Here is a 124,274-nt window from a genome sequence, read left to right on the forward strand (position 1 = left end):
TGAGTAAGCAGAATGAGAAGTGGCCAATGACAGTAACATCTCAAACACAGCCTTTACCCAAAGCTCACCGCAGTGAATGTACAGTTTAACATGATTTCCACATGTTTACAGGCTGAGCGTGTCTGTCTGTCTGTCTGTCCTACTCCTGGTGATCCCAATGACTTCTCCAGACTGGTTCTACACTTCCAGCCTTCTATTGAGGTTTCAGAGCTATAAATACGATTCACTCTCAGTTTCCTGCAATGCTACCCTTCCAGGAGCGATGGTAATGAACCTCCTCTGAGTGCCGCACTGGCTTTCTGTGTCCCGCTGCCACAGAGGTGTTCACGCCCAGTGGAGAAAAAAAAGTTTGTTGGGCAAGATATGAAAACAGAACCACAGTTAGAAGCCATATCAATGTAGACACAATCAGTAACTATTTGTACTTCATTTATTTTTGCTTTTTTAATGTACTCCCACCTTACTCCTAAGTACCAGTAACTGATGTTATTTGAATTAAAAATATATCTTTTTTGAATGCTTTGTAATTGATCATTTTAGCTTGTGCTTGGCGCCTGCGTCACTTGTTACATAGATGAATATATTTTCCAATAACTTCTGACCCTTCCCACAGAAAACCCCAACTACATCCTGTTTACAAGCCACGTGTCATATTGATACTGTGTAAACCCACCCACCACTTAGAAAAGATCACCACAGTAAAAGCATAGCAGCACAGTGTAATAAAGCACAGTGAAAGCATGGTTAAGCAGAGAGGGATGGTAAAGCATAGGGAAGCATTGTAAAGCACAGAGAGGTCTGATAAAGCATAGGGAAACATTGTAAAGCACAGAGAGGTCTGATAAAGCATAGGGAAACATTGTAAAGCACAGAGAGGTGTGGTAAAGCAAAGGAAAGCATTGTAAAGCACAGATAAGTATGGTAAAGTATAGGTAAACATCGTAAACCTCAGAGAGGCGACATCAGAAGCACAAGGACCTATTTACAGATACATACATATTGTTTTTTGTTTTTGTGGATGAGAGCTGTTAGAATTAGGTTTCCATGGTCACCACCTTACTGGTCATTCACAGTGAATAGTGAGCCTGGGACGAATCATTTGAATGTGTTTTTTTTTTTTAACACATTTCTACAATATGGCCATAATTCCTTTATTCCATCCATCATCTGTAACTGCATAATCCTATAGAGAGTTGCAGTGAGCCAGAGCCTAACCTGGCAGACATAGGGGTGCAAGGCGGGACTAAACCCTGGATGGGACGGTAGTTCATCGCAGGGCAGCTAAGGGGCAATTTAGAGAGGCCAATCCACTTAGGCAGCTTGTGTTTGGACTGTGGGAGGAAACCGGAGTACCCAGAGAAAACCCATGCAGACACAGGGAGAACATGCAAACTCCACAGAGGTACGACCTGATCTCCCTGAATATAACCCAGTGTAATGTACTGTGAGGCACAGCGCTATACCACCGTGACAATGTACACACTATATCTCACTGTCTTTAAGCAGTACATGCTCATCTATCTCACTGTATATACCCAGTGTAATGTACACTTTATCTTTGTATATACCCAGTGTAATGTACACCCTCTATCTTACTGTATATACCCAGTGTAATGTACACCTCTCTATCTCTGTGTATATACCCAGTGTAATGAACACCCTGAGTCTCACTGTATATACCCAGTGTAATGTAACCCTAGTATCTGCACTGTATATACCCAGTGTAATGTACCTCTATCTTACTGTATATACCCAGTGTAATGTACACAAATCTAACTCCAGTGTATATACCCAGTGGTCAAATCTATGGGACTGTATATACCCATTGACATGTAACTCTATCTCACAGTATATACCCAGTGTAATGTAACTCTATCTCAGGTGTATATACCCAGTGTAATGTACCTCTATCTCACTGTATATACCCAGTGTAATTTACACACTCTATCTCACTGTATATACCCAGTGTAATGTACCACTATATCTCACTGTATATACCCAGTGTAATGTACCTCTATCTCACTGTATATACCCAGTGTAATGTAACTCTATCTCACTGTATATACCCAGTGTAATGTACCTCTATCTCACTGTATATACCCAGTGTAATGTACCTCTATCTCACTGTATATACCCAGTGTAATGTACCTCTATCTCACTGAATATACCCAGTGTAATGTACATGTCATAGACCCTCTATCTCACTGTATATACCCAGTGTAATGTACCTCTATCTCACTGTATATACCCAGTGTAATGTAGCTCTATCACACTGTATATACCCAGTGTAATGTACCTCTATCTCACTGTATATACCCAGTGCAATGTACCACTCTATCTCCCTGTATATACCCAGTGTAATGTAGCTCTATCTCACTGTATATACCCAGTGTAATGTACACCCTCTATCTCACTGTATATACCCAGTGTAATGTACACACTATATCTCACTGTCTATAAGCAGTGACATGTACATCTATCTCACTGTATATACCCAATGTAATGTACCTCTATCTCACTGTATATACCCAGTGTAATGTACACACTCTATCTGCTTGTATATACCCAGTGTAAGGTACCACTGTCTCACTGGATATACCCAGTGTAATGTACCTCTATCTCACTGTATATACCCAGTGTAATGTACCTCTATCTCACTATATACCCAGTGTAATGTACCTTTATCACATTGTATATACCCAGTGTAATGTACATCTATCTAACTGTATATACCCAGTGTAATGTACCTCTATCTCACTGTATATACCCAGTGTAATGTACCTCTATCTCACTGTATATACCCAGTGTAATGTACCTCTATCTCACTATATACCCAGTGTAATGTACCTATATCACATTGTATATACCCAGTGTAATGTACCTCTATCTCACTGAATATACCCAGTGTAATGTACACCCTCTATCTCACTGTATATACCCAGTGTAATGTACCACCTTCTCACTGTATATACCCAGTGTAATGTACCTCTATCTCACTGTATATACCCAGTGTAATGTACACCCTCTATCTCACTGTATATACCCAGTGTAATGTAACCCTCTATCTCACTGTATATACCCAGTGTAATGTACACTCTATCTCACTGTATATACCCAGTGTAATGTACACTCTATCTCACTGTATATACCCAGTGTAATGTATACCCTCTATCTCACTATATATACCCAGTGTAATGTACACACTCTATCTCCCTGTATATACCCAGTGTAATGTACAACTCTCTCACTGTATATACCCAGTGTAATGTACCACTATCTCCCTGTATATACCCAGTGTAATGTACCTCTATCTCACTGTATATACCCAGTGTAATGTACCTCTATCTCACTGTATATACCCAGTGCAATTTACACTTGCATTCACTGGTCTAGATGTCAGGTAACTACCAAGTACATTAGCTGTGTGAATCAAGAGTGACAGATATAAGTGTTGTCTATTTGCAGTTACATAGCGTGCTATCTCTTTATACTGTGGTAGGAGTACATTATGGAACATTGAGCAGGGAGAGTCGTGACCCCCTATCAGATATTTCCCAGTTACTTGTAAGTAGCATCTCGTGATCTATACCAGTAAATGTCATCACTTTAGTGAGTATCGAAGGTCACATTACACTATGCCCACTTGACTATAAATCATCTGTAACTGCATAATCCTATAGAGAGTTGCAGTGAGCCAGAGCCTAACCTGGCAGACATAGGGGTGCAAGGCGGGACTAAACCCTGGATGGGACGGTAGTTCCATCGCAGGGCAGCTAAGGGGCAATTTAGAGAGGCCAACACCTAGCCAGAATGTCTTTGGACTGTGGAAGGAAACCAGCTACCCAGAGAAAACCCATGCAGACGGGAGAACATGTGACAAACGCAGGAACCCTGGAGCGGTACTGGGCTCATTACACGGGCCCTAATTCCTATATTTATTATGCAATTTGCTCACTTTTTTATTCCATGTTCCCTACATGTTGAAGTTTCATTGTACACTGTCAGATGTCAGGTTGTCAAGCTAAATTTTACAAGCAATAAATGTTTTTTTGTAAAAAGCGCCTCTCTTTGTCTGTGGTTTTTGTTATCTGTATTGAGCAGGGTGAGTCTCAGACTATTTTACTTTTTTTTCTGGAAGCCTAGTGTGTGCACATTCATTTCATGTATGACATGTACCTGTATCCTTTATAAAGCGTTACAGCCACAAATCTAACACCAGTACAATAACCAGGCGAAAATAGATGGGACCCTAAGGGTTATTGAGAAGAAAGGGTTTAAACAGCTTGCTGCCCGTGACACTGTACTAGACGGAGGTGTTGTGTCCACTCCTGGGTTACAGCATTGTGAAGAAGGCTTCATATACACCCAGTATATAGATATATATATGTATATAATATATTAATATACAAATATCTTATCGTCAAAAGTATTATATATATATCTATATACTGTATATATACATTACATATATGGCAGTACAGTCTATCTATATGACAGCCAGGGTCACATTTACACCGTATATGGACTGATATCCAGAGTCTTGCTGCTGGCATATACCCAGTGTAATGTACATGTCATAGACCCTCTATCTCACTGTATATACCCAGTGTAATGTACACTCTATCTCACTGTATATACCCAGTGTAATGTACCTCTATCTCACTGTATATACCCAGTGTAATGTACCTCTATCTCACTGTATATACCCAGTGTAATGTACACACTCTATCTCACTGTATATACCCAGTGTAATGTACCTCTATCTCACTGTATATACCCAGTGTAATGTACACCCTCTATCTCACTGTATATACCCAGTGTAATGTACACACTATATCTCACTGTCTATAAGCAGTGACATGTACATCTATCTCACTGTATATACCCATTGTAATGTACCTCTATCTCACTGTATATACCCAGTGTAATGTACACACTCTATCTCACTGTATATACCCAGTGTAATGTACCACTCTCTCACTGTATATACCCAGTGTAATGTACCTCTATCTCACTGTATATACCCAGTGTAATGTACCTCTATCTCACTGTATATACCCAGTGTAATGTACCTTTATCACATTGTATATACCCAGTGTAATGTACTCTATCTCACTGTATATACCCAGTGTAATGTACCTCTATCTCACTGTATATACCCAGTGTAATGTACCTCTATCTCACTGTATATACCCAGTGTAATGTACCTCTATCTCACTGTATATACCCAGTGTAATGTACCTCTATCTCACTGTATATACCCAGTGTAATGTACCTCTATCTCACTGTATATACCCAGTGTAATGTACCTCTATCTCACTGTATATACCCAGTGTAATGTACACCCTCTATCTCACTGTATATACCCAGTGTAATGTACACACTATATCTCACTGTATATACCCAGTGTAATGTACACCCTCTATCTCACTGTATATACCCAGTGTAATGTACACACTATATCTCACTGTATATACCCAGTGTAATGTACACACTCTATCTCACTGTCTATACCCAGTGTCATGTACATCTATATCACTGTATATACCCAGTGTAATGTACCTCTATCTCACTGTATATACCCAGTGTAATGTACACCTCTATCTCACTGTATATACCCAGTGTAATGTACACACTCTATCTCCCTGTATATACCCAGTGTAATGTACACACTCTATCTCACTGTATATACCCAGTGTAATGTACCACTATCTCCCTGTATATACCCAATGTAATGTACCTCTATCTCACTGTATATACCCAGTGTAATGTACCTCTATCTCACTGTATATACCCAGTGTAATGTACACCCTCTATCTCACTGCATATACCCAGTGTAATTTACACACTATATCTCACTGTCTATATGCAGTGACATGTCATTCTATCTCACTGTATATACCCATTGTAATGTACCTCTATCTCACTGTATATACCCAGTGTAATGTGCACCTCTATCTCACTGTATATACCCAGTGTAATGTAACTATATCTCATTGTATATACCCAGTGTAAAGTACCTCTGTCTCACTGTATATACCCAGTGTAATGTACACACTCTATCTCCCTGTATATACCCAGAGTAATGAACCACTGTCTCACTGTATATACCCAGTGTAATGTACACCCTCTATCTTACTGTATATACCCAGTGTAATGTACACACTATATCACACTGTCTATACTCAGTGGCATGTACATCTATCTCACTGTATATACCCAGTGTAATGTACATCTATCTCACTGTATATACCCAGTGTAATGTACCTCTATCTCACTGTATATACCCAGTGTAAAGTACCTCTATCTCACTGTATATACCCAGTGTAATGTACACACTCTATCTCCCTGTATATACCCAGTGTAATGTACCTCTATCTCACTGTATATACTGTGACAACTCTGGAAAGGTTTGGTGTGTTTGTCACTTCTCCGGACCTTTTACACTGTCCTCTAGCAAAAAAAGAAAGTCAAACTTCCAGGAATGCAAGTTAAACAGGATGGTACCTGTGTGTTTATTATTTACAATACTTCAAAACACCCAAAATAAACAAACAAAAGCCTAACTCCTTAATAGAGTACTAACTATAACAGAAAGATTCCCTAACTAACTGTCTGGGCAGCTAAGCTGCTTACCGGCTCCAAATACCAGGACTCTTTTCCAGCTCACTCTCTCACTCTCTCACTCTCTCACTCTCTCACTCTCTCACTCTCCAACTCTCCAACTCTCCTCAACCAACAGGTTGACCCTGCCCTTTTTAAAAGGCTCCCAATTGTTAACTGATGGCAGCTGTTCAACCAATTACACAATCACCTTGTCTAACTATGCCATCTAACATGGCCTCCTGGGAATTGAAGTCCTGCTGCGCCAGATCGGCAGGACTACATTTCCTTAAAGTGGGTACAGACTGTGCAAAATCCGTGGCCCAAAATATCGTCCCTCGACCACAATGCCCCACACTTCATTACAATACCCAGTGTAATGTACACACTCTATCTCACTGTATATACCCAGTATAATGTACCTCGATCTCACTGTATATACCCAGTGCAATGTACCTCGATCTCACTGTATATACCCAGTGCAATGTAACTCTATCTCACTGTATATACCCAGTGCAATGTAACTCTATCTCATTGTATATACCCAGTGCAATGTAACTCTATCTCATTGTATATACCCAGTGTAAAGTACCTCTGTCTCACTGTATATATCCTGTGTAATGTACACCCTCTATCTCACTGTATATACCCAGTGCAATGTAACTCTATCTCACTGTATATACCCAGTGCAATGTAACTCTATCTCACTGTATATACCCAGTGCAATGTAACTCTATCTCACTGTATATACCCAGTATAATGTACCTCGATCTCACTGTATATACCCAGTGCAATGTAACTCTATCTCACTGTATATACCCAGTGCAATGTAACTCTATCTCACTGTATATACCCAGTGCAATGTAACTCTATCTCATTGTATATACCCAGTGTAAAGTACCTCTGTCTCACTGTATATATCCTGTGTAATGTACACCCTCTATCTCACTGTATATACCCAGTGCAATGTAACTGTATCTCTTTCTATATACCCAGTGTAATGTACCTCTGTCTCACTGTATATATCCTGTGTAATGTACACCCTCTATCTCACTGTATATACCCAGTGCAATGTAACTGTATCTCTTTCTATATACCCAGTGTAATGTACCTCTGTCTCACTGTATATATCCTGTGTAATGTACACCCTCTATCTCACTGTATATACCCAGTGCAATGTAACTGTATCTCTTTCTATATACCCAGTGTAATGTACCTCTGTCTCACTGTATAAACCCAGCGTAATGTACTTCTATCACTATTTTTCATATGGAAATGATGCATTTTGCTGAATATAGGACACAGTGCATCTTATATCATATTAACACGCCGTCAATGTTAGAACTGCATGTTGTCCCTGACAAATAAAATAAACAAATACATTAAATTGTTTAAAAGAATACATGAAAAATATAAGCACCGGGGGAAAACAATGAGCAAGCTGTAAAGGTGCTGTTAAGAGAAGTGCAGTTCCTTTCAGAAGCCAGTATCACTGCAGTATATAATCCTGACGAAGCCCGACAGCACAGCCATTAGCAGAGCACAGCCTACCCAGGTCCTGTGATAAAACACGGTGGTATAGTGCCTTCTAGTGGCTAGAAAAGGAACTCCACTCCAATAGTTCCATGCACTGCAATGCTTCACTGGGCTAAGTGGTTTGAGCAGTGGAAGCAGACCAACACAGAAGCAGATCCACTCCAAGACTGGCAGACTGAGCCTCTTTTTTATTTTCTTAAAATACAACATAAACTTCATTTTTGAACTGCATTACAGGTACTCAGATTTAGAGGAGAGAATATAATCAACCCGTTTCATATGCAGCACAAACCTGAGTAAGGGCTGAATAATGATGATGTGTTATGCAAGCGGCATCTCTGACATGCGTTGTGTTTTATATAGAAGATGCATCTCCCTGTTGCAAATTTTAAAAAATAATATTTTAATACTGATGAAAACTGAAGAGGTTTTTAAAGTAAATTCTATTTTAAAGTAAATTGAGTGCAGGTTCATACTGTATATACTGTATTTACACTGTGAAAAACAAACTCCACACGCTGCAGTATTCAGAAACCTCAGAGCAGCCTGCAACACAAACAAAGGGAAAGTTATAATACAAGATGCATAATATGTGCATTTGCAGCATAGGAAAGGGGTACCCTGGTATATTTATGTTTGGAATAGATTTCAAATAATGGTAACGATGATATTTGCACAGTATCAGACTCGTTAGAAAGTCAACAGCACATTTAATGATTATCCGCTGACCTGTCCGCAGCGCGAACGATGAAGGTGGAGCCCCGCAGCCTGGGTCCATCTCGCCGAGCCTGCTGTGCCTCCCCCATACGCCAGTCCAGCCGGTCTCCAATCTGCGACTGGACGAGTCCCACGGACCGCGCCCTCTGCAGGCAGAGCTGCTCGTCACAGACCACCAGATACAGGGAGTCGCAGACACGGCCGCCTGAAACGACATGGGGGCGATTTTTGTCAAGCTGAATAACGCTAAATGACGTTATACAGTATAACTAACGAGTATGCATGAAAACAGGACAAAAACACCACATAAGTATTTTGTTTCGTCTCTATTTACACTTAATAAACCTACACCATAAAAAAAAACAGTTTTGTTTTCGTAATAATAAACATATTATTAATAATACATAATAATACATAATAATAAAAATATTTTCCAACATAAAACCAATGTCACCTTACAATAATTGATTCCGAGTTTCAGTGTTTAAAAATAAAATATCAAACAGAACGAAATTTCAATGTACCATTTGTAATTCGGTAATATGAGAGAATTGGTCAGGGGTCCGAATACTTTTGCAAGGCACTGTATATGATTAGTTGATTGGTTGGTTGATTGTTTGATTGGTTGATTGATTGATTGGTTGGTTAATTGGTTGGTTGGTTGGTTGGTTGATTGGTTGGTTGTTTGATTGGTTGATTGATTGGTTGGTGTTTTGGTATAGTTGGCGTTTAGGGGAAACCACCCCACAAGGTATAGTGGAAGTGTGTTTTGTTTTGTTTAACTGTTTATTTTGGCCACTGTGCCTCTGTTTGTTTTGTTCCCATGTTTTGTTAGCTTTGAAACTTGCAGCTTCAGTCTGAGTCTGCTTCCTGATTTCCACCAGTCTGGGCGGTGATGCTGTCCTGCTCACAGGCACCAAACAAAACCCAAAAGGAAAAGCTTTACCTTTACACAGAGGAAGGCATTCGTTTACAGCGGTAATAACCAAGGCTTTTAAAAACATTTTCTTACAACTCGTTAGCAGAATAGCTTTCTTTCAAGTGTGTTTTTTTCTGTAGATTTTAGTTTGAATTCTCCTGCAGTGATGTAATAGAAACGTGTTCCTGCTGAGTTTGACTTTATCCTGCAAACAGCATTGCAGATGTCTCCCTGTGCAGGCTGACACCACTGAAAGCACACAACTGCACAGTAAGGCAGCAGGTTAAAATGACTTTACAAGGGTACAAGAATAATAATTATGGACATCTAGAAAGTAGTATTGCTCATGTAATGCTCCCTGTACCTGGGAGAACTGGGACAGCTTTGTTGGAAGGAGAAGATAATGCTGTTATCTGAACACTTCCTTCCTAGCTTTGCACTGCTAGATCTGTTTATTCCTTTCAGACAAGCTGCATTTCCCTGTGACTCAATGCTTCAAAATGGGGTCCTGCATTTCTTTTGGGCTTAAAGTTGAAAAAATAAACAGCAGCTCAGAGGACCTCTCGTGCAAGTTTATTGTATTTTTTGTAAGTCATTGGAAATCATGTCTATACTTGGATATCTTTCAAACCCGCTTGTCTAGTACCTTCTGTGCAACGCTACTGGAGGAACGCTCAGTGTTAACACACACCCTACACAATAACCTGACTCTGACCGAACAGACTGCATACTGTTAGAAACAGAGCATTTACCTTGCCGTCTCTGTGCTGTACAATTGTCAGTTAGCCAATATAAACAGGGTAGTTGCATCATAGCTACATCTTTGTTGCAGAAAACCTCCCTCTGCTTTTTACAGATAAGCTGCTGGCATTTTAGAAACCGACTTAAAAAAATAAAAAATAAATAAAAGATAAACAGGCACACATGAATCAACCAAACGTATCTTTTAATAATCAACACAACAATGGAATAAAGCAAGAAAATTAAAAAACAAACAAACAAACAAAAAAACATCTGGTAACAAATAAACCATTAAAACAGTTAAGCTGTTGACAGGAACCGGTCTTGTAAATCAGGCTCCCGGGACAGCTGTCTGAATGCTGGACACTACATTCTGAGAAGCGCCTTCACTCATCCGGGCCAGCTGTCTGAACACTGGACACTACATTCTGACAAGCGTCTCCACTCCTCTGCTGGATCATTTCTTGGCATTTTGCATCTTCTCCAAAAAGAACATGTGCATTTACTGTTGTTTGTGTTCAAACCTGAAGAACTGCACCTCCGGTTAAAATAATAAGGGGGATTAAATCACTGACCTGACTGGCCTTTACCACTTTGTAAGAGAGTTTGAATTGAATTTGAATTGCAACCTCCCTGCAGCCCAGATATTTAAGCCACATTGACCTGTAGAGCCCTGCCCTGCATGCTGCCTGGGTGAGGCGCCCTGCCCTGCATGCCGCCCGGGTGAGACGCCTGCAAAGTCTATAGTGTGACTTGAAATTCATTTGCAATGCCACTGCTGAGTTAGGATCTCTGCACCTGTGAATTAATTCATTAATGGGAGGGGAGGAGCATAAGGAACTGCTTCAAAGCATCTCATTTACACTGTGCGCTTGTATCTGTTAATACAGGATGCGCTGAAATCTATTGCAAAACCCCTTTTTGTTCGGTTGTATTGCACGGTGTTGTTTACAGAACACTGTGCAGCTAGCAGCAATTTAAATTGCCTAGAAATGAATGAGAAGGGGATGGTTACAGTACAAATAAGCTAATACACCCACCCCTAAACTTATTTTATTCATGTTTTTAATGCAGTTCCTAATACAGTACTGGTAATAGTAATTTCCCACTGGCGCCCTCTAGTGAGTGACTAACTGAAGTTCACACTTAATCTGTGCAGCATTTATGTTATTTACATTGAATCAAAAAACCTTAAAACATTAAAAACTCAAGTGAGCACTAACACTCAAGTGCTGTTTCTGAAGCACTTGGTTTTTTTTGCTACCTGGAGGTGATAATTGTTGTACTCTTTTGGAATGAGTTATAATAATAATAATAATAATAATAATAATAATAATAATAATAATAATAATAATGAAACAGCCAAACATTCAGTCAAGGTGCTCTGAAGATTCCCAGGTGTGCCAGTCTCTTCTGTGCTGTGCTGTCTGGCGCGTCTCATCCATGAGAAGTTGTGTATAGTCTAATGGTGTGGGTGGAGGGCTGGGCGCTGGAGCAGTGGTTTGGAGTCCCAGCTCGGTCGCTGCCCCACTGTGTGGGAGAGGCAGCCTCAGTGAAAGTGTTCTTGTTTTTTCTTGCCAGGTCTCACGTTTAACCATGCAGGCTGCCCCCCTGGGGCAGAATCGCATTTGAGACTTAAACTGGATACGAGTCCCTCTCTGCCCTCGTGTGGTTATGAGAGGCTTCTCTCCCGGACTGTGTGATGCTTTATTACGGAAAACAGCAGGCGACTCTATGGCACACCCCCGTCTTCATTCTGCTCAAGTGTCTTTCTGGATATTGGAATTAGAATATATAAAAAAAAAAAGTCTGGACCGTTTTTTTTTTTTGTTATTGTTTTTTTTTTTCAGCAGTCGTAGTAAATAACTTGAAATGCTTTACCTAACAACAACAACATTATCATTAACAATAGTATTAAGAATAGAAGGAGCTTCTGAGCTCTCTGGGGCTGATGAAGCGAGTCTGTATTTGGGAATGCTGTTGCTGCTGTGAGGTTTCAAAGGGGGTGTATGCGCTTGTGTCTGCAGCACCCCCTTTCACCCTCGCGAGTGGACCTGGGATACTGTCCTCTCTGCCAGTCTCACAGGTGCTCTCTGCTTCTCCGCCGGTGCTTGGCAGGTGGGTTGTTCCTCTCCTCTTTGGTAGTGTCATCTCTGGGAAGTTTCGTTTTCCTCACCTGTAAAACCCACGAGACACGGTAAGGGGCACGTCTCTGTGCCACACTGGAAACACATCCTCCTTTACCTGCTGCATGCCCTCCTCAGTACAGTGAGGCTGCCTGATTTACTATTAAACTCTGATTGAGCGCGTGTGTGTGTGAGGTATGGATGACAGCAAGCATTATTTCATGAACAGATATTAAAACAACACACTCATAACCAAGTGTCAATTCTAAACAAATCCATACAGGCAGATCTACAGCTGTAGCATCACGCTTCAGAATCTAGGGCTGGAGAAAACACTCTTTCTTTAGCCAAGCCCATTTCTTTTCTTCCAGGATGAAGTGTACAGACTGAGAGAAAAACACCGTGCAGTGAGCCAGCATGACCACCGGGGGGCACTGAAGACCTTTAGTTATTCTTTTTATCTCTTAAGGTGTAATTACAGTAAGTAGAAAATAATTTCATATTTTGTACTCAATATATTTCATTAAACTCCAGTGTACAGGCACTTTTAAACTAAGAATCCCAGCACACTCAAAAGGAATTAGTTACACCGGGAGATAGACAACAGAGTAATGTCGGATTCTCTGCTTTCAAAAAACAAACTAGCATTTCCTTTCACAGTGAAAGCTGTGCACGTCCCCTGAATAGCGTGCTTTATTTCCCCTGGTGTGTGTGTGTGTGTGTGTGTGTGTGTGTGTGTGTGTGTGTGTGTGTGTGTGTGCGTGTGCGTGTGCATGTGTGCGTGTGTGCGTGTGTGCGTGTGTGTGTGTGTGCTGACCTTGGCGTCGCGCTCTGCGAACTTCTGGAACATGTTTGCATAAATCCTCTTGTCCATCTCGTGGTGCTCGCGGATCTTGCGCTGGCAGACGCTGATCTGCGTTCGCGCAGCTCGGTTCTTGGGGTTCACCTCCAGCACCCTCCCGAAGTCCCGCAGCGCCAGGCTGAACTCGTTCTTCAGCAGCCGCGCCTCGCCCCGCCGGTACAGAGCCTTCTCATTGGAGTTGTCCAGCTCAATCACCTAGAGGGGAGACACGGGCTGGGCTCAGAGCTGCTTTCTGAAAATCTGCATTGCTATATGACTATTATTATTATTATAAACACGCCTGAAATATCAAAAGTTATTTTCTCTATGATCACTTGTATCTTTCCTCTCTTTTTTGTTGTTGATTTGATAGACAAAGCAGCCACATGAAAAACAAGCACTATTACACACCATGTTGTCCGGCACATGGTGCGGTCAGTTGGAACAGAATCTCAGATGTGATCACTATTACACACCATGTTGTCCAGATCTGATGTGTGAACATTCGATGCGAATTCTGTCCTGTAATCACAGAGCACTGAAAGGAGGCAGCAAGGCTGCGGAGCACCTTATCGCAGCTCTCCACGGCATGTGTGTACTCCCGCAGCCGCAGGTGGCACATTGCCAGGTTGAGCTGCGTCATCATGATCAGGTCGTGCACGACTCTCTGCTTCTCCTCCGCCAGCCCACACTCCATCTCTAGCCATGCCACGATCTTCTGGTACTGGATCATCGCCTGCACATAGCGTCCTGCCTGCCAGCAAGGAGCGACACGGGACAGGGTTAGTACAGACAGGCCCCTGCAGAACTGAAAACACTGCTCCAGGATTGATAAGGAGACGGGGCAGGGTTAGCATAGACAGGCCCCTGCAGAATTGAAAACACAGCTCCAGGATTGATCTGTTCACACTGGAGATTTCTGCTCCTTACTCTAATAAAGGTGTGACTGTATTAATAATTAAGCTCACAGTAAAACCTGGGATGGCTCAAACTGCTGTGCAATGCCTCTGACAGTGCTTCTTCATTAGATCAGGACAGCAGTCAGATGAGAGGAGCACATGAACACATTTGAAGCTATATTACTCAGAATATGCCCTCTCCCTAACATTTCAATGTCATGCAAAATAACAATTCACCAATCAGGTTTTAAATACGAAACAACGAACAGGAGTGCTTCTTTGTTTCTAAACCGACTGACCGCTCTGTGAAAACAGCCAGCAGGTCTGCAGGTCAGTCCTGAGAAGAATCTGTTTTCTCAAGCCCCTCCCATTCAGTTAGGGTGCACTATCATCGCTCTCCAAGGATAGACTCTTTCCAGGAATTTCAGTACGCCATGTCATTTCCACACAGGGTACATATTCAATTAAAGCAGAGAGGACACAGTGTCTTCCAGCTCACTGCTTAGTGTTGCCGGGACTGAGCGTACTGTTCCAGTGAACTTTTAAACAACAGCTCCATCATCCAATCTCTCTCGTGACAGCAGGCAAACATCGATATGGCTGAGGCTGGCTTTACAAAAGCGTGACAATGTGAGAGTGCATACACACAGCGCAGCTGGAGGAGCGCTCCTGCTGCCCTGGTAGAGCACAGTGCTGGGGCCCGAAACACCAGCCATCCTGCTAAACAGCACAGCCCAGACGAGCGGACTGCTGCCTTCAAAATGCCATCTAGTGACATCTAGTGGCCACATGCAGCAAACACTGATGCAACTTTGCCCTGCATCTTATAACTCAGTAGAATCTGAATGCATGTATTAAGCCTTATCAGTCCATTTATTCAGCGTTTGTCCGGCGTATCAGGTCCAATTTATTTTCACACATGCTGTTTATTTTACACGCGCTGTTTAAAATATATTTTTTCCAAAGTAAAACAGGTTTAAAAGGCAGTGCATGGCAAAAGGACAGCAGTATTGCATCCCCAGCCAAGCCCCACCCCTTGTTCACTGTATCTTTCACATACCTCTTTACAGACGTGCATACTGATAAATCCTCTCTTGATCACTTGTTTTATCACCAAATTCCTCAATAATGCGACCCAAGTCATTATTTTATTACTATAACATCTCAAAAATCTTTGCAAATGTCAGTGATATTCTTTGAGCGCTGGATGCAGAAGCAGCTATCTCCTTTGTTTATGTCTGTGTAGGCATTAACACACAGAGATAAAATTCTGTCCAACCTTGAAATACTGCGTGCCTTTCTGCTTCACCTCCACAGCCTGCTCCAGCTTCTCCTCTATGCTCATCTCCCACGATTCCTTGGCCTGCACAAACCAAGACAAAGACAACAGGTGAGGCAGGGGCTGCACCTGCATGACACTCTCCTATCCCAGCTGGAGAAGATAGGGAAGGAAAGGCCTTCTATGACCCATGATGGGTTGAGAAGTAAAAACACTGCCAAGCTTTCCAGTGGTACAGTTGTACAAGGTAGTTCATGTGTGATTTGAAACCCTCAAATCACATACAAAGTGCACTGGGACTTATATTTTATTATAAGCTCATTTCTGTGTTCTTCATGGTTTCAAAAATTCAAACAACTGGTGTATTAAGCACTCAAACGGTTTCCTACCTTTTCAAAATCCTTCAGCGTTATTTGGTAGACGAGCTCTGCGTTTGGCTCAATGTGGAATTCTGGCTTTCCCTCTTCCGCAAACCCATATCTACAAAGAAACACAGGAACAAAACTGCCATCAATACATCAGCATCGCTTCTCGGACAGCAGGGTATTGGTTTGCATGCCGAATGTCTGAGACTGGACAACAGGAAAACACCAAACAGAACAATTGCAAAGGAGTGTCGGGCAGCTATAGGCAGCCAGAACAGCATTTCCAACATCTGCAAGGATTCCTTTTTAAAGTGTTTTGGAGGAAGCATTGCCTCTAATCACTTCTAATAACACAAACTAGGTGTTTGGTGTTTCCTCTCTGCAGCCCCAGTCCAGTGCTGGGAGGGGGGCACTGACTGTGGTTTGAGGTAGATCAGACAGCATTCTCCCTTCTGCATCTTCTCCATGGTTCTGTCGACTCCCAGGGGGATGCTGTGGTCCTCCCCCTCGCCCACCACAAACTGGACGTCCCGCGAGTCGAACACACGCCCCCCGCTGCGCCCCTCCAGATGAACTGCGGGGAAAAAACAAACACACACACACACACACACACACACACACACACACACACACACACACACACACACACACACACACTGCTTGATGTTTGCACGGCATGAAAACGTTGCTGAAAAACAAGTTGCTCAACGAGGGTCGGGGTCAATTCCTTTGTTTCAATTTCAATTCCATTTCCAATTCCTTTTTAACCAATTTCAATTCCTTTTACATCGTAGGCTTTATTAAGCAAACATCTATACAGCTGGTCACGACTTGTCAACAACACGTGTAATTACACAATTACAACTGATTTAAAAAAGGAATTGGAATTGATTTATTCATTGCACAGGGCATTTGTTTTCCATTGACACAGTCTGTATTCCATTACTGACCTCTGCAGCGGAGTGTTCTGAATTTACTCAGATACGTGATGAGGAAATGGAAGATGATAAACTGTGTACATAGAACAGGACATGCAAATGATACAGAGAACACACAACGCAAATGATACAGAGAACATACAATGCAAATGATACAGAGAACACACAATGCAAATGATAAAGAACATGCAATGCAAATGATACAGACAAAACACAATGCTAATGATACAGAGAACATACAATGCAAATGAAAGAGAACACACAATGCAAATGATAGAGAACACGCAATGCAAATGGTACAGAGAACACAATGCAAATGCTTCCCTGCAGTAGAGTGCACTTATAACACAGCAGCAATGTAGAGGCCTAATCCTCTACAGGCCTATTCAACATGTTTTTATCTGCTGTCATGCACCCCCCCCCCCCCCCCCCCCCCTCCCCTTTGAAAACCAGGGGGCTTTATCTCAAAACAGAATTTTCAAATGGCAATAAAACCAAGAGGAATGGATCGTTCCACTCTTCAGGAGGTGGGTGACAGAGAGAGCTACCACCATGCTAAATAGGGGAGGCTTACCTTCCACAATGGCCCCTTCATTGGGGTTTGAAAAACCCTCCCCCTTCTGCTTTATTCTTCTAATAACACCCCCGTCTTCGGTCAGCTCTTCTCCCTTGAAGTTCAACAACTCAACCTGGGAACAAAAGAAGAGGCTCGTTTTAAAGCAGTCTGGTGCACGGTTAACTCAAGTCTCTGCACATAGGAACACCTCCCAAGAGAACACTTCGGCTAAGAGAACACCCTTGTGGTGAAACAGATTTTTCCCATTGGAAATGCTCTGTCTAAAGGAACAGGAACTTTGCTTAAAAGAACACCTTTTTGGCACCGATAGCGATTCGTTCACGACTGATACAGTACTGTTTAGTAACCTGATAACTCATTATCATCAAACTTAAATTAAAATGGTTTATTCAGTCTTTTCAAGTGACCTGTCATCGTGAGAGTCTCTTGAAGCACACTGACTGGTTTATTCAGTCTTTCCCGAACCGTCATCACTTAACACTGCCTCTTTGTGTATTCTGACTTCCACAAGGGCACCTCATCGCTACTAAATGGCATTTATACAAATGCAGAAACGCGATGCTGCTTCTCTTGCTACATAAAGTTCGAAATTGCTCGAGCTCCTGAAAAAAACCCTGACTCAGACACATCAGTGAGCAATTGGGTGTTTCCCGTTCTGGCGAGTTGCTTCACCATTCTGTTAAATAAGTTTGTGCATGTCTTGAATATTGCTCCTGTACAGGTATTCATAATTAATCATTTGTTTAACGTGTGTAGGGGTGCCGTGTTAATTTAGTTTGACAGTTAGTTTTTTATGAAGCAAGGCCTTATTACTTGTTTTTCTTGCTCATTTTCATTAAAAGCAGTATATATATATTTACAGACTCTAGGTTTTTAGCTGTGTTTTAATGTTATTTTAGCAGTTTCAGCTAGTTATCCCCCGCTGTGGCCTTAGCGCACTGCAAAGCCTGCAACTAAATTTCGCCCTTCCCCCGGGTCTAGCACGTTCTCGGCTGCATGTACTCTTGTTTTAACTAGCTTCAGGCATTTGAGGTAAGTAGCTGGAAAAGGCTATAATTAATTATTTTGATCCCGGCTGGGATAAAGAAGTTTGTTTTTTCTATGTATCATTGTGTCTGTTTTATAACACACTCCAGGGCTTGTGGACTGTGTTGTATTAATATACAGCTTTGTTGATGTGTTTGTTGATTCTCAGCTTCGCTTCGTGCCTCCAGCTAAACCATAGCCCTATGTTAATGCAACACAACCCTCACCCTGTCGTGTGTTATCACTTACATACAGTATATACAGCAGTGATTACTGTCTAATATATAGCAGATAGTTAACCCTCACCCTGTCGTGTGTTATCCTTTACATAAACCACAGAAACTGAAGACTGCTGTGTTCCTTGCACAGGATAACAGGATGTATTGGATTTCTCCTACATCATTTCTTCTTCTTCTTCTTCTTCTTCTTCTTCTTCTTCTTCTTCTTATTATTATTATTATTATTATTATTATTCCACTGCTAACATATGTCTAACACAGAGGGCAGTGAATTAGTTTTGCACATGTGGAATTCGCTCTTCACAGACGCCATGCCCCTACCTCGAAGATCAAGGTGGATTTGGGGGGGATATTGGGGGGGCCCCCGGACACTCCGTAGGCGTACTCCGAATGGCACATCAGCTGGCACACCTCCCCTTTCTTCATGCTGGCGACCCCGATATCCCATGCCTTGATCACCTGCCCTGAGGAGCACAGAGGCGTGGTGAGCACCGGGCACAGGGGAGCCCGGCGAAAGAGACCGTGCTCTCCATGCCACTGTGAGTTTTGCATGCAGAATTTACTGTGCAAACATGCCATGTGTACTGTGTGCGTTCCTCGGATAACTGCCTCTGCTTACCCCTGCCAAGGTTGAAGGTGAAAGGCTTGTTGCGATCCCGGCTCGAGTCGAACTTCTCCCCGCTCAGCAGTTTCCCGGTGTAGTGGACCCAGACCTGGTCTCCAATCATGGGGTACTCAGCTTCATCTCCGGGCCTTATTATCAGCTGCACCAGCACACAAACGCAAACACAAGCTACGTTTATCTCACTTGATATTCATGGCATAACCACAGTGCTCAATGCATACCTTACCAAAACTAACAACAGCAGTGTGATTTCAATAACAAGCCATTTTAAATTCAGTCCAATATTACTTATTTTCATGAGAAATATTCCACAGCTCACTCTACATACCCATCAATTAGCAAAATAACACGCTGAGAAGCTGGGTGACACAAAGATAATGCTAATGTATGATGTGTGGCTTTTCTGTTCCGGACCACATCCTGGATCGTTAGTGCTGTGTTACCTGTTGGACAACATGGGCACTAATCCTTACCCTAGCAGTGCACTAGAGCGGACATTTTGAAAACAGCTTTGAAACAAACTTTGAAGTTCTCAGTGTAAAAGGTTGTCAGGATGTTAACAATGAAAATACGAGGTCCGTTACTGAAACAGTTGTAGAAACACGTTTGGATGTGGAACGCTAGACTCTCCTTATTCTTTAACATCCCAGATTATGATTGAACTGATCCTATAGTCACAGAATCAGTGGCGTCACTGCAATTTACTGAAACAAATCCCTATTCTGAGTCCTTTTAAAATACAGGCCTGGCTTACAATTCAGCAAAATAAGCAATCACTGTTCTCTGTGTGTTTTAAGGACAATGGCAATTTGCCCAGAGGCAAACAGGCTGCCTGCCAGGAACCAAATGCTTTTGCACAGTTTGTCTTTATTTTTTCTATTCCACACCACTTTATACCCTGCTGAATAGGTGTTCCCCTCCAACGCCAGCCCATATTCTCAACATTACTATTAGACTGTACACAATCCACACCATTACAGTTTACCATGGTGAACATGAACGCTAGCATTACAGTTACATCATGCTTTTCCCATGCTTACACTATGAACTCACATGCCTCAGCAGAGCTTTTAGATTTTTCCATACTTCTCTGTGATTGTATTGCTTGCTTGTGCAGTATTTCACTGACTATTTTATCAGTGAACTTTTATAAGGGCAGTATTTTGTTTTTGTTTTTCCACAAGGGGGAGCCAGTGGTTATGACATTCAAACATAGACAGGTGCCAGAAGCCAAGTAAAAAAACCTGAAGGCCTTCCATGAAGACCCAGCCCAGTTTGGATTCTGAGCCCTGTTTGCTAACAGGCACCCTGACACAGCTCACGTCTCGCAGCACCCTGCCCTGTGGAGTGGCAGAGAGCTCCACTACCTTGCACACGCCTTTGTCCTGCTTGGGAGAGAGGTCCACTCCCCACTCTGGGATCATGCTGTTGGAAGGCTGGGCGTTCATCTTCACAGCTTGGTCAGTTGACATTGTCCAATCAGTGCTAGCATTCCCCGTAAATACCTGCAAATGAACACGTATTCAGTGAATCAATCAAACCGCAAACAGAACACCACCACCACTACAGCAGAACAGTTACTAGCATCACCCCAGCAGAACTGGAATTGGAATTAACAACGTGAAAACGATCATGGAGAAGAGCACGGTTGTCTTCACCACGATCCTGTTTTTTAACTCGTCTCTGATCTTCTGATGTGTTGCTATTTTAGGAGCCAATCACCTTTACCCTGAATAACCCCCTACAAGTCTCCACCACACGCAGGAGCTATATATAGGATGCTTCTTGGAAATACACTTTTGCGCCTTGTGTCATGCTGTTTGAGGAGTAAGAAAACAGCCCAGGCACTGACTCCAGTCTGCCCTGTGATGAACTGCCATCCACTGGGCCTTCCTCTAGCACAGCAGCTTTTAAAATCCAGCTCCCAGCTTCTCCTCCTCCTGCAATCGGACAAGCCCAGTGCAGCCGAGAGAGAGTGGAAACCATACGCATTCCTCTCTAGCACACTCAGGACTGCTGATCTCAGGAGAGCACAGCGCAGGTTACTACATTGCTGGCATGCTGGGTGCACAAAGAACCCAGCGGGGATTCTTGCAATGTACGTGACCCACGCCAGCCTCTGCTTCCCTGGAGAGGTGCCCACTCAGCCACACTGCTTTGTGGCCTCATCCGGTCCTTTGTGATGCTGTATGACCCAGGCTTCTAGGAAGAGGCCAGGTTTGCATGAGATATACTATAAAAAGCTTGTGGAGTGGATATCGACTTGCAACCTATACATTATTTACGTAACGGCCACTAAAGACTACATGCAGAGCACAGATGAGTCATCTCAGTCGGGTATCTGTACACTACAATTACTTAGTGTGCTTCCATAATGGACTTCTGGTTAATTACTTTCTATACTTTTATAAAGGGAGTACTCTTTGAAGTGAGTGTCCCAGTATAATTTTAACTTTATAACTGCAAAGCTATAGAAACAGACGAGGGTAACCAAACCCGTACTAGTGTTTTAAGGCACAGAATCTTTTGGTTTATTCATTCTAATTGGAAGAATTGTATTTTGCCTTCTTTTTTATGTTGCACGTTTTACTCATACTATAGTGGCTAGATTTGATCAGATGTTTCCAATAATAAACATGATGACACTGCATTTTCAACCCGCCAGCAACTTATTAAATGTAAATCTTACTTGGGCTCCAACTCAGTAATTTAAGTGGGTCTCGTAACGCTTGATTTTCTCAATAACTATTAACAACATGCTATTCTGAATAAATATCCCGCGCATACAACGTTAATGTTTGGGCACTAACTCAAATACCAAGCGTGTACAGTAATCGCGCAACAGGGCGCACACGGCAGGCAATTCGTCCTTCTTTACCATTCTGAAAAACAAAGCCGTTGCACAATCCATGTAGTAGAGAGGAGGACTGTGTTCCTCAACAGCTTAAGGGCACACGTGTAAAACTGAATACAAATAATAACACTTCTATAAACGTTGTAGCTTTACAGTGTATACAATAATGATAAAACAAAAATCCATACCACCACCAAGCGCGTTTTCAGCCTGTCTTCTTCAGCGGTTTTTATAGTATTTTTCTTACACGACTTTATTTTCTAAAGCTGGAAGTGCAATGTCATTCACTACATCAACCTATCAGAGATCATAGAGGGAGGGGTCCCCGTGTTTTCAAGCTACCTTGATTGTGGGCTCGATTTCTTAGTGGTCGCTTATTGGCTTTTGTTGCTGTCAGATATACATACACGCCGCTAATAAGCCCGCCTAATGTCAAAAGCTTCATTGAAGAGATTGCGAAATGATAACGGTAGTTTCCCATAGGAAGACAGCAGTAGAATAATACGTTTATATTTACAAATGTGCCCCACACTAGCGATGAGGTCCGCTCCTCTCCATTGCGAAATACTAGGCTTGCCTAAACTATTATGTACTGATAAAATAAATAAATATATAAATAAACCCTTATCGTCATTGGCAATATTATTATTATTATTATTATTATTATTATTATTATTATTATTATTATTATTATTATTATTATTATTATTATTATTATTATTATGACTCCTGATCAATAACAGAAATCGGTGATATAACTACCTACTGTTGCAAGTATACCAGGAAAGGGGACACAAAACTAAATTGAGAACTGCGTTTAATTATTTAATACCAACACTGCATAAATGCCCCAAAACCCAGCAAAAATGTTTATTACAGTTCATGCCTCTTCTTGTAACCTTAAAAGTCTCTATCGCAGCGCATCATTCAGATCTGACCCTATTTCTGTTCACATTGTCCATACTTGTTTACAATACAAGTCGTTTTACATTGCCACCTAATAACATACCGCATGCTGGCCTCTACACTCTAACGTGTCGGTACCAAAATGTCTTCATAAGGAGCGTTTAAAGAATATTAGCGATACTCAAAACACTCCTTCCCACATTCCGACTATTTAAAGGAAAATAAATAGCGCGGGTTTTCACAATACAGACGACTGACACAATGCCGACAGTTTGGCTTGTTATCCCCTCGTTAACCGGTCATGTTTAAGGAGACTTTTTTTCCGTAAAAATCTAGCGACATTTTTGGTCTGCGCTAAAAAGCATATTACCCTCGCGTTCTCCATGGGAACTGGTATTGTGTGCCGCTGTGCGCTCGTGTTGCAGCAGGTATATGGGCAATTCTACCACCTTTGCTGTTATTAAAGGAGCAAGCAGAGTAGTTGCTGTCAGGAAAATAAGTATTATTGTATGTGTACTCATTTACATGAAGCCACGCGGTACTGATGTATGAAAACAGTAATGATTTCTGTGGATATTATGCAGCAGCAGGGTCTTTTCAAACAGCCAGAGGATAGATGTTTTGTCGTTCCCCTTGTCCTGCATCAAGTAACAGCTGCGTTGCTTCATAAGGCAGTCAATTCTATAAATATTCTCTGTACTAACACCAGCGTCAGTGGAAATACGCGTTATAATACTGGTGAATTCCCATCAGTGCTGGGATTGCGCATAGCCTGTGTGGCAGGGACCCCTTCTGATGGGAATGCACTGTGAACTGAAAAACGGAACCCAACTCTGAGATCGAACTATTGGATATGAATTTATGAATAAAATATCATGAAGGTCTATATTAAAAAAACAAAAGTTACAAAAATTGCATTGTAAAGCATTTATCACAGATGAGTGTGTAAATCAGCAGCTTATTCATTCTATACAGATTCAGTATCAAGCTTTTATAAATATTGTATTCACTTAAAAATCACCATCCATGAGATTAAACATGTTGCTGTTTTTGCTGTCCACACATGACATGCCCTGAAAGTCTTCATTATTCTACCACCAGCAGATGGAGATATACAAATCTCATACCAGACACATACACCTACAGCAATCGTATTATATGATATAGAAGTTATAGCATAAAAATATATTTTAATAAAAAGTTGATGTGGGTTTTAAATGAACTTTTTTTAAAATTATTCTATATATATATATATATATATATATATATATATATATATATATATATATATATATATATATATATATATTTATAGCAATATGGAGAATCGACGTACGTGTCTCTTATTAAATTTAAGATTAAAAACCCCTCTCCGGACGGACCTCCCGGCTAAACCATTGCACTGGCGGAGATGGGGAGAAAGGTGCGCACGCGTTAACATGGAACCTTAAAGGAATGCGCAATTCCAATGTTTAGAAGTCAATTTACAATTTTTTTTTTTTTTTTTTTTTTTCAATAAATGGTACCCCAAAACAAGAAGAGCTCATTTTCAGCCGGTTCCTGTAAAAACAAGGACTACTTCAGTAATAATTACCCTTTGGAAACACCTGAATCGTAGATCATCGCGATTGCGGATCTGTTTTCCTGGGAGAAAGGCAATCTACCTGCTAATATGCATTTTGTTTTCACTGACTGAATCTTAAAGTGCCTGATAGTACCGAAGGATAGAAGGAGGAATGTGTGCGCGCCAAATTCCCTTATTTTAGAGGGTTTTGTTTGAGTATCGCTTCGACTTTCCGACAAAGTGCAAAAAAAAAAAAAAGAATTGTTCAGAAAAATGTTTACCGCAACACTGAAATACCGGCACATCCGAGTACAGAGGCCACTGTTAGGCTGAAAACCCCTATCCAAGACTTTTATACCGACCACGGTGCAAAGCAATCCAGTTGATGTGACGCTGGTAAGGAACGCTGTGCCTCTGTCTACAGGTCTGTATACAGCATCACGCCGGTCTGCAGCCCTTGTCCAACCCCGCTTCTAACACAACACACTGGAGCTGGGCTGGTATGTTAGCCGTCACTCTGCTCGCGTAAATGCTCTGTTCCCCGGGGTTCAAACAGATGCTTTCTCGTAAGTGACACACCATTTCAATACAGTTTAGACCATCATCAAGAACCTTACTTGAAGTGCAACAATCAAACACCCTTGCACTACAACTAATACAACAAGATCCGTACACCGAAACAATTACAAAAACGACAAAATCACACATTAGCGATCACAGCCTAGCCGTACAAAAACACGACACTTCATTTTACTAAGAAATGTCGTAGTAAAATAACGTGTCATTATAAAAGATAACGACGCACAATCAGTTAAAAAAAAAAGAGAAAACACATAATAAAATAAATACAATACAAATGTGACAGCCTACCCTATACTTCTGAAATAACAAGAATTTCGCTTAATCAGTTAATTCGATTGGTGCATATCAGTGTAATTGTTTTTTCGCTAAACAGAAACAGCAAACAGAGAATAATAATAATAATAAAAAAAGATCAAATAAGAGGGTAGAAATGTACTTTGCTGGCAATAAATATAAGAACATTGTTTTTCCCACTCTCCTGTCTTTCAACGCATAACGTCGTTATGCAACAAAACCATTTCTGGAAGCGTGATACAAAAATGAAAATAATTAAATCCAAATTGTAAACATGACATAATGCCTGCTTTGGGTTGCACTTTGGTATTATTGTTATTATTAACCGTAATGTACACGTTGTTCTTTTCGCTGGTGACTGCAACTGGAAAATCCGTTTTTTTTAAATAACTGCATTGTTGCTGTACCTCACCCTAACCCACCGGCTCCGGGCCTGCCAAGTCAGCTATATTCACATTGCCGAAGGCTGGCCACATTTCACATTCTGGGCGTCAGATTGCCCACCAAAGCTCTGCGGATTGTAATTTATTACAGTCCTCCCTTAAAGGAGGACAGCCAACGCACTCTCGATCACTGCCTAATTTCAAAACCATACTTAGCACATACAACAATGACTGGGGAAATGTTACGCTTGTTGTTTTTAACAGGGAGGAAATAAATAAGGGAGAATGAGCACTGATACAGTGAGATTGCATAATGAATGAGGGAGGGACTGAGCACTGACACAGTGAGATTGCATAATGAATGAGGCAGAGACTAAGCACTGACACAGTGAGATTGCATAATAAATGAGGCAGGGACTGAGCACTGATACAGTGAGCACTGAGCACAGTGAGATTGCATAATGAATGAGGGAGAGACTGAGCACTGACACAGTGAGATTGCATAATGAATGAGGGAGGGACTGAGCACTGACACAGTGAGATTGCATAATGAATGAGGGGGACACTGAGCACTGACACAGTGAGATTGCATAATGAATGAGGGAGAGACTGAGCACTGACACAGTGAGATTGCATAATGAATGAGGGGGAATGAGCACTGATACAGTGAGATTGCATAATGAATGAGGGAGAGACTGAGCACTGACACAGTGAGATTGCATAATGAATGAGGGGGAATGAGCACTGATACAGTGAGATTGCATAATGAATGAGGGAGAGACTGAGCACTGACACAGTGAGATTGCGTAATGAATGAGGTAGGGACTGAGCACTGACATAGTGAGATTGCATAATGAATGAGGGAGAATGAGCACTGATACAGTGAGATTGCATAATGAATGAGGTGGACACTGAGCACTGATACAGTGAGATTGCAGAATGAGGTGGACACTGAGCACTGACACAGTGAGATTGCACAATGAATGAGGTGGACACTGAGCACTGACACAGTGAGATTGCATAATGAATGAGGGAGAATGAGCACTGATACAGTGAGATTGCATAATGAATGAGGTGGACACTGAGCACTGACACAGTGAGATTGCATAATGAATGAGGGAGAAACTGAGCACTGACACAGTGAGATTGCATAATGAATGAGGTGGACACTGAGCACTGACACAGTGAGATTGCATAATGAATGAGGTGGACACTGAGCACTGACACAGTGAGATTGCATAATGAATGAGGGAGAATGAGCACTGATACAGTGAGATTGCATAATGAATGAGGTGGACACTGAGCACTGATACAGTGAGATTGCATAATGAATGAGGGAGGGACTGAGCACTGACACAGTGAGATTGCATAATGAATGAGGGAGAGACTGAGCACTGACACAGTGAGATTGCATAATGAATGAGGTGGACACTGAGCACTGACACAGTGAGATTGCATAATGAATGAGGTGGACACTGAGCACTGACACAGTGAGATTGCATAATGAATGAGGTAGGGACTGAGCACTGACATAGTGAGATTGCATAATGAATGAGGGATAATGAGCACTGATACAGTGAGATTGCACAATGAATGAGGGAGAGACTGAGCACTGACACAGTGAGATTGCATAATGAATGAGGGAGAGACTGAGCACTGACACAGTGAGATTGCATAATGAATGAGGTGGACACTGAGCACTGACACAGTGAGATTGCATAATGAATGAGGTGGACACTGAGCACTGACACAGTGAGATTGCATAATGAATGAGGTGGACACTGAGCACTGACACAGTGAGATTGCATAATGAATGAGGTGGACACTGAGCACTGACACAGTGAGATTGCATAATGAATGAGGTGGACACTGAGCACTGACACAGTGAGATTGCATAATGAATGAGGTGGACACTGAGCACTGACACAGTGAGATTGCATAATGAATGAGGTGGACACTGAGCACTGATACAGTGAGATTGCATAATGAATGAGGTGGACACTGAGCACTGACACAGTGAGATTGCATAATGAATGAGGGAGACACTGAGCACTGAGCACTGATCACAGTGAGATTGCATAATGAATGAGGTGGACACTGAGCACTGACACAGTGAGATTGCATAATGAATGAGGGAGAGACTGAGCACTGACACAGTGAGATTGCATAATGAATGAGGTGGACACTGAGCACTGACACAGTGAGATTGCATAATGAATGAGGGAGAGACTGAGCACTGACACAGTGAGATTGCATAATGAATGAGGTGGACACTGAGCACTGACACAGTGAGATTGCATAATGAATGAGGGAGCACTGAGCACTGAGATTGCATAATGAATGAGGTGGACACTGAGCACTGACACAGTGAGATTGCATAATGAATGAGGGAGGGACTGAGCACTGACACAGTGAGATTGCATAATGAATGAGGTGGACACTGAGCACTGACACAGTGAGATTGCATAATGAATGAGGTGGACACTGAGCACTGACACAGTGAGATTGCATAATGAATGAGGTGGACACTGAGCACTGACACAGTGAGATTGCATAATGAATGAGGGAGAGACTGAGCACTGACACAGTGAGATTGCATAATGAATGAGGTGGACACTGAGCACTGACACAGTGAGATTGCATAATGAATGAGGGAGAGACTGAGCACTGACACAGTGAGATTGCATAATGAATGAGGTGGACACTGAGCACTGACACAGTGAGATTGCATAATGAATGAGGGAGAATGAGCACTGATACAGTGAGATTGCATAATGAATGAGGTGGACACTGAGCACTGACACAGTGAGATTGCAGAATGAGGGAGACACTGAGCACTGACATGAGATTGCATAATGAATGAGGGGACACTGAGCACTGACATAGTGAGATTGCATAATGAATGAGGGAGAATGAGCACTGATACAGTGAGATTGCATAATGAATGAGGGAGAATGAGCACTGATACAGTGAGATTGCATAATGAATGAGGGAGGGACTGAGCACTGACACAGTGAGATTGCACACTGAGCACTGACACAGTGAGATTGCATAATGAATGAGGGAGAACTGAGCACTGATACAGTGAGATTGCACAATGAATGAGGGAGAGACTGAGCACTGACACAGTGAGATTGCATAATGAATGAGGGAGAGACTGAGCACTGACACAGTGAGATTGCATAATGAATGAGGTGGACACTGAGCACTGACACAGTGAGATTGCATAATGAATGAGGTGGACACTGAGCACTGACACAGTGAGATTGCATAATGAATGAGGGATAACTGAGCACTGAACAGTGAGATTGCATAATGAATGAGGGAGGGACTGAGCACTGACACAGTGAGATTGCATAATGAATGAGGGAGACACTGAGCACTGACACAGTGAGATTGCATAATGAATGAGGGAGAGACTGAGCACTGACACAGTGAGATTGCATAATGAATGAGGGAGAGACTGACACTGAGCACTGAGCACTGAGTGAGATTGCATAATGAATGAGGTGGACACTGAGCACTGACACAGTGAGATTGCATAATGAATGAGGTGGACACTGAGCACTGACACAGTGAGATTGCATAATGAATGAGGGAGAGACTGAGCACTGACACAGTGAGATTGCATAATGAATGAGGTGGACACTGAGCACTGACACAGTGAGATTGCATAATGAATGAGGTGGACACTGAGCACTGACACAGTGAGATTGCACAATGAATGAGGGAGAGACTGAGCACTGACACAGTGAGATTGCATAATGAATGAGGTGGACACTGAGCACTGACACAGTGAGATTGCATAATGAATGAGGGAGAGACTGAGCACTGACACAGTGAGATTGCATAATGAATGAGGGAGAGACTGAGCACTGACACAGTGAGATTGCATAATGAATGAGGTAGGGACTGAGCACTATCCGAAAAGTATGGTTGGTGGTCGTCTTAACGACCTAAAGTTTGTGCATGTGAGACAAAAAAAGAAATGCTTGTGCAAACGTACAATTTAATTTAGGTGCACATGTGCGACTAGAAATTCCTAAAGGTTGACTACAAAAACTACTTTGTTTTTTTTTCAGGTGGAAGTATAAAACAAACAAACAAAAAACCTCACAGTCAGATCTAAACTCTCACAGTTTGATCGTAATGTACTCTGGGAATGTAGTTAATTGATGTCCACTGCCCACTGTTAATCACACATTAAAACTAAAAATCCCTGACAATTTCACTGACTTACCAGTGCGATGGCTAATCATTTCCAGACAGTTTGGAAACTTGTCAAACCAACATGAGAAAAATAACAAACAATGTTCATGTGATTGGAGAGGTTTCAAAAGAAAACCGTGATGAAGAAAATTCATTAAATAAACGATGAAAGTATGTCAGAAGATGAAAGCGAACAGTGAACTTCGAGAAGGGCTGTGTTCGTTACAGCATATGTACAGTATACAGTATATACAGTTAAGTAGCAAAAGAACATACAAGTTCACCCAACAGTGGCTAAAGGATTTTCCCTGGCTTAAGTTTGACAATAACTTGACAAACCATGTTTTGCACATTTTGTCAGGATGCAGGGGTACCGATGGCAGGCATTTTTAACAAGGAGCCAGAAGTTCAAACGTGAGAATATATTAAAGCACATAGCTTCAAAACGCCACGCAATGTGCAGAGAGGCAAGCATCCAGAAACGTCAGCCAGACCATCCTGCTACCATAAACAGCAAGCAGCACCTTCTGAGAAAGACGCTACCACGCAGTTCAAAATCATTTAGCTGGAAAAAAAAAGCTGTCTGTTGGAATTTTGTTGATGCAAAAGAAATGAACTGCACAAGTGTTATGCAAGAAATGAAGGAAAAAAAGATTGTAGACATTCAACAATACATTAGAGCAAAATTGTAGTTTTTTGTGCCCCTAAATTTCAGTGCGCGCCTATATTTTTTAAATTAGGCACACATGTGTCTAAAAAAGGTTAGCGTAGAGCCCTGCCTACGCTGGGTTTCAAGACTCAGGTGAAGAAGTTCCTGTTTTATAATGACCTATGGTTTGATTGCTTGTTTGTAATATTTCCTCAGCTGTTTACAAAGTGCAAGGCATCTAGTACAGCAATCCAACATGCTTTTTCATGGAACACTTTCTCTGTGCAAAACTGACATCAAACATGTTCATTTAAAGGCTCCTAAAGCTCCAGAGCTGACAAAGACCTCTTGCTCCAGCTCCAGGCTGGCTCCAGCAATGTCTGCTTTTACTTGGCTCTGGCTCCAGAGCCAAAGAAACCGATGCGTGACTATCATAGTATCATATCTTAAGATTTTATTGTTGTTTGTTTGTGTTTCTTTTTTTACAAATCTTTTGTCCCTTTAACTAAAAACAACTTTTAGGTTTCAAACTTTTGTTATAACTTGTTATTTGTTATAACTGTTTAAGAGCTGAAAATAATATAAAAAGCCTTGATTAGGAAATTATTAGTTTAATTAAGGGTTCAATAAAATAACTAAAAAACAGGGGTACTTCAGGACCAGTTGAAAACCCATGCCCTATATTATAGATGTTCTCTTTTTTTAACAGGTTTTGTTGAGTTTAGCCCCTTTTTTATTTTGCGTTATGCCAAGGAAATTCCTGTAAAATCAAATTTATTTTGAGTCCCGGCACAAAGATACATTTCGATTTAGAAATATTACTTGTTCAGCATTTGTGGAACTTAGCCACGTTCTTGGGTCAGTAAGTAAATCCTCTGCTTTGGAGAACAGTCTTCCACTTTCCACTGGTGTTGCAGGCACACAAAAGAAACGACGTGACAGCTGTGCTAACAAAGGCAAGGAATCTGTGATTCTTCCAGTAATCCAGAGGGCTGGAGTCTAAAGGCTCTCTCTTCTCAGCTGCATACACCTTCAACTGATGCAGATCCTGCAAAGTCGTCATCATCTTCTGTGCTCCTGTCAGAAAGCTGGTAGATGCTTTTCCACATGGACGTGCTCTCTTGGTTGGAACGGGATCCCTCAGGAGGCTCACATGCAGCAAACAAACCTTTTAGAATAGCTTCTTTTTGCTGATTCTTGAAGAGACCGCAGATCCAGGAATGTTGATATCTGAAAATGAAGGTAATTCTTGAGGCTTGATAAGCTTGTTGAGATCTGATTCAAAAGGTAGTCATTCATCTTCAATCCAGGTTCAGTCTTCACTTCAATCTTCCCAAGTGCTCTGCGAATTCCAGCCACTGTGGGCACAATGAGAGATGTTGTAGGATACTTTGCCCCAGAAAGAGTTGTGGTTGCTTCCTGAAATGGCTTCAGCATCTCACTCACTTCTTCCAGAAGCATCTTCTCAGCAGCAATGTTTAGTGCTGGCCTATTCAATTTCAAGGCTGCAATTTCTAACTGCTCCATTCATTGGATCACCTTTTCAATCGTTGGCAAGCTTGAGTTCCATCTTGTAATGCAGTCTCTCGGAATCTGCACTGGTTCAGAGTTCCATCTTGTCATGCAATCTCTCGGAATCTGCACTGGTTCAGATCCAGTCTCAGATCCATTCTCAGTCTCAGATCCATTCTGCTTGGAATGCCTATTCAAAGGCACACCTTTAAATAGGCATTCCAAGCACTAGGTGACCTTTTAAAAATTTTGGCTTATGATCGACATCTTTCAATCACAGCAGATATTTCCTCTGGTAACACTTGGCTTTCTTGCCTGGGAAAAATAATCTCCTGCAGACAGAGGTGCAATGTATGAGCGAAACAAGGTGGTGTTTCAAGTTAAGAAGCTGGCAGCATGTACAACATTGGCACCACTGCCAGTAAACAGCACATACGACTTGCTTTAAATCATAGGAGTCGAAAACGTTTTGCACTGAGAAGGCAATGTTCTCCCCAATATGGGCCAATGCAATCAAATTCCACTTCTGGTCAACAAAGTGGCACATCACTGCTAAAACTGCTTTGGATTGTTGGTACAGGTCCACATATCAAACGTAGGCAACATGTGATGCCGAAATGAGTTCCACCTTTAAAGCAGCTACAATGCCTGAGTATGACCCTGTTCACACTGGGCCGACCCATATTTAGATCTGCAACCCTGTTCACATTTGCGTTTTTAAGGCGCGTTCACATATGTGACTGAAAAGCAGGCCTACAATGTGGAAACTGCTTCTTTTTATTCTTATGGAATAATGACTCAGAATGGAAGAGTGATCGGGATAGACACTAACCCTTTTGTAGCAGATGTTTTAATTTTTTTTTTCAATGCAGCACAGAAGCAATTTTATGCTATCTATAAAAACAACATATTGACTGTTATGACTTGTTGTTATGGTGTGTAACAGGGTGACGGTCGGAGCTTACCTCCACACACACAATCACATTATTCTCTCAAATACACAGAGGTAGTCAGAATGCAGGAAACAGCAACTCGCTAGTGTTGACAGGTATAAATATTTATTTTTCTAACGGATACTTCACTCAGATTGCAAATGACTATCAGGTTGTACACAATGACTGACATACACAAGATAAACTCAGGACTGACTACCTAATAGTTCTACTGCTCCCCCTAAGGAAAGACACGGCATTAAATACCATTACACATGTCATTTACACATATGTGTTTAACCTGCATGAATACCGTCTTTGTTTACAAACATGATTGTTAAACTATTGTTTACTCGTTATTATTATCATTGTCATTATTATTCTCTACTCCCTAACGATCACAAGTGAAGACTGAACATTACCCCATCTCTTAGAATATTACCAAACATAGAATAACATTAATAATCACAACAACAAGCACTAAAATAGAACAAATATTACAGTGAAAATACAACTTTTTACATTTTCAAATTCAAACTATGAGGTGCCAGGTGTAAAAAAACATGTTTTTTTTTTCCCAGATTTAACTTAAATCTTGTTTTTTTCCCCAGATTTATAAATGTGAAAATAAATATTTTTTTATAATGTGTACATTCAGATATAATTTATAAATATAGTTACAAGATTTAACATTTAGTTAAATATTTAACTGGCCAGATCAATCTGGAGTTTGCATGCAAATGAGCTCCGCCCTCTTTGTGCCTCCACTCGATTTGATTGGCTCTTTTAATGCTAATTGGGAAATATGCAAATGTCAGCATTATAAGTGCCAATCAAATTGATCTGATTAGGGATGATTGGTATTGTTTTGGGCATTTTTGAACAGCTGTGGATACTGGCTGAAGAAAACCGAAGCCTCATTCAACACTGAGCTTGAATACCAGAGGCAGTTTTATCAGACACATATGTTTATGTAAATTTAAAGCAAATTTGCCTGTGTTAATGTTTATATATGGTACTTGTATTGATCTGGTTATTATCAAACAAACAAACAAAAAAATCATTGCATGTTTTTTGTCCCTCCCCAAATGTAAAACAAAAAAAATCTCTGACATCATAGAAAATCCATGTTCTTCAGTGTTGTCATAGATAATCTAATTGGTCATGTGATATGAAAAGGCCGGGCCTAGTCTGCTTCTCGTTCATATATATGTAAAGGCCGGCCCTGGTCCCGGATTGAAACGGCGGCCAAAATCTAGGCCGGCCCAGGGCTCATTTCTTTTTTGGAGCGTTCACATATGAGAAAAGGCGGCCCTGAAGCGGCCCAGGACCGCCTTGAATCACAAGTGTGAACGGAGTCTATGTATTGCTCAACAGTTTTCCTGAAACGCTTTCTTGAGGGGGGTTGGTAGCTTGGACCATGCAGATTCAGGATATTTCATGCTTAGACTTTGTTTAAAAATATTATAGTTATTGCTCAAAATCTGCGCAAATTTTAGAAAATGAAACTCCATTAGCTTTTAAATAAAATGTTATGATGAACACATTATTCAACACCTTAACAGTCTAATTACCTTTGCAGTGCCAAGTTGTCAAACCTAACTGCCTTTAATATATTTTAAAGTAACCTAAAAACTGATATTTTAAAAGGTTCTTAAGTCTCTGTAAAGTAAAATAGACAATTGAAAATAAATGTAGCTGTTAAAAAAAAGAGATCGAGGAAATATTGCTTTTGAACAACTAGTTGATAATAAGTGGGAACAATGTAGTATACTGGCAAATTCTTTCAGTAATCTTTTGAAAATAACTGTGTTCTAATAATACTGATTCGTTATAGAAACTTTAGTTCTCTAGAAACCACTGCATTTAATTTTTTTTTAATAAAGTGCTTTTATTTCTGTAAAATTAAACTATTTACACAAATACAGCAACATCTGAGCAAGTTCATTTTCATAGATTTTAAGTGCAGAGTACGCCTTATGTCCAGTTCTTTTACTGGTTTTAATAAAAGCACAATATTTTATTACAAAAATACAATTCACAGTTTGTACTTTTAAGACTTCTCACATAATGTGTAAGTAACACTACAACTATGTATGTGTTTCAAGAAAGATAATTAAATTGCAGGTACAATCCAAACAATTCTCAATTTAATTTTGTCATCATTTTTGTTATTAAATCAGTAACCTTCAAGCAGTAATGTGGATACATTACTTATTAACTATGATTTCATCTCAACCTACAGTTTGTATATCACTAAATATATTTCTAAAAATCAAAGTGTTCTTTAAGGAAATCGAGTAAGACGAGTAATAACTCTGCTCTTACCGGAACGCTTGCGATTCAGCAGTCCTAAATGGTTGAAGGTGAAGAGTAATCCAGTCCAGTGTAGCACTGTCAACATGCGGTTGTTTCTCTGTCCTGATTTGGGAACTTCCAGATGGCATTCCAAACCAATCTCAGCTGCGGTTGCGGTTTTTTTCTCTCTTTCTTGCTCTTGAAGTATTCTGCTGTAAACTCTTGAGTGATGTCTTTCCAGGTGTCTTTTTCTGGTTGAGTGTTTTGTCACCAAGCTTCTCCTGGCACAGCGTGCACCGCGTTTTACCGTGGTACATATTGAAAACAGCTGGCAACACATTTAGAATATTCCTCAGCTGCGTCTCCCTGCGGCTCAGCCAGGCTGGCACTGCACAGTGCTGAAATGGTGCTGATGTACAATGTTATGATGCAACAGCTGTGGCCTAATCAAAGTGTCTTCAACAGTGGAAAAACAAGCCTCCTCAGGTTATCAGAAACAAGTACGGGGATCACTAAACCCTCGAGTCAACAAAAGGTTAGAGGATGTTGTATTGGATTGGCTATATCTGGTAGAGGGGAATGCGTGCAAATATACATTACGAGGCAGGATCAGTAGCATATGTGCCGAGAATTGTTTATTATTATTATTATTATTATTATTATTATTATTATTATTTTAAATAGTATTTGAGTGCATGTTCGTGCATTTGTGTATATTCCAGTGTTTAAGTTACCAGGTAAAAGTGTACCAGCGAAAGTGAAAGCTGTATATTTCAGAGGCTGTGCGCTAGATCTAGAAGAGATTTTCTTTCCTCCAGCAGAAAAAGGCATACATAAGCGAATATTGCATTTTTAAAGGATACTAACATCCAGTCAATCAGTCTGATTGACTGATACCAACATTGCCGTTCTTACCGGGGAGTAAGGCCCGTATCGATCAATCGAGTTCCAGGAAATCCCCTGTCCATATTGTAATATAATATATAAGACTCGCCGGCAAAACCAAAAATTATCACCTAGTAGATTAGAATCTATTTTATAGCACAATTGCATTGTATCCTTTAAATAGATTTCCTTCCAGATTAAATCTACCACATGTTTAAAATATTGAATTGAATCGTCATTGAGGCCGCTGTGCTGCCTGTCAGAGAAGTTAGTACAATGAAAACTGTAGTTGCGTGAATCCAGATGATAGTAAGTAAAGCGATGCATCTTTTTCATGCCGAAAGGATTTCCCATGCAATGAGGGCTATTTTTGTGAAAGCCAGCTTTTCCAACAACTTAAATATTTTCTATTTACACTGTATTCCCCTTGTGTATTATACCAGTGTAAACAGAACATTAAAGTAATTATGAAATTACATTTGGGGAGTGTGTGATCATTCTACTGTATATAGATGTTTACTGTATTCATTAAAATGTTTCAACTTAATATGTCAAAAAGGTTCATTATGTAAAATGTCGAAAGCAGGAAAATGTGGAGCAGCTCCTGAGTGAATTTGGAGTGTTCGGGTGACCCTGGCTCCATCTCCGCTCCGGCTCCGGCACCTCTAGTTCCAGCTCCGCTCCGACTCCGGAGCACGGCTCAGAAAACGGGACAACTCCGCTCCGGCTCCGGGACTCGAAGCTGGCTCTGGTCTCCGGAGCAGGAGCACAGTGTGTAATCTGTTGTGCACAGTGAGCTGTGACGGTGCGCCCCCTTCCGGCGCTGCACATATTGACATACACAATTAATTTTATTTTAAATGTTTTTTCCATCCGATTTCTAATAAGGTAATTGCGCTGTTGTGCGGACAGCATACGTTTGAACGTGAGAGTCCGCAGTGCACTGGGCACTGTTACACGATGCTCGTACAAAAATGCCATCTGACCCCCGTTCATTGAAAACGTTAAATTATTTCGTCAAGACAAACCCACAAAACACTGCTTCTAATAAAGAAAAAAAAAACTCACAGTAAAAATCATCAAATCAAGCAAATATCCTGAAATTGATTTTTTTTTTTTTTTTTTTTTTTTTTTAAACAAACAAAAAGAAACACATACAAATTGTACCACCCCAGCACGCCCACAAGAAAACATAAAACCACTGCCAGACTTACTGATTTGTTGTTGCTTTTTGTTCCTCTTGTGTGTTTAATTTGTTTTTGTAGCACGCGTCCCGCGTTCACCAGGTACGGTACTCTAATCTGCGCCGTGGAGCAGCAGGCACCGTTTCATTCACAGTTGCTCGTACTTACGTTTTGAGCACAAACCAGCGAGCTTGCTAGCCTTGCATTTGCTCGCAACCACTGACTGACTGAGCGCCTCGCACAGGAGGCGGGGACTTGCAGGGAGGGGAGGGAGTTAAAAGCAGAAACTAGGGCAAAGCTTGGCACACAGCCACGCAGCAACACAATGTACAAGCTGTACTTTACCGAGGCTGCCCTGCGACTGGAACACAATGTTCTAGCACTCGCTGTGACCTCGTAACGCCTCACATGCCACAGCTCTGCAGAGCTGGAGCCGCGGTGCTGCACTTCACACTGCAGCCGCCTGGAGCGCACGTAGTATTATAATGTGTATTACAGAGTATAGTAAGCGTGCAAGCACAAAAACAAATGTTTTTGGGAAGGCAGAAGCCGAAATGCTGCCCTGTAACTAATGAATATGGTATGATGGAGTTTTCATTCTACATGTACTAGTGCAGTGTAATTACTACACACCTATACAAGTGTAGTCACCACGTAATACAGTGCAGTAATGGCATGCACGTGTTTTTATTTTAAAAACCCAGACTACACGATTCACCATATCAAAAGACAGCTTATGGCAAACAATATTCTTACAAAAACAATCCCAGAATGCCCTTTAATAAAGGCATCGTTGCTTCTGGGTTTTTTGTATCAGACTTTGGCATACCTAGAAAGAGCGAGGCTCCTTTCTGACGTTGTGCTAGTCGGAGGCTGACTGTGGAAAACAGGCGCTAGAAGTGGTCTAAAATGGGATTCACGGCTGGTGTTACTCGCTGACCTGGTTGCCATTAGTTCGCATTCGTTTCTGATCTGCTTGGCCAGGTTAAGACGATGCATCAGCCTGCAAGGCCGCGTCCATCTCTTACCTGCAGGGTTTTTTTAGGAGATGCATTAATTATTAACACAGTTTAAAGGAAACAGGAGAGAGGCGATTCCTGAGAGGACCCGCACTGTCGGTAATAGACGTCCTCACAGCCCATCTGCACAAAAAGCCTGAAGCAGAGCATGTGAATTAGGCTCCTCTTTAGCCACATGAACCACGGGGGCAGGAACGGGACTAACGTGCAGAAACTGCGGAGGTCATTAATAATTTTTAAAATGCAATCTTAGCCGGCTGTGTTCATTTCTTCCCCCATATGAAAAATGCATACACTGCGCTGTAATCGGGGCTTGGAGAAGCAGCAGGGATAAAGCGAGCTGCTGTACACTGTATTACAGGCTACCCGCCTGCCTTCCGGCGCTCAGCTCTTTGTATACACTGTGAAGTGATCTGGGCAAGGAGCCAAAACAGAGCTGGAACAAAATGTTTTCGTTAAATATAACAGCGACGCAGCACAGGTGGAAGTGGTTGGGCTGAGTTAGAAAGAGGGGAAACCGCAGGCAGATACCGAGCTGCCGTTTAGTCTTTATTCAGATTCTTTGAATTGGGAGGAGGGTTTGTGTGTGTGTGTGTGTGTGTGTGTGTGTGTTTTAATGTGTGTGCGTTGTCATTTACAAAAAGGCCCCAGAGTTCACAGCAGGTGAAATACACAGGAATTAAAAGTGACACGATTTCTAGCCACCGATAAAATCAGACTTTACCTCTGCTAAACACTATTTATGGCGGTATTTTTCTCCCACAAATCACTTTGCGCGTATCTTTACACCACCCCCTAGATGCTTACACGCTAGTGGTGAGGAATATTTAAGCGACCTGTATGAGGTGATCGCATTACTGTCCGCTGTCATGTTAGTGAAGGTTAGGGTGTATCCCCTATTTTGAATACATAGTATAGTATACACCGAACTGCGTGAGCTGCATCAGCGCCTTGTGAACCCCAATTGATCACACGTGGTCCCTGATAAGGAAGCTCTTTGACGTCTTTGAGCAGAGAAACATCTTGAAGTCAAGGCCCTGTTTGCTTTGACTGAGAGAGACATTGGGCTGTAGTTACTACCAGCGTGGCTTATCTGTGCAACAGAACAGCCATCAAATAGACATTCACCAATGTGTGTTCAAGGTTCGTTAGGGTGGGAGGCACGGGGACTCATTTGTTGCATTGTTATTTATTCCTTTGTTGGTGACCGGGTCCTTTGTTAATTTCCTTGTCAATTAATCAAGACATTTCCTTGTTATGACAATGCAATGGAAATATAAACTAAGCCTCAAAAGTGGAAGCACCGCCAAAACACGATGACGCTATAGAACGTCACTACTGGCGTTCCCACCACAGACAGAAGGAATGGGCCTGTCTGACTGGAAGCTGGCTGTTGTGGACAGTGTGTGTGAAACTCAGACGTGTCTTGTGATAAATGTTCTGTCTGCATGAGTTGTTTCTTTAATACTGGCAGACTTCACGGCGCACAGTTTGATTTTTGACCTGCCGTGGATGCATTATGAGGCAAATCGATAACAATTCGCGAAACATAAGGCTATGACAGTACTATCTACAATGCTGGCTAGAAGGCGGCGTGATCGTGAAACACAGTATGATTAGAGACATGCATACTCTCTCTCTGTCTCTGTCTCTCTCTCTCTCTCTCTCTCTCTCTCTCTCTCTCTCTGTCTCTCTGTCTCTCTCTCTGTCTCTCTGTCTCTCTCTCTCTCTCTCTATGTATTAACACATAATAATTGAATTAAAACTCTATTAATAATAAATTAATCATGGTTATAGTACTAGTACTATATTCTGTAAATATTTCGTCTGAATTAAAAAGTACAATACTTTTGGGGCTCAGAGTATGTTTTCACAAGATATCGGCACGGACACTATACATACCAATGGAATACCTTGTGTGTGTGTGTGTGTGTGTGTGTGTGTGTGTGTGTGTGTGTGAGTGTGTGTGTGTGTCTCCATGACTGAACGCGGTGAGATCATTGGTTGCTGACTTTGACTTGCGAATGGCTATAACACACTACCCGATGCGAGTGAATCATTTTTAAACGTTGTGATCGATCGGCCGATCCTATAAAATCGCATCGCAAAGCACAACAGAATGCCCAATGCAACTGGAAAATCGCGTCGCTAGTACTGATCGCATCAGACAGTGTGTCCAGGGCTAGCCATTCACACACACACTCACTCGCAATGAGTCGTTCAGCCAGGCGCTCAGACTAAACAGGGAATGAGCTGCCAGGAGGAGAACGCAGATCAGAACATCCTGTACAGTGCGGATCAAAACAAGGACACGTAGGAGCGATCCGTCTGTGGGAAGCATGCTACAGTGAGTCTTCATTCACCGCCTAAAAATAGTTCCGGCTAAAAATATGTTGCTTTTGATTATCTCTAGAAAATATGTACCGTACTCGAAGACACAGAATAATATGCACCGTGTTGTGCATTGTCTGTTTCTTCCCCCAAATGAAAAAAAAAAAAAAAACATCCATCGCTAATTGCCAGAATGAAGTCTGTTATCCACTAAGCTTGCAGTGCTACGCAGTATAGTAAACTAAAGATCACAATGAGATTACTAGGAGGATTCAGTCATAAAGAAAGACACAGAAAAGTAACAAAAGATCATTTGATGTATTTTTATTGGTCTGAACACCTGGGGCAAGGCAACCCTTTTCAACAGAGCGAAACGACAGTGAGGGAAACCGAGAGCACCTGTGTTATAAAATATTTACACAACTACACAGCAGCACGACAAGATGATACAGGGTTCTTAATTCTGCTTAAAACCACGAATCTGTGATAAAGCATCTACTTTTGCAAATATGGGACATCTGGTCTTACTGTAATATACAGATCGATTTTATGTAGATTTTTTTTCTGGAAAAACAAACACAGATAAATCAACAAATCAATCAGTCAATTCCTGAATGAATCAGTTACGTAATCATTTCTTGTTCTATTTCTTGTGGTAGTCGGGCTCGGCGCCCTGAAGGTTGTTATTTCTATCCAGCGCGGCTCTCAGCGCCGGAGGGGTGTCGCTCTTCGGCTCCTCTCTGTGCAGGAGTGTCAGCAGCTGCCTGATGGTCTCCGCTCTGCTGGCGCGGACGCTGGGGGACATGCCTTCCTAACCTGGTGTACCCATGCATCCTGGCTTACTGTAGCTCCTCCGTGCTCCATAATGCTTTTCATTAAACTGTGCTACAATTTTCCCACAGTATTCCATGCAATATATATATATATATAGATGGAATATCTGCCTAGGAATAAGCGTTCGCCATTTTGTAAGTTGTTGCTTTCGTCAAGAGGCTGGCTATACCTGGTGACCTTATACCTGCCTTAATTTAACCAGGCAAGTTTACCATGGAGGCTTTGCACAGTAATCCTGGTCAAGTAGACTGCTTCATCCTGACGTACCACAGCTGCTCACAAGTTGTACCATACTTGGCCAGGAATTACCACCCAACCACTGGTTTTCTGGGAAGATTTTAAGGGTCTAGCTATTTCAGATCCAGTGTCAGATACAATCAGTAGTGACGACAGGTGTACAGCACTATCTTTATCACGAGCCAGAGAACAGCTTATTCAGAACATGCTTATTGTACAGGTACTTGTACTTCAATTTATTAACCACATTTAAAACCTTGCCTAGATAATTGAGCCCCCTCTAGTGGAATCTAGTGGGTACTACACACATACACACACACACACACACACACACACACACACACACACACACACACGTCTTTTTACATCTTCAATTACTCAAAGCAATAGACGAATAACACGGGGTTTCAAACGTTTTAACATACGAATTTAGGATGCGTTAAAATCATTTATGCTGGTGTCTGCTAAGTGTGCCCTCAGTATATAGCATCGCAACTGCGATAATTAGGCATTTCGAAGCTAGCTGTGGTTTATGACGAGGATCAAGTTGTTCCAAAGTTGAACTGCAGCAGGACATTGACACTTTGGCCCCTTTTGATCAAGGCTGTTTGCTGAAGGTAACCGAAATGTTTGAAAACAAGCTGCTCTAAAGAAACACTTTTGCTGGACTGCAGAGTCCTGACAACCCTTACGGAACGAAAATATATTTCAATATAATGTCATATATTAATTAATATAATTCAATATATTGAGAAATGTAATGCTATATATTAATTAATATATTTCAATATATTGAAGATTACAAAATCTATTCTAGAATATATGTCAGTATATTTTCATTATATTGTACAATATATAAACCATACCATAATATTAGATTGTTTTACATGTGAATACTTTAAAAGTAGTTAATAGTTATACAAATGGAAAATAAATAAATTAATTAATTAATAAACATTCGAGAATATTTAAATCCTTAAGACTAAAATGACAATATATTGTATGTCAATATCTTTACAAAATATATTTTCCTTCCATAAGAGAATACAGGTGGAAAGTAACGTTCAGGAGAAAGCAGCGCTGTCGTTCTCACACGCTGCTCCGCTTACTCACTTTTCCACTTCCTGCTATTTTGCCAGTGCTATAAGACAGATGACCACGACAGTCAAAGCTGGGATTGATCTTTGGGAAAGAAACATTTCTGTGTTCGGATAAGGCTGCAATAAAAAACCCCAGCACGATTATTTGTTGGTTTGTTTCTTTTATCAGAACTAACGTGTGTTGGTGTGTTTGAACCTGCACCTTCCCTATGTGTATCTCAGCTGCAGATGATTCCCCGCGTTGAGTATTCGAGTGGTCTTGAAAGGTCCCGATGCCTTGAAAGGGTTTCCCGGCACAGTCATCGGACAAGCGCGCTATGAACTCCGATCCTGTCACCGGCGGATGTTAATATCGTGTATTGCTTGCAGTACTTTGGTAAACGGTACTATCGATTAGAATAGTTCAATCATAACAGGTGCTGCAGCGCATTGTTCTAATACGTTTATTTGCTTGGTAACATAACAATACATGGATAGGAACATAACATGCTGACACACTACTGAGCACAGCTGCTTAGACGCTTCTTTGTGATCTGCAAGATGATCGGATTCCAGGATTTAAAGAATCTGTGGTATTGCAATAAAGGAAGTTTTCTACATGAGCACTGGCTCCCAGTAGAAACACATTCAGTACCTACCCTAATGAAATACTCTTTGGGGAATCGAATTTAGCTTCCAGCCCTTAGTTATTGACTGAGAAAGCATGACGAAAGCATGGTAAAGCCCAGATAAGCATTGTAAAGCCCTGAGAGGTATAGCTAATCATGGTAAACTATGGTAAATGCGGAATATAACCATTGATCAGCTGCACACACAGCTAAAACAGTATTACACCAGAGTCAATCAGATTACATAAAACTGTAACGTATTGTTATTCATTTAGCAGTGTCTAATGTTGCTGCATCAATCATCAAGTTTCAGAATCACTGAATTACAATTATACTTACAGAAGACACATACAAAACTACAGTCTATTTGTAGTAATGTAGATCTTAAATCCTTATTAATACAGATTAATAACCATAGCAAAACTATTGTAAACAGTTTCTAGAAATGCAATTTAAAATAAAAAAAACAGCATGCTCTAGAAAATTGAGTTAAACTCAATGAGAGACAATTATGGAAACAAGGTGGAGTGGGAAAACCAATCCGATAAATAAAAAAGAAAATACGTATACAAATAACACAAAGGAATGCATAATAAATAAAGAAAACCAGCCTGTTAATCCCGTAATAAAGATATCAAGTGTGATATTGATATGAACTGTAAGTAAAAGCGTTCAAAGGCTGAATAATTTGTAAAATCAAATCCCAGATAAAAATGAAATGACAGTGTGTGGGCAGCACAGTCGAGCTGGCTCAGGCTGGATAGGACAGCACAGCACAGCCACACCACGGTCCCTCTGAGAGTGTAGGTGAGATGGGGATCAGTTTCAGAGCCTTTATACCCAGCCTGCAAGCCACTGAACAATAGTTCAGCGCTGCCCCGCTCTCCTGAATACCTCACAGGACAGCCCCTGCATAAGAACATAAGAACATAAGAAAGTTTACAAACGAGAGGAGGCCATTCGGCCCATCTTGCTCGTTTGGTTGTTAGTAGCTTATTGATCCCAAAATCTCATCAAGCAGCTTCTTGAAGGATCCCAGGGTGTCAGCTTCAACAACATTACTGGGGAGCTGATTCCAGACCCTCACAATTCTCTGTGTAAAAAAGTGTCTCCTATTTTCTGTTCTGAATGCCCCTTTGTCTAAACTCCATTTGTGACCCTGGTCCTTGTTTCTTTTTTCAGGCTGAAAAAGTCCCTTGGGTCGACACTGTCAATACCTTTTAGAATTTTGAATGCTTGAATTAGGTCCCCACGTAATCTTCTTTGTTCAAGACTGAACAGATTCAATTCTTTTAGCCTGTCTGCATATGACATGCCTTTTAAGCCCGGAATAATTCTGGTCGCTCTTCTTTGCACTCTTTCTAGAGCAGCAATATCTTTTTTATAGCGAGGTGACCAGAACTGAACACAATATTCAAGATGAGGTCTTACTTGTGCATTGTACAGTTTTAACATTACTTCCCTTGATTTAAATTCAACACTTTTCACAATGTATCCGAGCATCTTGTTAGCCTTTTTGTATAGCTTCCCCACATTGTCTAGATGAAGACATTTCTGAGTCAACAAAAACTCCTAGATCTTTTTCATAGATTCCTTCTCCAATTTCAGTATCTCCCATATGATATTTATAATGTACATTTTTATTTCCTGCGTGCAGTACCTTACACTTTTCTCTATTAAATGTCATTTGCCATGTGTCTGCCCAGTTCTGAATCTTGTCTAGATCATTTTGAATGACCTTTGCTGCTGCAACAGTGTTTGCCACTCCTCCTACTTTTGTGTCGTCTGCAAATTTAACAAGTTTGCTTACTATACCAGAATCTAAATCATTAATGTAGATTAGGAATAGCAGAGGACCTAATACTGATCCCTGTGGTACACCGCTGGTTACCACACTCCATTCTGAGGTTTTTCCTCTAATCAGTACTTTCTGTTTTCTACATGTTAACCACTCCCTAATCCATGTACATGTGTTTCCTTGAATCCCAACTGCGTTCAGTTTGAGAATTAATCTTTTGTGCGGGACTTTGTCAAAAGCTTTCTGGAAATCTAAATAAACCATGTCATATGCTTTGCAATTATCCATTATCGATGTTGCATCCTCAAAAAAATCAAGCAAGTTAGTTAGACACGATCTCCCTTTCCTAAAACCATGTTGACTGTCTCCCAGGACCCTGTTACCATATAGGTAATTTTCCATTTTGGATCTTATTATAGTTTCCATAAGTTTGCATATAATAGAAGTCAGGCTTACTGGTCTGTAGTTACCTGGTTCAGTTTTGTTTCCCTTTTTGTGGATCGGTATTACGTTTGCAATTTTCCAGTCTGTCGGTACCACCCCTGTGTCAAGAGACTGCTGCATGATCTTGGTTAGCGGTTTGTAAATTACTTCTTTCATTTCTTTGAGTACTACTGGGAGGATCTCATCCAGCCCAGGGGATTTGTTTATTTTAAGAGCTCCTAGTCCCTTTAACACTTCTGCCTCAGTTATGCTAAAGTTATTTAAAACTGGATAGGAACTGGATGACATGTGGGGCATGTTGTCAGTATCTTCCTTTGTAAAAACTTGTGAAAAGTAATCATTTAACATATTTGCTATTTTTTTTTCTTCATCTACGATTTTGCCATTTGTATCTCTTAGACATTTAATCTCCTCTTTGAATGTTCGCTTGCTGTTGTGATATTGGAAAAACATTTTGGAATTGGTTTTAGCTCCCTTAGCAATGTTCATTTCTATTTCTCTCTTGGCCTTTCTAACTTCCTTTTTGACTTGCGTTTGCAGTTCTGTGTACTCTTTCTGCGTACTTTCTTTTTGGTCCTTTTTTAATGCTCTGTAAAGTGCCTTTTTTTCGCTGAATATTTTTTTTAATTGAGCTATTAAACCATTTTGGCAATTTAGTTTTACATTTAGATTTGTCTACTTTAGGGATATATTTGTTTTGTGCCTCTAGTACTACATTTTTGAAGAACAACCATCCTTCTGTGGGTGTTTTCTCTATTTTACTCCAATCTACTTCTGTTAGTCTCTGTTTCATACCTTCATAGTTTGCTTTTCTAAAATTGTAAACCTTAGCTTTAGTCATTACTTTTGGGGATTTAAAAAACACTTCAAATGAGACCATGTTGTGGTCTGAGTTTGCCAGTGGTTCTCTGACCTCTGTTTTAGTTATTCTATCTTCGTTATTTGAAAAGACTAAATCAAGGCATGCCTCCCCTCTAGTGGGTGCCTTGACAAATTGTGTTAGGAAGCAGTCATTTGTCATTTCCACCATTTCTATTTCATCCTTCGCGCTACCCACCGGGTTTTCCCATTTTATTTGGGGGAAGTTGAAGTCCCCCATTAGTATGGCTTCTCCTTTGCTACACGCTTTTCTAATGTCATTGTATAACAGATTATTGTGCTGAATCTGGCGGTCTATAGCATGCTCCTATTATTATGCCTTTTGAATTTTTGTCCGTTATTCTGACCCATACTGATTCGGTTTTATTTTCTTTGTCCAGGTTTAACACCTGGGATTCAAGACTGTTTCTCATGTATAGCGCTACCCCTCCTCCTCTTCTGTCCTGCCTGTCTTTTCCATACAGTGTATACCCACAAATATTATATTCGTCCCCATCACTCTCAGACAACCACGTTTCTGTAACACCTATCACATCATAGTTACCTGTTAGTGCAGTAGCTTCAAGTTCTAGAATTTTGTTTCTGATACTTCTAGCATTTAGATAAATGCATTTAATGGTTGTCTTATCTGAGTTGTTGTTCTTGTTTTGATGCGGTCTCCCTTCTGTTTTTTTGTTGATTTTTCCACCCTTCCTTTCTAGTTTAAATGCTTCTGAACCTGCTTGAGGATCTTTTCTCCGAGTAGACTAGTTCCCTTGTTATTTAAATGCAGTCCATCCCGTCTATACAGATAGTCCTCGTTGTAGAATGTGGTCCAATGATCAAGATAGGTGAAGCCTTCCCGTGTGCATCACGTCTTCAGCCATGCGTTTTGATTAATTATTTCCAGCTGTCCATAGGGTCCTTTGCAAGGTGCCGGTAGTATACCAGAAAATACCACCGTTTTGGTTTTCTCTTTTAATTTCCTTCCTAGCTCTCTGAATTTGTTTTGCAGGGATTTTGGTCTGTCTCTTCCAATGTTGTTTGTATCGATGTGGACGACTACTACTGGGTCGTCTCCTGTTCGTTCTAGGAGCCTGTCCACGTTCTCAGTGATGTGCTTGACCGAGGCTCCCGGAAGGCAGCACACTGTTGTAGTAAGGGGGTCCAAACTGCGAATTGAACTTGCTGTGTTTCTCAATATGGAGTCCCCAACAATCATGACCTCCCTTCTTTTTGCTGTCTGGTCACCACTGTCAATGGGATCCTGGATGTTGTTCCTTTCATTCTCTTGTTGTTGGTTCTGCTCATCAAAATTCTAATGTGCCTTGAGGTGCATGAATAACCCTGCAGCCTAAACAAAAACAACTGGACTTTCAAAACCAAATGCAAATACTGACCAGCAAGTGAGTCTGAAAAATGAGCTGATAAACGATGTAATTTGTTGGTTTGTGCTGCTTTACACACACACACACACACACACACACACACACACACACACACACACACACACACACACACACACACACAGACACACACACACACACACACACACACACACACACGTATACACACACACACACACACACACACACACACACACACACACACACACACACACACACACACACACACACACACACACACACACACACACACACACACACAGACACACACACACACACACACACACACAGACAGACACACACACACACACACACACACACACACACACACACACACACACACACACACACACACACACACACACACACACACAACACACACACACACACACACACACACACACACACACACACACACACACACAGACACAGACATACGTATACACACACACACACACACACAGACACACACACACACAAACACACACACACACACACACACACACACACACACACACACACACACACACACACACACACACACACACACACACACACACACACACACACACACACACAGACAAACATATACACACAGACACACAGACGCACACACACACATAGACACGCACAGCTTCACACACACACACACACACACACACACAGACGCACACACAGACACACACACACACACGTTTGCATTCCTGTATTTGTGGGGTCTTCTCATTGACTCTCACTATAATTTTATTTGCTATTTCTAACTCATCAGACAAAACTCCACAGAGGGTGAAAGTCGACAACAAATTAAACATTTTGGCACTTTATTTATTTATTTATTTAAGGTATATTTAGTTCTTAAAAACGTGTTTTACAAAGTGAGGACGTCCACAGCGTCATTTCTTCAGGAGCTGCTATCTTTATGGGAACATTTTCTTAACTTTTGCCCACACACTGATAGTAATACCTGCCCAGACACTCACACACAGACACAGACTCACACACACAGACACAGACACATCCACACACACAACACAAACGTATATTTGTATGGTTTTACCTAACCTTTTTATTTTTTCTGTAATTGCTATAGCTCAAGCAGTTTGGTATGTAAACCCCTGAGACGCAGGAGCTCCTTATCATGGCTTTCCTCTATCCTCTGATATGCAGCATACACAGTACTTGTGCTTTCCTCATACCTGTCATATATTCATCATTACAATCCTAGATGATATTGCAGTATGAAGCTTTTATTTTACGTGATTTGCATTTACAATGTTTTTACTGGGGGTACGACACAAAGAATAAACACATATCAATTTGTTTCTGTGATGTTGATTTCCATTAGACACTTTCTTTTATGGCGATTGATTATTTTTGACAGATTACTGGAATGTCTTGTGCTGACAAACTGGCTTTCAGGGCGTTTCTGCAACTGTCCAGCAAAAAACTGAATCATAACATTAAAGCTGTTTGTTTTTTTGTCTTCACTTAATTGCAATATTTTGCATGGAGGAAACAACTCTGCCAATATAATTGCTCGCCATCGATGGTGTTATTTTGTGTTTCCATACTGTCCGCTGTGCAGCTTTTGTGGAATCTGAAGCCGGAGGGAGCAGGTCATTAGTGCCAGCCCTTGCACAGCTGGTAGGCAGGGATCACAGTCTAAAGCCTGCAGGAATGTCCTTGCTATTCACTCCCAAGTACCTGGATTGCATTATTTCTGGATTGCCGGCTCTGTTCTCCCCTTTCTGGCTGCTACACTACAATGGCTGTGAGCAGTTTATTAGGATTTTGTGTTTTCTTTTTATCTGGCTGTGCATACTGAAAATGAAAAGCCACAAACTATTAAACAGTATTTTTAATAGTATTAAATCTTAAATGCTTAGCAATCCTTAACAAGAGAGGAGGGGCTAAATTCGCAAAGCTATTTACTCCAAATCATGATTGGCCCATTTAAAATTATATATTTTTTTTTTTAAAAACACCCAATTACGGCGTCTGAAGATGTTTCTTATTAGTTTTAGAATTTTAATTGGTGTTTTTTTTTTATTATTTAAATGTAGAAGAAGAATGTATTGTACTTTGGAGTATTAATAATAATAATAATAATAATAATAATAATAATAATAATAATAATAATAATAATAATATATTGCACATTAAGAAGAAGAGGAATGATGTTTTGTATAACACCATGTACAGTGCTTCACTCCCCAGTGGGTTGTCTACATTGTCACGCAGCTTCTTCCTCTCCATGGCACTGTGTGCTGGTTTCCTGGGAGCTCAGGGAGTCTCCTGAGAGCATCCTCTCCGAAGGGATTCAGCGCTCTGCCGGTCTGCTTAACAACCGCTGCCATCCTTAATGATCCGACTGCCGCAACATTTCCTGGAAAGCATCTTAAACGCCTGGCTGCAAAGAAAAAAAAACAACAGCCTTAGCGCTAACCTCCCTATTAGGGCAATGAGTCGTGCTGGGTGCTGGGGTGCTGGAGCACAGTATGATTGGTGTGGTGCATTCTCTCCCTGCACTACCACATGAAGTGGGAGTCGGAGTGAGGAACAGAGAGCATTACTCAATGCATAACCCTGTCACACATTCTCTGAGTCCTGTGCTGAAATAACCTGGCAACATACTGAGCTGCACAGTGCTGTTCTGCTATAGACAACTCACAGATTAGAATTCAATGCACAGTGCTGTTCTGCTATAGACAAATCACAGATTAGAACTCAATGCACAGTGCTGTTCTGCTATAGAAAACTCACAGATTAGAACTAAATGCAAGTGTTGTTCTGCTATAGGACACTCACAGATTAGAACTAAATGCACAGTGCTGTTCTGCTATAGGACACTCATAGATTAGAACTAAATGCACAGTGCTGTTCTGCTATAGGACACTCACAGATTAGAACTAAATGCACAGTGCTGTTCTGCTATAGGACACTCACAGATTAGAACTAAATGCACAGTGCTGTTCTGCTATAGGACACTCACAGATTAGAACTAAATGCACAGTGCTGTTCTGCTATAGGACACTCGGACACTCACAGATTAGAACTCAATGCAAGTGTTGTTCTGCTATATGACACTCACAGATTAGAACTCAATGCACAGTGCTGTTCTGCTATAGGACACTCACAGATTAGAACTCAATGCACAGTGCTGTTCTGCTATAGAAAACTCAAGCAACACCAGAGCCAGAATGGAAGCTCTTTTACACAGCAGACTAGTAAAGAGGTCCACCCAGAACTCTAAATCCACAATATTCAAACACACACACACACACAGATACATCCATCCATACACATACATACACACACACACACACACACAGATACATCCATCCATACGCACACACAGCCAGCCCAGTGGGTTGAGTTATAGAGAGATGTATGACTTAGCATGTGTGAGACGGTGACAACTGACCTGTACTGAGTATGTGCAGTAACATAATGGTCCTCTTAGAGGTACATTATCACTTAATAATGGACCTGGAATCAGATGCAAATATCATATTGTTGCAGGAACTGTGTGCTGAAAAACAATCCCAACAGTGGATCAAACCAGGGCTGATGCTGTCTGAGTGCAGAATTACACCAGGGCATGGGATCACTATTCCCACAGCCTGGAGTGTTGCTCAACCACGTAACTATTGTGCACCACAGACTAAAGCTCTTCTGCTTGGAGTAGCTGATATGATCACACTATCAACAGCTATGATGGAGTCTATTTCTTCTTTAAAACAATATATATATATATATATATATATATATATATATATATATATATATATATATATATATATATATATATATATATTATAAGCAGGTGACTGGTTTCTCTGCTCCTCTCTGATCCAGTGTTACATTGGTCTGAGTTGAAGCGTTCATTGCCTCAGGATATTTACACATTAACTACATTAAACATGCATATTTTTTTCTACTGTGGTTTGGAATGAGTATTTTGGCTGCAATTCAGCTGACATTACAGATTTGACCAAAGTGCCTGAAATTATATCACAAATGCAAAGTCTATTAATATAAATATTCAAACACATTCAATAGGGTTAAGTTATAAGATTAAAAGACCAACTGTGAAGCAATTTACTTGGATTGAATATTGTATAACCGCTGTCATGTTTTTGATATTCTGTTATTTACATTGTGTATTTTTGCATGTCCCTTATTAGGTTTACTTTGCCACAGTAATTTTGTAGTTTTCCCATGAATATATAGTGTGCATTTTCCATAGTTTACCCTGTCTCTGCCTTGTCTCTTAATGTGCTTTACCATACCTCCGTTATTTACAATGCTTACATGTGCTTGTACTCTGTTTCAACTGTGCTTTATCAAATTGCAATACTTTGATATTACGAAGGAGAATCTTATTTTGTATCATGAATATACATACATCAAATATAAATATCGGGTTACTAAGTTGCTAAAATTGATTACAAAGCCTTTGACTCACTTTTATTAAAAATAAAACGCTTTAAAATGACTTTGAGCCGATTCTGTTGCCTAATTAAACTCAGAAAGCGTTTCATTACAAAACCATGTCACTTTTTGTCCCTTATTGTGCCTGACTCGTTTCGCGTCATTGTCATTTCAAACATGCGTGACAAATTACGTGAATTACTGGCCCTAATTGCATTTCTTTCTTGTAGTCGCCTAGTTTATCATTGTGCTTTTGTTATTTTCATTCGTGTAAGAGTTCTCCTGACTGATTTTCTTTTCAGCATACAATCCCCAGTACAGAGTGTACACCTATATAGCAAGTCCACCATTTAAAGTGTCCTAGGCTTGACTTGTATTAGCAATGAATAAAATATATCTTAAACCCAGTCTTTAATATTAGTTTTATTAGGATGCAGACACATCTTCACAACGACCAATTAATATTTAAAGCGAGGTAGGGATTTTTTTGGGGGGGGGATCATAAAAGCAAAGCCCTTTTTTGTAAGCAAATTCGGAATCTGTTTGAAGCGTGCGGCGCGTCTCGTCTGTGCGTGATGACGCGCTGTCCCGGCGTGTATAAGTGGTCGTTTCCAGGCGCCATTTCGTGTTCCTAGAGAGTGGAGAAGGAAGGGTTGCATTCACAGTTAATACGCACAAGCGGAACAGCTCGGTAAGAATACACGACGCTTTCTTCCAAAACTGAGCATATGTAAAGTGGATTGCAGGGGCCAAGGTGGGGTGTATCGGTTTTGCCAGTGGTAAGGTTTCTTTTCTGGCGTTTGGGTTCCCGCATTGTTCTTGTTCCTCGGTAGGGACGCGGCAGCCATTTTCTTTAAACCGTTCAAACACGGAGTAGGTGGATAGCTGCTAAGGAAAGCCAGCTGGGTTTGTTGTTTTCAGTGCCTCTAAGTGTGAGCTTTGTGAAGGGAATAGTCTAAACGGGTAAGAATGGATCCGCAACGTGTTACAGCTGATGTTAAATGCGTTTCGTGTTCCTTGTCTGCAACAGGAGCCTCCGCCATTTTCCACGAACAAAGAAACGCCGGGGGCCTCCTTGTGCTAGGTCGAGGACGGATTTTAATTGCAACGTGTCGGTTTTTTTTGGGAGGGGGGGGGCGGGGATTCGATATTTATTTTACAGTTTTAATCGAGTTGTGAAACTAGAAAAGGAAGTGCATTTACCGTGCTATTGTCCCGGCTTCGTTTTGTGGCATAATGTAGCAGCTCCTTATTAATTGCAGCTAGGCAATATGTATAATCTGACATCGCAGTTTTAAACGCATTGGCATAACGTGTATGGTATACTGTACCCTCCCTTGTGTAATGCTATACTTCAGTGCTACGCGTAATTTAAATATGTTGAAAGGGTTATAAATGGTTGAAAATCAACAAGCAGAAACTAATTTTACAGTCTGCCTCAACTCTACGTAAAAGCTTTGCCTAAATCTGTTGGTGCATTGAGGAGAATGAATGAATGTTAACTCGCCTCCAGAAGGGGAGGCATTCAGAGGACCACCGTACAGCACTGAATTTGCTTTGTGATGCAGCGTTTGATCCAAATGTTTGTCTACCGAAGTCTAGCCTCCTATTGCCACTCTATTTCTTGCAGTAAAATTACGTTTAACACTAAAGTATACAATAAAGTTTAGGTTGATTCACATGTTTTGTGATGCAAGTTAAAACATGGAATTGGAGACCAAGTTAGGAATGTTTCCATGTGCTATGCATTTCCTTTTTGTACCCATTTCTGCCTTTACAGTTCTCTGTGGGGCCCCAAACTGCTGTACATAATTTTTAATACAAAAAATCTGCTTGCAAAACCGACATCTGTTTCTAACTGACTGCTGGCTACCTGTTCTGGGGTGGAAAAGTGCAGTTTGGCATCTCAAAGTAACATAAGCCACTGCTAAGTTGTAGATTTTTTAAAAATAAACAAATTAAACTAAGTTGTTTTTTGCCAATCTTGTGTAATTATTTTGTTGCAACAATGGTATGTGTTTGTTTGATGGAAATGTGTAATACATGAAAACTAAACCAAGCAAAATTCTTCTTTCAGTTTTTCTCCTACACGTTTGTGGAGTAGCAATTTTTGTTTAGAGAATTGATGCCAAGTGAAATGGGAGGTAATTACAAGACTTATTTTCATTTCTACAATGCATGCGAGAACAGTGCCCCTTCATGAAATGTTTGCTTTTGATGGTAATCCATGCATCCACAGATACTGGTCTGGAACTGCTTGGGCAGTAGTTGTTTCAGCATTCCTCCTGTGGAATAGCAACTGTTCCAAGGGCTTTGTTATCCTATTTCTTTCAATGAGATGGAATGCAAGCGTTTGTGACATACATTGCTTACTGAAAGTGGAAACCTGTTGCATGTTCTAGTCTAATATACATCTAAAAATCAGAATTTATATTTAAGAAATGCTGATAATTAAAAAAACCTAACAGGGTTTTGATGGCCAGACCTGTCTGTAGATAGCAATTGATGCTGTGCCAGATTTTAAGCTGTTTTATTCAGTAAATGCTCGACAATTTGCAAGTAACATGCCCCTATTCAGTTTTGGTAAAGCGTTGCCTCTTTCTTTCAGATCCAGCCATGCATAGAGACTCTTGTCCCTTGGACTGCAAGGTCTATGTTGGTAACCTGGGTAACAATGGTAATAAAACAGAGCTGGAGCGCTCCTTTGGGTATTACGGCCCTCTGCGCAGCGTGTGGGTGGCCAGAAACCCACCCGGCTTTGCTTTTGTGGAGTTTGAAGATCCCCGTGATGCGGCTGTTGCCGTTAGAGAGTGGATGGAGGAAGATCCCCGTGATGCTGCTGATGCCGTTAGAGAGCTGGATGGAAGGTATACATATACCTGTTTGTATTGTTCTTATGCACTTGCCAGTTGATGATTTAAAGCTACAATTGGTGGGGGAAGGATATTTGTATTCTCAGTAGGTTCTGATTGATAGAAGTAATTTTAGTATACCTTGGAAAGGTAATTAGTTTCACCCACAGTTTCATTAAACATGCTTGCTTTCTGATTTTAGAATGCATCAAAACATTTATGTAAAAAAAAAAAAAAAACTCTGTTCAATGGCTGCACAGTTGTTCTGATCCACAAATGCCATCTGATCCAAACTTTCAGCTTGAGTTTTTTAGCCATGATGCTTTAGGTAATACAGGGTGCTAATATTCACCTTTTAAAAAATCATCAGCCCATGATGTATAGAGAGCAGGTTACATCAGAACTAACCATTGTTTTACTAGTTTCTTCAGAACACAGCTATTAACAAGCATTTGGAACAGTCATTTTAAATGAGCGAGTGTTCATAAGCAATTTTCTTGAACAGCTGTTGTCTAGAAATGGGGAGATCGCTATTGCTGTGTAACCCACGCACTGGTTTGTAGTTCTCGACGTGAACCCTGTAATGCCTTCACGCAGGACCCTGTGCGGATGCAGGGTAAGGGTAGAGCTCTCTAATGGGGAGAAGCGTACCCGCAACAGGGGACCGCCCCCGTCTTGGAGCAGACGTCCACGCGATGACAATCGGAGGAGGAGCCCGCCAGCGCGACGCAGGTACTTCACAAAGACAGCAGCTAGCTACTATTGTCATTACCCAGAGCAATGTAGCTTTAGAAACCAGGCTGTAAAGGATTTAACACTAGTAAAGTACAATTTATCTAGTTTTGAATATTAATTTAATCCTAGGTGCCGTGTGTAAAGTCCAGGTGGCTTTTAAATCCTCTGATTGCAGAGAAACAACCCTTTTTAAATAAGGCTTTACATATTTTTGGCCAGTTAATTTAGTGTGTAAGGAACTAGTCTGACACCTGACCATTTATTTCATTAATGGGAACATTCAAATGCTCTGTTTGGTTTAATATGCAATTCATCTTCATTGTCATTTGTTCTTAGTGTTAACAAACCAAGCCAATGTGCTTTTTAGCCTTTAGATGCAGGTTCTGGAAAGTGGGGGGGGGGTGAGATTTAGCTAGTGGGGTTTACTACCTATCATGGTGGCATAGGGCTGGGCAGTTCTGTTTTGCTAAACTCAAATAAGTGAATAAATGGCTCGGTTAGAACTTGCCATAAATTCTACCCTGGCCTAATGCATCAGATGGATGGCTAGCACAGTGGTTCTCAAGATGATACAGACACAGATTGGGAAGCTTTGTAGTTCAGGTTTAGAGACCCATAACTTCATCTACTCTGCTGTTCATTACACTTTCCCTGGACACTATTTGGTGTGCTAGGCTGCTAGCTGGTGCTAAAGTGGTTGAAAGATCAGTATGAGAAGGGATTTCATACATACCAGCTGTAGTTACACAGCATTTATGGAGTGGTGCATACTTAGCCAGAAACAAGTAGTAGGTACATTAATCTTTCTTAAATGGTTACTCTTGGCTTGACTGGGTGCAACTGAGAAATGCTGTGCTAGCGGTTTCATTGTGGCTGATGGCCAAATCAGATATTTAACAAATGTAACTACCAAGCTGGCGATTCCTCACATTAATGCCCAGTCCTATTTCTAGTTTTTTGCAGCAATTGATAAAATGCTAGATTTGGTTTTAATGATAGCTTTTGTTTCATTTTTAAAGGTTGCTTTTTTTATTTACCATCTCAATTAATAAAAATGAACCCCCGTTGCAGAGTCACCATCATGCCTCTTCTCACCACCCTCTGAGTCTGCATTAGCCAGTCAACTAGCCCTCTTTCAGCGTCATGTGACCACTGACCAGCGTGCCCCAATCAGCTTGGCTGGTGTCGTATCACATGACCCCAGGCATGGCCAGTCGTCAGGTTGCACCGCCCTTTGGTTCCTGAGCATGCTGTTTTCTGTCAGCCTTCTCTCCAACCTAAACCCAATCGGCAGCGGCCACCTCGACCGCCTACCACACATTCCTGACCAATCAGCTGTTTACTATTCCAAATGTCTACACAACAACCTACAGCAGCAGCCTTCGGCTAACCAATAAAAGCAGGAAAAATCCACAACCAACCCCCTCCGCCAACCAACTAAACGCAACATTCGGCAAATTCTACCTGGCCGCCAGTCTGGCAACCTCGCCATTTCTAGCTTGTTGAAAACCAAAAGACTAGTAAGTTTTTCCTGCTTCTACAGTTTACTGCTGGTTACAATTAAAGGAGTAAGCTGCTTCATAAGGAAATCATTTATTTTATTTTCAATCAAGGGCTGGTTGTGCATAATTGAGTTTTAAAGGTGAATGGGGAATCTCATTAGGTTATAGATTGACGTGCATGGCAACCACCTGTCAATTTGAGCAGCTGTTTGCACTCTTCCTCAAAAGGGTGTGAACAGTTTGCAGGTTTGAAACCAGTATCCTCTTATGTGTTCTAACTTTGGGTTGGTATGGTCCCATCACCTTTTAAACAAAAGGACTAACATTGAGCCAGTTAATGTTGCCTAGAATCTGGGTAAGACAACTTTTAAAGTCCATTTTTTCATTCTTTAAACCCCCTCCCAGTTTGAACAGTGTTAAGAGCATCAAACCACCAGGTTTCCATTATGGGTTATTTTCGGTCACATCCCGACCATTTTGAGAGTTTTACACTTGCAAGGGCTCACGCTAAACTATCATGTCCCCAGATAAATGTCCTTTTCCTACCAAATCCCCCTTTTAATTGATGCAACTGAAATGGCCTCCAGCAGTTTGTTGAATGGGATTAGAAACTGGGATCTCCTGGCTTTTAGTCCTTTTTCTTTGGGAACTGCATAATGCATTTCTGTCTTTTGCATCTAGTGTCTTTGGGGTAAAGAGATGTCTGAAAACTTGTGGACCCTTTTAATGGAGCGGGACACTAGTGTGGGCCCTGTCTCTACACTTGGTGTTCTGCATGGATTCCAACAGCTCGTCGGGAACACTTGCACTGACATTTTTAAAGTGCTAAAACCGAGAACTGTTGGAAACCCTGCAGTTGTAAAATATCACCATAAATCTGCTGTTCATTTTGAAATTAACGTGTAAATGTTTCTTTGCATAATCCCAGGTTCAGTTGGGTTGAATAGGGTGGTGCTTCAAATCAGCCATTCTGCAGTGTTGGTGTGAGATTAAATGTGCTCTTCTAACTTTTATAGATCGCCTCGCAGGAGAAGCTTCAGCCGAAGCCGTAGCAGGTAATTTACTTTTATAAATGCATGAATTAACTGGGCTGACTAGTGTTGATAGTTGGTGTAATGGTAGATCTTTTAAATGAATTAAGGGCACTTTTTCATGCTGTGAGAATAGTGGATGAATTGCAGCATTTTTTGCTTAGGAGATTGTGGCTGTTACAATGGAGCTTAAGTCTTAAGTCACATGGATGCAGGCACATGGGCATGTACACGTGTTCACATTTTTGTGGTCTCCTTTTCTACAAACTAAACTGAAGGCAAATTTACTATTTACTTTGCTTTCTTTTTCCCAGGTCTCTTTCCAGAGATAGGAGGAGGGAGAGATCCTTGTCCAGAGAAAGGAACCATAAACCATCACGCTCCTTTTCTAGATCTCGCAGGTATGTGTCCTGCATTAATCTAGACCCTCAATGAGATGTCCATGTCAGGAAGCGAAAGTTCATGATGGTGTGAAGTGAACACTTGTATGTTACAGACTTCTTAATTGCCAAAAGTGTCCTTTTGATGGCATGTCTTTGTAATCCCTGGGGAATAAATCTAATACATTTTAATTTGCTAAATGTGTGTGACAGATTGAGTAGGTTTTGTATCATTTTAACTTTTCTGTTTTTGTCTCTTCTAGCCGTTCCAGGTCCAATGAAAGGAAGTAGAGGAAGGAGTCATGTCGACTTGTGTACAAATCGTCACCCCTTATTGAAAATGTTTCACTTGTTAATGACTTTATGCTCTAGCTGGAGTTTTGCTGTTTTTTTTTTTTTTTAATACATGTTTTAGCTGTTTAATTTGTTGTGAAACACAGGGTAACCAAGGACTTAAGTGGGAAGTCTGTATATAAATGCTTTGTGAAGATTTGAGAGTTGCTGTAACATAAGCAGGAAATGCTGTTAATGATAGGAAAATTGACATTCTGTGTTCAGACAACATTTTATATCTTGCACAAAATTAAATGTTTTTCCAAAGCTACCATGTTTGTAGAAGTTCTGTCCACATTCTCCATTCCAAGGATTTAAAAAAAAAAAAAAAAAAAATTCAAAGCTGTGGAGTGCTTATCTGCGAGGACAGTATGAATGGAAAGCTACTTTTACTATAGCAGGGTAAAAGCCACAGGGTGTTAATAAACACTGTTGCTTTTCTGGTCTGGTAGAATAGTTTTGGATTTGATCTGTACAGGGCCGTGTAGGTTTTAAATTATGCTTTGTATCTGAATCTTTGGATGTGCAGCAGTTGGGGATTTGAAGATGTGTGTGAAGTTAATCCTGGAGTGGAGTGTTGTAATGAAAAATGAACAGGAATAGAAACGGATGCCCTGACCACCAGAAATGAATTCCTAGCAAATACTCTTAACTTGTATTTTGTTTTTGTGGGGTTTTTTTTTTAATGTGAAATCATTGCCGCTGTAGTGTTTAAAACTGTAACCTGACCTTCAAGCACCTTTATTACATGTCTTTTGCCTGTTAGGGTGACAGATTTTGCTTCTAGAGCAGAGTAATGAAGGTGAAAATCTGCTTTGTAACTATTCAGCCTTTTTGTTTGCTGTTTGTACTATTTGTAATGTTCTTTCAATTAAACTTTGGTTACCGAAAGCTGTCTACATGATGTGTAAAATGGGAATTACATTTTTGGTTGGTAGGTGTTTCCAGTTCAGAATCATTGCCGAAGTAGTGTCGAAGGCATCTGAATAGCACCAAGTTTTTCCTAGTGTGTGATTGCAGCTGAACAGAGTGGAATTGTTCTTTTTAAATCTATGCTATTGGTGGGTAACTATCAATCTGAGGTATCCAATTGTAAATTGGTGCCAAAGGCAGGGTGTTCAGATATGACAACTAGTGTGCTGTTTGGGTTTTATTTTATTTATTTTTTTTTTTCCGCCTCAGGTGACCTGTCTTCAAATTTGTTTCAGGCATTTATTTTTATCTGAAGGTGCACATGGTGCCCTGCAGGGTTCTGTTCCTGTTCCCTTATATGCTACACTTGGGTGATATTGTCCGTAGACATCAGGTACATTTTCATTATGCTGTGCTCAACTATAATAATCTTTATATAGCACCTTCCATAGTGGCCCACCATCACAAAGCGCTTTACAAGATACAAGACTAGGGTGTATGAACTACGCATCAGCTGCAGAGTCACTTACAACAATGTCTTGCCTGAAAAGCTGAGCACAAGGAGATTAAGTGACTCACTTAGGATCATACAAGTGAGTCTGGCTGAACTGGGATTTGAACTGGGGACTTGCTGATTACAGGCCTTTTGCTTTAACCACTGGACCACACAGCCTCCTGTAATTTTAACAAATTATATCTATTTCTGAAACCTGGTGCCACCTCAGATGAAAATAGCCAGACTACCTGCCTTGCTGACTATCAAGGGATGTCAACTTTTGAATGTTAAACTAATAAAACATGCTTCTTGTCACAGAATGAATAATATATATATATATATATTATATATATATATATATATATATATATATATATAACCATCTGATTTTCCATGTGGTAGTTTCTCCTGAGATTTTGTTCCAGTCTTTAATCTGGACTGTAACAAGTTTTTTTTTCTTCACTATTTAAATATTGCTTAACTAAGATGTTCTCTGGCTGTCGAGACTGATGCATGCTTTTGTAACCTCTAGGACTGATTTATTGCAATGCTCTTTTCTCAGATTTAAAGTTTTGTCTCGGTTGCAGCTTTTGAGAAATGCTGCTGCCAGAGTTAACAAGAAAAAATAAATAAATCATTACCCCAGTGTTTGCAGCCTTATTGTATGCTTCAGGATTGATTTTAAGGTTCTGCTTCAAACTTCTAAAGCCTTAAATGGCACAGTCTAAGATTAAAAACTCATTTCTGTAATTTAGCAAATGTATTTTAACGTGAAAATGTATTCTATTTCATACTTTTTTTTTTTTTATTACTTAATTTTGTCACTGCTTTAAGTAAGAATTAAAATTACTTAGTGTATGTAATTTAAAGGGGTATTTTATAATCTTACCTTTCACTATTTCTTACTGTTTTTGTATATTTGTAATTTTTATCCATAAAGTGCTTTGAGGTCATTTTATTCGGAAAGGTGCTGGGTGCAAACTATTACCATCATGGTCCAGTACTTGGAGCTGTTGACATAACAAAGCTGTGGCATTGCAATTATGCAGATTTGTTCAATGTGTCTATTGCTACTGTAAGATACTGGAACAGGCAGTTCGATGCCTTCAGAATGACCTATAAAGAAATCACAGAAAAACTGCATGCCATATTTGGATCTTGTTCACTACTGTACTTTCAGGCTACTGAATAGTGATCTACTTCCTCCTTCAAATCATCTTCAGGCATCCGAGTGTTTCAGTTGCAGTCTAGTACAATTAGAGGGTGCTGTCTTCACTTAAAATGCAGTCTTAACTCAGGCTGCAGCCCAAAGGAATATCCACTAGAAACTGCTCTGGGCATCAGTTGAGTTTTGGTTAATGTTAGTTGGGGTTGGGGTTGGGTTAGGGTCAGGGTGGGTTGATGTCGGAGGGGTGCAGAGCTCAGAAAGTGAAAGGTGGGAGTGCTGGACAAATACCCTACAATCATCTGATACCCTGAGGACAGTTTTGAGTGGATATTTCTTTCTGCTGCATTCAGGCTAGTAGAATCAATACATTGTTCTGTGCCTCATTTCAACATGACATGTGTTTTGCTTTTTGTAACCCCAGTTAAATTGTATATGAAGAAATGCTTTGCTTTTCATTAGAAAGACTTTAATAACCACAAATAGAAATCGGGAGCACACACAAATGCAGATGAATACCCAGTCATTCATACTGTAAGTCTAATAGACCACTAAAACAAATAGGGGTCAGCAACACAACAGCTGTATTGCGTAGCGTACAGTGACACAGCGGTTTAAATGGGCAATTACTGTAAATGGGATTGAGAAATGATGTGCAATGAATGGGATGCAAATAAAAGATGGTTTACACTGATTTTACTACTTCTTGGCATTACACAAACGTTACCATGTAACAAAGCACGTGTGGTGTTGCAGAGTATGTGTAAAAGTAACCTGTGTGCAGGAACAAATCTAATGGAGCACAAGCAGCAAATGATTTAGCAGAATCTGCTCTTATTCGTTGTCAAAGGCGTAAAACCGAGGTTTACTATTGTAAGTGACTCTGCAGCAGTAGTGATGCATAGTTCACCCCTTAAGTCGGTTTTGATAAATGTCTGCTAAATGAATAATTAATAATAATAATAATAATGGAGAAGGTGTTAATGTTACACTTCAGTACAACCAGAATAGTTTAGTGCGCCTCTGGTATTGCTGAATTGCATAGCACGAGCAGTTCATACAAAATGCAAAACTATTCAGGAGAGACAATTTCACACGTAAGTGATGGAATCCGAGTTTAAAAGCAGCTTTTAAAGATGAATGTGAAGCGTGGTTTTCCAGCCCTCTCCTCTGAACTCTCAGTGTCAGTGCAGCGACACATTCCTTAAGAGGTTCTGAAATACACATACAGTATCCACTGCTGCCAAAAAAGAACCTGCCTCTCATTTTATGAGGCTGTAAAAAGAAAAAAGATTGATCATTTTAAAAGGTGGCTGAAAGTAGAGATTCCAGCTCTTTTGTATCCCAGTGATTCCCCAGTTTATTATAGAGTGGCGCATCTTCAGTTTAGATAATCAATAATATTAAACATCAGTAATGTTCAAGGACAATGGCTGATCTGTATATGCACTGTGTACGACTCAGAAGTGACTGCTGACTGTTTCATATTGGAAGAGGATTGTAACATCGGACACTATCCCAACACAGTGCCAGTGTTGAGGAAGCTGTAGACACATAAGCGGTGCTCTGCCTGCTGAGGGTGTAGCTAATCCAAAGAAACCACCATTGCTAATAAAGTAGCCACACACACTGTATTTAGAAAGCGTTCAATAACTGCAATGTGACTGATGAATGGATGCACAGAAGAATATATTCATAAAACAATCACTTAAAACCTGCCAATGTAACAAATGAGAATAAGACTGTTGTGATATAACACTCCTCTAGAAGACTCCACCGTCGCCTGGCTGTGTGCCCTTGTGACCGATAGCAATCTAGTTACCTCCTCTCTCTCATGCCTTATTGCTCATTGGTACTGCATAGCTACACATGATGTGCCAATGCCAAATGACTGATTCAAAACAAAACAAGGGTGTGATAGTTTCCATATGACCACTCCTGTAATAATGTAGCTTTTCAAGTTTGCGTCATGTTTGAAAGAAAGGTCTCCCACTATTTCGGTTTCCATCAGAAGTGAAGGCTGTATTTACAAAATAAAAAAGCAGTGAAATGTGTCCTGGTGTGTGTATCTTGCAACCAGCGGTCCTGGCTGGGAATCTCTCCTGTGTTTCATACAAGTTCGCCCCTCCTCTCCCCTGCTGCACTCTCTAAGCTGTCAGCAGTCTGAGGAATCAGAAAGGATTCCTGAAAAAACCTTCTGATCAACCAGCTCCTGCAGGAGATCATTTCTGCACACTGCTTTTCTCCCATTAGGGGGCCCCTGTTGTCTAACTGGATCAGCTGCAGCTGTACCCCCAGATTAGAGACCCCTGCCTGGGCAGGGAACATCCAATAGCAGCCTGGCTACACAGGGCCTCACAGCGGTCAAAAGCTCTGTGCTTTCTCCTCACACGTTCACTCCCTCCCCGCCCTGGCAGATATGAGTCAGGGAGTTGCCATGACCACCAGTCTACGGTATAGAACAAACAAACTGTCCAGAAGCAGGGTTTACAGACGTGTGTTTTTTGTGTAACAGTCTGGTACTTTCTGTACTGTGGTTCTGGCACAGAGTCAAGGACCACATGTCTCTCATACATTCCAGGAAGCCCGGCTTGTTTTCCTGGTAAAAATAGACTGATCTGACAGAACTGCCCTGTAGGAGCTGGAAGTACTTCTGGCATAGATACATTACAGGATCAAAATGATGAGCCTCATCTCTGCCATGGGGACTTGCTTAAAGAATTATTCTTTTTTTTGTTTAAGATTGTTTTGATGGATTTAAGACACTAACACAGATCTGTGTAACGCACCAAGACAGGCAAGTGATTCTGAAAACTTTCTGAAACATGGTTCAGTTCTCCTGTATGTTTTCAAGTGGCTACCTCTAATCAAGTTGCAAGTGTATTTCTCTCGCTCTCTTCGCTTTGATAAGCAAATTCTCTTAATCTACATTTGAAAAGCTGATATGAACACAGGAAATCTGCTTCTATCGAACCTGTGGTGTCTGAAACGTTGAGAATGCTGTGACATTGACATTGCAAGTGTGTGATCTACACTCAGTGTAGGTCTAATTGTAGCTGGTGTGGTGTTCATAGATTCCAATGGGGATGCACAATACACTCGTGATCCTGGTTTGAGTCACAATAGTTCCTAATAAAATGACCGCACGCTGGCTTCATCTTTTCACTGAACTACACGTCAGTGGCACATACAATCCCCCAGGGTTTCATACCCACCCCACTTTGACCCACTATCCCACAATGAGGCTCGGTGAAGTCGGGGATCGTTCTCTCTCTCGGTCTCCCGTCAACATGAGCGCCAACCCAAACAAGTAAACAGTCAGCAGGAGCCCCGCTTCCTGTAAACACGATCCAAGTTGATCCTTCGTGGAGCAGCTGTGAAGCGTGAAGCCGCTCTCTCTCTCCCTTGGGAAAACGATTCCCCTCACAGGCTGCGTCCGTTGCATCCGCTCACACTTAATGAGGCGGCTTCAAAGCCGAGCAAGTAGAGTACCGTACCATGATGATAATGATGACCGCGGATTCCATCACATTTGCATTCCTATATATGCATTTTTGATATATCACAGTCATGTATCTATATATGTTACAGTCAACAGTTGATCTGGAGCTGTGTGATCTGTGTATTGATCTGGGGCTGTGTGATCTGTGTATTGATATGGGGCTGTGTGATCTGTGTATTGATCTGGGGCTGTGTTACAGATCTTTATATTGATCTGGGGCTGTGTGATCTGTATATTGATCTGAGGCTGTGTTACTGATCTGCATATTGATCTGGGGCTGTGTGATCTGTATATTGATCTGAGGCTGTGTTACTGATCTGCATATTGATCTAGGGCTGTGTGATCTGTATATTGATCTGGGGCTGTGTTACTGATCTGTATATTGATCTGGGGCTGTGTGATCTGTGTATTGATCTGGGGCTGTGTGATCTGTGTATTGATCTGGGGCTGTGTGATCTGTGTATTGATCTGGGGCTGTGTGATCTGTATATTGATCTGGGACTGTGTTACAGATCTGTATATTGATCTGGGGCTGTGTGATCTGTATATTGATCTGGGGCTGTGTTATTGATCTGTATATTGATCTGGGGCTGTGTGATCTGTATATTGATCTGGGGCTGTGTGATCTGTATATTGATCTGGGGCTGTGTGATCTGTATATTGATATAACTCACAGTGTTTTTTATCACCCCTGTCTTGTACTCGCCTGTCTTAGTTGGAGTTTGTTTTTAATCTTCAATAAAACTGTAATCGTATTCATAACAGTAGCGTATAAAGAACATGTTTAGTTAAACAGATATATTTATCCCACCCACTCATACCAATGCGTTACCTGCTATATATTTGTTTATTTAGATAAATCTGTCTATAGTTACACTGGCTTTATTTAGATCAAACTAAGGTACTGCTTCTTTAATAAGTCTGGTTAACGACCCGCTAACCCTTGTATTATTATTATTATCATTAAATATGGATACAGTAACAATTCATTATCGCCTGTTTTTTTGTTAAAGTTACCAATATTATCTCATCGATCGCGCCCTATACAAATACTATGGTGGTAGTTTTCCGAGGGGCGAACAGAAAAAAAAAAAAGTTTAAGATGTCCCAGAATGAAATGTGAGTTTCCACTTCGATCTCTGACAAGGGATCCCGTCTGCTAGAGGAAAGGCGCTCACGTGTGCTGTGACGTGTTTACGAGCCAGCAAACACGTGTCCCTGCGTGTGCCCGCCCAGCCCAGCCCAGCCCCTCGGAGGATTCCGCCCCTTCCATGGCGTGCTTGAGCGTGGTAGTATTTTCTGGAATTGCGCAAGTGAGAAGCGAATTAGTTTGGTGGAGCTCGGGAAAGGCAGCATAGAGTCGCGGGAAAGAGGATCAGTTCGGAATAACTTCAACTGCTCGTCAAACAAAACGCTTGCCACGGCAACGGAGCACACACCAGTCCATTCATGCACGCATTCGTCGCGGCTAATTGTTATTTCAATGTAAGTATATGATCTAATATACTGATAGATATAGTTTTTTTTTTTTTTCTCTGGTTCTGTTAAATGAGACTACATCTACTTTTATTTTTAGTTTAAAGATTAGTTATTACGGTCCGTACTTGTTTCCAGCTGCCTGTCAATCTGAAAACACCTGGGTCTATAATGAGTGACACTAATTCTGTTCTGTTTGGAGAATAGCATTGGGGGTTTATATTATAGACGAATATGAATTGAATGGTTGACATTGTTTATTATTTATTAATTTAATGTTCTATGATTTTAAATTAGTTTTGATCCCTTTTTTTAAAGTAGGCCGGTAATCTGAGTACAGTTGGTGTATTTATATTTACTGATTTTTGTTTTTTCTGTAGTTTAAACTTTGCTTTTTCCGGATATCTTATCAATAATTCGTGTTAAAACAGTTTGAAACAGATTACACAATATACCGGGAAGGGCGGTGCTCTACCCTGCTGTGTACAGTGAGAATGTTTCTCCTGGATTTGTACCACCGCTCAGCTGATTGCATGAACATTTTCGATGTTATTTTGTACAAGTTACATTTCGGACTGAGTCCTCTCTCAGAATCCCACGAAAGGGGGCGGGTCCATATTACACAAGGATTACATCAGACGGCTGCAGCACCAATCATATCCGCTACTGATACTCTTGGCAAAACAGTACTGTTCATTATAGCAGTAGCGGATAGCACAATCTGCGTCACTTTGAAATGTCGAAGCTAGTAAAGAAAAGTAAAGTAAAAAAAAAAAAAAAAGTTTCCCCTAATAAAAAAATCAAAATAATATCCAGTCACTTTTGTAATCTAAACAAGGTGGGATGCTTGTATCTCATGTAATGTAAACAAGGTGGGATGCTTGTAATGTCACTGCTATTTGTTTATTTCACCTTTTAATTATATAAGCGCTGTATTTTTTATTTTCCAAACAGCTTTCTAATAACCATAGTAGCAAGGCTATTGATTTGAATGCACGTTGGATGATGGTTATTATCGGTGATATAGAGGGTACGGCTTACCTGTGAAAACCAGCCTTGCCTAACAAGGAAGGAGGAAGCAGGTAACAGTGGGGACTTTCCAGGACAGCACCCATTGTGAGGTCATCGCTGCTTCACTGAGTGTTCTGAGAAAGAGGTCTATACATTGAGACATGAACCCAGCACGTCAATGGCATGACTCGCACTGAGTCATCAGCCATATAAATATAGATGTATATAAATTGTCTCAGTCCAGTAAGGCTTGTCTTGCATGGGTAGACATGACGAGACTAGTTACTGTCTGGAGAATGAGCATGCAGGAAATCCACTAGAATTCAAATGAGTCTCGAGCCTCTGTTATATACACTAGAATTCAATTGAGCCTTGAGCCTCTATTATATACACTAGAATTCAATTGAGCCTCGAGCCTCTGTTATATACACTAGAATTCAATTGAGCCTTGAGCCTCTATTATATACACTAGAATTCAATTGAGCCTTGAGCCTCTATTATATACACTAGAATTCAATTGAGCCTCGAGCCTCTGTTATATACACTAGAATTCAATTGAGCCTCGAGCCTCTGTTATATACACTAGAATTCAAATGAGCCTCGAGCCTCTATTATATACACTAGAATTCAATTGAGCCTCGAGCCTCTGTTATATACACTAGAATTCAATTGAGCCTCGAGCCTCTGTTAGATACACTTGAATTCAAATGAGCCTCGAGCCTGTATTATATACACTTGAATTCAATTGAGCCTCGAACCTCTATTATATACACTAGAATTCAATTGAGCCTCGAGCCTCTATTATATACACTAGAATTCAATTGAGCCTCGAGTCTCTGTTATATACACTAGAATTCAGTTGAGCCTCGAGCCTCTATTATATACACTAGAATTCAGTTGAGCCTCGAGCCTCTATTATACATGATTTCTGTTTCGACAGATTAAGCAGAAGCTGGTATTAATGAAAATGTTCCTGGCTGCTGGTGATTCTAGGGTTAGTTTTAAAGAGTGTATCAAACATTATTTAACCTTCCAAAATATACTTCATCATCATCATCATCATCATAATAATAATAATTTATGAACTTGAGCCAGTATTAATGTCAGATCTTTGACTGATAGGAACGTCCATATGTATGCATTGGAGGGTGGTTAGCGAATGTGATATGCAGTACTGTATCTGGCAAATGTAACACGGTAACATATTTTTTAGTTCATAGATTAAAATAAAAGTCAAATATTTCCCATGCCGTCATGAATATGCTGTTACTGCCTTGTTATCAAACACATCGGGCGGCTGGCCCTTCAAGCAAATGAATGACTGTAAACTGCCCAGTCCAGCTTACTGGAATTCTGTCCGAGTGCCGTTGGAAAGGTCTGTAAGAGACGGAGAGTCTAGAATGACTTACACGTACAGCAAGTACCCAGCTGAGCGTACCTGCCACCCTACAGTGAAATATCCACAGAGAGAGAGCCAGCGCTGGACAAGCCCAGGGATCGTGAAACATGCCCCAGCACAGAGAGATCCAGCGCTGGACAAGCCCAGGGAAAGCGAAACATACAAGCAGGAATATCCAACAGGGCTGTGGGACTTGCCCTTGCATGTTTGTGTAGGGAACGTGTTCAGGCATGTAGCAGCGTGTGAGTCACACTGCACTCCCTGCAGAGCAGGTTCCTCCCAGCAGGGTGTATAACCCTGCCATTGGTTTAGAGATGTTTAAAGGCTGAGCAGCCCGGACACTGATTCACTGAGCAGTGCTCTGATAGACTCCTGAGTCTGACTCCTCACACAGGGATCACTGCAAGGAAACGCTGTGAGGATGGTAAAGGTAGGGGACACTGAGCAGGCAGAGCGAGAGGTGCTGTGTGATAAACCACTACACCAGATCCATCGTTAGAGGGCTGGGGTTTATTTACTAATCCACTTCTTAATAGTTTCTAATCTGTATCTGAGCGTATAAGAGATTGTTGCTTATTTTTTTTTAACTCCAGTGTGCTTCCTTTTTTGGGTGTTTAAAGCTGCAAAACTGTTTTGTAACATTAAGATTTTTCTCCTTGCATAAAAATAATGCAAAATCAACTTTGGGGGTGGAATTTTTATTTTAAACTAGATCTGCACAAACCTCTGAAGTGTGATGTGCACCCCTGGCTAAAATAATTGTCCTTTTAAGTTGTTATTCTACATTGATTTGTGTACAGTGCATAGTGCCATCTGGTGGCTGAGTCCTGAAGAGCATGTCTGTGCGATCTGCACAGGGCAAACAGCACTTCTCCAGTGCCAGTCAAGTGCTATCTGAGGGGCTGTAATGAAAGGGAGCGTATATGAGGGCGCTGTGCTCAGTGGGTGTAGAGCTGTACTCAGTGTGATCCTGACCTCTCCTGCCCCCTCTTGCCCCGCAGTGTGACACCATGGCTCCTCAGAACAGAATCCTGACGCCCTCCTTCAACACTTCGGTGTGCCGCTCCCTGTTCGGGCCGGTAGACCGGGAGCAGCTGCGAGCCGAGTTCCAGGAGAGCATGCGCAAGACCCTGGAGGAGGCAACACACAAGTGGAGCTTCGACTTTGTGAACGAGAGCCCCCTGGAGGGGGGAGACTTCCAGTGGGAGGGGGTCCCGGGGGGCAAGGTACCCGTGCTGTACCACCCCTGCGTGGTGAGGGCTAGCAGGCAGGGGGCACTGTGCACAAAGGAAAGGGAAAGCAGAAGGAAGCAGACCAGCATTACAGGTAGGCAGTCGGCTGTCTTGAGTGTGGTACTGAGAAGCGTGAAGTGCCTTATTCTTTTCAAATAACACAACTCCATGTTCTTGTCGCTTACTGGCTTCTTCAACGTGCTAGGAAAGTTTCCAACATTTTTTGCAATTTAATTAATAAACTGACTTAAAATAAGTAAAACACGCCTTTTAAGTTGGTGCGGATTGTTTTAAACTGCCCTTTGTAGTGCGGAACTTTCCAACACACACGCATTTGAATCGCCTCCAGGTGGCGCCATTGTGCCAGGATTGTCTGAATCTGCCTTCCATTCATTAAATGGGAGGGAGGAGGAGGGGCGGAGTTATTGAGCCTTTTTTTACATGATGTATTGTAATGCAGGAATACTGTATTGATTGTAACATGATACAAGAACAAAAGCATAGCAGAGCCCAGTGCACTTCACCAGCAGGTTCTGGGATGAACAATACCTGTGTTTTACAGCTGGTATAAATTCATACTTTTCCTAACTTTTTTAATTCTTGTCTTTTAACAAAATAGGTCATCATTAATTGAACATTTGATCTTATGCATTCTGTATCATGACATAAGTGTAGCATTTAATCATTAAAAAAAAAAAAACATTAAAAATGTAATAATCACTTTGTTAGAATGCTGAACATGCAGCTGTTATCACTGTGTGTTGTAACACTACGGTTAGATGCTAGTCACAGAAAGTACTCTGCTGCCACCTAGTGTACGAAACTTAACACTGCAACTGCAACGTGGTGCTTCTGTGAAAGGGAGCTCAGCCATGATTTGAAATGTATTTCTAAGACTATTCTGCTACTACCAAGTAGTGGTCAGTAAGCGCTGATGCAAGTCGTTATTATGTTGTTATTGTTGCCCCCGCTGCTCACTGTGTGCTGTTTAACTGTCTCTGGTCTGCCCCTCACTGCTCTCTCTCTCATGCAGATTTCTACCAGTCGAAGAGGAGGCGGGTACAGTCTGCCCGGAAGTTGGAGCAGTGAAGCTGGAGTGGAGCTCACGGCTCTCACTCTGAGGTCCCACAAGCACTTTGCTCTCGTCGTGCCTGCCCTCAGGAACAGCTGGACATCGCGGTGCTGCGAAAGACTCGCTCTGCCAACATTTTATTTATCAAGCTCCTTACAAACCTCCAAAGAGCCTTGTCTCGCAAGGATCTTCATTTAAAGTAGCAAAGGACTGTCTTCTCCCTTCCCTCTTCTTCACTGTAAGCTGTGCAAGCCTGGCTGTAGCGAGCATTCCAATAGAACCGCGGTGGCACTCCATTGGAATTCATTCTGATTCTATGTGCTGTGTGAGAACCACTACACCAGAGCCACTCTGGCGAACTCCCCTTAGTGGATATATTGCAAACTGGGCACAAGCATGACCCCTTCTAAGGTTGTAAGCATGTTTGAAATGACTTTGTGAACTCAGGAAATGGGCTGCCATCTCGGTGACAGTTACATCCGCGGTCCAAATTAAAGAAGGCGGCTAGTAAAATAAAATTTGTTCAAACTACATTTTTTTTATTTAACAAATTCTTGCTTGCAAAACAGGTATTTTGTCAAGATACGATTCAGTATTTTAAGCATTATGCATTATGAGAACAGGCTAATGTAATGGAAGTTATTATATATATATATATATATATATATATATATATATATATATATATATATATATATATATATATATATATATATATATATATATATATGTAGTTATTTTTTATTGTATAATATTTTATTATGTTCTCAGCACAGAAAAATTCGATCTGTTGCTGCTTTAACATGGGGCTTCCTGCAAGCACACACACGCAGACGCATGCAGACATATTAGTATCATATGAATATTAAGTAGCATGTAATGTTGCTGACAGCCTCCTCATGTGTTACAGTGCCTGTAGATAATGTTGCTTGTGTTTCATATCTGCTTGATTAAATCTTTGCATTGTTTAAAACTGTTTGGGAAGGTTGGGAAGTTCACTGGGTTTGAGCACAGCTCTGAAAAGTTATTAAACAAATCACAACCATTAGGTATCCAGTTCAGGTCAAAGTTGGGCTTGATGCTATAATGTTAGGGTCAGGGGTATATTGATGGTACAGTGTTAGGGTCAGGGGTATATTGATGGTATAATGTTAGGGTCAGGGGTACTGGGTTAGCAGTATGGTTATACAAAACTTCTTAATGGGAAAAGATTCAGCCCTGTTTAAATGAGCCACAGAAAACAGAAGTTAACAATCTTTTAGCATGTCTGTTTTTTTAGTACAGGCCCTTGTTGTGGCAGAAAAGAAAGCAAGCAGGGTCTCTGTTAATTCTTTCAGTTTAGCTTTCTGTTCCCCTGCTTGTTTAAGCTCAATGATGTTTCTTGACAGCTCTTGTTTCACAAGCCACTTACACTTCTGTAAATAATAAATTGTGGTGTATAAAAAAAAGTCTGTTGAGACTTTTACTGAAGTTAATAAAGTCATTATTTATTGTAAAACATAATATTGTGTTTTTGTTGTTACGTTTATGAAAAATAAATTAATTCTTCTTGTTTAATTTGTCTCTGTGTTTTGGTACTTTCAGTCTACACACGGTTCATTTTACAAAACTACAAAATATTACACAAGTCAAGGTCTCTTCAACTCTTCAGACTTTATGTTCAGCCCATCAGTGCTGGTCCGCTTCCTAGCTGCTGACTGATCTTTGTTACGCTGGGTTTTAAAGGACCCAAGTGTTTCTGCCTCAACAGCATGACTAGGTAGCCCATTCCATCCCACCACCGCTCTCTGTCCTGAGTCTGTATCCATTTAATGGAAAAAGAAACTTTGAAGCAGGTTTATCAAAGGTATTCACCATCTTTGGGTCAGTGTGGCACACTGGAACCAGACCACCCAGAATGTCAGATCAGGTGTTGAAACGCTTGCTCTAATTGTCTTGGAACATGTTTGCTAGTGTTATAACACATGCCTATTTCTCTTTCACAGCGCTGATACATTTGTCTCGAGCGTGTATTTTGTGTCTTGAATGTATGTTTAGATCATAGATATGTTAATTTGAATTTCACACCGACAACTGAGTCAACCAGTGCAAGTTCCTGTCACCTCGGGCTTTCAACATTTTGCAAGTAGCTTAAGTGAAACTAGCGAACCTGGTATGACAGCAGTCTCTAACAAACCATTAGACACATTACAATGCATTTAGAAGTCTGCAAAATAAGAGGGTCTTCTTTGTGCCACTGCTCAGCAGAGCCCCTCATCAAACAGATGAGTCTGTCTGTTGCAGGCTTCATGGCAGTTCGGTAGCTGCTGTCAGAAAGTGGAAGCACACTCAACACTTTTGTAGACAGTTGCTAGTGGGTAGCAGGCATACAGGAAGTTCCGTGTTGCTATAGTTTCTTAAAGAGGAAACCACCCCAAGAGCCTGCGATGAAGCAACCCCACAAGAAGCTTGCCTGCCGTGATGGGTCAGCAGAGCTATTCGCTCCGCACCACAGCATCTGAAACTCTGTCGAGCTCATTCTAGCGGTACCGAGCACACAGCAAGAAGCCACGCGTCTCTCGGTAAGTACAGTGTGTGGAAAGGCTCAGCGTGACTAGAAAGTGTCCTCTGAGTCCTCTCGGAGCTCTGTGTCCTTGTCCTGATGATGGCGAGAGATAAGGTGTTGAGATGGACTATGAGGGTGGGTGATAAATAAATGCTATCAATTTAATAGGAATGCAAATGTGGCAGGTCCTACATGGTTGAATTATTAAGACTTCTTTTTAAACAGGTACTATGTAGGAACATTGGTATTACTAACCTGCAAATGAGAGGAGCTTAGTACATAATCAGTATGGTTTTTAAAAGGGGCAAAATAAGAACCAGGTCGCAAAGTGATTTTTAAAGCCTGTTAAAGTAACCACGTCCCTTGATTTATATTTTTAAAGCGTCGACAAGCGAACACACAATTCATTTCATCTAAAGCCTTTGAAAGCCATATCATCAGTGACTCAAATCAGCTTTTAGAAATCACTTTGTAATCACATGTAATCATATAAACTACAAAATGGTATCGGAAGCCATTAGTAGTGCAATATTTCATGTTGGATTTCAAAATGTTACATTTTTCCATTTCTATCAGTTTTTCATTAAGTGTATGGAAAACTACAAAGCATATGTAATTCAATGTATTAATGCAACATTATTCAAAAGGTTGCACTGGTCCTGGAGAGCCACAAGGTCTTCTGGGTTTTGTTTCAACTGAACTCTCAGTTACTTAATTGCACCAATTATTGGCTTAATTAGTCAAGATTAGTCAAGATGTGTTCCAGATCATTAGCCACTAATGACGTAAAGACTCGTATAAAACCTGCAGGATTGGGGCTCTCCAGCACAAGGGTTGGAGGCCCCTGAATTAGTACATTCATTTTAGTAGGTCAACCACAGATTGTGTTATTAAAAAAAAAAATTATCCATAGGCTAGGGGTTTGTAGTAGTTAATTAAAATGGCCTTACCCTATCCCTAGCCACAAACCCAAACTATAGGGTGATATTTCAGCTTGGGATCCCAGTATTCCAAGTTGATCGGGTAAGGGTACGAGGGTGCAAACAGACATGGCTCTGAATTGGTACAGTCACTAGTCTGTTTAACCACTAACCTCTGAAAAAAGTATAAAGACATTTCAGGATGTGGAAAGCCACAATATGTGTACAGGCTTCTGAGAAAAACTCACTTTGCTATTTTCAAGTTTTTGTAAACTTTTCCAAGCTTATTCATTATGAAATTCATTTCCAACTTTACTTCTTCTGTATAGCTCGTGATGAAGGTTTGAAGAACTGGACGAAGCGCTTTCTTTAGTGACAGTAGTTTTGTAGAAGCTCTAGATTGCACAGATATAGTAAGAAATTCAACACATTTTGTGACTGAACTGTGTTTGGCTTTAATTGAAAGCTACAGTACCATTGAGACGTACATCACACAGTTTATTATTTCTAATTTTGAAACTGTTCTTTTTTCTTTTGCTTTGCAATGGAGCAATATAATATCCTGCCTAATTATCCAAATTAATTTCCTCTTAGATATAAAACCACTTCTACCAGAGAAACAACAGCAAGCATACATACAAGCCTTTCACTGTGCCACTAGCAAAACCCTCACGGTAATGTTGCACAACTACAAAGAAAGAAGTAAAGAATACCAAGGAGCTCTGAGTCGGTTTTGTAATTTCAATGCTTTTGATACTAAAGCAAAGTGCTGAGGTCATGCTAACAAAGGGGGTTGGTTTTGTATTGATTGTTCAGTTAATATATAGTACGTTTTCAATGTAGTACTGAAACTACTTTTGAGTTTCAAATGCATGTAAACTAATTTAAATCCTTGAGCAATACTAAAAGAAATGTAATAAATTCAATAACAAAGATCTTGAAAAGACCTTGACTTGTGGAAACTTTATTCAATGAATTGATTACGTTTCTTTGGTAGTACAGTCATCTCTGGCTCAGAGAACAGCCCCGAGAAGCAAAAGTGTGCTCTTAGCAAGTGTCTCTAAGACAGAGAGGCAAGACCAATCATGACACAATATGCCAAGACCAATCACGCTATGAATCAATAAATGCAAATGTATTTATTACATATGTCATGACGCATGTTCATCAACATATGAAATTAACAGAATAAGAGAAAAGCAATAGGCAAGAGTATGTTAATAAACTACAATAATGAACTAATGTTAACAAACTAACTGACAAACTAAATGAACAAAGCACCCCTACATAAGGTAAAAGTACAGCAGTGGCTCCAGCAGTAATTATTAATATGAGAGCACTATCCAAAACAAGCACGGATTTGAACACAATGGTTATTAACACAGCACCTCTAACACATCTTTAAAAATGCAGCAGCAGCTCTAGATTACTCTCTCGATGACAAGTCAGTTTTGAAAAGATTGAAGAAACCATTTGAATATGGGTTTGATGATGATGAGTTAGCAGGTTACTAAACAGCACTGTATCAGGTTTAAACGAATCGCTGTCTGTGTCAAAAAGGAGTTATTTTAAGCAAAGTTTCTGCTCCTTTAGGTGAAGCATTTATAATGGGAAAATTCTGTTTCAACACAAGGGTGTTCACTAAGCTGAAGAGTTATTTTAGAAGGTGTTCCTATACACAGAGACTTCTGTAATTCTAAATTGAGCATTATTGAGCTTTTCATAATTATGAATTAAATCCTTAAAGAAAAATGCATTACAAGGTGATCTTTAAAACAGATCCTCATTGTGCTATACTGTAACCCTCCTTCGCTGTTCTGCGCAGAGGGGAGGAGCGTTCTCCGAGCGTCATGGCAGACAGGAAGAAGTCTGCCAAGTCCCGGAGGATGGGTTCCACCCGCAAAGGACAGCTCAGAATTCAGAACCCGGAGGGCTGGTTTGGAGGTGAGGAGGGGCCCCTGGAGGGTGTGATGGAGGACAGTGGAGAGAAGGCCCAGGAGACTCCTGATGAGCGCCACAAAATCCAGGAGGTCCAGGAGAAGAGAGGCTTCACCACACAGGGGGATAGTCAGGTTGGTTATTGTTCCTCATGGGGGTCCAGTCCTGTGAGTGTCTGTGTTGGCCTTGTCTCCCAGTTCCCAGTTCTGACACCCTGTTTTGTTTCTAGAAGCTGCTGGTGGATCCTCCTGTCCATGCAAGGGACAAGGAACAGGGGCTGGGCTGGGAGGGGAGTGGCTTCATCACCAGCGATGATCTCCCTTCAGGGCTGAGTGAGTACCAGTGATATCATGCACTGTGGATGGGCAAACAACACTAACTGGAAACAGTGAACCTTTTCTCGATGGAGGTATTGAAGGCTCTTCAGATTACAGGCACATTAACTACTTGTAGTTACACTGAATTTGTGAATTATTAATATTTATGACATACTGTTCACACACATTTCTGTGTTTGTGATGAAAGAACCAGTATATTAGCAATATCCATTAAATACTGTAACAGAAGTGTAAGTGCAGTGTAACAATGGTTTTGCCAATGCACCCACATTTTTTTATTGTATCCAGCAGTTTTCAGTTTGCAGCATAGCTTCTGACCACATTGTTTTCATGTTTGTCCTCTCCCCTTCCCCAGGGGAGTTCCTGGAGGTCCAGCCCAGTCCCAGTGTGAGGGAGAAGAGGGAGGAGGAGAGGCTCACCCCAGCGCCAGTGCTCTCCCAACCCCAGAGCACCGAGCCTCCCAAGGGAGCTGAGGATGAAGAGAATGCCATTGTGCACAGGAAGAGAAAGCTGGGCTCCACCCGTAAGGGACAGCGCAGAATGCAGATTCTTGAAGGCCAGCTGCTGGGAGAGGAGGGGACCCCAGGTGGTGTGATGGAGGAGAGTGAAGAGAAGCTCCAGGAGACACCTGATGAGCTCCACAAGATCCAGGAGGTCCATGGGGAGAGAGGCTTCAGCACACAGGGGGATAGTCAGGTAGGTTATTGTTCCCCATGGGGGTCAAGTCCTGCGAGTGCATGTGTTGACCCTGTATCCCAGTTATAACACACTGTTTTAATTTTCAGAAGGAGCTTGATCAGGGGATGGAAACAGAGGTTACCAGACAGAATATCTCTCCATCCCCAGGGGAGTTTGTGGAAAACCAGCCCAGTGCTAGTGTTAAGGAGAAGGGGGAGGAGGAGAGGCTCACTGCAGCGCCAATGCTTTCCCAGCCCCAGGGCACCAAGCCTCCCATCGGAGCTGAGGATGAAGAGAATGCCATGGTGCACAGGAAGAGAAAGCTGGGCTCCACCCGCAAGGGACAGCGCAGAATGCAGATTCTCGAGGGCCAGTTGGGGAGAGACGAGGGGTCCCCCGGCGATGTGATGGAGGAGAGTGAAGAGAAGGTCCAGGAGGCTCCTGATCCCTTCCACAAGATCCAGGAAGTCCACAAGGAGAGAGGCTTCAGCACACAGGGGGATAGTCAGGTAGGTTATTGTTTCCCATGGGCATCCAGTCCTGAGAGTGTCTGTGTTGGCCTTGTCTCCCAGTCTAACACCCTGTTTTATTTTCAGAAAGAGGAAGGGCTCTTGCAGGATATGATGGAAGAGAGTGACAAAAATTTCCAGGAGATTCCTGATCCCTTCCATAAGATCCAGGAGGTCCACAAGGAGATAGGCTTCAGCACACAGGTGGATTGTCAGGTAGGTTATTTTTCCCCATGGGGGTCCAGTCCTGAGAGTGCCTGTGTTGACCCTGTATCCCAGTTATAACACGCTGTTTTAATTTTCAGAAGGAGCTTGATCAGGGGATGGAAACAGAGGTTGCCAGCCAGAATATCGCTCCACCCCCAGGGGAGTTTGTGGAGAACCAGCCCAGTGCTAGTGTTAAGGAGAAGGGGGAGGAGGAGAGGTTCACCCCAGCGCCAGTGCTCTCTCAACCCCAGAGCACCGAGCCTCCCAAGGGAGCTGAGGATGAAGAGAATGCCATGGTGCACAGGAAGAGAAAGCTGGGCTCCACCCGCAAGGGACAGCGCAGAATGCAGATTCTTGAGGGCCAGCTGCTGGGAGAGGAGGGGCCCCCAGGGGTTGTGATGGAGGAGAGTGAAGAGAAGCTCCAGGAGACACCTGATGAGCTCCACAAGATCCAGGAGGTCCATGGGGAGAGAGGATTCAGCACACAGGGGGATAGTCAGGTAGGTTATTGTTCCCCATGGGGGTCCAGTCCTGAGAGTGCCTGTGTTGACCCTGTATCCCAGTTATAACACGTTGTTTTATTGTTCCACATGGGGGTCCAGTCCTGAGAGTGCCTGTGTTGACCCTTCAGAAGGAGATGGATCAGGGGTTGGAAACAGAGGTTGCCAGACAGAATATCTCTCCACCCCCAGGGGAGTTTGTGGAGAACCAGCCCAGTGCTAGTGTTAAGGAGAAGGGGGAGGAGGAGAGGTTCACCCCAGCGCCAGTGCTCTCTCAACCCCAGAGCACCGAGCCTCCCAAGGGAGCTGAGGATGAAGAGAATGCCATGGTGCACAGGAAGAGAAAGCTGGGCTCCACCCGCAAGGGACAGCGCAGAATGCAGATTCCTGAGGGGCTACTGGGGAGAGACAAGGGGTCCCCCAGCGATGTGATGGAGGAGAGTGAAGAGAAGGTCCAGGAGACTCCTGACCCCTTCTACAAAATCCAGGAAGTCCACAAGGAGAGAGGCTTCAGCACACAGGGGGATAGTCAGGTAGGTTATTTTTCCCCATGGGGTTCCAGTCCTGAGAATGCCTGTGTTGGCCTCATCTCCCAGTTCTAACACCCTGTTTTATTTTCAGAAAGAGGAAGGGCCCCTGGAGGATGTAATGGAGGAGAGTGACGAGAAGGTCCAGGAGATACCTGATGAGTTCCAAAAGATCCAGGAGGTCCATGGGGAGAGAGGCTTCAGCACACAGGGGGATAGTCAGGTGGGTTATTTTTCCCCATGGGGGTCGTCCTGAATTTGCCTGTGTTGGCCTTATCTCCCAGTTCTAACACCCTGTTTTATTTTCAGGAGGAGAAGACCCTGCAGGATATGATGGAAGAGAGAGACAAAAATTTCCAGGAGATTTCTGATCCCTTCCATAAGATCCAGGAGGTCCACAAGGAGTCAGGCTTCAACACACAGGGGTATAGTCAGGTAGTTTATTGTTCCACATGGGGGTCCAGTCCTGAGAGTGCCTGTGTTGACCCTGTATCCCAGTTATAACACGCTGTTTTAATTTTCAGAAGGAGCTTGGTCAGGGGATGGAAACAGAGGTTGCCAGCCAGAATATCTCTCCACCCCCAGGGGAGTTTGTGAAGAACCAGCCCAGTGCTAGTGTTAAGGAGAAGGGGGAGGAGGAGAGGGTCAACCCAGCCCCAATGTTTTCCCAGCCCCAGAGCACCGAGCCTCCCAAGGGAGCTGAGGATGAAGAGAATGCCATGGTGCACAGGAAGAGAAAGCTGGGCTCCACCCGCAAGGGACAGCGCAGAATGCAGATTCCCGAGGGCCAGCTGGGGAGAGACAAGGGGTCCCCCGGCGATGTGATGGAGGAGAGTGAAGAGAAGGTCCAGGAGACTCCTGACCCCTTCCACAAGATCCAGGAAGTCCACAAGGAGAGAGGCTTCAGCACACAGGGGGATAGTCAGGTAGGTTATTTTTCCCCATGCGGTTCCAGTCCTGAGAATGCCTGTGTTGGCCTTGTCTCCCAGTTCTAACACCCTGTTTTATTTTCAGAAAGAGGAAGGGCTCCTGCAGGATATGATGGAAGAGAGTGACAATAATTTCCAGGAGATTCCTGATCCCTTCCATAAGATCCAGGAGGTCCACAAGGAGACAGACTTCAGCACACAGGTGGATTGTCAGGTAGGTTATTTTTCCCCATGGGGGTCCAGTCCTGAATTTGCCTGTTTTGGCCTTATCTCACAGTTCTAACACCCTGTTTTATTTTCAGAAAGAGGAAGGGCCCCTGGAGGATGTAATGGAGGAGAGTGACGAGAAGGTCCAGGAGACACCTGATGAGTTCCAAAATATCCAGGAGGTCCATGGGGAGAGAGGATTCAGCACACAGGGGGATAGTCAGGTGGGTTATTTTTCCCCATGGGGGTCCAGTCCTGAATTTGCCTGTGTTGGCCTTATCTCCCAGTTCTAACACCCTGTTTTATTTTCAGGAGGAGAAGACCCTGCAGGATATGATGGAAGAGAGTGATGAAAATTTCCAGGAGAGTCCTGATCCCTTCCATAAGATCCAGGAGGTCCACAAGGAGACAGGCCTCAGCACACAGGTGTATTGTCAGGTAGGTTATTTTTCTCCATGGGAGTCCAGTCCTGAGAGTGCCTGTGTTGAGAGTGTCGCCCCAGCAACAATGCTTTCCCAGCCCCAGAGCACCGAGCCTCCCATCGGAGCTGAGGATGAAGAGAAAGCCATTGTGCACAGGAAGAGAAAGCTGGGCTCCACCTGCAAGGGACAGCACAGAATGCAGATTCTTGAGGGCCAGCTGCTGGGAGAGGAGGGGTCCCCAGGAGGTGTGATGGAGGAGAGTGAAGAGAAGCTCCAGGAGACACCTGATGAGCTCCACAAGATGCAGGAGGTCCACAAGAAGACAGGCTTCAACACACAGGGGGATAGTCAGGTAGGTTATTGTTCCCCATGGGGGTCCAGTCCTGAGAGTGCCTGTGTTGACCCTGTATCCCAGTTATAACACGTTGTTTTACCTTTCAGAAGGAGATGGATCAGGGGTTGGAAACGGAGGTTGCCAGACAGAATATCTCTCCATCCCCAGGGGAGTTTGTGGAGAACCAGCCCAGTGCTAGTGTTAAGGAGAAGGGGGAGGAGGAGAGGGTCAACCCAGCCCCAATGTTTTCCCAGCCCCAGAGCACCGAGCCTCCCAAGGGAGCCGAGGATGAAGAGAATGCCATGGTGCACAGGAAGAGAAAGCTGGGCTCCACCCGCAAGGGACATCGCAGAATGCAGATTCCCGAGGGCCAGCTGGGGAGAGACAAGGGGTCCCCCGGCGATGTGATGGAGGAGAGTGAAGAGAAGGTCCAGGAGACTCCTGACGCCTTCCAGAAGATCCAGGAAGTCCACAAGGAGAGAGGCTTCAGCACACAGTGGGATAGTCAGGTAGGTTATTTTTCTCCATGGGGGTCCAGTCCTGAATGTGCCTGTGTTGCCCTTATCTCCCAGGTCTAACAGCCTGTTTTATTTTCAGGAGGAGAAGCCCCTGCATGATATGATGGAAGAGAGTGACAAAAATTTCCAGGAGATTCCTGATCCCATCCATAAGATCCAGGAGGTCCACAAGGAGACAGACTTCAGCACACAGGTGGATTGTTATGTAGGTTATTTTTCCCCATGGGGGTCCAGTCCTGAGAGTGCCTGTGTTGACCCTGTATCCCAGTTATAACATGATGTCTTACTTTTCAGAAGGAGTTGGATCAGGGGTTGGAAACGGAGGTTGCCAGCCAGAATATCTCTCCATCCCCAGGGGAGTTTGTGGAAAACCAGCCCAGTGCTAGTGTTAAGGAGACGGGGGAGGAGGAGAGGCTCACCCCAGCACCAATGCTTTCCCAGCCCCAGAGCACCAAGCCTCCCATCGGAGCTGAGGATGAAGAGAATGCCATTGTGCACAGCAAGAGAAAGCTGGGCTCCACCCGTAAAGGACATCGTAGAATGCAGGTCCCTGGGGTCTTGCTGACGGGAGAGGGGACCCTGGATGGTGTGATTCAGGAGAGTGGAGAGAAGGCCCAGGAAACTCCTGATGAGCTCCACAAAATCCAGGAGGTCCAGGGGGAGAGAGGCTTCACCACACAGGGGGATAGTCAGGTTGGTTATTGTTCTTCATGGGGGTTCAGTCCTATGAGTGTCTGTGTTGGCCTTGTCTCTCAGTTCCCAGTTCTGACACCCTGTTTTGTTTCTAGATTCTGCTGGTGGATCCTCCTGTCATTGCAGGGGAGCTGGAGCAGGGGCTGGGCTGGGAGGGGAGTGGCTTCATCACCAGCGAGGATCTCCCTTCAGGACTGAGTGAGTACCATCCTTTAAATAAATGAATTGGGAGCGTGGAGGGTAAAGGCATCATTCAGCTATATTTTTAATTTAATTTGCACTCTGGATGTGCTAACAACACTAACTGGAGACGCTAAACCGTTTCTCTATGGAGGTATTGAAGACTCTTCAGATTACAGGCACACTGAATTTGTGATTTATTAATATTTACGACATACTGTTCACACACATCTCGGTGTTTGTGAGGACAGAACCACTATATTAGCAATATGTATTAAATACTGTAACAGAAGTGTAAGTGCAGTGTAACAATGGTTTTGCCAATGCACCCACATTTTTTATTGTATCCAGGAGTTTTCAATTTGCAGCATAGCTTCTGACCGCATTGTTTTCATCTTTGTCCTCTCCCCTTCCCCAGGGGAGTTCCTGGAGGTCCAGCCCAGTACCTGCAAGGGGAAGGAGGAGAGAGTCACCCCATTGCCAATGCTCTGCCAGCCCCAGAGCACCGAGGATAAAGATTTCACCGTGACAGACAGAAAGCGAAAGCTAGGCTCCAGCCGCAGGGGCCCCAGAAGAGTGCAGAACCTCGGGGGCCAGCTCGGAGGACGACGGGAGGGCCAGGAGACCTTCAACGCGCTCCGCAAGATCCAGGAGCTCTTCCAGGGCAGTGACGGAGAAGGGACGGGAAACATCACCCGCACAGAGATGCAGGTACTGCCACCAGGGGGAAATGCGCACCCATCTGGAGGTGTAAGACAAAAGCACAGCGCTGCAGATCGAGAGGAAAGCTAAAACATGAGGAGTGTCTGTTAGTGTTCATGAATACGGGTTACTATTCCATGCCTTGCTACAGAGGGAGTAGGTGAAGTGCTTCCTCATTATTTCACATTTTATTAATTACCCGCTCATTAGTAAATCATACCTGTAGAAGACTTGGCTGAATAGGAAGCAACACTTCAGTCATTCACTGGTTTCGATATTGCAGTTTTTTATGATAATCAGAAATGGCTGTACAAATCACAAACACAGCAGCAGTACCCACAACAGCACTTCTCAATCAAAGTGCTTCTAGGCCTAGTGGCCCAGTCCTGGGTGAGTGAGTGTGTCAGCTCCCTCGTCTCCTCGTTCTGTTCCCAGGAGGTGTGTGGGGATCTGCCTCTCACCTTGGAGGAGCTGGACCAGGTGTTTGACCGGCTGGACAGAGAGGACAGTGGCTACATCACCAGCGAGGATCTCTCTGCAGCGCTGAGTGAGTACCAGGGCTCTGTCCCACACAGAGGCAGGGACACAGAGGTCAGGGTAAGCGTGGTACCCAGCCCAGGATACACAGATGTGTGTAACAGACTGTACTGCACATAGTCAATGTACAATGGAAACCACATGGACTGGTTGAGTGATATGATAATAAACACCACTCTCCTTAATAATGATATATTAATACAGTATATATAAAATATACAGTATACAGTATGGGTAATATAGAATATTAGAATTCCAGGAAATAATTGACAAAAGGTATTCAACCTATACTCTTAATATGTTCACGACTATTGGGTATGCCCCTCTGTCTGTCTGTCTGACTGTCTGTCTAGGGGAGTTCCTGGAGGCCCAACACAGAGCGAGTCAGAGGGAGGAGGAGGAGGAGAGAGTGTCTCCACCCTCCCTGCTCTACCAATCCCAGGGCATTGTGTTGCCGGAGGAAATCCACGACGAGGAGAAACAGCACTTCCTGGCCCTCATGGACAAGCTGGGGGCCAGCAACCTGCTAGAGGAGTAAGAGTCTGGAGTGCAGGGGGGTGGAGGGGGGGTGCTGTTGGGGGTATGAGAGGTGGAGGGCTGTTTCTCTGTGGAAGGGGAGAATATCTCTTGAATAGAGCAAGTCTTCAGACTTGTTACTACAGCACGTGACTGTGGTGTCCTTCCTCCTCATATTGCATGTCCTTAATGATCTTCCTGGTTTCATTAGAGCTCTTACTATTCCCTTTATTAGTTGTGTTTGAGTCCTCCGACTTTGAGATTGCAGTTTACCTGTTCTTAATCACTTCTGTGCTGCTGCAGTGTGATTCTGGTCCACAGCACAGTTCCCAGACCAAGTCTGATTCTCTGATCCCTGTCCCAGGCAGTGGTGCTAATGGGCCATCTCTCTGTGTCCTGGCAGCCAGTCGGAGATCTGGAAGCTGTGGGCGGAGCTGCGGCACAATGAGCCTCATCTCCTGGGAAACCTGGAGGAGTTCGTGGCCAAGGTGACTTCTCAGATCCGCGAGGCCAGGGAGGAGAAGGAGGGTCTGGAGCTCACTCTGCAGAGGTGAGTGCTTCACACATGTGCACACTGGAGAACCTCACTGCAACAGATAGACATGGTCCAGGGTGTGTTGGCTCACTATGGTGTGTTTCTTGTGACAGGAGGATCGTGGAGCACAACCTGGAGGTGCGGCAGCTGTATGAGGAGATGGAGCAGCAGATCAGCCAGGAAAAAGAGCGACTGCACAGAGAGGCAGGTTCCTGACCACAGCTCACCTCCCTCACTGAATCACCATTGATAGCCATGTAGCAGCTGCAGTAGTATGAGGCTGCCATTGCAGAACTGCGCTGTATGCTGGTATTATTGTTCGTACTTTTATATAGTGACAGTATCACAAGCGTCATTCGCTGTGGTATTGTACAGTATCAGTATTAGTGAGCTCCAATAACTGGTACACTGCAGTGTTTCTTCCAAATCCATGTGTTGCTGGAAATACTTTGCTTTGGGTTTCTTCAGGCTAAATGCACTCACTCAAAGAATCACATGTTCAGTTTGCCTAATGCCTCCAGCTACTCTTTATAATTCGAAGGGCTTACCGGTAAGGCTAATTGCAAGTAATCCCACTTAGGTTTTGCAGTTCAGGAGTGATCCGAGTGATCGCTGTTAATTTCAGTCAACTTTAACTTTGACAAAGACCTCTCATTGATATGTGTGTCTAGTTTTATAACTTTAAAATGCTAAAAGCAAAGTATAAAAAGCAAAGTCAATTAAAAAGGATTTCTTGTGCATGCCTGCCCGTTCCTTATTGTCCTTCAACAGAGCTTTAAGAAATCTCGCTCCCAGGGCAAGGAGCTGAAGAAGGAGCTGGACAAGAAGACTGATGAAGTGCAGCATCTGGTCGAGGTTCAGAATGAGGTAATGACAGATATTCTGTGAGTTATTGTGCTGAAGCATCTGGAATGGTGTTCTTAACTGTGACCTGACCCTGACTGCTTGTGTCTCTGCCTCGCCCCTTTTAGCTGGAGGAGAGCGTCCACACACTGCGCATCCGACAGCATGCGACCTGCTTCGAGAACAAGACGCTGCGCAGGACCAACCGTGAGCTGGAAGGGCAGCTAGAGGGCATTCGCGAGCAGCTGCAGGAGGCGCGCGCACGGCTGCAGGACATGCGCAGCTCCGAGGTGCGCAGACAGCAGCAGCAGCAGCAGCAGCAGCAGCAGCAAGCACAGGGGGAGAGGCGACAGTAAGAGACACCTCCTGAGACACTGCGCTATACAAGAGTTTTCTGTCTGCACCAGCAGGGCTAAGTTTAAACCTCCTGAATTGATTTCTTTAAATGGTTTTGTGAGCTTTGCACTGGTGCAGAAGCTTAAAAACTGACCCAATGATGCCTTTGCAAGCTCTACCTAGCCTTCTTTTCCTCCAAGTGGATACATTGATACCCACTTAATATAATTTCTCTTTATACTCTCTCATCCTATTATTACTATTGTTATTAGTAGATTTCTTATATTACTATATATCATATTTCATATAATATGTTTACTTCAAATGAGATGTTTAGTGAATCATTTAACAAGGTTTTGGACATAATTTTCACTATTTATTATAATTGCTCAGTCTTGTGTTTAACTAAGTCTGAATACAAATCTGTATTGCCACTTGTTTTTCTTCAAAGAGACACAGAAGACACTTCTGGAGAGCTTGAGCGCTCGTCTGGCACAAAGGTAATTCACTTGTGTTGTTTAGGAACAAGGGAAACAAGCATCTTAAAGACATAAGCACCCTGCTCATAAGTTTTCATATCTGATTTCATATTTTGACCTTTGACGATATTACTGGAAAGGATTGAAGTGCTGTGGAATTTAGAGATCTGTATTTTGAAGCATATCGTATGATTGCTTGACAATAGTCTGCCATTCTAGGTGACTAGGACAGAAGCAGCTGCAACGGAACAGAAGAAAATAGCAAATGATCAGCCAGCAGAACTTGTTAGAGCCGGATCAGTACTGGGCAGCTACATCCAGGATGACTTCTCTGCAGGGTGAGTGGGGATGTTTCTGTTGGTTGGATAGTTCAGCTTTCCTGCACCCAGTCACCCTCGCAATGTATTTTATGCCTTTGGTTTGAATTCCTTGTTTGGTTTATGTTATGAAGAGTTATGGTTCTTATCCAGTCCACAATTTTGATATGAACAGAACAAAACAGAGTCAGAGATTTCTATGATATAATGCCTCACATTACATATCATCAAAAGTTATTGGATTACCAGCTTGCAATGCTAAAACTGTCAGCTAGAGTCTTTGTGTGAATAATTTTACTGAATGTATTAACTGCAAAGGCATGCATATTTTGCCTTTGTTGAACTGTTGGACTGGATGTTTAAAATTGTGTTTTCTTCCACTGGGCAGTGCTCCAAGTAAAGATGAAGAGCCCACTAATACAAATGCCATGACCCGCGGGCGAGTGATTTCAATAGAGGAGGACCCGCTTCCTGACCTGATAACACCGACGCGCAGCAAGCTGGGACAGGAACGGGAGGTGCTCTGGGAGCAGGAGGGAGAGGAGACACTGAGTAAGGAAGAGGGAACTGGAGGAGAGAAGCAGGAGGTGGACCTAGATGCAAGAAGAGAAAATGGACAGGAAGGCTGGAAAGAAGATGAACAGAAAGCTGAGGACCGGGAAAGGGAGTTAGGAAGAGATGAGTTAACACGAGAGGAACATGAAACAACAATGTGTGTTGAGCAGATAGAACAAGGTCAGGCGATAGAAAATGAGGAAGTCAAGGATGCGAAACAGGAAGCTGAGGTACAAAGGGAGGATAGGAAACTAAACCAACAGAAAGAAGAACTAGTAAGAGTGGAAGTCACAGTACAAAAACAGGGAAGGGGTGTGCTTAGGGAAGAGGATGAGCTAAAGAAACAGGAAAGAGAAACATTAAGGGAGGAGATAACAGAAAGAGAAGAGGAAAGGGAGGTACTGAGGGAGGAGAAGAGGGAGGAAAGGAATCAGGAAGAGGAAGTACCAAGTGATGAAGTCACTCTTCAATTAGAGGAGATATTGAGTGAGGAAGTTAAACCAATTGAACAGGAAGGGGTGATCTTAAAGGAGGGAGTTAGTGAATCAACACTGGAAGGGGAAATAACGGAGGAGGTTGCAATAACAGGAGAGGAAAATAAAGTACTGAGGGAGGATAAAGAGGAAAAGAACCAGTTAGAGGACATAATAAATGAGGAAGTAAAACCAATTGAACAAGCAGTATTGGTCTTAAGAGAGGAAGCCAGTGAAACAAAACAGGAAGGAAAGCCCCTATCAAAAGAAATCAAAAAACCAGAGCATGGACACGAGGGAGTCAGTGAAAAGCAACAGGAAGAGGTAACAAGTGAAGCAGTAGAACAAGTGAGACAGGCAGAGGAAGCACAAAGTAAAAGGAAGCACAGCATGCTAGGGCAGGAAGATGAAATCCAACCAAGGGAAGAGGAAAATGAATTTGTGCATAGGGAGGGTGAAACTGGAAAAAAAGAACAGGACAGGGAAGAACTAAAAGAGAGAGACAGTCAAACACAACAGGAAGGCGAGGAAGAGGAAATCAGAGATAAGAAAAATAATGAGGAGGTAGCCAGTGAGGAAGTCAGAGGAACTAAACAAGAAGAAGGACTAAGAGATCAGGAAAGACAAACAGAGCAGGAAAAGGGAGAACTCAAACAAGAAGAGGAAATACAAATTGAGGAAGTCATTGAAAATACAAAAGAAATGGAGGAACTAAGAGGGGTAGAGGAAGCAAGTAAACAGGAAGAGCGAGCCAGGGAAAAGGAACAGAATGAACTAGGAGATGAAGGACAAAAAGAACAGGAAGTCAGTGTATCAGGGCAGGAAGAGGAAATCAAACCAGAGGCAGATGAAAATGAATTGGTGTCTCAGAAAGCGAAACCTGTAGAAATGGAAGAGGGTTGGCTAGAACTAGGAGACCAAGAAACACAAGGGGAGCAGGGAGGGGAGGCGCACTCAGAGGAACAGGAGAATGAGGAGCAAGGAGATGAAGAGGAAAGGAGATTGAGTGAAGAGGAAGAACAATCCAGGGGAAAAGAACAGGGTGGAGAAGAAGGGCAAATAGATCAAGAGTTTAGGATTCCCAGTGAAGGGGAGGAGATAGCAAGGGGAGAGGACATGGAAATACTGGATAGAGAAGATGAAAACTCAGAAAAAGAACAGGAAGCAGCAGTACAAGAAAGAAAGGTAGTGAGGGAAGTGAAGGAAATCCAACTGAGTGAGGAAACAGAGAGACCAAGAGTAAAAGAACAAAATGATGAAAAACTAGGAATAGAACAAGAAAGCTGGATATTAAGGGAGGAAGAAGTGGGAGTGATGTCTAAGGAAGAAGAACCCATAGAACAGGAACAGAACTGGAAATATTCAGAGAAGAACAGACTAACAGAACAGCAAGGAGAGGTACTGAGGGAGGGGGATGAGCTAAAGAAACAGGAAAGAGAAATACTAATGGAGGAATGCACAGAAAGAGAAGAGGAAAGGGAGGTATTGATGGAGGAGGGGGAGGAAAATAATCAGGAAGGGGAAATACCAAGGGAGGAAGTCACTCTTCAGTTAAATGAGGTATTGAATGAGGAAGTTAAACCAATTGAACAGGAAGGGATGGTCTTAAGAGAGGAAGTCAGTGAAACAAAACAGGAAGGAAGGCCCCTAACAAAAGAAATCAAAGAACCAGATCATGGACACGAGGGAGTCAGTGAAAAGCAACATGGAGGGGAGGAGCTAAGGCAGGAGGTCAATGAAAATCAACCGGAAGAGGAAAGACATGAATTGGTAGAACGAGGGGCATGGGCAGCTGAAATACTCAGTAAAAGTGAGGAATTAAGTGAAATGGAACAGGGAGGGGAGGTGCTAAGTGAGGCCGGGGAAATCAAATCGAAAATCCTGATGGAGGAAGATAGGAATGGGGAGGAGCAAACAGAGAATGAGAAACAAGCAGAACAAGAAGAAGAAATATTAGGGGTAGAAGTCAAAGAATGCAGAGAGGAAGAGGAATTATGTGAGGAATTACAACAAAAGGGACCCATATTGAGAGAGAAAGTTAATGAAACAAAACATGATGACGAAGGAGTCAGTGAAAATCAACAGGAAGTGGTAACAAGTGAAGCAGTAGAACAAGTGAGACAGGCAGAGGAAGCACAAAGTAAAAGGAAGCACAGCATGCTAGGGCAGGAAGATGAAATCCAACCAAGGGAAGAGGAAAATGAATTTGTGCATAGGGAGGGTGAAACTGGAAAAAAAGAACAGGACAGGGAAGAACTAAAAGAGAGAGACAGTCAAACACAACAGGAAGGCGAGGAAGAGGAAATCAGAGATAAGAAAAATAATGAGGAGGTAGCCAGTGAGGAAGTCAGAGGAACTAAACAAGAAGAAGGACTAAGAGATCAAGAAAGACAAACAGAGCAGGGAAAGGGAGAACTCAAACAAGAAGAGGAAATACAAATTGAGGAAGTCATTGAAAATACAAAAGAAATGGAGGAACTAAGAGGGGTAGAGGAAGCAAGTAAACAGGAAGAGCGAGCCAGGGAAAAGGAACAGAATGAACTAGGAGATGAAGGACAAAAAGAACAGGAAGTCAGTGTATCAGGGCAGGAAGAGGAAATCAAACCAGAGGCAGATGAAAATGAATTGGTGTCTCAGAAAGCGAAACCTGTAGAAATGGAAGAGGGTTGGCTAGAACTAGGAGACCAAGGAACACAAGGGGAGCAGGGAGGGGAGGCGCACTCAGAGGAACAGGAGAATGAGGAGCAAGGAGATGAAGAGGAAAGGAGATTGAGTGAAGAGGAAGAACAATCCAGGGGAAAAGAACAGGGTGGAGAAGAAGGGCAAATAGATCAAGAGTTTAGGATTCCCAGTGAAGGGGAGGAGATAGCAAGGGGAGAGGACATGGAAATACTGGATAGAGAAGATGAAAACTCAGAAAAAGAACAGGAAGCAGCAGTACAAGAAAGAAAGGTAGTGAGGGAAGTGAAGGAAATCCAACTGAGTGAGGAAACAGAGAGACCAAGAGTAAAAGAACAAAATGATGAAAAACTAGGAATAGAACAAGAAAGCTGGATATTAAGGGAGGAAGAAGTGGGAGTGATGTCTAAGGAAGAAGAACCCATAGAACAGGAACAGAACTGGAAATATTCAGAGAAGAACAGACTAACAGAACAGCAAGGAGAGGTACTGAGGGAGGGGGATGAGCTAAAGAAACAGGAAAGAGAAATACTAATGGAGGAATGCACAGAAAGAGAAGAGGAAAGGGAGGTATTGATGGAGGAGGGGGAGGAAAATAATCAGGAAGGGGAAATACCAAGGGAGGAAGTCACTCTTCAGTTAAATGAGGTATTGAATGAGGAAGTTAAACCAATTGAACAGGAAGGGATGGTCTTAAGAGAGGAAGTCAGTGAAACAAAACAGGAAGGAAGGCCCCTAACAAAAGAAATCAAAGAACCAGATCATGGACACGAGGGAGTCAGTGAAAAGCAACATGGAGGGGAGGAGCTAAGGCAGGAGGTCAATGAAAATCAACCGGAAGAGGAAAGACATGAATTGGTAGAACGAGGGGCATGGGCAGCTGAAATACTCAGTAAAAGTGAGGAATTAAGTGAAATGGAACAGGGAGGGGAGGTGCTAAGTGAGGCCGGGGAAATCAAATCGAAAATCCTGATGGAGGAAGATAGGAATGGGGAGGAGCAAACAGAGAATGAGAAACAAGCAGAACAAGAAGAAGAAATATTAGGGGTAGAAGTCAAAGAATGCAGAGAGGAAGAGGAATTATGTGAGGAATTACAACAAAAGGGACCCATATTGAGAGAGAAAGTTAATGAAACAAAACATGATGACGAAGGAGTCAGTGAAAATCAACAGGAAGTGGTAACAAGTGAAGCAGTAGAACAAGTGAGACAGGCAGAGGAAGCACAAAGTAAAAGGAAGCACAGCATGCTAGGGCAGGAAGATGAAATCCAACCAAGGGAAGAGGAAAATGAATTTGTGCATAGGGAGGGTGAAACTGGAAAAAAAGAACAGGACAGGGAAGAACTAAAAGAGAGAGACAGTCAAACACAACAGGAAGGCGAGGAAGAGGAAATCAGAGATAAGAAAAATAATGAGGAGGTAGCCAGTGAGGAAGTCAGAGGAACTAAACAAGAAGAAGGACTAAGAGATCAAGAAAGACAAACAGAGCAGGGAAAGGGAGAACTCAAACAAGAAGAGGAAATACAAATTGAGGAAGTCATTGAAAATACAAAAGAAATGGAGGAACTAAGAGGGGTAGAGGAAGCAAGTAAACAGGAAGAGCGAGCCAGGGAAAAGGAACAGAATGAACTAGGAGATGAAGGACAAAAAGAACAGGAAGTCAGTGTATCAGGGCAGGAAGAGGAAATCAAACCAGAGGCAGATGAAAATGAATTGGTGTCTCAGAAAGCGAAACCTGTAGAAATGGAAGAGGGTTGGCTAGAACTAGGAGACCAAGAAACACAAGGGGAGCAGGGAGGGGAGGCGCACTCAGAGGAACAGGAGAATGAGGAGCAAGGAGATGAAGAGGAAAGGAGATTGAGTGAAGAGGAAGAACAATCCAGGGGAAAAGAACAGGGTGGAGAAGAAGGGCAAATAGATCAAGAGTTTAGGATTCCCAGTGAAGGGGAGGAGATAGCAAGGGGAGAGGACATGGAAATACTGGATAGAGAAGATGAAAACTCAGAAAAAGAACAGGAAGCAGCAGTACAAGAAAGAAAGGTAGTGAGGGAAGTGAAGGAAATCCAACTGAGTGAGGAAACAGAGAGACCAAGAGTAAAAGAACAAAATGATGAAAAACTAGGAATAGAACAAGAAAGCTGGATATTAAGGGAGGAAGAAGTGGGAGTGATGTCTAAGGAAGAAGAACCCATAGAACAGGAACAGAACTGGAAATATTCAGAGAAGAACAGACTAACAGAACAGCAAGGAGAGGTACTGAGGGAGGGGGATGAGCTAAAGAAACAGGAAAGAGAAATACTAATGGAGGAATGCACAGAAAGAGAAGAGGAAAGGGAGGTATTGATGGAGGAGGGGGAGGAAAATAATCAGGAAGGGGAAATACCAAGGGAGGAAGTCACTCTTCAGTTAAATGAGGTATTGAATGAGGAAGTTAAACCAATTGAACAGGAAGGGATGGTCTTAAGAGAGGAAGTCAGTGAAACAAAACAGGAAGGAAGGCCCCTAACAAAAGAAATCAAAGAACCAGATCATGGACACGAGGGAGTCAGTGAAAAGCAACATGGAGGGGAGGAGCTAAGGCAGGAGGTCAATGAAAATCAACCGGAAGAGGAAAGACATGAATTGGTAGAACGAGGGGCATGGGCAGCTGAAATACTCAGTAAAAGTGAGGAACTAAGTGAAATGGAACAGGGAGGGGAGGTGCTAAGTGAGGCCGGGGAAATCAAATCGAAAATCCTGATGGAGGAAGATAGGAATGGGGAGGAGCAGACAGAGAATGAGAAACAAGCAGAACCAGAAGGAGAAATATTAGAGGCAGAAGTCAAAGAATGCAGAGAGGAAGAGGAATTATGTGAGGAACTACAACAAAAGGGACCCATATTGAGAGAGGAAGTCAATGAAACAATACATGATGACGAAGGAGTCAGTGAAAATCAACAGCAAGTGGTAACAAGTGAAGCAGTAGAACAAGTGAGACAGGCAGAGGAAGCACAAAGTAAAAGGAAGCACAGCATGCTGGGGCAGAAAGATGAAATCCAACCAAGGGAAGAGGAAAATGAATTTGTGCATAAGGAGGGTGAAACTGGAGAAAAAGAACAGGACAGGGAGGAACTAGAAGAGAGAAACAATCAAACAAAACAGGAAAGCGAGGAAGAGGAAATCAGAGATAAGAAAAATAATGAGGAGGTAGCCAGTGAGGAAGTCGGAGGAACTAAACAAGAAGAAGGACTAAGAGATCAAGAAAGACAAACAGAGCAGGAACAGGGAGAACTCAAACAAGAAGAGGAAATACAAATTGAGGAAGTCATTGAAAATACAAAAGAAGGGGAGGAACTAAGAGTGGTAGAGGAAGCAAGTAAACAGGAAGAGCGAGCCAGGGAAAAGGAACAGAATGAACTAGGAGATGAAGGACAAAAAGAACAGGAAGTCAGCGCATCAGGGCAGGAAGAGGAAATCAAACCAGAGGCAGATGAAAATGAATTGGTGTCTCAGAAAATGAAACCTGTAGAAATGGAAGAGGGTTGGCTAGAACTTGGAGACCAAGAAACACAAGGGGAGCAGGGAGGGGAGGTGCACTCAGAGGAACGGGAGAATGAGGAGCAAGGAGAGGAAAAGGAAAGGAGATTGAGTGAAGAGGAAGAACAATCCAGGGGAAAAGAACAGGGTGAAGAAGAAGGACAAATAGATCAAGAGTTTGGGATACCCAGTGAAGGGGAGAAGATAGCAAGGGGAGAGGACATGGAAATACTGGATAGAGAAGATGAAAACTCAGAAAAAGAACAGGAAGCAGCAGTACAAGAAAGAAAGGTAGTGAGGGAAGTGGAGGAAATCCAACTGAGTGAGGAAACAGAGAGACCAAGAGTAAAAGAACAAAATGATGAAAAACTAGGAATAGAACAAGAAAGCTGGATATTAAGGGAGGAAAAAGTGGGAGTGATGTCTAAGGAAGAAGAACCCATAGAACAGGAACAGAACTGGAAATATTCAGAGAAGAACAGACTAACAGAACAGCAAGGAGAGGTACTGAGGGAGGGGGATGAGCTAAAGAAACAGGAAAGAGAAATACTAATGGAGGAATGCACAGAAAGAGAAGAGGAAAGGGAGGTATTGATGGAGGAGGGGGAGGAAAATAATCAGGAAGGGGAAATACCAAGGGAGGAAGTCACTCTTCAGTTAAATGAGGTATTGAATGAGGAAGTTAAACCAATTGAACAGGAAGGGATGGTCTTAAGAGAGGAAGTCAGTGAAACAAAACAGGAAGGAAAGCCCCTAACAAAAGAAATCAAAGAACCAGATCATGGACACGAGGGAGTCAGTGAAAAGCAACATGGAGGGGAGGAGCTAAGGCAGGAGGTCAATGAAAATGAATCGGAAGAGGAAAGAAATGAATTGGTAGAACGAGAGGCATGGGCAGCTGAAATACTCAGTAAAAGTGAGGAACTAAGTGAAATGGAACGGGGAGGGGAGGTGCTGAGTGAGGCCGGGGAAATCAAATCGAAAATCCTGATGGAGGAAGATAGGAATGGGGAGGAGCAAACAGAGAATGAGAAACAAGCAGAACCGGAAGGAGAAATATTAGAGGCAGAAGTCAAAGAATGCAGAGAGGAAGAGGAATTATGTGAGGAACTACAACAAAAGGGACCCATATTGAGAGAGGTAGTCAATGAAACAATACATGATGACGAAGGAGTCAGTGAAAATCAACAGGAAGAGGTAACAAGTGAAGCAGTAGAGCAAGTGAGACGGGCTGAGGAAGCACAAAGTAAAAGGAAGCACAGCATACTGTGGCAGAAAGATGAAATCCAACCAATGGAAGAGGAAAATAAATTTGTGCATAAGGAGGGTGAAACTGGAGAAAAGGAACAGGACAGGGAAGAAATAGAAGAGAGAGACAGTCAAACAAAACAGGAAGGCGAGGAAGAGGAAATCAGAGATAAGAAAAATAATGAGGAGGTAGCCAGTGAGGAAGTCAGAGGGACTAAACAAGAAGAAGGACTAAGAGATCAAGAAAGACAAACAGAGCAGGAACAGGAACAGGGAGAACTCAAACAAGAAGAGGAAATACAAATTGAGGAAGTCAATGAAAATACAAAAGAAGGGGAGGAAATAAGTGGGGAACAGGAAGCAAGTAAACAGGAAGAGCGAGCCAGGGAAAAGGAACAGAATGAACTAGGAGATGAAGGACAAAAAGAACAGGAAGTCAGTGTATCAGGGCAGGAAGAGGAAATCAAACCAGAGGCAGATGAAAATGAATTGGTGTCTCAGAAAGAGGAACCTTTAGAAATGGAAGAGGGTTGGCTAGAACTAGGAGACCAAGGAACACAAGGGGAGCAGGGAGGGGAGGTGCACTCAGAGGAACGGGAGAATGAGGAGCAAGGAGAGGAAAAGGAAAGGAGATTGAGTGAAGAGGAAGAACAATCCAGGGGAAAAGAACAGGTTGGGGAAGAAGGGCAAATTGATCAGGATTTTGGGATACCCAGTGAAGGGGAGAAGATAGCAAGGGGAGAGGACATGGAAATACTGGATAAAGAAGATGAATACACAGAAAAAGAACAGGAAGCAGCAGTACAAGAAAGAAAGGTAGTGAGGGAATTGAAGAAAGTCCAACTGAGTGAGGAAACAAAGAGACCAAGAGTAAAAGAGCAAAATGATGAAAAACTAGGTATAGAACAAGAAGACTGGATATCAAGGGAGGAAGAAGTGGAAGTGATGTCTAAGGAAGAGGAACCCATAGAACAGGAACAGGACTGGGGATATCTAGAGGAGAAAGAGAGACCAAGAGAAATAAAAAACAAGCAGCATGAAGAGGAGGTACTAATGGAGGAAGTGAGAGAAAGTAAGAAGAGAAAACTAAGGGAGGAAACAAATGTCAAAGAAAAGGACAAGGAAAGTGGATTTATACAGAGAGAAAAAGCAAAGCAAGACCATTCAGAAGAGGGGGTAATACTGCCAAGTGAGGTAGTCAAAGAAATTATACAGGAAGGGGAAGTGTTAAGAGAGGACTTTAGAGCAAGCAAGCAGGAAAGGGGGATACAGAGGAGAGGAAAGGGACAGGAGGGGCGAGGGCAGGGAGACACAGTGCCCCTCAGTGGTAAAGACAGAGATGAGCACGGTGATCATGCCTGTCTCCCCCCAGGAGCGCAGACAGCCTCAGATCACCTGTACAACGTGCTGTTGGTGGGGGACAGCAGCGTCGGGAAGACATCCTTCATCAAGCGCCTCAAAGAAGGGGAGTTCAGCTCCAATCACTGTGCCACCGTGGGTAGGTATCAACAACATTCGACACCTCAGCCCCAGGTCTTTGTGCCAGCCATGTCCTTGACCCTTTCATGCATGGCAACCTCATATGGGGACAGATAAAAAAAAAAACCTCTACAGTGGACATATGAAAGATGCCAATGCATGATGACCTCATGTTAGGATGCCATATTTTCCCCATACCAAGCAACACAAACAACATTTGAAAACATTTTCAATGAAACATATATTTATTACGTGTCCAAACCTATTTCAGTTATTTTCAATATCTCATGCACGAAAGGGTATTACATTGTTCTACCGCACTTCATGGTTTAATTATTAACTGTTAAACCATGAGTGGAAAGACATTGTGGGACCAGGGTTGTTCACATTACACAGCGTGTGAATGAAAGCTGCACACTGTGTCTGGTGCAGGAGGTGTGAAACCCGTGTCTTGTGCTGCACTGCGGGACACCATTCACATCACTGGCCTATTTGGGCAGCTTGTGAGAAGGAAGTGAATGTCACTGTAACCAGGCAGTTTGGTGACAATATATATATATATAGTTGTTACAAATTACTGGTTTATTTCCATTTTCAATCTCAAGGGTAGAAGTCTATCCTAATAATTGGCATTCCTGATTCCACCAGGTGGATTCATGTCTTACAGTATTCTAGAGGGGGTAGCTTTGCCCTGCACCACCCTGCTGCTTCTCACACTCACATGCACAGCAGACGAGATGATTGCTGATGTACAGTACAAACCAAAAACTGTGTTTGCATCTTGCTTACAAAGGGGGTCCCAGGGCACAACAAGCACTCACTGTCATACAGCTTTCATGCAGACAGGATGCCAGACAAAATACATGTGAACAACAATCAAGTATTACAAAGGAAAAAAGGTTTGCATTCATCTACAACACTCAAGCACTGCATATCTGTTCTGAAGTGTAATGCCTGGATTCCCAGCAGCTTGCAATGCCGGTACTAACCCATTCATCACTGTGGCAGGTTTGGACAGCTGCATATACACTCTGCTCGTCGGTGACAGGCGGTTTATCCTTCAGCTCTGGGACACTGCTGGACAGGAAAGGTGAGTCGGTCAACATCCTTTCCAAATGTCTCACTCTGTATTAAAGTATTAAACCCTCAGTGTGGATTTAGATCTACTCAAAAACTACTTGAGAAATGAAACGACAAACATTTCGACGAGAAGTCCTTTTCACTGTCTTTGATGTTGAAATGGGTTTTGATTCCTGTGTGATGAGGACTCCACCCCGCTAGTTTCAGCGGGAAAATTTAGATAAGGAAATGAGAAAGACTAGCCTCTTTCACAATATGTTTTTATACAGGTGTAACGTGTGTCTTTTCCAGGTACCACAGCATCACAAAACAGATGTTCCGCAAGGCTGACGGGGTCATAGTGATGTACGACATCACCTCTGCACAAAGCTTCGCAGCGGTGCGCTACTGGCTGACCTGCATACAGGTGAGACCTTTCAGGGCCGTTTAAAAATACTAGCTTTCCCTTTAAGAGTATGAGTTTAAGATGTTTAAGACTTGCAGTAGTTGTTACAGAATTATGTAATACTAATAACAGACACCAGGTGGCAGCAGCTTACTTCAGTTTTACTTACGGTAGGTAATGCATTTTGCATTGATGGATTTTATGGCACTATTGCTTTCAGGAAACATTTTTTTTGCCTTTATTAATCCAACTAGTTGGTTTCTTGTTATGCTGGTAAGGTGTAGCAGTGGAGGAGTCAGGGACAGTACAGGAAAAATGAAAATGAAAAATGTGTTCTCTGAAAGCTGCATTGGTACAGGAGGTGTGTAATCCACAAGCAATTCCCTAATGGAATATCCCACAGAATATAGGATCGATGCATTGAGAGCACTTTATTATTCAGAAGACTCTTCAAAAAACCAATGATGAGGCTTCCAAAACAAAAGAAAAACATGGTGATTAATGACAGATGGCATCCCTACATTTAATTGGGATTTAAATGTTGTTATTTTTTAAGCACTGACATGCGTTCAAAGTGCTTGTGAAGCCTGGAGACTAAAGTGTCCCTTGTGTTTGACGGGCCCTGTTTTTTAGGAAGGGGCGGGCGATGAGGTAGCACTCATGCTGCTGGGGAACAAGAGTGACAGCAGTGCGAAGAGAGGGGTCCCCACACAAGAGGGAGAGCGGCTCGCACAGGTAAGCCAGCTCACTCTAACGCATCGACCCCAACCTAGCTCTGCATTCAGGAGGCTGATTTTTATAAAGCTTTGTAAGTAGATAGTGAGACAAGTTCATCTTTGCACGCCTATAATCTTATGGTTATCCTGTCATAACATGAACCCTTATTACCACCTGCGCAGCTGTGCAGAGCTAGATCTGTGTATATAATAATACATAACACATGCTGAACAGTCTCTTTAATTTACAGGAGAACAGAATCCTGTTCAATGAGTGCAGCGCAGCCTCTGGATACAACGTCACTGAATCCATGATCAGTTTAGCCAGGTGAGCCACACACAGGGATCCTGCACACAGAACCCGTGCTGCCAGTGACATGTCCAGGGTTAGTCTGCAGTGACAGCGTGGTAAAGCACTGGCAGACATGCATGGCACACCACTGGAGAGTATGCTAGAGCATTGTAAACCCCCTACTCTGGTAAAGCATCAGAACATTCACGATATTAACGGTTAGATTGCAGATTTAGCAGGATGTGTTTTTATTAAGGGTGCGGTACTCAACACAGTCCCAGCAGAGCTGATACCTTCAGAAGCGCAAGGCCTGTCTGTTTTGGGTACTGATTTATTTCAAGTTCAATGTAACTGCTGAAAAATACAAAAACAGAGTCGATGAGAAGCGTTTCCACATTTCGCTGCTCAGTGTCATCAATTGAGTCCGCTAAGTTTCTTTTAGCATTTCGTGTACGTGGATTGATTCAACGAGAATGCCTCATGAACCAGGGTTGCTAACGTGAATGGGTGTTATCATTTGTGTAATACTTGCTTATCCTCTTCATTCAATAATAGGGATGGTGTGATCTAGCTGGAAATCAGCTCCATTGTGACTCCACTGCCCTTATTGGAGGTTATAATTAGGGATGGTTTTTTTTTTTTTTCCCACTGTAATAAAACGACACATTTCACTGTCTAAAAATAGGTATTTCAATATAAATGCAAAATTACAGAATGTTTCATTTTGGTAACGCTTTATATTGCGTGACATAAATTAATATTAAATAGATATGCAATTGCATATTAAAGTATTGTTAAATTAATATTTAATAAATATGCAATAGCTGGTTTCTTGCTATATGTTAACCAAATGTCGATTGAAAATGTAATTGCATATCACGCCCATTTATATTACTTTTTGTTACCCTTGAAAATATGTCATTTCCCATTGTTTACACGTCCTTATTGAAAATACAGTTAATCTGACTTAAATGTTAATGGAAAGTAACAAGGAATAATTGAACATAAATTTAATATCAGTTGCATATCTATTAAATATGAATTTAATATGCAATTACATATCTATTTAATATGAATTTAATTTCAATTACATATCTATTTAATATGAATTTAATTTCAATTGCATATCTATTTAATATGAATGTAATATCAATTGCGTATCTATTTAATATGAATTTAATATCAATTGCATCTCTATTTGATATTAATTTAATGTGCAATTGCATATTTATTTAACAATAATTTATGCCACGCAATATAAAGCGTCACCTTCATTTTTTATGTCCAACTTTTAAAGACATTCTATTTTCACCGTCACTGGATTATCAAACAAAATAGAAACAGAAATATATTTAAAAATAACAACAGGCATGTGAAATGTCCCCTTCTTGTACTGGACAGAGGAGCGATCTTTAGCAGGAATACTTCTTCGATGCAGCAGGTGTTTTTTTCATTGAAGACATTTCAAACTAATCGTGCAGCTCTACACAGTGTGTGTTCAATCATTTACCAGGCGGAAGCAAACCAAACTGTCTGCCAGGTTCCTATATGCAGTGTAACAGGAGTTTCACGAGGAAGTGCATATTACACGTCAGTGGGTAGATTTCACGGAAATCGTGAAATTATGAAAACAATCCAGCCCTAGTTATAATAAAGCAACGCCGTGTTTTGCTTTTCCAGGCAGCTGAAGGAGCAGGAGGAGGGCTTGACGGGGGGCGACAGTGAGAAGAGGAGTGTGATGCTGCAAGAAAACCAGCCCAAGAAGAAGTCAGCCTGCTGTTAGAATCACTGACGGGAACTTCCATCGCCACAGTGAATGGGTTTATTAACAATGGGAGCTCTCGCTCCATCCAGGGTTCGGAAAAAGAAGGGGTGACACTTTGATTTAGGGATCTGTTACCAGCGCTTGTATACAATAGATCATCTATAACTATGTTATTAACAATTAGAGACCGTGATTAGGAATAATAAACGTTGCACTTTTGCAATAATATATTGCACTAACATAAGGACAGTTATAATACCTATTATTATGACATTCATATGCCACTTATAACGGATCCCTTAACTCAAATGTTACCAATGAATGAGGGTAAGCACTTTGTTTGAAGTGATATTAATTGCATTGCAGTTAGTTACTAACACCATCCGGCGAGTCTGATATAACACCCCACCCAACAGGTACTGCACAATGACTTCTCCATCCAGTGGCTTGTGACTCACCGACAGCACCGGGTAACAGGGCAGACTTTTTATAGATTCTATAAATTGACTATAAAACTGTAAATCTGTTCCAAAGTATTTCTTTTAACACTGCAAAAGAGCTGCTTAAATACACCCTGTACATTAGCAGACCGTTATAGCTATGCTTTATATCTGTATCTATACAGCAAAATGCTCAATGCCTTTCTGAACTTGAACTTTAAAACAACCTAGATTAACTTTAATGGAGCTTTCATTTTCAGAGGTTAACCTACAAGCTACCGTTACAGTGTTACTGAGGAGCACTTTGAGAGAAGCAGCCCTGCGCAGCCGCGTGCAGCCGAGTGCATCACTGACGTCACGGTATTGTGCAGCAACTCAAGGTGTTATTAGCTTGCCTGGAAACATGAGTCATTCGTGGAATAAAGATAAATTCTGCACAAAGCACACCTACTTTCATAATGAAAAAAAAGAGGGTAAAAAAATAAATATTCAGGGCATTTTTTTTTAATTATTAAAGTCTGTCACCCTATCTACAGCGCTAGCCTGTGTCCTGTTATTAAAGCTTTTTTAAAGTCTCTATGCCTGTGTTTCATCATTTAGGGTAAGCAAGTTCACCTGGGTTTCATATAACGAGCTGTCCGCTGGTGAAGCGAGCGTTTGATCAGTGCACTTTTAAATGTTAAAAATAGCATTCTTTCAAAAATTGAGATTTTCACAGAGAATTGGATATTATTATTATTATTATTATTATTATTATTATTATTATTATTATTATTATTATTATTACACGACACTGCTTCTAATTCATGGAAATCGTGAAATTTATGCCCACCGTGAAAAAATAAAGCCTTAGTGATACAACAGCACATATAAGCGAGGCCAGTGAAGGGAACGTTATAGATAGATTTTCAGGCTAAGTGGCTGAAGACTTATCCCTGGCTGGAGCAATAACGATAGCGGTCAAGTGAGTTGTTCGGTCTGCAGTGTTGGTCTTGGTCTGCGCAACTGCAGTTTGCTAACCGCCTGTAACCTGTATCAACGAGGCTTTGACAAAAGGAAAAAACCGAAATAGAAGCTTCGTCAGGCAATGGAGAAGTTCTGCATCACAATGATGAACAGCTGGATGCACATAATGTTAGATGTTTACATTCGAGAGACTTTAAATAGTTTCACAGTTCTTGAAATTCACAGGTGCAAAGGATTTACAGTCACTATCACTATCTCTCCCACTCTCGGAACAACTACTTGAACCATGTCATGCATAGCTACTTTCTTGTGTGTGTGTGTGTGTGTGTGTGTGTGTGTAATTTTTTTTTTTTGGTGCAAGGATCTTAGGAAAACTAATTAATGATCTACCTATTTGCATGTACATTTTTAGTGTTGATGTTTTGCGGGGAATACAGCAAAGGTCATTATTTGAGGGATATTCGCGTGTATGTGAAATAGCAGACAGCGAAACATCGAAAACATTAAATTGCAGCTGCTAAAGAAATGGCCTGAAAACCTTTTGCTGTTTGATATTTTTTGTGAAATGCCTAAATGATCCAAACACAGTGGAATGCAAACTGTACAAGTGTCTCTTAACATATGAAGGCACGACCAATTTCAGCAGTGCTTGATGCAAGTTCACATTAATATTTTTAGTAATATTGTCGGGGATGAATTGTTGCGCAGCCATTTTTTTACCTCAACGACGTGGCTTAGTGCCGGGAGGTGCACAGTAAAAAGAATGGCAACAATAAGACATTATGACAACGAGTCACTTTCTCGCAGGACGAGATTAAACAGAATTCAATTGAATTGTGACGGAACTGGCCAGCTGACACTGAGCAAGCTGGTGAATGGGTTGTAGATCATAATGTGCTGGTGTTGCATATAGACAACTTTTGCCTTAAGTTGTTCTAAATTTGAAAGGCATTGCTGAAGGTTACGCCCTGGGAAGGCATTGGGTGATGGGATGACATGAGAATGGCTGTTTATTTTTAAATCCTGTGGTCTACCAAATAGAATGACTTTCCTTTTCAAATTACTGAGTGCTGCTTTGTTTACAATAAACCAATGCAAGGAGCAGATCAGCAGTAAGGAGTGGATTCACCAGCATGCACAGAGAGTCTACAAACAGAGGTGCTACCTCAAATCCTACAGGGCATTAACTGCTCAAGATTACCATAGATTCTCATGCTTTGCAAGCTCTTTTAAATATCATTTGCAAGGCATTCCCTTGCTGTATCATGTTTAACTGTACTGTATTATTTTACAAGGAGAAATGTGTATGAAGGAGAATTTTTCATTTTGTTGTTGCAGTTGCTGTAAGCATATTGTTGCAGCGTAATTACACAGCTCTCTGTGTGATTGCTGAGCTACTGCTGTGTAATGGGACACACCTAGAATAGCAGAGTGTTTTTTTTTTTCCTCACAACCACAAGTACTAACCAAAAACAGTGTAATCATGCAGTATATTAGCATTTAGTTTCCAAAGAGATGGCATGAGGCTGCTAATATCTGCAGCTTACATTTAAAACCTCCATTGGGATCCTTCTGATTGGGGTCAGAGCGCTGCCACTCGGCACACATACTTAAGGTATGGGGGGGGTTAAGGTACCCCACCCGTCTCTTTTATCAGTTATTCATTTCAGAATTCACAGCAAGCCTGACAAGAGTGCACTTACTGTAAATCAATCCCACCGCACGGAGAGCATTGCTGCTTGCAATTTCTAGTGACCTCAGAGCTTTCAGGACTGTAACAGGCACTCACACTACAGATCTGAAGAGAGGAAAGGTATGTGACAAAACTGTCAAGCAAATAACCTGGAAAGGATTTGCAGGTCTTGAATAATGAATAATGTTCTTTAGCTGTTTCTCCTTAAGAGTTCATTAAAGGGGGAGGAAGTCTCTTGTTCCCCTTTTCTGTTAATCTCATGACCTTACAAACGAGAAACCAAGAGCTAATTTCCTGTTTGCAAATGTATGTGCAATGCAGCGGCACCCTTGCCTCGCCCATATCACCCTCTGATATCGCCACTTGCCACAAGGTTAAATAAAAGGGAACCACCATAACAGGCTGGGTGAGAAATCCTGATCCCATCTCACTGACAGAGCTCAGAATCCATACCAGCACCCTGATCCCATCTCACTGACAGAGTTCAGAATCCACACTGGCACCTTGATCCCATCTCACTGACAGAGTTCAGAATCCATACCGGCACCCTGATCCCATCTCACTGACAGAGTTCAGAATCCATACCGGCACCCTGATCCCATCTCACTGACAGAGTTCAGAATCCATACCAGCACCCTGATCCCATCTCACTGACAGAGTTCAGAATCCATACCAGCACCCTGATCCCATCTCACTGACAGAGTTCAGAATCCATACCAGCACCCTGATCCCATCTCACTGACAGAGCGCAGAATCCATACCAGCACCCTGATCCCATCTCACTGACAGAGCTCAGAATCCATACCAGCACCCTGATCCCATCTCACTGACAGAGCTCAGAATCCATACCAGCACCCTGATCCCATCTCACTGACAGAGCTCAGAATCCATACCAGCACCCTGATCCCATCTCACTGACAGAGTTCAGAATCCATACCAGCACCCTGATCCCATCTCACTGACAGAGTTCAGAATCCATACCAGCACCCTGATCCCATCTCACTGACAGAGTTCAGAATCCATACCAGCACCCTGATCCCATCTCACTGACAGAGTTCAGAATCCATACCGACCCTGATCCCATCTCACTGACAGAGTTCAGAATCCATACTGGCACCCCCCATCTCACTGACAGAGTTCAGAATCCATACTGGCACCTTGATCCCATCTCACTGACAGAGTTCAGAATCCACACTGGCACCTTGATCCCATCTCACTGACAGAGTTCAGAATCCATACCAGCACCCTGATCCCATCTCACTGACAGAGCTCAGAATCCATACCAGCACCCTGATCCCATCTCACTGACAGAGTTCAGAATCCATACCGGCACCCTGATCCCATCTCACTGACAGAGCTCAGAATCCATACCAGCACCCTGATCCCATCTCACTGACAGAGTTCAGAATCCATACCAGCACCCTGATCCCATCTCACTGACAGAGTTCAGAATCCACACTGGCACCTTGATCCCATCTCACTGACAGAGTTCAGAATCCATACCGGCACCCTGATCCCATCTCACTGACAGCCGTGAATCACCTTATTAATACCTTATTGGTTATTTTTATTTTTTTTTTATTTTTTAATTTTTTTTTTTACAGAACAACTATTGCCTAGAACTACGATGTTGTAAAATGGCCAAAAAAAATGTGATACATTTTTTTTTTGCTGCAAAAAAATGCAACAACACTACCAGGTAACTAGTTTCAGCTATAAAATGTATTATTTGCAAGGAGTGGCATTGTTATTATAAACTGTGATACCCTCTCCTTCTGGAAACTTGCATAATGTTCACTGTTTAAACAAAGGAAACAAGGTTAATAAAAGCTAGCTGGCTGATTATCACTTTTCTTCCAATAACCCTGTAAATCTGATCAGTCCTCAGTTCTTAAAGCTCCCACTGTTATGTTCACACTTGAAGACGTAAAAAATAGTCAAAATGTTTTATCATTGAATGTATCAGAGTAGAACATTATTCCTGGCTGGCCACGGACTGCACTTTCCCATTGGGTAACCTTACATTCTGCTTCATCAGACGACAGACCATCGTTGGCTCTCCAGCTTGCCTACCCTTATTTAGTTTACCATAGTAAAAAATATCAAAGTGTAACAAAGCATAGTGAGAACATGGCAGAGCATTGCAAAGAATAGCCAGGTGTGGTAAATCATAGTAATAAACATGGCCAACTAGGGAAACTACAGTAAATGCATTGCATGGAAAGAACATAGGGGGAAACTATAGAAATACAGTGAAAAAAATACCATGGGAAACTTTTCTAAGGGTGCATTCCTGGGAGGGGTTCAATGCTCTGCACACAGGCTGTGCCCCTCACTGAAGCCACTCTTCTTGCAGCTCTCTGGGAGTCACACAGGCTTGCTCCTGTTCTTACGTGCAGCAGGAGGGGGTTATACCAGTCACCCAGAAGCTCAGAGAAGTGAACCACATCTGAAATATCAGCAGACAGATTCGTTGCTAAAGAAGTCGCTATGGGCTGTGTTGTAGACACAGCATTCTGCTGTCATTCTGAAGCCCCTGTTTAGATTTCAGCCGAAACACTTCTCTAAAACTTTCAAAGCCTCTTCAAAATCCCCTTCTGAGCAATCCCCACCCATCACAGATATACGAACACACCCACACACACACACACTCTGCATCACTGTCAGCACAGTCTAAAACTAGATAAGTGAGATTAGCATAAGCAGCCAGCTTCCTTTCACACACACACACACACAAACTCAGTGGATACTGAATTGATAGCTTCCAGCAGGACCTGATCAGCAGATCTTCTCAGTGGGGACTTTATTTAAGGGACACCTGTGAGCGGCACAGAGGAAAACACAGGACTCTAGAGGTAAGGTAAAACAATTACAAATTCTTTGGGCATGGTGCTCGAAGATTCTCTCAGGAAGCTTCACCGTACCGTTCATAGCCTGTACTGTAATGTTTACAGCATCTGTGTTTGATTATCAGTCGATTTCAAATGCTGTAGAGTTTCACTGTTGCGTTGAATAATCCTGCATTGTATTACACTCAGAAAGTTATTGCACCACTACCTCATATCATTGTGTTGCAGCAATCCCTCTACGCATGTTAAAGACTTAGCACCAGCACATGTAGTCCTGACTGTGACTCAAGACACCGTTTAGTTGTGGAATAAGAGCAAGCACGTGATTTTTTTTTGGATTGATTTTAAGATTAAACTTATTTTCCAATATAACAATTGACATGGTTCACAAAATTGTTATCGTGCTTTACAATACCTGTGTCTCTCCAGACTTGCCTGTGCGTTGTTACACTCGCCGATGGTGGCAGCCATGTGTTTCCCATCCAACCACCTATTTTCTAACTTACTGAGAGTCAGCCTGTTAAAAAGCTCTACTGATTTCTTATTGTATTTCTTGTAAAGGGATAATAACCAGTCGCTCGGAATGAGGTTCGGCTCAAAGAGAAATGTTTTCTTGGTAATTACCCCTATTTAATAAAATACTAATATTGTAACAGTTTTTGTCAGACTCTGTATATGAGTTCTGAAGCACACAATCAGGTTATTAATCAACTTTCTTATTTTTGTCTTTGGAGTTATGTTAACATCCAAATAGTTCAACAACGAATGTGGGACCTTCACATACAAATATAAAGAGATGCTTGCGGAGATGTATTAAAACGAGGTTTGGTTTAAACAGCGATTACATTTAAGCTGAACTCCGCTCTGGGTTCTTTTACTTTCTTGACTCGTTGCTTTGCATTACCACTCCAGTACTGAAACCAAGCAGTGTAATGGCAGCCACGCTCAGGTCAGTGGCTTATCTAAGAGCACGTTTTATTTTACACAGAAAGGCTAGATTTCTAAAACCACTGCTCAAGTGCCAGAGCTGTGCCTGTTTTAAAAGACTGCTTCTGTAGCTTAGAGGAGACAGCTACTGCATTGTAAAGGCAGCTAAATGAACTTGCTTTGGTTGTTTATTATGTTAACATGCAGCTTTGTGGTACAGTGCTGAGAACCAGGGACGAAGGGGCAGCTTCAAACCTTCCCTGCGTATATTCCTTCATGCAACAGGTTTATTTCCACATCAAAAGCTCTGACCCAACAGTAAATACAGTCTCTGTAAAACAAACAAGGGACAGAACAACAACAACAAAAGCCCATCTGAATGCACAGTGGTACACCGTCAGGAGTAAAAAAAGTCTTTTAAAATCAAATTGAGCAGTTTTGTTTTTGTTTCGCTGTATGTATTGGAAGTGATGGGGCTATAGTCTCTGTCAGAACCCCTGAACATAGTTTACTGTCCAGCAACCAGTGTCAACCAGCCCAGAGATACCATGCAGGTTCAGTGGTATTCCATACAGGTGTACCGTACAGGTTCAGTGGTATTGCATACAGGTGTACTGTGCAGGTTCAGGGATATTTATACAGGTGTACTGTGCAGGTTCAGTGGTATTGCATACAGGTGTACTGTGCAGAGTCAGTGGTATTGCATACAGGTGTACTGTGCAGGTTCAGTGGTATTGCATACAGGTGTACTGTGCAGGTTCAGTGGTATTGCATACAGGTGTACTGTGCAGGTTCAGTGGTATTTATACAGGTGTACTGTGCAGATTCAGTGGTATTGCATACAGGTGTACTGTGCAGGTTCAGTGGTATTGCATGCAGGTGTAATGTGCAGGAACGAACCCCATTGAACTGGAAAACGGCAGTCAGGTTTGCTGTTGACCAAGAACACAAGTACTTACAAGAGCTCAGACTTCTTGAATTAAGGAACTGTTCCAGATCACGTTTTGCAGCTTTTGGTTTGAGAGCATGGTGGTTCAGTGTGACTGCTGGACTCAGACTTGTTTGACTGCAGGCTTGCTTGTAAGAAATAACCCCGGGAGCACCGTGTGACGCACACCTCCCTGAGGGGGCCCAAGTGACAGTTTGAAAGACCAAGCAATTCAAAAAACAATGCAGGATGCTATTGCCATGGGCTGAATATGCATGGCTAGGCTAGATAAGCTCTCAAAGCTTTTTCGCAGACTCCCTCTCCACCGCATCATTACAGTCTGCTTGTATACTTGGTGTATCAGGCTATTCTGTGGCGCCTTTACATGCTGCAGCTGTTTTCTGGTGTCATGTTGCTAAATATGAAACAGGAAGCCAGGAGGGGAAGTAGCTTTTTGCAGCCGTCTGTTGTGTTAAACTAAGACTTATTTGTTACTCACGTCATATTCAGAAATAAATCTAAAACGCCTCAAAGTCACAGTATTCTGTGTTCAATATGTTGCTCTGCGGTTTGTGACATGCATGGGGAACATTTTACATGGTCTCTGATTACTGTGTATTTACACAGTACTTACTTGGTAAATACACCTGTACTTACATATAATTACAATGTTATTATGCATTGTTACGATGCCCTTAGAGTAAGTAGCAGGGTTTCGAATAATATAGTGTTACGTCCCCACGTGTTGCTACAACTGTTTAAATAATGTACCTGTAATTTTTCTTTTCATTGTTAACATCCTGACAACTTTTTACACTTAAAGTCTGTTTCAAAGTTCTTTTCACAATGTCTGCTCTAGTGCACTGGGGTTTGAGATCTGTTCTGTAGATCACCTGTTTACCTGTTACCTGTTTGACAATGTGGGCAATAACCTGTCACGGATGGCTTGAGTGGTCGCTCTTAGTCTCTTTAACTCTCCTCACAGCTCTTTTAAACTGTCTGAGCCCAGAGTGGGTCTTTTATACTGTGGCTGGAGCCTTAATTACCCTTTAAATAATGACCTTTTTAAGGCTCCAGCCACATTCCCACAAGCTACTCAGGATGGCAGTATTGTATGAAACTGGCTTTTCGCCGGTCTCAAATAATAAATAATATTGTTGGATGGCTTTCGTCAGTCCGCACACAAACACAATCTATAATAATAAGAAGAATAATGATAATAATAATAATACAAATAATAATCATACATAAATAAGAAGACTGAAGGTATAAGTGTAAAAAGTCAGGATGTTAACAATAAAAAGAAAATCGTATCAGAACATTGTTAGGGTTAGGGTTAGGGATAGGGATAGGGATAGTCTTAGAGTTATGGTTAGGGTTAGCGATAGAGATAGGGATAGGGTTAGGGATAGGGTTAGTGATAGAAATAGGAATAGTGTTAGGGTTAGGGTTAGGGTTAGGGTTAGGGTTAGTGATAGAGATAGAGATAGGGATAATGTTAGGGTTAAGGTTAGGGTTATTTCATGCAAAAAGATTCGTACATTAAGTACATTATAACTATGCATAATAACATTGTTGTTATTCATGTATTTACAAAGTCAGGGTTGGAGTTAGGGTTAGGGATAGGGATAGTGTTAGGGCCAGGGTTAGGTATAGGGATTGTTTTAGGGTTAGGGATAGGGATAGTGTTAGGGTTAGGTATAGGGATAGTGTTAGGGTTAGGGATATGATAAGGTTAGGGATAGGGATAGGGATAGAGATAGTGTTAGTGTTAGTGTTAGGGATAGGGATAGGGATAGGGATAGGGATAGGGTTAGGGTTAGGGATAGGGATAGGGATAGGGATAGGGATAGGGTTAGGGTTAGGGTTAGGGATAGGGATAGGGATAGTGTTAGGATTAGGGATAGGGATAGTGTTAGGGTTAGGGTTAGGGATAGTGATAGTGTTAAGGTTAGGGTTAGGGATCCTGATAGTGTTAGGGTTAATGTTAGGGATAGGGATAGAGTTAAGGATAGGGATAGTGTTAGGGTTAGGGATAGGGATAGGGATAGTGTTAGGGCTATAACTGTAGACAAATCAAGTGTAGCAAGGGAGTATTTGTGGACTGTGAATCAAAGCAGGATTGCACAAATTAGAGCTAACAGATACAGAGCCAGAACTCTGGCAATATCTGCAGGCAGCTGTAAAAGTGTCTTTGGTATTAATAAAATTACAATATGTCGAATCCGCTACCAAAGAATACATTTTGCAAAGCATAAAAAGAACAAAAACAGGCAGCTGCAGGAGTTTGATTGTGTTTGTACCGGCTCAGTTTTGAGGTGCTGGAATGTTTTTTTTTTATTTTGTAGAAACCTTTTCATACTAACTTTTGTACTTGATAACATTCATTTAAAAATTCAATTTATGCGTATGATGAATACATTTTTGTGACTAATTAGCTATTAACATTTAAAATATTGAGGATTTTGATATTTGTTTCAATATTAACTAAATCAAGTTATTAATCAAACTCATAAATCTTATTACATACCTACTGGTAATTAATTTATTAAAATGTTTGGATATTCTGCTACTTTTATTGATTGCTGGCTTGTTCACAATCGTCTTACAATAACGCTACAATATGTTTTGTTGGAAAATAATAATAATAAAAAACTTTTTTTGACTGTCACATTTCGCTATAGGTGGATTTATTTTCATGTTTTCTTTTGGTTAAGTGGCGCAGCTGCCCTCTGATTTTGTTTGGGGGGCTGGATGTTGCAAGCTAACCGAATGGGATTTAGCAAGTTGTATTTGGTTGCACAGAGTAAAGTGGCGAAAAAATCTTCTGCAAAGCTCTCGTTTCCCTCTATTGCACGCATCTATCTTTTTTCTGCATGGCGTTTCGGCGTGAGAGGTAACACAGAGGTTACGTAGTGTTCAGAAATCAGGGTTTAAGTTATGTTTTTGTACATGCTGTGCTGGTTTTACTCAAAGTGATTCATCTTCAGGTATTTGTGAATGGGAATAATAAAAGACATGTATACTTATTTCTTGTTTGATGACCAAGAAAAATTACTACATTTCTAAAAAATTTAATTATACAAAGATACCTAATTTAAAGGTTTGATAAAACGTTTAGTTTTTGCAATTTATTTTATTTACTAAAATTAAAGTGTTTCAATTTTTTTTTTTTTTTTTTTTAACAGTGCATATTCTGTGTGATTTCCGTCTTTCACAATATTTATTCAATAAAGGACGGTTTAAATCAGGTTTATTTCTAATGTTACAGGTTTATATAAAATGTTTTTAATTTTCCCAAGGAGTGTTAAAGTGGGCTGCAGTGCCTAGGTGATCAGGTGGGCCTGGGGTAAGAAAGCTTGGGAACCCGCCCTGCACTAAGTAACTATGTAAATACACAGTAATTAGAGACTCTTAATGGAAAGTATTACCAATGCGTTCATTACAGGAAGTCATATGTATTTGCTTGATACAGCCTCTTATGGAAGTGGCCCCTTTTATCCTGTAATAAATGTTCCCAGTAATTTTGTGTTTTCCCCATGCTGTTTCCCATGGTTATACTGCGCATGTACCATAGTTTAACAGGGTTTGCCTTGTTCTTTAATATGCTTTACTATACCTCTCTGTGCTTTGCAATGCTTATCTATACTCTGACATGCTACCACTGAGCCTGTGCTAGCATGTCCTTGTTTATTTATTAAACACATGTCTGTTAAAAGTTTAAATACATTTTCAATACCAACTGAGAATGTTTCTTAAGTATTTGTCAACAGTTCGAGTGCCTTGAAGCACAAGAATAAACTAATCTTTAGGGACTGTTATGCCAACCCTTATTCAGTGAACAGTTCATGTATTGTGAATGGGGCTTGCTTTCTCATTCTGTATGTGACTTTCCTTTTTCTAGGGTGAAGAATCTGCAGAAAAGAAAATGGCTCAAAGTTGCTTAAAATTCCTGAAATATGCTCTGATCATCTTCAATTTTATATTCTGGGTAAGTAGCCTTCGACTGCCAACTGATTGCACGCCATGTGATTGTGAAGCGAGTGGTTGCAGATGTTTGGAAGTATTGATTGCATGCCATGTGATTGTGAAGCGAGTGGTTGCAGATGTTTGGAAGTGTTGATTGCATGCCATGTGATTGTGAAGCGAGTGGTTGCAGATGTTTGGAAGTGTTGATTGCATGCCATGTGATTGTGAAGCGAGTGGTTGCAGATGCTTGGAAGTGTTGATTGCACACCATGTGATTGTGAAGCGAGTGGTTGCAAATGTTTGGAAGTGTTGATTGCACACCATGTGATTGTGAAGCGAGTGGTTGCAGATGTTTGGAAGTGTTGATTGCACACCATGTGATTGTGAAGCGAGTGGTTGCAGATGTTTGGAAGTGTTGATTGCACACCATGTGATTGTGAAGCGAGTGGTTGCAGATGCTTAGAAGTGTTGATTGCACACCATGTGATTGTGAAGCGAGTGGTTGCAGATGCTTAGAAGTGTTGATTGCACACCATGTGATTGTGAAGCGAGTGATTGCAGATGGATGGAAGTGTATTTAAAAGCAGCTTTAAAATACAGTGCATTAACAGCAAATAATTATAAAATAGTCTTCATAATTAGAGCATCATACATTATAAAATACATGATTTATATGTATGTTGTTAAAAGTGGTGACTATTCAATCTATTCCGTTACAGTATTTTTATTTCAATTATTCAAGTTGGAACAAGGCTGCACTGTTCAACTCAATAAATAAAGACAGTGGATCGACTGAAGGAGCCACGTGTGACTTTGTTGCTGTACTGTATCCCACTGGTGACCAAGGTTGTCCCTTCCAGTCGTAGTCTTTTTAAATTGAACCAGTTAAACACCAGTACGCCCCCATAGTTTTTTCTTTCCACTTAGCGGAAGGTTCAGGTTGAATAGCCCAAGCCTCTTGGTTTGTGTGTGCTTCCCTCCCATGCTGTAGCCAGTTCCTGGCTCCCCCTAACATGCTGTGCCCGTCTCTCTCCTGCTTGTCTCAGCTCTGCGGGGGCATCGTCCTGGGACTGGGTATCTACCTCATGATGACCTCCAAGTACGGCTCCTTGCTGCCCAGCCAGCCCTCCTTGAGTGTGGCCAACACTCTCATCATCTTGGGGACCATCGTCATGGTGGTGTCCTTCCTTGGCTGCCTGGGGTCCCTCAAGGAGAACAAGTGCCTACTCATTACTGTGAGTACTTGCAACTGTACCATATGGCTATAGTGTAATACAGCACAGCATGATATTTTGAGGCCTATGTTGAGGCAAACGGCTGGATAGCTGAAAATAGGAGATTGGAACAACTATCAACTGGTTTCTTACAGCCGTATAAAACCCCAGTTATGAACCACTACCAAGCTCTTGAACCAGCACGACCTGTACATTTGGATCTGATTTCTTTAACCTGTAGCTTGTGCAGCTGCACCCTGCACAGCAATCAGACCTGCTGGTCCTGTCACTTATGCAGCTGCACAGCAATCAGACCTGCTGGTCCTGTCACTTGTGCAGCTGCCCCCCTGCACAGCAATCAGACCTGCTGGTCCTGTCACTTGTGCAGCTGCACAGCAATCAGACCTGCTGGTCCTGTCACTTGTGCAGCTGCACAGCAATCAGACCTGCTGGTCCTGTCACTTGTGCAGCTGCACAGCAATCAGACCTGCTGGTCCTGTTACTTGTGCAGCTGCACAGCAATCAGACCTGCTGGTCCTGTTACTTGTGCAGCTGCACAGCAATCAGACCTGCTGGTCCTCTCACTTGTGCAGCTGCACAGCAATCAGACCTGCTGGTCCTCTCACTTGTGCAGCTGCACAGCAATCAGACCTGCTGGTCCTCTCACTTGTGCAGCTGCACAGCAATCAGACCTGCTGGTCCTCTCACTTGTGTAGCTGTACATGTCACTTGAGGTTTCAGCTGTGAGCCTGTGCTAAAGTAAATTAAACAAAGTAAATGTGTGAACATCTGGTATTGTTTCAGTTCTTCATCCTTCTGCTTATCCTCATGATGATAGAGATTGCAGTGTCCATCTTTCTCCTAATCCATGAAGAGAGGGTAAGCCTTCAATGACCCTTTTAAAAATGACCAGCTGGTTCATTAGAACAGCAGTACATTGTCTGTTAGAATGCATCAAGGCTTGGGTTTAACAAGCCAAGGGTTTTGTTTTCTCTTATGTAAATGAAATGTTTTGTTTGTTGAACAGATTGATGGTTTTCTATTGAAAGAGTTTGAGGCCAGCCTGAACAAATATACACACAGCAACACTACACAGGACACTCAGGACTGGGATTTCATACAGCGTGAGGTGAGTGAAGAACACTGTCCTCTTACTGCTGACTGGAGCTCAAACTGCGCAGCACTGTCACACTGCCCAGGTTTGCCTCCTAGCTTCTTTGTAAGTGGCCTGATAAGTGAGGGCTGTGATTGTACAATGCATCTGCTGTTTCCTTGTAAGATGAGTCAGACCCTTCTTAGCTTGGCTCAGACTACTTCTATAGGAGGCTGTGTGGTCCAGTGATTAAAGAAATGGGCTTGTAACCACCATCTACCTGGTTCAAATCCCAGCTCAACCACTGACTTATTATGTTCATGATCACACAATATTGTGTGAACTTAACCTCCTTGTGTTTTTTGGGTGAGATGTTGTCGTAAGTGACTCTGCAGCTGATGCGTAGCTCACACACCATAGTCACATATAATATAAAGTGCTTTGTGATGGTGGTCCACTATGAAAGGCGTTATATAAAGATTATTATTCTGTATTCAAGTCTTACTTACCTGCCCATTTTTCTTTCATGGTGGCAGCGCCTTCCAAAAATAATGCATTACTTTGTATCTTCAATTAAGCTATTGTCTCGTCACCTTTATTTTTATATAACCAGGTACTGAATCTTTTTTTAACCTCTCTATAGTTAAAGTGTTGTGGAGTTACAGGAAAAGACGACTGGAATGGAACCGTGCCATTATCCTGCTGTATGGAGGAGTTAAACTGTGAAAAAGGGAAGACCTATTGGAAAGAGGTAGGGTGATGTGTGCATTGTGCGGTTACTGTCTGCTGTTCTCTACATAGACCCCATGCTTTATTAGTATGTACTGTTTAACATTTTTAACATAAACTGTTTAAAAATGTGCATAACAATCTGGATTAATGTTAAAATAATGCAATTCTGAAACAATTCTTAAAAATTAGTTTGAATGATGAATACTGAAACACTGAGGCTGACTATAGGGCTCCATGCGCATCGGAACAGTTTGAGAGAGCGCATGCTTTTTTTTTTTTTTTTTTTAAACTCACGACGCAGTGCATCGTGGCACTTGTAGTCCTGCATCTCAAAAGGAAAGGTACTTCAAAGCAATGGTATGCAAAACTGCACCCTGCAAGCTGGCATCCCAGCAGCGCCACTGCTGTTCTCTGAAGGGTCTGCTGCTCTGTGTGTAATGCATGCATTTTCCCCAGGGTTGCTATGAAAAACTGAAGCAGTGGTTCGAGTACAACTATCTAAATGTGGGAATCGGCGTCATTGTTATATCTATTATTCAGGTACTTCAAGTCTCACTTCACTGTCTTACTTATCCGTTTTCCCTTTCAAAGCTCAAACAATATCTCTTGTCTGGAAGGTGGGCGGTATTGTTAGCCTTCTATAAAATTATTTTTGACTGTATCTTTGTACTTCTGCCATCCTTTTCCATAAAATAGTAACCCTTTGCTTGCCTGGGTTTTTTTTTAACATGCTTTACCTTGTCTGTCTGTGATTTACAATGCTTCCCTATGCTTTACCATGCTTTCACTGTGGTTTATTTCACTTTATATCCTTTTACTATGGGAATCTTTTCTAAGGGTGATGGAGTGACAGTGTTGCTGTTCTTTCTTTTTTAAGGGTGATGGTGTGACAGTGTTGCTGTTTTGTTTTCTAAGGGTGATGGTGTGACAGTGTTGCTGCTCTTTGTTTTCTAAGGGTGATGGTGTGACAGTGTTGCTGTTTTTGTTTTCTAAGGGTGATGGTGTGACAGTGTTGCTGTTCTTTGTTTTCTAAGGGTGATGGTGTGACAGTGTTGCTGTTCTTTGTTTTCTAAGGGTGATGGTGTGACAGTGTTGCTGTTTTGTTTTCTAAGGGTGATGGTGTGACAGTGTTGCTGTTTTGTTTTCTAAGGGTGATGGTGTGACAGTGTTGCTGTTCTTTGTTTTCTAAGGGTGATGGTGTGACAGTGTTGCTGTTTTGTTTTCTAAGGGTGATGGTGTGACAGTGTTGCTGTTCTTTGTTTTCTAAGGGTGATGGTGTGACAGTGTTGCTGTTTTGTTTTCTAAGGGTGATGGTGTGACAGTGTTGCTGTTTTGTTTTCTAAGGGTGATGGTGTGACAGTGTTGCTGTTTTGTTTTCTAAGGGTGATGGTGTGACAGTGTTGCTGTTCTTTGTTTTCTAAGGGTGATGGTGTGACAGTGTTGCTGTTTTGTTTTCTAAGGGTGATGGTGTGACAGTGTTGCTGTTTTGTTTTCTAAGGGTGATGGTGTGACAGTGTTGCTGTTTTGTTTTCTAAGGGTGATGGTGTGACAGTGTTGCTGTTTTTGTTTTCTAAGGGTGATGGTGTGACAGTGCTGCTGTTTTTGTTTTCTAAGGGTGATGGTGTGACAGTGTTGCTGTTCTTTGTTTTCTAAGGGTGATGGTGTGACAGTGTTGCTGTTTTGTTTTCTAAGGGTGATGGTGTGACAGTGTTGCTGTTCTTTGTTTTCTAAGGGTGATGGTGTGACAGTGTTGCTGTTCTTTGTTTTCTAAGGGTGATGGTGTGACAGTGTTGCTGTTTTGTTTTCTAAGGGTGATGGTGTGACAGTGTTGCTGTTTTGTTTTCTAAGGGTGATGGTGTGAGTGTTGCTGTTCTTTGTTTTCTAAGGGTGATGGTGTGACAGTGTTGCTGTTCTTTGTTTTCTAAGGGTGATGGTGTGAGTGTTGCTGTTCTTTGTTTTCTAAGGGTGATGGTGTGACAGTGTTGCTGTTTTGTTTTCTAAGGGTGATGGTGTGACAGTGTTGCTGTTCTTTGTTTTCTAAGGGTGATGGTGTGACAGTGTTGCTGTTCTTTGTTTTCTAAGGGTGATGGTGTGACTGTGTTGCTGTTTTGTTTTCTAAGGGTGATGGTGTGACAGTGTTGCTGTTCTTTGTATTCTAAGGGTGATGGTGTGACATTGTTGCTGTTTTGTTTTCTAAGGGTGATGGTGTGACAGTGTTGCTGTTTTTTGTTTTCTAAGGGTGATGGTGTGACAGTGTTGCTGTTTTGTTTTCTAAGGGTGATGGTGTGACAGTGTTGCTGTTTTGTTTTCTAAGGGTGATGGTGTGACAGTGTTGCTGTTTTTTGTTTTCTAAGGGTGATGGTGTGACAGTGTTGCTGTTCTTTGTTTTCTAAGGGTGATGGTGTGACAGTGTTGCTGTTCTTTGTTTTCTAAGGGTGATGGTGTGACAGTGTTGCTGTTTTGTTTTCTAAGGGTGATGGTGTGACAGTGTTGCTGTTTTGTTTTCTAAGGGTGATGGTGTGACAGTGTTGCTGTTCTTTGTTTTCTAAGGGTGATGGTGTGACAGTGTTGCTGTTTTGTTTTCTAAGGGTGATGGTGTGACAGTGTTGCTGTTTTGTTTTCTAAGGGTGATGGTGTGACAGTGTTGCTGTTCTTTGTTTTCTAAGGGTGATGGTGTGACAGTGTTGCTGTTTTGTTTTCTAAGGGTGATGGTGTGACAGTGTTGCTGTTTTGTTTTCTAAGGGTGATGGTGTGACAGTGTTGCTGTTTTTTGTTTTCTAAGGGTGATGGTGTGACAGTGTTGCTGTTTTGTTTTCTAAGGGTGATGGTGTGACAGTGTTGCTGTTTTGTTTTCTAAGGGTGATGGTGTGACAGTGTTGCTGTTTTTTGTTTTCTAAGGGTGATGGTGTGACAGTGTTGCTGTTTTGTTTTCTAAGGGTGATGGTGTGACAGTGTTGCTGTTTTGTTTTCTAAGGGTGATGGTGTGACAGTGTTGCTGTTCTTTGTTTTCTAAGGGTGATGGTGTGACAGTGTTGCTGTTTTGTTTTCTAAGGGTGATGGTGTGACAGTGTTGCTGTTTTGTTTTCTAAGGGTGATGGTGTGACAGTGTTGCTGTTCTTTGTTTTCTAAGGGTGATGGTGTGACAGTGTTGCTGTTTTGTTTTCTAAGGGTGATGGTGTGACAGTGTTGCTGTTTTGTTTTCTAAGGGTGATGGTGTGACAGTGTTGCTGTTTTGTTTTCTAAGGGTGATGGTGTGACAGTGTTGCTGTTTTGTTTTCTAAGGGTGATGGTGTGACAGTGTTGCTGTTTTGTTTTCTAAGGGTGATGGTGTGACAGTGTTGCTGTTTTGTTTTCTAAGGGTGATGGTGTGACAGTGTTGCTGTTTTTGTTTTCTAAGGGTGATGGTGTGACAGTGTTGCTGTTTTGTTTTCTAAGGGTGATGGTGTGACAGTGTTGCTGTTTTGTTTTCTAAGGGTGATGGTGTGACAGTGTTGCTGTTCTTTGTTTTCTAAGGGTGATGGTGTGACAGTTTTGCTGTTTTGTTTTCTAAGGGTGATGGTGTGAGTGTTGCTGTTCTTTGTTTTCTAAGGGTGATGGTGTGACAGTGTTGCTGTTTTGTTTTCTAAGGGTGATGGTGTGACAGTGTTGCTGTTCTTTGTTTTCTAAGGGTGATGGTGTGACAGTGTTTCTGTTTTGTTTTCTAAGGGTGATGGTGTGACAGTGTTGCTGTTTTGTTTTCTAAGGGTGATGGTGTGAGTGTTGCTGTTCTTTGTTTTCTAAGGGTGATGGTGTGACAGTGTTGCTGTTTTGTTTTCTAAGGGTGATGGTGTGACAGTGCTGCTGTTTTGATTTCTAAGGGTGATGGTGTGACAGTTTTGCTGTTTTGTTTTCTAAAGGTGATGGTGTGACAGTGTTGCTGTTCTTTGTTTTCTAAGGGTGATGGTATGACAGTGTTACTCTTCTTTGTCCCCCAGGTGCTGGGCATGTCATTTGCCATGACTCTGTACTGTCACATTTCCAAATCCGCCGTCTCTTTCCACTGAGCGATGAAGAAGAGCGTTATCACTTCTCTCTTCTCCTCCTTTCCCCTCCCCAAGTACAGCCAGGTAGAATGAAGAACAGCTCCCAACCACCTATCACTTTTCAAGGACTGGCTGTCGAGCCCTCGCTGATTGGTGGAGTTACTCATTAAAACTGTCATGTCCTCCAAACCCTAAAAAAGAACCAGACTCAGATTTCACTTTGTCCCTGGCGGCACTGTCAACAAATGGGTTTACTCCCAATGAAAATATATTTGGTCAAGTCCCCCTACTCAGGGAAAACGTAACCTCCTCTCCCTTACCTGAGAGTTCCTCATGATCATTCCCCGTCTCGTTATCATTCCCTGGCTTGGTCGAAACCTTAACCCAAACAGACTGATGAACACATACAATCACACGCAATCAGCCGGTCAAAAGTCATTTCAGAAGGGCAATTAAAATGATTGTAATGCAGGAATAGGGCACCTCTGAAATGCACGTGGTCAAACAGGCTGTTAATCCATAAAAAACAAGAGCCATTCTTTTTTAAATCAAATGCACAAATAATACAGTTAAGGGCAGTTACTGTAATCCATTTTGTTACAGGGGAAATTATATGAAGAATCAGCAGTAACAGGTACCCTAACAGAGTTTATCTTCTTGTTCAGTTTGCTGAGCTCTGTAAATATTATATTAATACTTATTTTATTTGCAGCTGCAGTTCTAACTTACTAGGCATACATTCAGCATTTTCTTCGTTATTATTATTATTATTATTAGCAGCGAAGTACTCTAGGATCTGTGCATGTTTCTTTTTAAGCAGTGTTGTTATTAGTATATTTGTCTGGGATGGTTTCTCCAGTGTGAGATACATGCAGAGTTAGAGACTTGCACAAACAGGTCGAATACAGGAAGTCTCTAGAATGTTAAACTTGTAAATTACATTTGCACTAATTAAGGTCAGGTGAGTATAGTGAATTCAGGACAGTTTGCACACAATAGCTGAGTGGTGCTAAGATAGATAATAACATGATAGAATTTGGGAAGCTGTGAATGTGTTTTGGGAAGCTGTGAATTTGGGAAGCTGTGAATGTGTTCCCGGTCACGACAGTAGCGTGCTGTGTTGTGAAGCACAGTGGAACCGTACAGAGCAGGATCCAGATCACTGCTGGGTTTAATCTCAATCAGACATTCAAAGGAAAGGCGCAATACTGTATAAGCATACAAAACACACAACCCAGCTCCTCCTGAGCACTTCACAGTCTGAGCTGAGAAGAGAAAGGTTTCCACAAGCAGGTGTTCTTGTGAGGAGAAACTCTTCTCTGTCTCTGCTCGCTTGTCTAAAATTTAAATTGTACCTGCCTTGTGTTATTCTAGCTCCATTAGCTACTGGATTGGAACAATCTTTATACCCTGAGTGAATGTAATCTACTGGTCTATATGCTGGTTCATAGTGTGTTCACATCTGATTTCAAATACATCGGAAATATAATACTCCTAATCAAAATGCATGCAGAGGTACTAAACTTACAATCTTAACACAATCAGACAAACTCTTTAGGCCAGATTCTCAAACGTCATTAGCACATTTTAAAACACAACCAATAAAAAGTCACCAAACAAAAAAAAACAACAAAAAAAAAAGCCAACCTCAAGTATGTATTTCAGGTTGCTTATTACACCATGTAACAAATTATTATTATTTTTTTTTTGTTCCTGGGTAGTAAGTGTTATTTCCTAATTACTTATGCCTCAAAAGTATAGAAAATTGCTATTATTCCCCACAAACTTTGCTTTTGTGACTAGGACAGTGATATTTCAAAATATCACTATTTCCAATGGGAAAACAAGCAAATGTGTGTCTTTTTGTTCACATAAAGTCCGAAAAAAACAACATATGAATCCAAATTAACATGTATTTATACTAAAGTAATAAAAAATGACTACAAAAGATTTAGAAGTGAGTAGTTTTTTGAGATTTACAATTATACTGTATTTATGTATGTCCTGGTCACAAAAGAAAAGTTTGTGGGGAATAATAGCCATTTTCTATACTTTTGAGGCATAAGCAATTAGGAAATAACACTTACTACCCAGGAACAAAAATTGTGTTACATAGTGTTATCAATGTGAAGTTGTTTCTTGTTCATTTCAGAATTGTAAATTGAGTTTTTCCCATGAGTCAGACAAAAATAACACTGATGACGTTTGGACTAAATAGCACACTGAGAAACGGTGTTGCAAGAACACAAGAGGACGTTGCCAAAGCCTTATTGTCAAAACCTTGTCTGCTTTGCTTATGACTTATTTTTAGCACAGCTTTCTGCTTTGAGAGAACTGATAACCTTGTGTCATAACAAGTTGAAAACTCTCCAATGCACTGGGGCATACGCTTTGAAAGATAAAAAATAAAAATAAAGCCAACAAATGATACAGAATCCTGAATTTGTACATTAATAATGTAACTAGTTATTTTGCTATGATGCTGCAATATTAAATATTAACAAATGATCTGTAAAATGAAATACATGTCTGATTATTCTATCACTGCAAATGATGTGCTGGTGCATTCACAGACACAATGAAAGATATAAGCAATATAGAACTGAAGACTGCCAGGCGCTAAACTGTGAGGGTGTAGTGCTGAGGACACACAGCTCAGGGGTGTGAGGGTGTAGCTCTGAGGACATACAGCTCAGGAGTGTGAGGGTGTAGCGTTGAGGACACACAGCTCAGGGGTGTGAGGGTGTAGCGCTGAGGACACACAGCTCAGGGGTGTGAGGGTGTAGCGCTGAGGACACACAGCTCAGGGGTGTGAGGGTGTAGCGCTGAGGACTGCACAGCTCAGGGGTGTCAGGGTGTAGCGCTGAGGACTGCACAGCTCAGGGGTGTCAGGGTGTAGCGCTGAGGACTGCACAGCTCAGGGGTGTGAGGGTGTAGCGCTGAGGACTGCACAGCTCAGGGGTGTGAGGGTGTAGCGCTGAGGACTGCACAGCTCAGGGGTGTGAGGGTGTAGCGCTGAGGACACACAGCTCAGGGGTGCGAGGGTGTAGCGCTGAGGACACACAGCTCAGGGGTGTGAGGGTGTAGCGCTGAGGACAGCACAGCTCAGGGGTGCGAGGGTGTAGCGCTGAGGACTGCACAGCTCAGGGGTGCGAGGGTGTAGCGCTGAGGACAGCACAGCTCAGGGGTGCGAGGGTGTAGCGCTGAGGACTGCACAGCTCAGGGGTGCGAGGGTGTAGCGCTGAGGACAGCACAGCTCAGGGGTGTGAGGGTGTAGCGCTGAGGACTGCACAGCTCACTGCACCCACACTCTCAGTGCATATAAAAGGGAAGACTAAAATCAGATTAAAAAAAAGAGTTGCTTTTTAGTTTGGTTTCTACTGTTTCTCAGTCCTTTAAAAAGACCATCTGAGCTACCAGGAAACAGTGATGTCAGCTTAGGGAGATTCCAGACAATTAAAAAAAAAAGGTTCTTGGTAGAGTCTGTGGCCCTGTTTCAGATACAGAGCTCATTATATCATTCAATCCAAACCAGTGTTTTAATCACCTGACCATACAGAGCGCTCTGGGTTAGATGTGCATGGAAACTAGAGAAGTCTACAGCATAGATTTTAAAACCCTTTTAAAAATACTAGAAGAAACTCAACACAAACGTGTGGACTAGAAGTCTTTCTCGGTGCTTTCATTACTTCA

At 41.9% G+C, this 124,274-nt stretch overlaps 5 protein-coding genes across 10 annotated transcripts; 4 read left to right on the forward strand and 1 right to left on the reverse strand.

Moving 5' to 3' along the window:
• Positions 1-10,704: 10,704 nt before the first annotated feature.
• Positions 10,705-37,934, reverse strand: LOC121299754 (peptidyl-prolyl cis-trans isomerase FKBP5-like). Of its 2 annotated transcripts, none has more exons than XM_041227765.1 (11): positions 37,714-37,934; positions 20,799-20,936; positions 19,426-19,570; positions 19,128-19,270; positions 17,539-17,653; positions 16,444-16,600; positions 16,051-16,141; positions 15,662-15,745; positions 14,052-14,237; positions 13,460-13,699; positions 10,705-12,692 (listed from the first exon to the last, which is right to left on the reverse strand). In XM_041227765.1, the coding sequence occupies exons 2-11, from the start codon at positions 20,901-20,903 to the stop codon at positions 12,597-12,599; spliced, it is 1,362 nt and encodes a 453-aa protein (XP_041083699.1). In that variant the 5' UTR covers positions 20,904-20,936; positions 37,714-37,934; the 3' UTR covers positions 10,705-12,596. The 2 variants fall into 2 exon arrangements, with proteins under 2 accessions (XP_041083699.1, XP_041083700.1); XM_041227766.1 differs by lacking the exon at positions 37,714-37,934 and adding an exon at positions 35,645-36,261.
• Positions 37,935-53,338: 15,404 nt separating this feature from the next.
• Positions 53,339-60,484, forward strand: LOC121299671 (serine/arginine-rich splicing factor 3-like). Of its 3 annotated transcripts, XM_041227562.1 has the most exons (8): positions 53,340-53,443; positions 54,830-54,896; positions 55,361-55,531; positions 55,577-55,619; positions 56,202-56,336; positions 58,858-58,896; positions 59,187-59,273; positions 59,516-60,484. In XM_041227562.1, exons 2-8 carry the CDS (start codon positions 54,878-54,880, stop codon positions 59,541-59,543), a joined length of 522 nt encoding a protein of 173 aa, XP_041083496.1. In that variant the 5' UTR covers positions 53,340-53,443; positions 54,830-54,877; the 3' UTR covers positions 59,544-60,484. The 3 variants fall into 3 exon arrangements, with proteins under 3 accessions (XP_041083494.1, XP_041083496.1, XP_041083495.1); XM_041227560.1 differs by having other exon boundaries at positions 53,339-53,443; positions 55,361-55,619; XM_041227561.1 differs by lacking the exon at positions 54,830-54,896 and having other exon boundaries at positions 53,368-53,443; positions 55,361-55,619.
• A 4,311-nt stretch (positions 60,485-64,795) lies between these two features.
• On the forward strand, positions 64,796-73,407 carry LOC121299757 (cyclin-dependent kinase inhibitor 1-like). 3 transcript variants are annotated; one of them, XM_041227773.1, is made up of 3 exons: positions 64,796-64,955; positions 70,548-70,872; positions 71,812-73,407. In XM_041227773.1, exons 2-3 carry the CDS (start codon positions 70,557-70,559, stop codon positions 71,865-71,867), a joined length of 372 nt encoding a protein of 123 aa, XP_041083707.1. In that variant the 5' UTR covers positions 64,796-64,955; positions 70,548-70,556; the 3' UTR covers positions 71,868-73,407. The 3 variants fall into 3 exon arrangements, with proteins under 3 accessions (XP_041083707.1, XP_041083705.1, XP_041083706.1); XM_041227771.1 differs by lacking the exon at positions 64,796-64,955 and adding an exon at positions 66,960-67,145; XM_041227772.1 differs by lacking the exon at positions 64,796-64,955 and adding an exon at positions 68,752-69,976.
• Positions 73,408-74,286: 879 nt separating this feature from the next.
• Positions 74,287-102,751, forward strand: LOC121300214 (titin homolog). The gene is made up of 33 exons (XM_041228708.1): positions 74,287-74,411; positions 77,141-77,387; positions 77,483-77,585; positions 77,947-78,287; positions 78,377-78,778; positions 78,866-78,994; positions 79,084-79,485; positions 79,617-80,018; positions 80,107-80,235; positions 80,322-80,447; positions 80,537-80,938; positions 81,027-81,155; positions 81,244-81,372; positions 81,461-81,922; positions 82,012-82,413; positions 82,502-82,627; positions 82,717-83,115; positions 83,211-83,313; positions 83,714-84,006; positions 84,433-84,544; positions 84,888-85,068; positions 85,454-85,600; positions 85,699-85,789; positions 86,357-86,452; positions 86,557-86,780; positions 87,216-87,264; positions 87,463-87,581; positions 87,949-97,529; positions 98,519-98,600; positions 98,882-98,996; positions 99,609-99,710; positions 99,943-100,019; positions 101,664-102,751. The coding sequence occupies exons 2-33, from the start codon at positions 77,166-77,168 to the stop codon at positions 101,764-101,766; spliced, it is 15,780 nt and encodes a 5,259-aa protein (XP_041084642.1). The 5' UTR covers positions 74,287-74,411; positions 77,141-77,165; the 3' UTR covers positions 101,767-102,751.
• A 4,724-nt stretch (positions 102,752-107,475) lies between these two features.
• On the forward strand, positions 107,476-122,198 carry LOC121300332 (leukocyte surface antigen CD53-like). Its single transcript, XM_041228872.1, has 8 exons — positions 107,476-107,702; positions 113,456-113,542; positions 114,567-114,755; positions 115,539-115,613; positions 115,762-115,863; positions 116,471-116,578; positions 117,016-117,099; positions 120,534-122,198. The coding sequence occupies exons 2-8, from the start codon at positions 113,480-113,482 to the stop codon at positions 120,600-120,602; spliced, it is 690 nt and encodes a 229-aa protein (XP_041084806.1). The 5' UTR covers positions 107,476-107,702; positions 113,456-113,479; the 3' UTR covers positions 120,603-122,198.
• Positions 122,199-124,274: the final 2,076 nt, after the last annotated feature.

The sequence above is a fragment of the Polyodon spathula genome, chromosome 25 (genome assembly GCF_017654505.1).
Source record: "Polyodon spathula isolate WHYD16114869_AA chromosome 25, ASM1765450v1, whole genome shotgun sequence".
Lineage (NCBI taxonomy): Eukaryota > Metazoa > Chordata > Actinopteri > Acipenseriformes > Polyodontidae > Polyodon > Polyodon spathula.

Bases quoted from the DNA above. Each gene is read 5' to 3' on its own strand.
- LOC121299754 (XM_041227765.1), bottom strand. From the start codon at position 20,903: ATGTCAACTGACCAAGCTGTGAAGATGAACGCCCAGCCTTCCAACAGC. The intron at 16,142-16,443 runs GTCAGTGCCCCC...GTTTCTTTGTAG, and splicing joins CTGATCTACCTCAAACCACA to ATATGGGTTTGCGGAAGAGG. The intron at 14,238-15,661 runs GTTGGACAGAAT...CCTTGCTGGCAG, and splicing joins AAGGCACGCAGTATTTCAAG to GCAGGACGCTATGTGCAGGC.
- LOC121299671 (XM_041227560.1), top strand. The intron at 56,337-58,857 runs GTACTTCACAAA...TAACTTTTATAG, and splicing joins AGCCCGCCAGCGCGACGCAG to ATCGCCTCGCAGGAGAAGCT. The intron at 58,897-59,186 runs GTAATTTACTTT...TCTTTTTCCCAG, and splicing joins TTCAGCCGAAGCCGTAGCAG to GTCTCTTTCCAGAGATAGGA.
- LOC121299757 (XM_041227771.1), top strand. From the start codon at position 67,110: ATGCACGCATTCGTCGCGGCTAATTGTTATTTCAAT. The intron at 67,146-70,547 runs GTAAGTATATGA...CTTGCCCCGCAG, and splicing joins CGGCTAATTGTTATTTCAAT to TGTGACACCATGGCTCCTCA. The intron at 70,873-71,811 runs GTAGGCAGTCGG...TCTCTCATGCAG, and splicing joins GAAGCAGACCAGCATTACAG to ATTTCTACCAGTCGAAGAGG.
- LOC121300214 (XM_041228708.1), top strand. From the start codon at position 77,166: ATGGCAGACAGGAAGAAGTCTGCCAAGTCCCGGAGGATGGGTTCCACC. The intron at 77,388-77,482 runs GTTGGTTATTGT...TTTTGTTTCTAG, and splicing joins CCACACAGGGGGATAGTCAG to AAGCTGCTGGTGGATCCTCC. The intron at 80,939-81,026 runs GTAGGTTATTTT...TTTTATTTTCAG, and splicing joins GCACACAGGGGGATAGTCAG to AAAGAGGAAGGGCTCCTGCA.
- LOC121300332 (XM_041228872.1), top strand. From the start codon at position 113,480: ATGGCTCAAAGTTGCTTAAAATTCCTGAAATATGCTCTGATCATCTTC. The intron at 113,543-114,566 runs GTAAGTAGCCTT...TGCTTGTCTCAG, and splicing joins TCTTCAATTTTATATTCTGG to CTCTGCGGGGGCATCGTCCT. The intron at 114,756-115,538 runs GTGAGTACTTGC...GTATTGTTTCAG, and splicing joins ACAAGTGCCTACTCATTACT to TTCTTCATCCTTCTGCTTAT.